General features: G+C 43.4%; 2 protein-coding genes and 1 long non-coding RNA gene across 3 annotated transcripts in view; 2 read left to right on the forward strand and 1 right to left on the reverse strand.

The window, feature by feature from the left end:
- LSAMP (limbic system associated membrane protein) overlaps positions 1-27,660 on the forward strand; it is a gene marked incomplete at its 5' end in the record, with an annotated part of 434,032 nt that extends 406,372 nt beyond the window's left edge. The window contains 2 exons of the mRNA XM_083439051.1: positions 735-770; positions 24,394-27,660. Of these exons, the coding sequence (XP_083295177.1) occupies positions 735-770; positions 24,394-24,491 (134 nt within the window). The remainder of the gene's footprint in view (positions 1-734; positions 771-24,393) is intronic.
- A 24,655-nt stretch (positions 27,661-52,315) lies between these two features.
- Positions 52,316-107,415, reverse strand: GAP43 (growth associated protein 43). Its single transcript, XM_083437234.1, has 3 exons — positions 107,103-107,415; positions 78,423-79,035; positions 52,316-53,168 (listed from the first exon to the last, which is right to left on the reverse strand). The coding sequence occupies exons 1-3, from the start codon at positions 107,130-107,132 to the stop codon at positions 53,080-53,082; spliced, it is 732 nt and encodes a 243-aa protein (XP_083293360.1). The 5' UTR covers positions 107,133-107,415; the 3' UTR covers positions 52,316-53,079.
- Positions 107,416-143,490: 36,075 nt separating this feature from the next.
- Positions 143,491-144,179, forward strand: part of LOC310676007 — a 3,969-nt gene continuing 3,280 nt past the window's right edge. Inside the window, exon 1 of the long non-coding RNA XR_014510344.1 lies at positions 143,491-143,720. This is a non-coding gene — a long non-coding RNA (uncharacterized lncRNA). The remainder of the gene's footprint in view (positions 143,721-144,179) is intronic.

A 144,179-nucleotide genomic window follows, 5' to 3' on the forward strand; every position in this document is an offset into this window, starting at 1 on the left:
AAACCAAGTTTCTCCAGATTGTACCCAAACATGCTATGTGCCTGGGAGTCATTTGCATAACAGACTCTTTGGTGGTGACGTTTGTCATTTAATCAAGATCTTTCCTCTTAAGAGAGAGAGGGTGGTCCCTTAAGTCATTTATTTTGGAAGCTGACTAGGAAATGCTGCAACATTGTCTGTGAAATCCACAATTTTCATTGGTACTTTGGAGATTCTGCCATGAGACAAAAGGTTTAAAGATAAATCAAGACATATAATGCAACTGAGTTTGTACGAAGGAGATGCCATTATTGATTCTTGAACATGGCCTGTATGTACAGAGTAGAAAGTGTCTAGCATGTCTTTGCTGCTTGCAGTTCAGCATAGTTAACAAAACATATTAACAATACAAATTTAACAGCAAAGCAAAATAGGCAAAAGATTACTAGGTCAAAGAACTGTGTATTGGGATCTTGTGGTGATATTTGGATAGTGAAATCATGGCACTCAAGTTCCCTCACAGAAGGCATCACAATTCCCTTTATATTCTGTATATTGCTTATTCAGTTTGTGTCTCCTTCAGATGGTTCCTCCCTGCCTCATCACACACTTAGGTGCTTTGGGAAGAGCAAATGTTCTTTTGAATCAAAGCAATTTCAGGTTGGGAAGCACTCCAGGTTTGTAACTGTTGCTTGCTGAATGTGGAAAGTGCATGTTGCTTATTGTTTTGTTTTGTTGTTTTTCTCACTCCTTAGAGAAAATATTACCCACACTCCCCAATCCTTTTCCAGGTCAGTATATGTTTTGTGTCACAGTAGCTCTTAAGCTGGGTCATTCTCCATCAATTCAATAAGTAGGATGAACCAGGGAAGAGGAAATAGTTTACTTGTTGTGTAAAAATAAGACATCGTGTCCACATTCTGGTTGCTCCTGCCCTTATATCTATGTGCCCCATTGCTGGCAAACTCAGCTGTTCAACTCTTAAGCCATTGGTCTTTTAAACTTAGGTCACCTGAATCTTTTAACAATTCGGCACATTAGAGATTTTTCCTTTGTTCTTCAGTCTTCAATTACTCTCTAACAGAAAACCTATATAGACCCATATGGTATAGCTCCTCACAGAGAAGTATCACCTCAGAATGCATATGGGAGATGGTTGATCTGAAAGTTGAAAAAAGTCGTAATTAAAAAAAAACACAGTAACAAACTCACTTCACATGGAAAGCTGATTTGCCAGAGAGGAGGCTTCTAGACTAACCTTCTATACCCAACATTGTAAATATTTCTCGCGGAGGAAGAGACTGAGTTGAGGTCTTTTTAAAAGGACTGACCCTAATGTGTATTCTGAGCTGGTATGAGCCAGTGAGAAGACTATGTCATCTTGAATCCACCAGCTCAAAACTAAAGTGAAGAAGCCAACTTGGGATGATTAGCCACCCCAAATAGTAACAATTTGTTTGAATGCTCTGGTGTATGATGGACAGGTAGTCCACTACATCCCTTTACCATTACACAGAGTGAGGTGGTTGTCCAGGCAGCAATGCAGAGGAGTAGTGGTCTCAGGGAGTGACAGCAAGGTGTTGGAGACTATGATTTCCTCTGTTTTCCTTAAGTTGGTCTGCTGCCTTCAGGTGCAGAAGACACTGTTCCATTGGCAATGTTAAGGTACAGTTTGTCTGCCTGTACACTTGAATTCTGCATGCGGAATATGCTCTCTTGCAATGAGGATGGTCTTTCTTGGGCCTGCCCTACATGCCGAATGAATAGCAGGAGATAGTGAAATGAAATCTCACCCCTTGTATGTGATATGTTGGCGCATTCAAATTGAAGGTCACCAATCAAAAAAAATATCAGCCTCCAGTAATTTCAACAGCTCTGCTGTTCACACAGCTTCTTGGTGATCCAGGTGTAAGGTAGGTCTTTGAAAAAGCACCTCCAGGCTCCCACACAGCACTGGTGTGTGCTTTTATTCTTGGAAGACACCCAGTGACAAGGGTATCCAATAGGCTTAATAGAAATGGAAGCACTTTTTTCCACTCTCTGCAACATTGATATTTATTTCTTTTTTGCATTTGTGTCCCACCCTTCATCTATAGATCTCAGGGCAGTTTGCAACATAATTTTTGAGAGTCGCTGGTCTGCAAGGGCAACTTGGTTCCAGAACAACAGCAACAGCAACAAACCCTCACAGACAATACAGCAGGTGTGGGAAACCCTTTTGGTCTAGTGGGCAGGCCAACTTTGACATATGACTAGGACCACCCACCCGTTAATCATCTGGTAGCATAATGATGTTTCCCACATCTGCAGTGCAGCAGCAGCACTACTTATTAATCAAGAGGATGAGGGCATACAACATGTTGGTGTTGTCACTTGCTGTCATTTGTTCAAAGGGAATCCACACATTTTCATGGGGAAACTAAAATGGTTAGAACATTGAAGCCACTGGCTACAACTGGGTAAACAGAGGCAAATCTACAAATACAATTAAAGGAAAGCAGATACAAAAACAATGTACCATTAAATTAAATCCTGTATATTTATTTGCCATAAAGCTGAAGAAAAGCAATAAAGTGTGGATTTGCAAACAAGCAGTCTAAAAATAAATCAAATAAATATGGTTATCATATGAAGCAGGAATGAAAATGTGCACAGATACAAGAATAACATCTTTAAAGGGCTGCTCTGTGTTTGTGTTTAGCATCTCTAAATTAATTAAATTTAGGTTTTATTGAAAACAAAGTTGTATTTAAATTAATCGCCCACATTGTGTGTGCCTTAAAAACATGCACGCACAACACATACAGTGGTACCTCGGGTTACATACGCTTCAGGTTACAGAAGCTTCAGGTTACAGACTCCGCTAACCCAGAAATAGTACCTCAGCTTAAGAACTTTGCTTCAGGATGAGAACAGAAATCGTGTTCCGGCGTTGCAGCAGCAGCAGGAGGCCCCATTAGCTAAAGTGGTGCTTCAGGCTAAGAACAGTTTCAGGTTAAGAACGGACCTCCGGAACGAATTAAGTACTTAACCCGAGGTACCACTGTATAAGGAATGCTTTACTCATAGTTATCATTTGGTTGTATTTGTTTGCCTCCAGATATATGTTTGTATCCACCCAAAGTAGCTTCAAGTTTAAAAGCTAAATAAATACAATTATTAACAATAAAAAACTTACCTGAAATAATTATCTCACAGCAGGACAAGTTGAATATTAAAATTTCCTTGCTGAAAAAAAAGCAATAGAACGTATCTGAGAAGCAGTTTAGATGCCACCACTGAAAAGGCCTTGCACCTTGTTAAATATCCATCTGATAATGAGACACAGAACTGAGCCCCCAAAGCTGACCTTAAAGCTTTGGCAATTAACCCAGTTGTGTTTTTTTAATTAAAAAAAAAATTTGTGGTTTTATCAGGTAAAGAATATATTGGTCGCACTTCATTCCTGCCTAAGGATAAAGCTACAGTCCTAATCACACTTATCAGGGACTAAATCCTATACTTCAAGGGCACATTCTTACTTTAAAACATATTGAACACTGGGACTTAGAAGTAACATGCATAGGATTCTCTGGACTGAGGCATTGCAGGGAATTGGACTAGAGGACTAGATATGGGCCCCTTCCCGTTCTAAAATTCTACAGTTCTAAATTAAAATATCAGCAGAGAAATATATATTTGTACCCACATGATCAAAACTTTAAGCTGTAAAGTTTTAATAGCACTTTATCTTGCATGTATAATGTGTCAGTGTGATTTATTCCATGCTTGAATTAATGCTCAAGCATTTGATTTTGATTCACATAAGCTACATCCTAGTCTACCTTCAGTGCATTCTGGATTACTGAGCAAATCTATAATTTTAATATGTAGAACCTTATTTCTCTGCCAAATGTTCCCAGCAGTTTCTTTGCCATGGGCAATTAGCACAGGTATTGGTGCTTTACTAACTGTTCGCTCTGCCTTTACAATTCACCTCTTGATAGAGCCTCAGGAAAAATATTATCGAATCCCTAAACTGTGTAGACATGGTTTCTTTTCTCAGACATGAATGCGCTCCTCTAAGATTTTGATCATATCACCCTTGCTCTTAAAGCCTTAGGCTGTGGCGCTTGTTTTGTTGTGTTTAATATGAATTAGCATTTCCTGACCACATGGGCGTTACAAGGACACATTGGAATCATTTCTGATTTTTTAAACTTTATTAGTATGGGTCTTTGCTGTTAAAGGCAAACCATTCTCATTGTAAAGCAGCATTTTCATAAAATATCCTGTGCAATGATTTACTACTTTGTCACCATTCGCCTGTTAGCGTAGTCACCACAGGCAACAGCAGCCAGATAGGTATAGAAAAAGCAGTTGCTATTGCATTGCCTGGGATGCAAGCCACTGTGGATTACCTAACGAAAACTTGTTTACTGTCTAATAAAGCTATTTTGATCTTTTTAGATGCCAGAGCAAATGTATTTTTAGAGTGCACATTCTTCTGCTAAAAGTGCTGTGGGTTTCAATGTGCTTCTGTAGAGAAGTTTCCCATGCCTCCCATTTCAGTTCTAAACCAGAATCTTGGGCAAACATCTCCCCATACAAGCCAGAACGATAGTGGAGGCAGCACAGTCTCAAGTTATACCAGGTTCACCAGCTTCCTAAACCAAGCTGTCCCTCATGTCTTGTATCCACTTCTAGCTTAAGGTTCAATCCCTTTCACCCTCCTTGTTCTCCAGCTGCCATTGTCCCTTGTGCTTTCTGAAGATGCAGTAGCAAAGTGGTGGTAATGCTGAATTTAATCAGCCACTCTTTTCACATACCTAAACCAGACACATGGTTATAGTAAGTGAGTCCAAGTAGACAAGGTTGGTGGTGGTGGGAGAATAACAGTTCCCTTTATGTAAAGCAGATGCTGATTGGAGAATGGCCCTGCATTGACTGTAGATTGTAGCTAGTTTCCTTTTAGATGTAGATATTCTAGCTTGTACTAACACTTTCATTTGGAGGATGGGTATAATGGTGGGCTATAGGCTATAGTGAGAAAGGGGTTGGTTGGAGGGATTCAAGGCAAAAATAGGAGCTTCATCAAAAAGGTATGACCAGTTTTCTGTTTGATGGACTTATACTTTTAACAAGGGTTTCTGTTGTCCAGGAGTCCCCCAGTAAATGGAATCAATCTGTCCTAGCAACAAACTCACTCTCTCTGGATGGCTTTCTGTGTGCAAGAAATTTGATAACTTGTGATAATAACAACTTTCTTCCCTTGATCTAACCAAGTCAAATCAAGTGATGGGGGTGTGTTTTGCTGGTCCATCTTTTAAAATGATCTCATAATGCTCAAAAGGCATACTTAGGACTAGCTTTGTATAAGGCTGTGTGTATTAATCAGATTTGAATCTAACATGAGTGGTAAGAGTAACATTCCATACATGGATAGATTTACAAAATTCAGAGAAGTGCAAATTTCACAGGAGAGCTGTGTTTTGGTTTGTGCATTGGTTGGAGAAGTGAGAATCTGGGTGGTTCTGTGAACTAAATTATCCCTCAGCTCTACTTCTGTTTATGCTGGATATTTAAGGGGACCCATTCAGCATGAGCAAAAAGTCCTAATCCTGCCAAGCTTCATGGTGTATTCTGATGATGCTGTTGGCATATGCAAGAGCCTACATACCAACAAGTCCAGGCTTCAAACCATTTTGGACCTTCAACAGAATCTTCTAAGCTCCAAAGCATATACGAGGTGTGCCAGAGAGCCAATCTAACCTTGGTGATCCTCAATTTTGGTGGCTTCCTGCATTACAGTCATTTAGCTGCTCACCCCTTATTTTGCATATGCAAACATATACTGGAGACCCAGTGAAGTGTTAAGAGGAGAGTGCTTATGATTGACTGAATAGACCTGGGTTCAAAATACCACTTGAATATGAAGCTGATTGGGTAACAACATAACTTGTTTTAAAGATAAAAATGAGACAACCAGAACAGGGATCATGTAAAAAGTAAACTCACTGTTCAGAGTTCAGTCGAATGATGGAAGACAATGACTGATTTGGAATAAACTGAGGGTGTTATAAGCAGGACAAAACAATTCCAAGCATGAGATAGGCAAACATTTGCTTAGAACTTTAAATGTAGAGAATCACACATGCACATACAGTCCCATCTATGCCAACCCGAACTCCTTGAGAAAAGGGTATGGTAAAAATGTATATAAATTTGGATTACAACCAAAATTAAGAATGAATCATATGCTTTTGGGTCAACTGATGTATGCTGCGTTTAAATTCACATAAGTTTTGTCTATATATTTCCACAAATGTTTTTGAAGAAAGAAGAGTATTTTCTTTGTTTTTAGATGATTCCCTAATAATACATATCACCAGTCTGGAAGAAGAGAGAAACCTGCTTTAAGATTATGCTTGCCTTCTGTTTTTATAGGCACTTGTATTTAAAAACAAAAACAAAAAAAAAACATTTTTTTTGGAAAGAAAAAAGTCTGCTGCCCCATTAATAGTTGGTATCCTTTTAGGCTTTAATAAGCAGACAGGCTGAAAGTGTATAAGTAAGGCAACTGCTTTTGCTTTCTTCTCTGTCCGTTCCACTTGTCCCACAGTTCCCATTCAAATAACAGTATCTGGTTCTGTAATGGTAAATGGGAATTTAAAAGGATGGCAATGGGAGTGGAGTGGGGTGGCATGTCTCACTTTAACCTCAAATTATTCTCTCTTAAGGCAGTGGCAGCCAAACAGCAAACAGCTTCCCCTTTTACCATTTCCACACATCACAGGCCATCAAAGGATTTGCCTGACAAATTGGCTTCCCATATGGTTATTTCCCCCAGTGAACAGTCCTTCCATTCACTAACCCATGTTGGTAAAGTCATTTTGGGAAGTGTTGGTTTTATCTTCTGGACTCAGGCACTGGGGCTGAGCCTGTTGGTGACACTGTTCCCATTCAGCATTGGCAATAATAAAAAAGCACATTACACATGACTGGGCTTGCATGATTTAATACTACTGCATATGCTAGCTTATGCTAACAACAAAAACAGCAAGTCCTTTCCAAAGAACCTGGTCTTGTAGAAAAGCAGAGAATGGTTTCCAAATGGATGGGCTTCCAAGGGAAGAAAACGCAGGGGAAACATTCCGGTGCTATGCATCCCCACGTTGCCTGTGTTTGTAGAAATGTAAAATATATTCCCACAATCAGGAAAGTACAGCATGAGGATAGGGGCAGTTGTGGAGGGTATAACTAAATGTTACATAGTTGTTGTTGTTGTTGTTGTTGTTGTTGTTGTTATAAAAAACAAACTACATGGGGCTGCTCCAAAATGATAGCTTGGCATCAGTTTCCTCCTTTGTCCTCCATAATGTAAAGTCCATCCTACCTGTGTCCTCTTCTTATCATGCTGAGCATTTATCTACCCTTTGAGATCATTAGTTCAAAATTCAGATCTCAAAAGAAAAACTAAACAAAAGACGTCAGTGTCAATGGAATCTTCTTTGTGCACAAGTTATTAGAGTGGCTATAGTGCAGGGATGAGGAGCCTGTGGCTTCCAACTGTTGTTGGATGCCAGCCCTGTTCATCAGCTACACTAGCTGTGACTGATAGGAGTTGGAGTGCAACAACATCTGGAGTTCCCCATCCTTGCTACAGTGGCAAATGAGATCATGTTCTAGGCAGGACATTGGTGGCAAGTGTGATTTAAACTGCAGTTGTGAGGAGACACTTCAGTAGTAGATTACTTATTCTGAAGTTGTGCAGTGCCCTGCCTTACACTCGAGGGAAGTTCAAGTAGTCTGAGCACTGCTTGAAAATATCCTCCCACTTGGGGAATTGCCACAGTACAAGTTGTTCTTGTAGAGTGGAGGGATTTCATCAGTCTTAAAAGTTCTGTCATGCTCTTTGAGCAAATGCAATGTGATCTTAGTGTGAGAGAGAAGCAAGACAAATTTCTTCAGAAGAAAATTACAGAATGCCGCCCACAAACGGTCAAGTGACCAGAACACAGTGTGACAGGGTGATACAATAGCATTCACAAAAGTGAAAATGCAGAAGGGTTCTCTGTCAAACTCTCCGTGTGGGCCATTGGGTAGCTAATTAGCGAGAACACATCGTACCCTTTGAAAATTGTAGTATGGTTTAATGGACCACTGATATCTTCAGCTGTTTACTACTCTCAATATGTTGCTTATGCAGCAACACTGAGACCTACTGTCTAAGACTGTTCCTCCCTATGACTCCACAAAGTCAAATGCTTTTTGAGCCTGAAGTGTGAATGGAACTTTAGATCAGGGGTAGGCGCTGTGATGCGTTCTGACATGGTTTGAATACAACTCCCACCATCCCTGACCATTGGTCATGCTGGTGGGCTAATGGGAGTTTGAGTGCAGTAACTTCTGGATGACACGACACTGGCTACCCCTGCTAACAAGTAAGATCAAGGAGAAAATGAAGTATGCTTGCTTTTTATTTGTTTTTTATTTGCAAATTTAACAATGAGAAAAGGAAAAGGAAAGAATTGCGAAAATTAATAATATGAAAGCAAAAGAATACTAATAATTACCACCAGACACATTAAAGATAGAATAAACATCAGTGCATCCATCTTAAGTTAAACATACAGGTTGATATAAGCCCTCCAGATGTCCAAATAGGTATCCACATGACATTGATATCTATAAAGAAATATGTTGAAATGAAGCCAAGGCAGTTAGGTCCTCAGATCATTGCATGATAGACATTGGGTCTATTGAAGTATAAATCCCTTGATGATCATAAGGGCTTGCAAAATCCGCTTTTGTTGTCCTTCCTGTCATTAATCCCTGTATGATGGGAATTTAATTTAAAAGTGCCTGAGCATCTGCAAATAGCAAAGATTTTGCCAATGCAAAATTGATACAGCAGCAACTTCAGACCAAAATGAATATATCACTGTACAAGCCCACACTATATGCCTCAATGAGACATTTTCAGCACTACACCTCAAACTCTATCTGTAATGGGCAGTACCTTCCTATGTTGTGGGGTCCAACGTGCCTGAAAATATTTATTTTCCTGGATTGATCTCAATTTCAAATCCAAAGGAACATTCCATATAAAATATTCTAATTCCCTCTTCCACAGATATCTAAGTTCCTGAACTACTCTCTTGCAAAGATCCATAAGCATTTAAAAACAACAGTTATGGGTTCAACTTTCTGTAAGGAAAAACCTGATTTCTGCAGAAAAGCTGATTAACGTTTGCTCCAATTCAGCAGCGGAGAGTGGGTTTTCCCAGAGGAAAGCAACAGGACAAGCGGAAGTGTGGGCAAGCCCTTAGAATGAGAATAGGATGCAAATAGAGCATTATGAACTTGATGCTTCTAGCAGTGAAATTGGGGATATTTTTCCCTGTACAGCAGAGAAGCAGGAGGAAAAATCCCTAAGTGTAGCCTACTAAGTACCAGCTGCAAATCCCCAAAGCCTTGGAACTGAGTACAGAGCCTTGGAAGAAAGAAATTAATAACTTTCAAAGCATGACCTTGAAAATGGAATTAACAGTATCCCCCCCCCCCCTTTTAAGCCTCCCTGATAATAAAGATTTCATCTTCAGAAACCCTGGCAAACAGAGTCAGCAGACTAGAAAAATGACTTCTAGCTGAGGTGCTGGCATGTGTAAAACCCCAAGCTCTCCAGGCCGCAAGGGGGGGGGGGACAACGGAATATATCCCTTCCTCTGTGTTTTTGGTCCAGCTGCATAACTTGTTTCTCTTTACCTACTTCTGCTTTGTTCCCAAGACACATCAAGGAATACAGTAGGCACAAGCATCATTGCACACAATAGCCTTTATGAACCTGGTGCCTTCCAGATGTTGTGGACTACAACTCCCATCAGCATGTGCTGGCTGGCGCTGGTGGGAGTTGAAGTCCAAAACTACTGGAGCACAGCAGGTTGGCAAAGGCTAAATTACAGCAACACAAGAGTCCATGTTCAGATCTTCCTGGTGTTTCCAGTCTTCATCATAAGAACCTAAGAAGAACCTGCCAGATAAGGTCCATCTAGCCCAGCATCCTTCTCTCACAGTGGCCAACAAGATAATAATAATAATAATAATAATAATAATAATAATAATAATAATACATTTTATTTATATCCCGCCCTCCCCAGCCAAAGCCGGGCTCAGGGCGGCTAACAAGAATAAAATAGTACAACATTCTAAAAACATTTCATTATAAAAATTAATTAAAATCAAATTGATGGCAACCATTAAGCTAAAGTTCTGTGCAGATTGCCAAAGGAGGGAGTCAGGCTGCGCCCTGACCAAAGGCCTGGTGGAACAGCTCTGTCTTGCAGGCCCTGTGGAAAGATGTCAAGTGCTGCAGGGCCCTAGTCTCTTGTAACAGAGCGTTCCACCAGATTGGAGCCGCAGCCGAAAAAGCCCTGGCTCTAGTTGAGGCCAGCCTAACCTCTCTGTGGCCTGAGACCTTCAGGATGTTTTTATTTGAAGACCGTAAGTTCCTCTGTGGGACATACCAGGACAGGCGGTCCCGTAGGTACGAGGGTCCTAGGCCGTGAAGGGCTTTAAAGGTTAAAACCAGCACCTTAAACCTGATCCTGTACTCCACCGGGAGCCAGTGCAGCTGGTATAGCACCGGGTGAATGTGATCTTGCAGCGAAGACCCCGTAAGGAGTCTCGTCGCGGTATTCTGCACTCGGTGGAGTTTCTGGGTCAGTCTCAAGGGCAGCCCCACGTAGATCGAGTTACAATAATCCAGTCTGCAGGTGACCGTCGCATGGATCACAGTGGCTAGGTCAGGCAAGAGAGGTAAGGAGCCAACTGCTTAGCTTGGCGGAGATGGAAAAATGCCGCCTTTGTTATAGCTGTAATCTGCGCCTCCATGGAGAAGGAGGTATCGAAGATTACACCCAAACTCTTAATGGACGGTGCTGGCACTAATTGCACCCCTGCAAGAGATGGGAGTTGCCCCCTCCATCTCATATCATCCCGTCCCAGCCAGAGGACCTCTGTCTTCGAAGGATTTAACTTCAACCAGCTCCCACGTAACCATCCAGCCCCAGCTTCCAAACATCTATGATGCCCATGGGAAGCCTAAAAGTAGGATCTGGGCACACCTACAGTCTCCCCACTTGTAATTCCCACATCAGAGGCATATTTGCCAGGGCATTTTTTAAACATATAAAGTGTGGTGGGGATTCTCCCCCTCAGTCCTCATGAATTACCCACCCCATCCCCGTGAACTCAAAATCCTCTCCCTCAGTTGTGCCCTTTTAATTCTGCTTGGCCCCAGGTTATATTTGGGGAAAACAAAATTCGGATTTAGAAGTTTTCCTCTAGAGTTTCCCAAACTTGGGTCTCTAGCTGTTGTTGGACTACAACTCCCATCATCCCTAGCTAGCAGGACCAGAGCTCAGGGATGATGGGAATTGTAGTCCCAAAACAGCTAGAGACCCGAGTTTGGGAAATCCTGCTCTAGGCTGTGATTTAGGATTTGCCATTGTATTTTAAGCAAAACCTGGGCCTGTGCAAGTCATGTTGCTTAATTAGGCTTGTTAACTTTTCAGAGATTCGAGGCTAAGGTGGGCACTGGCTTTTACCTTTACTTCAAGGAGTGAGAGGTTACCACCCTCACTACTTTATAACCAAGGAGATGATGAGTGGGGAGGTTCAGAGGCTTTGTGGGCGCCAGGTGAACACCTTAAGGATGTCACTGTGCCCACAGATGCTACGTTGGTGGCTGCGGGATTAAGCAATACACAAACTTCCTGTTCGATTCTCATTGTTCTCATTGTTTCCAATTTTAGAAGATGCGTCATTTCTTAATAAGTTATCATTACATATGAGACTTATAGATCAGATAAAGAGATTTGCTGCTCTTTAACTGCTGAACTATTAACAGATTAGTTCTTAAATGCTTGCCAGTTCCTTATTTGTGCCAATTCTCTACCTTGTGGCAAAAGAATAGATTCTTGCTAAAGTACAGAGACCAAATGCAGGTGTGCCACTAGATGGCAGGCAACACCCACTTTTGCAAATGGAGTGAAAATCAGAGAGCTTGAATCAATGTGTACTTTTTAGCAAAGCCCTGTGTATTATTATTTTTTAAAGACAGAACCAACCTCTCTGAATATCATGTAAATGCACCCTTACCCTGCCACATGTAAGTAAATATAAATCAGATTTATACACCTAATTACTAACACTTCTCATGGATTCCAGCCCCTATTTCTTTTTAAAACAGAACCTTTCCTACTGCATGCGAAGTGTGATATTGTGTTTAGAGCCCAGTATTACCACCTACAGATTTGCTAATCAACACTCCATTGCCCCAGGAGATTCATAACTTCTTCCTGGTAGCACTGAGCTCAATTCTCACTTCGGGATCCTTTTTCTTGCCTTTGCCAGACTTCCATTGTCAAGAAACATTTTTAAAAAGTGAATTTGCCACTACACCAGACAGGAACTCTTTTGTAACAACATACAAAACATGCAAGCGTTTCATACCACAAATGGTGAAAAGGCTGTCTTTGGAATAGAATATACCCGTTTCTGCAGGCAAATGAAAATTGAGAATGTGTGATTCGTATTAGGGGCATGTAATAATGATTTAAACCGTCATTCATTGCACTGTTTGCTCATTAAAATTGATTCCGTTTTGTTATCCATTCATTTGAATTTCACTGTAACCACTGGCAGCGCGGGAGAGGGGAGACTGATTCTCCCTCCCTAACTCGCAACTGCCATTGCTGCACAAAGAGAGAGAAAGTCTGCATTTTTAATTGCAGGCTTCATTCTCACTCTTCTCGGGGCAACACAAAGTAGAAAAATAAGCTTCTTTCCTCCCCTTCATTCTCCCCACCTGAAGAGAGAGAAGGAAGACCCCCCCCCCCCGCTTTGTTTACCTCATACCTAGTTTGCAAAGCTCATTCCATGCCGATCCTTTCCACCTTGATGTCCCACCTGTCTCCCTTGACCCACCTCGTTCCGCCCCACCCACCCTCGGTCTCACTCACTTACAGGCTCAGCCAAGCTACACCCTTTAGCCAAACCATAGCCCAGACAAGCCACAGAAGAATAGACAGGACAGACTGGGGCAGCTCCCCAGCAACTGTTCTGTTCTGCTACTACTTCTCTCCTCCCTGACCTCCTATATCACTGAGGCAGAAATGACGGCAACAGTGTGAGGTATGTACTGACAGCCATAATGGTTGCTAGAGAGCTAGCCCAGTTTATCCTACCTGTTCCTCTGTTGCTTGGCTGAGCTGCCCTCCCACTTCCTTACTTGCCTACCTGGGCCACCCACCTGCTATTCTGTTGTCATGCTACAGTTTGCTCAACCACCTGTTGGCAGCCATGCAAACTGCAGCGTGATGACTTCCTTCCAATTCTATTATGTAGCAAGGTAAGTTTTGCATTTGCTTTGGATGAACCCTGAATTCCAAACTGGACTCTTCAGAGAGGGATGCGACTTATCCAAAGACAATGTCCTTCAAGGGTGCCCAAAGCAAATCATTCACTCCCTGAAGCTTCAGGAACAATTTGAAGGAGCACAAAGGCACAGACACTATGTCTGTGAAAATGGCTCCATTTCCCCAAAAGTAAAATGCCAGCAATGTAAGTGAGGAGAGTATAGGGGGTTTTTTTAACCTAAAGGGAATAACTTTAACACGTCTCTCCTTATTTCCAGTTACAATGCTTTTTGAAATGATTGTAGAGGGAGTACTGATATCTTCTTACTGAACTTTGTACCTGTGTGTCTGTGGCAACAGAGAAAGTTGCAGTGATTAGGGCATCTAAGAATGGCTTGAGAGGCAGCACTAACTGGGAGATGCCTGGTGTCCTACTGCTGCCTGCTCTGTGATTGGCTGCTGGCACCAGCTCTCCAACTAGGTATGTGAAGTTCCATTGAATTCCCAGAATGTGAGTCAAACTCACCCAGCACTTACATACTGGTCATCTGGTAGAGTGAAGGGCAGAGCACCACTTTCCCGCTAAAGCAGGGGTTGGGAACTGGAACTGGCCACCAGGCTAGATCCTGACCTTTCCCAACCACCACAGACAACTCTGACCAGTGGGATTAGTCACCATGGTAAATAATTTTTTGCCTTCATGGTTTGCAGGCAAAGGAAATGGAGTTTGCTGCCATCACGAATCAACTGAAAACAAACCATTTGGGTAAAGGAAGTCTTTCCACCTAAGGCTTCCAACCAGCTGGTTGGTGCTTAGCGCAATCCCTACTTTGGACAGAGATTGACTGAACTACAGTGTTCCTGATTGGGAACTCTGCAGTGCAGCTGATTCCAGCCTCACTTGCCCAGAAGCAATACACCTTAAGGCTCTCAGTTGTTCCTTGGCAGTCACATCTTAAGCACACCTAATGTTACATATGATATGTGCAATGGGATGTTCTCCCCTGCTCCTCCTGCTGCACACCTTCTGAATCTGTTAGAAGGGTTCCCACAACCCCCTGGAGAGTTTTGTGGAGGCTACAAAGAATGCACAGAGGGAAAAGAGTGGGGGACGTCTTGTTATGCAGGTAGAAATTCTTACACTGATGGGGCACATTGGTTGATTTTCACCCAAATGGTAGCAAACAAGCAAATAATCAACGAACAAAACTCCTAAAAATGCCTGCACTCCCTAACTTATGCACCTATCCATCTGATTTTTTCCGGTTACGTACCTAGAGACATGGCTACAACCTGTGCCAATTTATACAAATCCCACCCACCCTGAATCCCAAAGGGTAAGTGAATCTTTGTCTCGCAAATTCATCCATAGGGACACCTGTGCCTACAATTTCCATCGAATCATCATGTGCCTGTTTGTTGCTCTCCCCATTATTGCAATGGGACTACGCAAAGTGCCATATTTTCTAAAGAGATGTTTTGATTTGAATCCAATACATAGTGAGTTTCCTCCAAAGCAGTCCAAGCTGAATCATCTCACTTTCTGAAGTGCCAAAGTGGGATCAGAACTGAATCTTGTCTTGCATATGCCCCTAGTGATTTTCCATTTACTAATTCCACAACCTCTCTACACAGCATATTCCACCTACTTTTTATTAACCTGCAAGTTCCTTGCTGTTTGCTAAGATCTACATCTCTCTACCTTACAACAGAGTATTCTTGAAACTAAGAATGCTAAGCTATTTGAAGCCCTTTCTCCCTTTCCTTTCCTTTCCATTCACATTTCATCAATCAAATAAAATTCTCAGTGGTAAAAAATTAAAAACAACAATTCAAACAATGCTTGAAATGTGAATTGTTAGGTTTGAAAAACATTACGATTGGGCAGGTTTGTAAGGAAAGAGCAGCATGTTGCCATTACAGAGCAGGGAAATTCAGCATGCTGTGTCTTTGGGTTTGAAATGAATTAGCAAGAATTAAAGTGACCATTTGGCTGTGAGCTTTTGGAGATGTCAAGGTTTGCAAAGGATCAAAGGACAGGGAATTAGTTTGCCCAAAACTTGCCCACATTACAGTTCTAGAAATGGCAAATGCTGCCCCGTAGTAACAAATAGTTTCTTTAAAATGCAACAAACATTTTTCAGTCTTGCTCAAAGGGCTTTTCTCACTATATTTATTAGCCTTGCTGCAGTTAGAGACAGCATGCAGCAGGTGGCACCAAAGCCTACAAGATCAGCTGCCAGCGCTCCCCCCCCCCCTCTTCCCCTCTCACTCACTTTTTCCCTCCCCTGTTTTGATAAAGAGTTCTAATGGTATAAAGAAGAGAACACCATTCAGCATTTTGCTGATAAAAGCGTGCATGCCCAGGAGTTTTGCTGGGCAGACAGGCTCTTGTTAGGAGGGGACAGGCTTTTGTTACAGGGGCAGAGCCTCAGATTTGTATTATTTTTTATAGATTTTGACTGATTGGAGGGGGCAGCTGCCCCCTGTCCCCCCCCCCTTTGCTATGCCCATGTGCCCACACACTCACACTCTGCAGCATTAGTGTACCATGTCTCAGTACAAGGCACAGATCATCATGCATCACCCTAGTTTTCCCAAGACATCCCTGGAATACATTGTTTAATCACAGTTCGCATCAGTGACTACTCACTTCAAAATGATAATGAATCCAAAATCTTGGACACTTGATAAAATGCTGTATGTCGTCCATGGATCTTCATAACTGCTGCATGCAGTACCATAGCGAAATGGCAGAGCATCTGCTATGCATGCAGACGGTCCTAGGTACAAACAGACAGGTCCCAAACAGACCATCTTGTGTGAAATTCTGGAGAGCTAGTGCCAGCTAATGTAGAAAATACCCAGCTAGATAGACTCATAGGGTCTGTCTTTTCCTTATCCCCAACCCTTTCCACCTTCCTCCAAGCACTGTATCCACAATCTTCTACCTACCAATCCTTCCTCTGCCATCAATCTAAACCATCCATGTACTATATTTGCACTACTAGTCTTTCATCATGCAGTCCCCACTGGAGGATTTGTAGTGCCACAAATATGAATGTGCATAAAGTCAGAGTGCAGCTCTCATGGGAGGTTTTGAGGTGCCTCATGTCAACCCAGAATTTGCACGAAGTCAGGGAACTGGAGCAAAAGAGAAGGCGGGTTGCGCAACAGCAGTGGCTGTGGCATAGGAGCAAGAAGGGGGGAACACTGAGAGGGGGAAAGTGGTGGTTCAAAACAACGGGAGAAGCCTGAATAGATGGGGAAGGGATACGGCTGCCATATGTCTGGGAAATAGAGTCTGGAAGGAAATTCCTTTCTCACTATAATACAGTGGTACCTGTGGTTATGAACGGGGTCCATTCGGGAGGCCCATTCGCAACATGAAAAGAGCGCAACCTGCCGTGGCGCGTCTGCGCACACGCAGGTTGTGATTCGGTGCTTCTGCGCATGCGCATGACCTCATTTTGCGCATCTGCGCATGCACGAGTGGCGAAACCCAGAAGTAACCTTTTCCGGTACTTCCAGGTTGCCGCAGGACGTAACCTGAAAGAACGTAACATGAAGCAAAAGTAACATGAGGAATGACTGTAGTTTTAAACCACCACTATTTTCCTCTCAGTGTTCCCCCCTGCTTGTTCTACTCAAACCTTTGTCATTGTTTAAAGCCACCACTCTTTTCCTCCCAGTGCCCTTTCATTTCTACCATTGTTTAAAACAGCCACTATTTCTTCTCAGTGTCGCTGCTTGTCGCTGCTTTACTTAAACCTTTTCACTCCTGGTACAATCAGCGGCGGAGGGAGCCACTCAGGCACCCATAGGGGTGGGGTGAGCAGCCCACAGGGGCGGGGCTCACCACGGGGCCTCCAGAGTCTGCCTGCCTCCTCCCACTCAGCTGCCCTCCAGCTGGAGGGGCAGTGGGTGGACCATTTGGGCAGCACAGAGCCTGTGAGTGCCCAAGCCACTGCGACTCTCCTAGGAGACGCATGGCTTGGGCACGCTGCAGCCCCGCGGTGAGTGCCGCCCGGCATTTTGTCACTCCCCTCAGTGATGACACCCAGGGTGGCCCCCACACCCATCGCAAGCCCCTTCCTCCGACCCTGGGCTCTGTGTGCTGTCTTTACATGAAGTTCCTGATTCAATTTTATAATTGGAACATGTATTTTATGAACAACCAAACACCCATATACATCCAATATCCATCATTTAATCTTCTCTAATTGAGCAAGCTAACAGATGGGCTTGTTCTTAAGAGTCTATTCATCTTAAAGATACAGAGACATATAGCTACAGAATTAGGAAGGTTGCAGAATAGGGAGGAGGCATGGAAACGGGGTGGTCTCTGTGCAAGAGGGAGGTTTAAAAAAAGGAGGCGTGAAAAGCATGGTGAAGATGAAAATGTGGTGTCTTTGCAAAGGAGCTGTAAAATAGAGAGGCAAGGAGTGGTTTGTGTGCAATAGGTAATTGAGAAAAGAAGGGAGGAGGAAAGAGAAAGAAGGAGTGAACAGGGAATACAAAGCAGGGTTGTAAACAAGGAGGGAAGGAAGTGTGGGAATTGGGTGGGGATGAAATCAGAGGGTATGAAATGGGCTGCAGAATAGGAGGTGTGGCCTCATATTTGGGCAGAAGGTGAAAAGGGTGCTTAGTATTTACAATGTGTGGTAGGGGGAGATGCAGGAGGTTACCATGGGTTGCAGAACAGGAGGTGGGAGAAGAAGGCACAGACATGGTAAAAACGGGTGAAATGGGGCTGTAGAATAGAAGAGAGAAAGCTGGGGTGATTTCTTGTTTGATCAGACAAGTAAATTGCATTGTAGCAGGTTTGGTGCGGGGTTGACCAGTGGAGTGGACAGGGTGGCAAATCCCCCCTCCACACACACACACACAAAATATGTGGCAGCATTGCCATAACTGCATTACAGTATAAGATACCAAAGACTTGCAAGATGGTAGGCCCTGTCCTGGATAGCTTGCATTGGAGTTGTGTTTCTTATTTTAAAATTCTATTTGAACCAGAGATGGCTATTGAAGGAAATTTGAACAGATGCTGACATAATTTCTAGGAAGCCTCGCAGAACTATTCATGCATCCATTCTGGGACTGGGACACTGATTCATGCTGCTCCTATAGAAACTGTATTTCACGCTGTTGCTTTTTGTTTTCCACGCAGTTTCTTAAGCTTTTTGCTATTTCATAAGAAGACATGACTCATGTTAAGTACAAGAGCTATGGGTTCAGGGCTAAAGCTGTGTGAGTGGAAGACTTACATTTGAAAACTAATAGCTTGATTTCTTGTAATATTTTATGGTAAAGTAGGGCTTAAATCTGATTTGGGTTAATTATTAGACCACTGGAATGATGACTGACTGTTAGGGCAGCTTACTGTAGACTTAGGCCCCATCTGCATTATACATTCCCAGGACAGTTTTAACAATCAAGCCCTCTTACCAGGGAACTCTGGGAAATGTAGTTCTGTGAAGGGAATAGGGGTCTCCCTAACAAACTAGGATTCTTTGGTGGAAGCCATGACTGTTTAATGTAGTATAATACTTCTTTAAAGGTATAGTGCAGGTGGGATTTCCGTGCTGCTCAGGTATGCAGGTTTTGTAAGTACCCAGTTGATGTATTCCGCATCAAAATAACGCTCCATATTATTTTCCCATTTAATCCAGATGTACCATTTCCAAACAAAAATCTGGTAAATTAAAAAACAACAACACAGAAACAATAACTCCAGATTAAATAGGGGGTTTGGAGAGAATGAGATGACATTTTGATGAGGATGGTGCCATGTGGATGTTGGGGGGGAAAGGTTGCATTTATAAGTAGCGTCCACAGTTCTGCCCCGTGGAAATGCCCTAAATCTTCTTGACTCAGTACTAACTCCAATAAGCCATGAGAGCATTGGAAAGCAAAAGTGTACTTAAAGAAAGTGAGCAGTCAGAGAGGAAAAAATATCCATTCTATACATTTTGTATGTTTCTTGAATATTCAAATAGGTTTCCCAATGTTTATCCTAAAGATGCCAGCTCAGTTGGTGGCATGCTTAATAATGTCGGAATAATGTTAATAATCTCAGCATGTGTACACTTGCAATATATACTATTTGAAAATTGTTCATACCATTTTAGTCTTGCAGGACAAATAGGTCCAAGAATTCAGCGCCTGCATGTATCATATTGAATGCAGAAAGGGGCTACTTAAGCACACCACAAGGGAATTGGTTGTTACGTGCTTACTTGTGGGTGGCGGGGGGGGGAGTATCTTAACCTGCAACACTATCCCATTCATCACCAGTTTACGTGTATAATTCAGAAGTGGTCATGCTTGCATCTGTGACTCAGAAGTGGTCGGTGTAGCAGCAAGGGTATGGCAGCATCGCTCAGTTGAGTTCCAAACACTGAATGTTGCTAATGGTGCTTGAGATGGGGAGCAGCGAGACACTGGAACTTAGTGCAATGGGGGTACACTGCAAGCATGGCGGCAGTTATGTTGGATAGGCTCCACGGCCATGCAGCACCACTCTGACCTCTCCATCGCCTCCCTCTCTGAGGAACTAGCAGCGATGCTCAGTATTTGAGGAACTGGTGTACAACGCTACTCTACCTGCACTGTCTCACCAACTGCTGCTGCTGTGATTTTAGCATCTCATGGTCACACAAGGGATCCATCTGAGTGAAATTACCTTAACATAAAAGATCACCGCATCAGAAGAAAAATTAGTTTGCCCTGTCCCTGAGCCGAGTGTGGAGACCCTCACTCTCCACATGAAGATGGCAGAAAAGATACAAAATACTAAGCAGACGTGTCAGGAAAATATATATATATTCAAAAGCTAGTGTAGGATAATAACCAATTCACACTGTAAAATCATCTCAAGGCATTTCTGATTCATAGGATCTTTGATACCATATTTTGTTGAAGATGCTGAAATGGATGAAGGATATAGAAAGATCCCTGCAGGATCAGGCCAAAGGCCTGTCTAATCCAGCATCCTATTCTCACAGTGGCACCGTAAACAGAAGTGTGTTGATCCCAAGGCATAGTCTAAGGGCACATTGCCAAAGCTCAGCAGTTTTGCGCTTGGTCAGTGTCTATATGGGAGACCTCCTAGAAACATCTTGTATACCCCACTGAGTTCTATGATGGCTAATGAAATTTAAATGTGCATACACACAGTCTGCTATTCAGCAAATACTATATTATTAATAATGTTAATTCAAAGACTGATGACACTATACAATATCTACCACACAACAAATACTAGCATATTCGTAAACTGCCCCAGAAAAAATGAGACATCCCCCCCCCCCGTGAAAACACAGCAGCCATTGGGAGTTACTTCCTCTAGCATGATTTTGGGACAAGATTCCACCTCCAAAAAATGTTTCTTTTCAGGTCTGTGGTCTTGCTTGATGTCCTAAAACACATAACTCTGAATGTCATGCCTGGAAAAAAACCCTTTTCTGAGTCTACGATCTCTCTAAAATGCCAGAAGTCCAATTCCTACCTTGTGTAGAGTAGACCTCCTGATAAGATTATATCTGTAGGAGGGCCTCACCTGCAGAACTCAGACATCAATTAGGTATATAAGGGATGAGACAATATTTCACATACGCTAGTCCCAAACTGTAAAGGGCCTTATGCACCAAAACCAGCTTCTTGACCTTAGCCTGATAGCTGATTGGAAGGTGGTGCGGTGGCGTTGCATTTTTTCAGTCATCCTCTCCTGCGAAAAAAGGGAGTGGGGTAATTTGCTGTGTTGAGTTGTCACTATTGTCAAGGTGTAGCAGCATTCCCTGTCCAAAAGTAGAATTCTCTGTAGTAGTGTAGCCTAATTGGAGTTCACCGATTGGGTCTGCATTGCTCCCGGACAGGAGGAAGGAAGTCAAATGACACCGAGGGCTGGTTAAGAGAAAGAGTTCTTTATTTCTGCTCTCCGGAACAGCAGAAAGGCACTTGCATGGTCAGTCCACAGCAAGTCCAAAGAAATGAGAAATTTCATGCAGTATATATATTCTCCAGGCACCCTCTCCCCCTTCCCCAGGAATCCAGCCACATCAGCTTGTACACGCAGGTTGACATCACAGATGTTCCTGCTCCAGCACTCTTAACCATAAAAGGGCATTCCTTCCTATACTTCTGACAATAAAAGGATATTGCTTCCTGTACTTCTGGCCATAAAAGGATCTTCCTGTTCCTACTCTTATCTTGGAGCAAGAGGTCACCATCTCCAAGAACACCCTCTGGCGCTGTTCCCAGACTAGGTCTGTGCGTCTTTGTGGTCAGGATATAAGATAAGCCACAGACGTGTCTTCCCTGTTCTACTGGTACAGTCAAGGACATCCTTGCCGTCACAAACTGATAAAGGAGAGGGCTCTGAGCACTTGTTTATACAGCTGGGTTTTGGCTCAAGAGCTCAAGTTAAAGCATTTTAGCTAAGGAAAAATAGGGATTTTGGTGCAGTTTCAAACTGCCTGCACAGTCAGTTTTGGGTTTGGGAAACCCATTCCTTCAGTAGAATTCACATAACTAGGATTTTGATCCAAATGTATATGTGTACAGCAGCTAAGACAGTGCTCCTATCCTTGTGATCAGCTGTTTTCTGAGGAGGGGGCAGGAGTGGGTTTAATTCAGTCCTCTGCTCCTCCACCCAAATACTTGATCAATAACAAATATCCTTTTTTTTCCTGAGCAGGGCTTCCTGCATACAGTCTTGGAAGTTAGACCAGGGAAGAGCACTTCATAGAGCATATGTTTGGCCCCAATTTCTCTAGCTAGCAAGAGATAAACTAAATAGGAGTCTTCAGAATAGCTGAGGTTCAGGTTGGAGCAAAGGATTCTATTGCATTTACATAATGAAAAATGCAACGTCAACTGAGTCACAGGCATATATTGCAGGGTGTACAGAGCTGCCACTACAGGGAATACCAAACGGAATCTCTGCCTGGAGATCATTCCAGGCAGGAGAGTAGCAAATGGGAAGCTGAATGAAAGGACATCCGTCGTGTTAGCAGTTAATAGTCCTGTTGCGATTCTGCATTATTTGTTGCTGCGGCTGTGAGCGCCTTCCGTTTCCCCCACCCTTGTAAAAATCAAAGCTTTGCTGGCATTCCTGTTGCTCCTCCCCATAGGACTTGCCCTGCAGGAGCACAAACGTTACACTGAAATAATTCCCTCTCCCGATTACCAGATAAATGATTATGCAACCTCCCCTGGGACTGAAGGCATTTGCTGATTGGTTCCATGTTTTATTGATTAGAGTGCTGTGATGAATCTGCCCCGGAGGAGCCAGCGTCTGGCTGTAAGCAGACGGTCGTCAATGTGCAGAATTATAACGAGTCCTGGCATTCAAGGGCCACCACACACAGGGAGAGCAAACAGGTGGACCACACTGCCTCCCAAGGAAGGGAGGAGGGAACAAAACCTCAAAGAGAGAGCCACTACTCAGTCTCTCCCTCTGCCCCCCACATGACTTTCTGACAGGAAATGGGGACCAGTCCTTAAAGGGAGGCTGATAACTTTTTCAGTAGCTTGTGATCCATTCTTTGGTGGAAGAAACTGTCAGTTACCAGCAAAAACAGGTATCAATCCCAACTCCACCTTTTTCAACTCAGTGTGATGCTGGAGGCGGATTGCTGTTTGTTCCAAATCCGAGGTAAAGAGTGTGCTTTCTAGGAGAAAGCTGTGGGGCAACTGATAATCTTGTCTTGTGGTTAGAAAGCACAGCTATGAAGTCCCTAATTCATGTGATACTGAAACTTATATGAGGAAAACATTTTTATCTATAAATCCTTTGAACAGCTTGCATCCTACATACTGCAATGACCCCCTACTCCCCTGTGCTCCGGATCTAAGATCAGGGCCTTAACTACACCATCCATGACTTATGGGGATTTGAGGGATTTCTTAGTAGCTGTCACACAACACTGAATGAGTACAAACAGATGATTCTGAGGTTTGCCCTCCCATCTCAAAGTAACTAGGTTGTGTCTGTCATCTTGCATAGTACATATTTGGCATATAGATGCTAGATAGACAGATAGATAGATATAGATATAGATAGAAGGTAGGTAGATTAGATAGCCTTATGCTTTAAAAAGCAACATATTGTTGTCCTTTTCCTAAAACCCTTGCCAGGCAGGCTATTCATTGTGTGTGTGTGTGTGTGTGTGTGTGTGTGTACAGTGGTACCTCAGTTTTCAGATATCTTCATTGACGAACATTTCGGTTTTTCAATGCCATAAACCCAGAAGTAAATGCTTCAGTTTCCAAACACGCTTCGGAAGTCGAACATGCCACTCAGCTTTCATGTTGAGTTTTCCGTATTGAGTATTCCGTATTGAGTTTTTGGTTTTCGAACATTTCATAACTCAAACGGTCTTCTGGAACGGATTACATTCAAAATTGAGGTACCACTGTATATATGTGGATACAAATCTGAACTCAAAATATTGAGGAGTTGGACTCCAAAAGGAGATAATGGACAGGATTCACTTGACAAGCCCCATCAGCAGAAGGCCTGCGCAAGGACTTCCGTTTTTGCAATGCAGTTCTCCAGTCCTCAGTTGGTCTGAAACCCCCTGGAACAGTATGTGTGGGAAGAAGAGGGGGGGGTTGTTCCATCTGGCAAGTGACAGTGCATATGCATATGGAATATTTGTCATGTCAAATTCCACCCAATAGCATTTCTCTCTCCTTCGTATATCTGCTCATCTCTGGAACTGGTTATAAGGCATTTTTGGGATGCCTTGGGTAAGTTAAAGTGACTAACAAATTTAATAAACAATAATAAATAATAAAAGCAACATATTAAAACATGGAGCTGCCATGCTTTAATCTTAACTACTCCCATTCTGATTTCTCCTGGCAGGAGACACAAAAAATACAGGGGCAGGGGAGACGGACCTTATCTGCTAGAGTGTGGTTTTTCCTTTGTATTTCTCTTCTTGTATAGTTTGTATGTAATCCCCCACCCCCTATTTTTTGTCTTCTTTCTCTCATCCCATAGGACCTGGTACAGGGATAGCAGGCAATGGATCAATGTGTCTGGCCGTACCACTGTGGCTCTTGGCAGCTTCCGTGCTCTGCCTACTCAGCAAATGTTAATAACATCCGAATTTTAAAAAAAGGAAAAAAAATATAAAAAACCCAGCAACAACAAGAACAACAACACACAAAGCAAAACAAAAATATGTGTCATACAGGAGACAGAGCAAGAGAGAGAGCGAGAGAGAGAGAGAGAACGGGGGAAAGGACAGTTTCTTTCACAATTTTATGTGTGTACCGCAACAAAGGGGGAAAATTTCAGTGAAGAAGATTCAGCAACATTTATTCCAACAAACTGTCAAGTCACTGACCACCCAGGAGTAAGGAAGCCTAGATGGATCACTCTATGGAGACTGGATCCTGCCAAGGATGCCAAGATGCTGTAAAAAAGAAATATCAACAATGAAATTATTGTTATTCTCTCCATTCCCTCATATCATTTCCTTCCTTCCTTCCTTCCTTCCTTCCTTCCTTCCTTCCTTCCTTCCTTCCTGGAAAGAGATGGCCTTTGCTTTGGTGTTGATAGTCACAACATTTTGATTGGCATGCTTATTTCTTAAATTGATACTTAACCTTTTCAGATTTCCGGCAAACAGTGATGCAAATTTCTGTAGCTACTGGTGTCCCATGAAGAAACTCCATGTGGTCCTTTCTTTGCTGCTTCCCCTATTGAGCTCTCCCATATTTTCCTTTGTACCTGAAGCCCACAATGTTTTGATTATGCCGAAACATACCAACATTACTCATCTGCCCTCTTGTTCTTAACAGGCCTCGCTTTCTCTCATAAGTGTGTGTGTGTTCACAGACGGGCAGGCATGGGTGTATCTGTGTGCGTGTCTCTCTCTCAAAAGCATGCAAAGGGGGCAGCCCCTGTGTACATAAGCTCATCATGCTGTAGATAATGACTTGCTGTGTACATGAGTTCAAACATTAGCTTGGATGTGAACGCAGGGGAGCAAGGACATGAGCAAAGTCTTCCCCAGCAAAATTTTGCCTCAACTTCTTTTTGTGATCCCAGTTTTGAGGAGCTGATCCTTAGCCTTCTCCTGTTCTCCAGCTGAATTCATCACGGTAGCTTTCAAATGGAACGTATATATTGTCCCTGTTTAACTCTTCAGTTTGCTTTTATCAGACTGGCGAGCCTCCAAGGGCATAGATAGTCAAGTCCCAAAAAGGGTGCTGAATGAATTATATGAAGTCTGGAATGAGAGAAGGTTGAATGAGATTAGATCTATTACATCTCACAATGTGGACAAATGTTTGGTAAATTTCTTGTAACTGCACAGCCCATTGTCTAGAGCGCTTGTTCTGTCCACTGCCCTCAGGCAAGGCAACATCAGGATCTGCTGAGTGGCTTGGTCAAGGCCAAGCAGGCTCTGTGCATAAAAGACCAGTGGTCTGGAGTCAAAGAAATGAGGGAAATCAACAGAATCCAGCTGGTTCATCAGAAGGTCCAGGAAGCCAGAGACATTAACCTCAGGACAAAGAAAAGAATTCCTGAAGAAAGGCTGCTGCAGCCTGCAGATCAGAGTTTCCCAAATTTGGGTCTCCAGCTGCTGTTGGACTACAACTCCCATTATCCCTAGCTAGCAGAACCAGTGGTCAGGCTTGATGGGAACTGTAGTCTGAAAACAGCTAGAGATCCAAGTTTGGGAAACCCTGCTGTAGGTGCAAATCATATTGCACCAGCCACTGCTACTTACAGCATGTGTAGCTTGGCTACACAAAGCCCTAGCATTGCTCTATCCCTTGGTCCTTATCCTCCAGCCTTTTTGCTATGCTTAACTTGCACTGGTGGGCATCTTTTCTGTGTGTGGACCGAAATAGGCAGGGTCAAAGTCAGGTGACCCTGGTAACTGGGAGATCTCAGACTTCATAGGATGACTAGAGGAAGGCAAAAAAACCAATAGAGTGACCCCTCTCCATTAGGGATTTTATCTCACAATGGTTCTAAAAATATTAATTTTGTGGTTAGTCACCATGATGACCCCTGAGCCTGATCAGCTTTCCGTTCTCTTTTCCTCTGATTAGAAATCTCAGGAAGGTGCACTGTACTCAACACTCAGCAGTACATAGCCATTCTATAAAGCCAACTTTCTTATGACTATGGTAAAAACAAATAGAAATCTGCCAGAAGGTATTTCTATTACTATCATCATTTTGACTTTATACCCTTCAAATAACCAGAAATACACTTACAAAGTTTCTATGGTTTGAAACTTAGGTAAGCCATTTCCCAAAACCTGAGCAGAGGTCTCCTTGCAAAAGGAAGTTTGAAAAAGGTTTGACAGGCAACTACTATCCACTTGATTGTTTTAGTGTAAACTTTTTCTCTTTTATTTTTTACTGTGCTTGGCTTTTGGCATTCCTACCACAGAAGTAATCCAAGTGCAGGAGATTAATTGGACGCTCATTATAAATTGCAGATGGAGATGGAGAAGAGATTGTGTGTCTCAAGCCAGATCACTAAGAGGGGTCTGTGCATCCCTGGTGTGAGTTGGAACCTTATCTTTCAGTAATTGAGTCACCTTTGTTTATTTCAGTACTTTACTTGCACTGGTTTGTCATTGAAAATTGGGCAGATATGAAACTAACAGTTGCCTGTAATTCCCATTCCTGATGCCAAATATCTCAGAAAGGGCAAGCTGAACTACTTTATGAATTCCTGGCCCAAAGAGGCTGCCTGTAATTTTTAGAAATTGCAAGTGTAACTGGCAGCAGGAATATAACATGAATATAATATGCCCATGTCATGCGTTGATTAAAGGAAAACGAGTGTCCTTCATAGCTTATTGTCAAACCCGTGGTAAAAGTACCAGTCTTTTGCCCCAGCCACAGATTTGGTTAGACCTCACAAGTGCAATCCAATTGCATGGTCTCAGTTTATCCATAAAAAGGGGTGGCTTCTGAAAAACAACACTAAGATTGATATAAATGCTTCTTTCTCTTTGGGGAATTGTAGATTCCTCATCTACAAGGATGCAGTGGGAGGGATGCAGGAACTGCATAAGGGAAATCTACTCTTCTAAATTGCCCAGTTCCACATCCATAGTTTTCATTCCACTGAATTGCTAAGCAACAAATATCTCCTTTTCTCAACCATTTCAAATCAGTATAACTAAACTGTGCCATCAGCAGTTGTAGAAGCTGAGTGGTTCTAACCTGTAATGCAATTCCTGTATTAGCAAAAGTGGTCATTTACGGTTTGGAAATACAGATGTAAAGTGTGTGTGTGTGTGTGTACATGTGTGTATGCATGCTCTCACACTCTCACACATGCATTAAGTCCTTCCTTTTACTATAATGAGTACCAGCCGTTTACAAAAAGCTCCCTGTAGCTCCATGCCCACACAGCAAGACAGCTCTCACCTTGATCAACAGCATGGCAGAATCCCCTCCTGCTGCTTTAGCGATTTATTTTCGCTGAGGTCTGCAGTTTGGGGCAGACTCAGGCAGTCAATTAAGCAGCCATCCAGGCTTCTCAGTACCATCCTTCCAAGACTTGCAATTTACTGTTAGACAGTTAGTATTCTGTAAAGGTAGGAAGCAGAACAGAGAAGTAAGGGGTGGTTGGAGGGTGAGATACAGACAGGAGAGAGCATTCAGCTCTTGGGGAATACCCAACACTGAATTTTGCTACAGTGGCATGGGTCTGACGAGAAATAAATTTACAAAGCAATCCTTCCCACATGCACACATTGTGTGCCTTGCAAAAAGGCAAAAACTGCTGCTGCTGCTCAGATAGAATGAATCTCCAAACCACAGTATAGTTTCAGAGAGAGCGCTTCCTCGTCACTCACATAGAAAATTGCTCCTCATCCTTTTGTTTCGCAAATAAGGCTGAAAGCCTATGGTCCCTAGGAGGGCATCACATGAGATAACTCAGATCTGCCCATCTGACTTCTGACACAGAGATTCAACATCAAAGAGGACATGAGCCTCCCTCTCTGACAGCACCGGCTTCTTCAGTGCTCTGACCTGACTGATATCAGAGCTCCGGTTTTGAAAGGGCCAATAGGGGTTGTGCTGAGAAGCAACCGGGGTCTGAAGGATCCTGAGCCCTCCCAGTCAACTTCCAAGAGTCTCTAAACCTCTCTCTCCACTTTCTCTCCCTTTGGAAACAGTGGAAAGAAATGTTAAACTAACAAGCAAACAAACCTGAGGTCTGGAAACAGAGCAATATAAAAGGTGCCTCACTTCTATCCTTCTGGCAAAGCCTGGTAGGGCATTGGCTGAAGTAGTTAAACCACATTTAATTTCACACACACCCCCTTAGGATTGCAACCTAAGTGTCCCAGACCACTACTGCAGGAAGCTACCATGTGGACTTGACAGGTCACCAGGCAGGTTCTTTGCCAACTGTGGTCACCAGGCTGGATCATCCCAAATGGATTATTCCACATAAGATCTGCTTTCTGAAAACTGCCTGAACAAAAGTACTGCTAGTGATTTGGCCAACACTTGGCAGGGGGTTGGACTCGATGGCCCTTGTGGTCTCTTCCAACTCTATGATTCTATGAACACTTCAAAAAGGTGTGCTGGTTTTGTGTGTGTGTGTGTGTGTGTGTGAGAGAGAGAGAGAGAGAGAGAGAGAGAGAGAGAGAGAAGCTGTTTGGGTGAAAAAAAGCCACTGTGACTTGGGCTGGTTTTAATTGCGCCAGCAAAAACACTTCCTTTTGCTTGGATTGTGGGTTGGCTCACTTGCCATGGCTTTTGGTAGTATGCTGTTTACAGAAATGGCATAAATATCTAGTAGCAAGGGACAGGGTTTATTTGCCAGGCTTATACATATAAATGCATGCAATGAAATCCGCCCATGATCATGAGAGTAAAAACACATGTGTAACTGCATAGGAGGAAATGACTCTGGGGATGTGATTTTAAGTGGGAAAGTGATGGATGAGGGAAGTGTTGAGTACCCCACTGGTTCTCTACTCCAAATTGCTCCTTCTGAATCTGTTTTTTTTTTTTCCCCATACAAGAAGCAGCTGCTGGGATTTTATTGCACATTTGCATGTAAAATGCCCCTCTACCCTGAGCTTTAAAGAGAAATGTGTCAATGTTCCAGAGTTTTATTTTCAAACCTGAAACAACTTATCCTTCCCAACACTACTGGTATTGAAACTTGCCGGAAGTCAGATATATGATTCCCTGTATAATTAATTAGTTCATTAAGAAATTAATTGCCTTATACAAAAAGTCTCAATGAAATAAATAATGCACACAAAATATGAAATATACAAATTTTTAAAACGCAATAGCAGGAACCCACTACAACTGATAGAATTGTATCTGTAATTTGTATTTTAGTTATTGTGCATTGCCTTCTAAAATTTTGTGGAAGGTGATGAATAAGCAAAATAAATAAAACAAATAATAGTAGTATAGGGATTCAGTAGCTGAAAATAGGAGTCAGGAAGGATTCATTTCATAATAACAACGGAAGTCCAAAATACCAGGAACCTGAGACAAAATAGTTGGGGATGGAGATAGATTTCTCTCTGGGTTTCAAGTGAGAAATATATTATTGTTCTGTTTTAACCCCTTGCTCATTACAGCTGGAAATGTAGGATCGGGGGGGGGGGAGCCAAATACACACACACACACACACACACACACACTTACTTCCCTTCTTTCTGAGAAACATCCATCTCAAATTGAGCTTCTCCAGTGAGGTACTTGCCATTGAAGAAGGGAGAAGAAGCGATGTTGAACTCTTGAGGTCCGTCCCTCCCAAATTAAACTCTTGTCTTCCTGACAGTTCCAGATAGGTTCTTTCAGTGGATTTCAGACCTCATACACAGAGTTCTACATCACTCTCGGTTTATATGCTCATCAAATAAGATTATCCCTCGACAATTCAATTATAATATCCCTATTTTATTTTATTATTTGTAGCAACATTGGAAAAGTGAGGGAAAACATTTACCTAGGAGCAGGGTGGTAGGGGGGAGAGGAAGAGAAAAGGGTGCTTGGATATACTTGTCTACCATTGTGACTTGGTCCCTGGCCAAGGATACAAATTCCATTTCCTCATCTCTAGTGGCTGGTTTGCAATCCATTTTTTTCATGCAAAAAAGTTGTCAGAAGATCACTTTCCCCCTTCACTTTGCCATAGCAAAGTGGTCCTTCTGTAATATGGCCTTCTGAAATAAGTCCACAATTTACTTTTAGCATTTTTCAGAATCTGGATAATTTTACTGTGAAAAGATGCTATTTTACCAGCCCAAAAATGAAGGGAAAATTCACTTTCTGGTGACTTTTGCAACTCAAGAGCACCCATGGCTCTTTTCCCTGTGATTTAAAGCTCCATCCCTAGTAACTGTTGTTTAAAATGATGAGTCCTGGGAGCAATCAGGACTGGTAAATGTGCTATAAGGACAGCCTTGGAGTCCTCATAGGAGTCCCAGTCTCCACTCATGGTGAATTCTACAGCTGTGTTCCAACACGAGGCAGAGAGGTCAGGCAGATAAGTAGGCCATGCCAGCTTCCCTGCCACCCCCTCCTAAACAATGATATTAAGAGAGGTATTTGGATACCCAGAAAATATTTGCGGACAAAAGAAATTTCATCTAGGAAGGGAGGTAGCTTAGGAACTGAAAAGAGCATCTTGTGATGTATCTATTCCTTCCAACACTGGTCAGATATTAAGAAAGTCAAGGTGAAGGACAACTGGAATGATGGATAATTCAGTGATATCTGGACTGTATATCAGAACCACCAGTGCACCTGCAGAAATACCTGGAGGTATTGACTGAAAACCATGATGAGCAAGCAAGACTTAAGTCTTTGTGTGACTTGGTGACTGCAAGCCATACATCTGCTCCTGGAATGGAGTTAAGCTTCTGCTTTGGTGATTCTCATCATTGTTGGCTCTTCTCATCCCTTTGTCAGGACTTTTGGGATGTGAGCACACCAACCCAGTAGAACTTCTGGTCTATTGGGAAAGAAGCTAAACCACATTCATCCCCCCGCCCCCAAAGTGCAGAATCCCTCATCACTAACATTGTTCTTCTGTGTCAATGCCATATCTGCTCTTTAGCTTTGCTTTGGTTGGGTCATTCACATAAGTGTTGGGCTGAATGCACTGTTTGGTTATTGTAGAGTTGCTGATAAACACTGTGCTACTGGCAGCAATGTGTGTTTTTTAGGAAAAGAAGACTCAAATCTTATGTTTTTTAAAGTATACTTGTAAAATAACAAAAAAACAAAAAAACAAAAACACAGGGTTTTCCTTAGACAGGAGAAGATGGGCTGAAGCAGGAAACAGGAGAAAACCGTCAGACTTCATGGCTGGAACAAAGGAGTAGGAATCAAAATTCCCCAGGCCCTCTGCCACTGACTCATCATGGCACCTTGGCCAACACTTTCATCTGTTCTATGCCCAAGCTTCTCCTCTGTGTAATATGAAAGTATTCAGAGGCACTTTCAAAGAAAGCTTGCATGGGAGTCACAAAGCTTTTAGCATTCTCTAGTTAATGAGAGAATGGCGGGTGGTACTTGTTTCAGAGGAATAAGAATTATTTAGTTTTTTGTCCCTATTCTGGAAACTCAAATGTTGCTTTTGTGCTTCCTGAGAGGAACTGAACATCCTCAGTTCTCACTGGCTCCTGAACACATCTGTTTTATTTTTCATTAAGGCCACTAGGTGTTCCCGGGAGTCAGAAAGAGCAAGTAACTTTATGGTGGGGCATTATGGTGTTTCCACTCTTTCCTCTCATGTGGTCCCTGCTTCCCTGTTTCCTTCCCCCCCTCACAGCCCTAAAAAAAAAAAAAGCTACAGCCTGTCACCGTGCCTGCGTGGTGATTCAGAAGGGGACACCAGTTCCTCAAGACTGTAGGTGTAATCGTGTTTGATTGATGGAAGTTTAACATTTAGTGTTATAAAAACAAAAATACAAAAAAAAAAGATTGTATTTCTTCTACAAGTTTGTAAATATACGAGAGTGACATGAAATGTCCTGTAACATCCATGCAAAGGAAGAAACACTTAGGTATTAAGATGACCCATTACTTGCTAGCAGATTTCTAACCTTTCCCCAAGTGACTGAGGCTTAAAAGGAGTGGGAGGCTTGCCTCTTCCACAGCATACCGAGAGAGCATGGAGGCAGCCATCTTGGAACATGTGAACTCCAAGCATGATTGGAGCGCACCATCATTTGTATGTGTCTTGCTATGCAGCAAAAGAGTCAGCTACATATGCCTTTAAACTACCAAGGAGGTAGGTCTGAGGGTCACTGTGTACCTTGACAGCTTGATTATTTCCATCCCACAGCCTTGGAGTTCATAGATCACAAATCAAAAGCTCTCTCCCTAACATGTTGTGTGCATATTTGATCCTTTTAAGTGGTACCACTTCTGAAAGTCAAGGATACAGTTTTGACACCAATGAAGGCAATGGGAGTTTGGTCAATGACTTCAGTGGAAGTTAAGTTTTTATGCCTTTAATTCAGTATTAACTAAGCAAATGTCATCGTTTTCATCATGCCTCTAGATCACTAAAAAAAGACATATAATATTTGAGGCCACACCAGCGTTTTCAGGGGATTAACGGACATTGAATAACGGGGGCAGAGACAGGCTGAGATGCCTTTGCTTTCAGCCACACCAAAGGAGACCTCCATACATCATCATGTACTGTAATTCCTTTACACCTTCTCATGAAAGATTCCAAGTGAATGGAAAGGACATAACTCCTTCTGTACACTTGCTAGTACAATCTGCTGCAACAGTTCTAACTCCAACGAGTGCCACAGTTGACGTCCTCATTGCACCTGATATCACACCAAACGACAAACATCACGATGTCCTGTAAATGTAAATTTCTTGGTTGTTCCTTGTGGAATGCGAGATATGGATGCTTTCAGTCTCCCTTTTGAGAGGGAACATATATTTCACTCTTGCTTCAAATTCACAGAAACATGGAAATAAATCTTTCACAGGAATGATGATCGGAAAGGTTTTTGAAGTGGAAAGCATGTGGTTTCTGGAGAATAAAATTTTGGTCAGGTGTTCAGTGACTTAAAAAAAAAAAACAACTATGCAAGACTGTAACCCTTGCATGCATATGCATTAACAAAAGGTGATTGAAGAGGGGAGAAGGAAAGGAAATACCCAAGTTTTTGTTTGTTTGTTTATAGAGGATGCCATCTGTTCATGGGCTACATAGAGAATTTCCCCCTCTTGTGAATGGCAAGTATGTGTATTTCAGAGAGGCTGCATTTATCTGTCCCTTTAAAGATCTGAAGACATACAGTGATCCTGATGGGAAAATGTGATATCTTTAAATGCTTAGTTATTACTGTGGATGTTAATCTTAGCAAATAAACCAGAATCTGTGAAAGGCATCTTCCTCTCTTGAGAAGTAATTAGCCAGTGGTGGTAGAGAAGGAAGGTCACATGTTAGAAGGACAGGAATAACTTGAGCCAGTCCAAGGCAAGGCTGTCCACCAAGCACGTCAACGGAATCAGTCAATGCAGAACTTATTTCCCCTAGGTGATGTGGTGCCATCACTTAATTGAGATGCCATCCTCCAAGCACCACAAAAGAAACCTTCACAAGTTATGCTACAGAATGCATCCTACCCCACCCTACATTTTTAAATGTAGATGGCATGGTAAACAAAAAGCCATTTTGAATTCAGATGCTAGTTCCTGGAAATAAAGGTATACAATTGAGTGTGCGAAACAGCTGGCCTTGTGAATTAACCATGCACACTGCCCTCTTCATGTATGCCACGTATAATAGATACCACCCTCAGTTCTTTGAACAAAGGGTGAAATGAAAATGTAAAATAAAATATAAAATGCCGCTCAGTGCGAGATCTTGATAGGGTTGCGAGAAATTCAAAAAAGTATCGAGCATCTCCTGTGAAAGTGACTTGTGGGGTTAGAAATATGTCCTCTGCCTTGGTTGCTTCTGTAATTCCTAGTAGCTCAATTAACTCCTAGGGGTTGGATCCAGAGTGTTAGATCCCACGGAAATTAATCAGACTTCTGTTGAGTCATGGTTTAACTTGTCCCATTCATTTTAATGGGACCTAAGGACAACAAATGTCATCTAGATCCAACCCTATGTGAAACAACCATAACCTACATGGAACAACAATATGCAAGGAACATGGCCACCTAACTACTTTTCACTGAAAGCCTATCTCAAACTAGAGTGTTTTCCTTCTTCTGAAGTTGTTTCATTTGCTCCCCACTTTGGTCAAAGGCAGACATGCACTTGCACGGCGACACATGCAGATCCCACCACCACAACCCCTGCTGCTTCCTGAACTACGACCACCCCATTACCTCGCTCACCTTCTCCACCTTCCCCCATGGCACATGCAACCTGATACAGACTTGCTGGACGTGCTGTATAATAAAAGTCATAAGCTTTGTGGCTTGTGGTGAGCTCCTGCTAACAAGAAAAGGGTTGTGCAGACCAGGGCAGGGAGAGGGTGGTAAAGTTGTCTCCAGCAACTACCGGCCTTTCTCATTCCCCCATCTGCAGCCAAATTTTTCCTTTGGGTCTCGGGGAGAATATTCAGTCCCTTCTTGCTGCACTGCTGGGCAGTTAGAATTCTCCTCATTAACAGTGTTATATACATATAAATATATATATATATCTATATCTTTATATATATTTTTCCCCAGCACCGTAGACATGATCTGAACTTCTCTTTAATGAAAACGAAAACACGGCCATTCTATTTTATTTTGTTTTGTTTTATTTCTGTCAGTTTTTCAACCAACAAACAAACCTAGGTCTGTGGAAGAAAATTTTTAAAAGCGCAGTGTGTGTGTAAAAACAAAAAAAATGACAAAAGCTTTTTTTCTTTTTTTCTTTTCTCAATGTATTTAACTTCTGTTTTTGTGTCTCTGTTTATTTACATCTATGAATGCTCTGCTCTTTCTGTGGTCTTAAAAAAAACCCACAAAAAAACAAAAACGAAATAAACGTGAAAAGGAGGAGCTGAGTCTTCATTTCTTGTCATGTCTATGTTTATGGGGAGGGGCTGTGTCACAAAATGGAATGGGCAGGAATGGGGAAGAGAGCAAATTCACCCATCCCCCATACTGTTGCTACTGTTTACTGTTTACTGCAAAGTTATTATATGAAGTGCTATACATCTCAGTTGCACCATATTCACGAATAAAAGAAAATGACATTTTATTGTTTCATTAAATAACATCTATTTACAAGAATATCCTTCCGCCCTGTTTCTGCTTCAAAGAACCTGGGAAGCCTGAATGTCTGTGATCACAGTCCAGAGAATGGTATGACTAAATCAGATTGAAATCCATCTGAGTTTTTCATAAAGATAAAGGACCCCTGACAGTTAAGTCCAGTCACGAACGACTCTGGGGTTGCGGCGCTCATCTCGCTTTACTGGCTGAGGGAGCCGACGTTTGTCTGCAGACAGTTTTTCCAGGTCATGTGGCCATCATGACTAAGCTACTTCTGACGAAACCAGAGCAGTGCACAGAAACATCGTTTACCTTCCCGCCAGAGCAGTACCTTTTTATCTACTTGCACTTTGATGTGCTTTCAAACTGCTAGGTGGGCAGGAGCTGGGATTGAGCAACGGGAGTTCACCCCGCCACAGGGATTCAAACCACTGATCTTCCAATCGGCAAGCCCTAGGCTCAGTGGTTTAGACCACAGCCCCACCCGCGTCCCTGAGTTGCTCATAGGCAAGTGCTTATTTCAGTTGGGGCCAAGACACTCCTGATTCTTGACTCCTCAGTTTGCAAAGCCAATCCATTGATTTCATGTCATCCCAGCACAGAATTCAGGTTCTTTTGTAATGGTGAAATAAGTCTGGATGATTATGTTTGATTGTGAATATACAGGAAAGATACAACACTTTGGCTTCTATAAACCCACAGACACAAACAAAAACTTTTCACTTTCTACACTACATGACTATTTTCAGTGGGAAGGGTATCATCGTTTCTTTTTTTCATCAAAAATATGTTACCAAACATGCATTACAGCAGCTGTTCACGCCCCGGTGAGAAGAAAAAGCACTTTCATTGATCCACACAGCTATTAAGACAAGCTCCATCCATTGGGCATGATTATGCAGTTGGCTAAAGCCATGGATTCTGGGAGGTGCAAAGTGGCAGAAAGCTATTGGAGGACAGCCTGCCCTTCACTCCCTAAGCTAGCCTAGTACTGCCCTCAGGTGTGATTGATGATACTGTCACATAGGGATGGGGAGGAATTTGATAAACTCACCTTCCAAGGCTGGATCACCCAATACGCACTGCTTGGACCACATGTTGGTCCACCTCAGAATCCTCAGTTCTGCCAGATTCCATGATGAAATGGGCTGAGGATTGAGTATCTCCTTTCCTTTCCCCTTTTCCCTTTCCATTCCTTTTCTATTACTGCCAGCCACCTAGAGGTGTAGCTAGTGTGCAGGGCACCTACTACCATGCATATTGAAAATGGCCCCTGGGAGTGATGGAACCTGATGACATGCTGCTTGTCATGAACTGGAAGAACAATGGGGAGGAGGAAGAGGAGGGAAAGGATCCCTGCAAGGGGTGTAGCTGGGACTGGGAGACACAGGGCAATCTGAGGATTAGGATAGAGAGTTTGGTGTCATAAGTACTCGTAGGTGACAGAGAATGATGAGGGGATAGGGGGTCAGTGCACAGGAACAATAACAGCAGGACCCATCACCAGAGCTAGAGGAGCCACTGTCTCCACAAACATGGTGAACTCTGAGGCATAAGGAGCAGAGGGTGAGGCAGGCAAGGGCTCATAGTCCAGCTCCCCAGCTGGCCAGGTGGGGGTCGTTATCTCTGGGAGGAGGTGTGGGATTTCTTAGCTGAAGTAGGCTTGGAACAGCTGAGGGTCACATGCCTCATCAAGCCCAGATAATGCAATCAGCATGCAGAATATAAAAAGGCAGCAGAGCTGAGGTGCTGTGCCTGCTCAGCTGCCCATGCTGATGGACCTTTACCTAGATGCTCCTGGACTTCCACGGACTGTGCTTTGGTTTAGACACATGGATTGACCCTGGCCTGGGGACTTGACACCATGATTTGCCACCAGTTAGGCCAGGGGTTCAGGACACTCTTGCTCTCAGGGAGATTCAATGCACACACCATAGGAGCAGTCATATTTATTCCCTGTAGAATTTCCCTGAGAGTGACAGCATGGCTTCAGGTCTCATCGCTCCCAGAGGTTACTGCAAAAGAGTTTTGGAAATGCTCAGCAGCAGAATCTTATGCACTAGCTAGTCCTTTAGGCCAAAAGTGGGCAAAAGGTAGGTCAGGATGTACTGAAAGATCTCTGGATAATTTGAAGTAGATCAGCAAGGATTTCTGGCTCCTAATAGTGTAACAAGGGCAACAACAAAACGCCACCCCATCCCAGTGTGTGAGTGTGCGCATGTGCGTGTGCTTTGCATGCAAATAATCCCAGGTTTAATTCATGGTGACTCCAGGTAGGGCTGGGGAAGACTATATCTTAAATCCTTAATTCATCGTTGGTTTTGCTCACTTGCTGTCATGAGCCAGTCACCAGGGACTCAGCTATACAGCTTCAAATATAATGTTTAAGTGTGTTTTAAGTGCATTATACAAGTGTGGCACTAGATGGCGATGGTGAGCTTGTGGCAAATTAAATCTATTTTTCAAAATGCTTTTTTTTATTAAAAAAAAAGGGGGGGATTTTCACAGCGGGGTTTTTTAATATATGTCTAGATTCCACCTAGCACTCAGCCTAACCTGCCTCACATGGTGTCCAAATAACATACAATCACAGCTCTCATTTCACTCAATGGCTAAAAACCACTGTTAGGTGGGTACAGCCAAGTGGCTCATCTCACATAAATTACTTAGAAAGGTGCCTGCAAATTCTCCTTCATATTTTTCCCCCCTGATGCCTGGAAAGAGAAACTGTACATAACTACCCCAGCACCTGCCTCTCAGCTGCCCTGGAACCAGGCCCTTTGTTTCAACTTGGATTCCAACTTCACACAGGCTATAATCCTCAGGAAACTTGCCATTCTTAAGAATCTGAGCTGATGACTATTACTCCAGAAACAAAGGATGTATTTGGAATGCCGTGGGTCATTGGCCATGGGTCAGGTCTTGGGTGCCCTGCATTTACTCTCAGCCTCACCTTCCTAATGCACTGGATCACCAAAAGGCGAAGGTCAGTCTCATTGCAGCAGACTGATAGCAGAGCTAACAGAGCAAGACATGCTTAGGAACCTGGCAGAAAGAAGAATAGAAGGGAGGGAGCATTTATGACCCTAATGTTCACTAGCACGCGGCATTTGAAGGAAAATTAACACAAGGCAGACAAATGGAAGTGCATTTCAGGAAGCACCGAGTTAGAAAGGAAAAAAAGGGGGCACTGAGCACTCAGGAGATTAACTTCAAAGTAATGAAATGCTGGAAAATAGATTCTTCAAGGAAGACAGTTCTGCCTGCATTCTCCCTGCATTTCTATGTAAGTTTCTTCTCTCTTGTTCACTCCAGTGTCATTCCACCAACAAGTGCTAAAGATTCTGGGCTGCAAATAATTATCTTCCCATTTTTATTGTTGGCCCAAAAATAGTAATTGAGGAGAAGGGTTTAGAAATATCTCCCTGAAATTGGTTTAATAGTAAAAATATCCCCCTTTTTCTATCCTGCTGGGTGCCACTGGCTTCACTAGATGTCATTTGCATCTTTGGTTCTGCTTCTGTTTCCTTTGTGGATTGGTCATATGGATGCTCCCAACCAATCAGATATTCCTTAGTGAATAGGAATATGTTTTTATGGCAGGGGCAAACTTTGATAATGAGGAACCCTGAGTAAGCCCAAAATTTGGCAGCCCCAAATGGATCTTCTCAGTTATGGATCTTCTCAGTTTTGCGCCCCATCCGATAAGCATCCTAAATCCCTATATCCGGTGCTCTGTGCAGGAAAGGGGAGCAGTGTTAATGCAATTTTCCTCCACCAAGAAGAAGAAAGGCATCGGATTTCAAACCTCCTTCTATATGATTTGAAAATATAAGCCACAATCACTTGGCAGTTAAACTGAACTGTGCATATTTAAAATGGCTATTGCTCATGGTCAGATGACAGCTTTGTGAATAGGCGTTCAAGGGTAGTGTTGCAGGTGTGAGGAACCAAACAGGTAATGCACATTGGGTGCAGACATACTCTCTCCACCTCTCCTCCTCTCTGGAAGGCTTTTGAGGTGGCGGTCTCTACCACTCCTCATCTGCGCATTCCCTGATGATGGTATAGGAAAAGATCAGTTGTGATCTAAACATCTTTGGTGTAGGAAACATGCTGCCTTCCTACACACACACACACACACACACACACTATAGTTACTGGGTGACATTGTGAGAACATCTATGGGGAAAACACTGCGAGACAATTTACATACCCTTGAAAAATAAGTGGTCTTTTTCACACATTCAAGAATGGCGTTAGTGCTCTGTGACTCAATTATGGCTGAAGTGCAGGGAAACCTGCACATTACTAATTTTCAGAGTTTATTTTCTTCTCAGAGAGAGCATCTGAGGACATGGTTCATGACCACACTCCCACATTCCTCTCTATTTCTATTATAAATCTCCTTCTGCTTTGCAAGCCTTCTCCATTAAATAAATAAAAAACCATAGCAGAGGCATTGAATGCTTGATTATCTGAGCTGAATGGCAACAGGCTGAAAACCTGTAGACTTATTCACTGACACACCATGCAGATCTGCGTTGGAGGAGCATGTGGGCGGAAATGAATACCTGGTAATTAGGATGATTCTGGGCATGTCAATAATGAATTTTATGAATATACTGCAAATTCTAGGGCAAACACTTCCATAAACATTCTCCTCCCAGAGCGGGTATGTGTAGGGGAAGCATGATTAATGCATGCAGCTCAAGCACAATTTGAAGCAGCTTTCCACAGCCTGGTGCCCTACAAACCTTTTCAACTAAAACTCCCATCAGGTCAGCATGGAACTGGTCAAGGATAATGGAAGTTGTAGTCCAACGCTATTTAGGAAGCACAAGATTGGAGAAGGCTGATTTACAAGAATGTATATACAGTGGTGCCTCGCAAGACGAAATTAATCCGTTCTGCGAGTCTCTTCGTCTTGCGGTTTTTTCGTCTTGCGAAGCACAGCTATTAGCGGCTTAGCGACTATTAGCGGCTTAGCGGCTATTAACGGCTTAGTGGCTTTAAGAAAAAGGAAAAAACCTTGCAAGAACTCGCAAGACGTTTCGTCTTGCGAAGCAAGCCCATAGGGAAATTCGTCTTGCGGAACGACTCAAAAAACGGAAAACTCTTTCGTCTAGCGAGTTTTTCGTCTTGTGAGGCATTCGTCTTGCGGGGTACCACTGTAGTGTATTGCATATATGGAAAGAGAGAGCGTTGAAGGCAACTGGTAACAGAAGTGATATTTTTGGCAATACAGTGGTACCTCGGGTTAAGAACTTAATTCGTTCTGGAGGTCTGTTCTTAACCTGAAACCTTAACCTGAGGCACCACTTTAGCTAATGGGGCCTCCCATTGCTGCCGCACCGCTGCCGTGCAATTTCTGTTCTCATCCTGAAGCAAAGTTCTTAACCCGAAGTCTGGGTTAGTGGAGTCTGTAAGCTGAAGCATCTGTAACCTGAAGTGTCTGTAACCCGAGGTACCACTGTATGCCATATAGAGTGGAGCGAGTTCACTCGTGCTAGCAGTAATGGACTTTGGGTTCTTGCATTTCAGCAGCTCCCTGTACGACGCTAAAATTTGGCACATTCTTCCTTCCTTTCACACTCTGTTCTACAGTATTGTTTGGGCGTCCCCTGCAGGGCAGTGGTGTGGCAAGCATTTGGAGTAGAAGTGTTCAAAATACAACAACAACAACAATCTTTATTACGGTCCAGAGACCCAACAACAAAATACACAAGGAGCCCCTCTTCAGGGGCTGTGGGCAAAACCATGGAAGGTGCAACCCACCTTGGCTTCTGCCTCAACTCTACGTAGATCCCACCTCTGACCTCCCTACCAGTCATGCCTCCCTGTTTTAATGCACCCTGAAAACAGAAAAATAGGAGCTAGCAGAGCAGAAGGTGTTCAAGTTGGACAACGGAGCTCCCAGATTTGGACTCTTGTGCAGAAATGAATTCTCTTCACCACAAGAAAGAGTTTTATAGCTTTAATTGCAGAACAATTAAAGAATAACAAAAAATGTAACAAGGCAAGAACCAGCAAGGGTTCCATTTCATAAAGTTTCTTCTTCTGGTCCAAGAAAGAACTTAAGCAAGTCTTTCCTTTCCCAGCATGCTAGCATCTCACAGCTTCTGTGTCTGTGTTGCAAGTAACATCATTGGCATATATATACACTCAGGTTTTGAATCTCCTGTTGAATGGAGAGACCTAAAACTGCCACAAGACAGCTTACTGCACCCAAGTGGAAAATCATCACCTCTGTCCCAATACAAAAAAACTTACAATGCACATAAACACAACATTTTATGTACATTAAACTTTAACAGGGCCAGAATCTTCCCAAGTATATATTTGGTGTTTTTATTATCATTTTCTACGGGTTTTTTAAGAAAATAATGTGGAGGAACATTAAAACATGTGGCTCACTCCCCCGAAATGTGAGATGGTACAAAGTATTATACCACTTCAGGAGTTGTCCATCTCAGTCTACTTCATATGTAAATCAGATCCTAGTTGTTGGTATATATTGAATCCACATTGACTGCTAGCACGTATCTCCCAATCTATCTACCTGGGGAAATACTTGTTTTCTCACTAGCCTTCCTAAGTTGTGTCATTCTGATAAATTACAGTATTTAGGAGCTCAAAAATATGGTTGTATATATAGTACAGAAACTGAATAAATAATTCTCAAGGTGATAGGGAAATACAAATTTTCAAATGCGAGTTTTTCAGAATTGTGTAATGGAGGCATCCCTGCACATGCCACAAATGGATCTGTCAAAACAGCTTGATTATGCTCCTTTGCTTTTTACCCCTCTGTGATGAGCTGCTCTCTTACATAACTCATGTATTTATATTTGACCTGGAAAAGGATGTAGGACGTGCAGACCCCCGCTTCTCTTGTACTACAGCTACTTCAGTGTTGGGTGTAGTGAAGGGTTAACCTTCTATGCCTCGAACCTGAGAGGTGGGGCTTACAAGGGAAGTAAGCCAGGACGTGACGAAAACAGCTTGGAATGCTGTGAGCTGAGTGGAAATTGAAAGCACTTTGTTGCGTCGCTGCAAACAGAGAGAGAAGATGCAGCTTAACTCAGATGGAAGTTGGAGTTTGTAAATATGCTTTTTGAGCCAATAAAGAGATATTAGGACAGAAGAAAACGTTTGGGACTCATTTACTGCTCTTTCGACACACGACCGCTGTGCAACTTTGCTAATTGCTAATTGCTTTACAACCTGCAGAGGCTCGCAGGGGGAAGCGTGCTGGACACCGAACAATAAAGCAATAAATATATCACGATTCAGGGCCGTTTGCTGGGCCAATGTCAGTTGTTCTGGGTAGCGTCTGAGAGGCAAGTGCAGGGTGGAGTATGGCCAGTTCAGTTCGTGACCAAGTGAGCTGTCTCTGGTGCTCTCCCAGCAGAGTTTCCTCTCTCCTCTTCTAATCTCGGGCATCCCATTAAGACAAGGGGGAGTGGGAGTAAATGAATCACACACCACTAAAGCCCCATGAATATTTCAAAGACCAGAGTCTTCGTAAAATCCTGTTCCCGTTCCATAAATGATCAGAGAAGCTCCAGCAGAATTAAGAACATTTTAGAACTACAAATGACATGATAAGACACCGGCTGGAAGATTCCCAGGATTTCACCATATGGAATTCAAATATTTTAAACAACTTACCCAGAACTGAGGCTGCTGGTACATTGCATACAGTCAACCAGTCAAATCTGATGTGAGCGTACAGAAGGAAGTTCAATGGGTCTTACTCCTAAGGATGTCTATGTAGCATTGAAGTCTTTGGCTAAGCACACACTAACCCATTCGCAGCACTAATGTGTATTCGTCTCAATCTGGAATCATTCGTACTCATCCTCAAGATGCTGCTTTCAATCTAGATGGATTCCAGATATTGCTGTCCACAAGGATGGATGTGGTTACCTGATACATGTTTTAAAGCACTCCCCTTGATTTTGTTATCTATGCCTTTTCCTCTCTGCACATGCCCCAGATGAATGAAGAAAGAAGTGGTGATTGTTATCTTGGTATATGTCCACCCATACACCCCATATGGAGTGTTAGGAGAGTGGTAGTACCTCTGGTGGGGGCTATGCTCCTTCTGGGGTAGTTTGTCCAACTTTGGGCTCCACCCTGCACTTAGTTCTCACCTGTGGCTCCTATAAGCTGTCAGCATGTGACAGTGGCCACACCATCTTTGACTGGCTGGTTATACCAGATGAGGCTAGCCGATGAGTCTCAAACCCTTAGTGAGTCAGGGTCTCCCACTGCATGGGAAGACAGATTCTGGTGGATTGAGTGGATGAGACTAATCCAAAAACCACCCCCTGCTGGCATGGTTCTGCAGAGCAGCAGAGCCCTAATCCAGAGGTTTCCAGCTGACCTCTTCCAGCAAGGATTCTGACCGCAGGCCTCCTCACCACGTGTGTTTGGCAATTAGTGGGAGGTCAACTGAGTGATGTCTCCACCTAATTCGACACAGTCCAACATTAGGGTGCTTTGGATTGTTCTGTAGCAGTTTAATCCTATACATATCTACTCATAAGTAAGTCCTGCTGTTTTCAAGTGGGTATTGCAGCCTAAGAGTCATTAGAATATCCTTGCTAAAATTCCACACCCCTGTCACAGGGGGTGGAGATCCGGGGTGAGTAAAGAGGGCAGATTAACCAAGTGATTACCATAGCATAAAAAGGTAAAGGTAAAGGTACCCCTGCCCGTACGGGCCAGTCTTGACAGACTCTAGGGTTGTGCGCTCATCTCACTCTAGAGGCCGGGAGCCAGCACTGTCCGCAGACACTTCCGGGTCACGTGGCCATAGCATACATTTAAGCAACTGTTAAGCCACTTTTTTCTGGCATTCTCCAGAGTAGTAATAAGGTATAGTTGACATACGTCTGGAATCTCCTGGACATATTCAGGATTTAACCGGAGAAAATAGCATCCAGGGGGAATTTCAGGAAATCAGGAAAATGTCTGAGATGTTGACGACATTAAAAAAGTTTTGAGATTCATTTCCCCCAAAAAAGCTCAACTTCTAGAAATATGGCCATCCTAAATAAGGAGAAATTTTATTTGTCTCTATTTCTCTAGATTTCTCATTGAGAGTAGATGTTTGGCCAAACATATTTGTTTAAAAGATTGTCTTTGCCTTCAGCGGAGCTTCCAGGACACTTTACAAAATAAGACCATAAGCATACTCTCTCTCCTTCTCTTCCTTCCTTCAACCATCCAACTTACCTCACTGGGGCACCTGGAAGATGACCTACTTATGGATAACTGATTTTCCAAGTGGCTATATGCACAGAGGGGGAAACAACTACTTGGTAAATGGTTTCCTGTATTTATTCACCCGATGCCAGAATCCCTTTCATACATTGATTTCGGGCTAGGCACCATTCCTGCTCTCTCTATTGAGGCACAGGCTTTCAGCTTTAACCCCACTCTGATTCAGTCCCCACCCCCATTCTCACTCACTATCCTCCCCCAGAGTCTCCCAGCCTTCTTTAGTGTACAAGGATGGTGGTGTTGGCTTTGAGACAAGAACAGCAGGCAGTACTTGCCAGACTCATATGTTTCAGCAGACATAGTTCCTCCCTCTAATGGGCCCAGAGGGGCATAGATTTCAAAAGATGCAGCATGCAGTGACAGGCTAGAAAGCATTATTAATGACCTCTCTACCAGTGAGGATTACAGAGGCTAAGACTGCAAACAGGCCAGGCTGCTGCCGCCTAATGACTAGGGACCAGCAGCCCCTCTGCCTTGGTAGGCCGGGCTTCGTTTTAAGTATACCTAAACGCACACACCGTTAAACTGCATGAAAATATGCTTCCCCCATTCTTCTATATCACCGACCTGGTGCCTTCCAGATTATTTTTGTATCACACTGGATAGATGGGTTTTCACCAAGTTGGTGGATGGTGTTCTATATGTTTGTTTCTTTACAGATTTCTTATTCTCTTTATTCTGCCTGGACATGTGAAACTCTTATTTTGAGGAAACCAAGCTGGTAGGAGAAATTGTGACCACTGTGCAGCCCTGGACTCATTTGCTGGTACACCTGCTTCAGGCCTCTTTCCTTCCCGCCCCCTTTTTGGCTTTAAGTAGCCCATGGTGGTGGGCCTCACTGATACTTTAATTCCTTGCAGTGCCCCAAACGTAGAGTCAACCTGGAACGTGAGAGAGGGGGACGGTGGTCCTCAGTCATTTGACTCTGTTGCCACCAACGAAGGTGAATATTAGACGATTCAGGACTTCCAAAGTACTTCTTTACACAGCACTTTGATAAACTATGGAATTCACCACCACCATCACCACCACTCTCAATGTAGTGGCCAGTTTGGAGGGAGAATGAGGATATCAATGGCTACTAGCCATGATGACTATGTCCAATGTTAGTATGTGCACTGCTGCCAGTTACATCTGCCAGTGCTGACTGGATGCCATAATTGAATACCACCCTACTTGTTCACAGAAATTGATGTCTTGATTTTTTTTTGCCCTGGGCAAAAAATTGTGGTGAATAGAAAAGAAAATGCATGAGTAACTGAAATACTAGCCCTGTTCAGCCATTAGTGTTAGTAAAATGAAAAGCACATAGCGGGCTCTGGATCATGCCCTGTTTGTGTGCACAGATTCTGGATAGCGGTTCTGATGAACACGTGGTAAACAGAAACAAGCCAGCAGACAATGTGCTCATTCCAACTACATATTTATCTGCACTGAGCTTCTATAATTGCCTGCAGGGTGCAAATTAAATGGAAGAGGCATCTTGTCATTCCTCCCTACGTAGATAGACTACAGCGTTTTCAGTAACACTAGAGAACCGTTTCCTTTGACAATGTGATCTTGATCTTCAATGTCTATATGTTAAGAGGAATTTCAGTTCATTTTTGAAAGAGCAACATGCTTTACTAGTTTGTCTGCCAGCAAAGCCAGTTTATTTGCAAGCAAATCACAGAATTTGAAAAACGAAATAAATAAGACGATGGTGCTGTTTTGTACTACATCATAGAAACTTTCAGCACACACAAATGATGAACTGATCAAAGGTTGGGTTGCCCTTACTTTTTATTGGCTAACCAAAGCCTGGCAAATCTTTATAGGGTAGAAGATGGCCTTCAAAATTATTTGGGTGCTACAAGCAGTTATGAGTTGCTGATACACTAGATGGCACTCCTTTCTCTGTGCTAATATTTTCAAACTGTCAAATATGAAAGTACCTTGGTTCCCAAAATATAAATCTTGTGCTACTTTGCTCACAGCATTCTGTGAAAATGATCTCCAAGACTGCTGCCATACGCTGAAGTGAACTATGTAGAAGAACCCTGGGGACGATTCACTTGAATTTTGTAAATTTGCTAACTAATATTAGAGCTTGGCAATGATTTGTATGAGGATGAGGTTTATTTGTTTTCTACAAATGCTAACTAGCTGGGTTTTTATTTATTGCAAGATTTGTCAAGTTTTACTTTGACCTCGTCAACTATGAGGAAGAATTGTTACTCAGTGGTAGGGCACATCTATGCACGCAGTAGATCGGTGACACCGCCAGGTAGAGGAAAAACTCCTGACAGAAACCCTGGCGAGCCACAGGCAAACCACAATACTGAGCCAAGTGGATGGATGGTCTGGTTTGATATAAAACAGCTTCCTACCTAATAATGCTTTTCTCACTGATCCGGGTACTACAATACTGACCCAATGCTGACATCCCATCATTAGCCCTGCATTTTTAGAAGGTATCTCAAAGCAGGTCTGGAGGTAGAGCTGCTTTTGGGTGTTGCAAGGGTGAGGAAAAAATCTTTCCTGGGTGGAATCATTGCCCCTGCACTGGTGAGCTTGCCAGCCAGGTGGGTCCACTGTGGGGAGATTAGCACTGTCCCAAAGTGCTATCTGGGGCCCATCTGGCTGATCCCAACCAAGCCAGCAAGATTACCACCACCAATTCATGCTCCATTACTGAACTACAGACCTTCACTAAGGATCATGGTGTAAAATGAGAGCTAGCATTAAGGACTGAGAGGGGAAGAAGAGGGACACAGTGTGTTTAGGATCATGGTGGAATAAATGGAATCTGCGACTAGGAAGAAGAGGAAACAATTGGGATAAGATTCTGGGTAAATGTCTTACTTGTCTATTAGAAGATGTGGACTTGGCTTACCTGGTCTTCTGGAATCCTGTGTGGTATCAAGGTCTGGTTCCATCGTAAAGTGTTCACAGTGTGAAAATCCCTGATCAAGGCAGTAGCACTAAACCTTGTTCTTCTAGGTTTTTTAAATTTTTTAATAAAGGATCAAAAGCTGGTTAATATATTAGGGTCTGTATTCATCTTTGCCTTTGCAGTGCTAACCTGTTAACAGTGTTCCTCCTGAAACTTGTTATGCCTTGTTAAACAGCGGCTATGTTTCAGAGGTGGCTGGAGATTCCAGACCCAAGGGCTTTAAAAAGCCTAGCAATGAACGGTGTGAAGCATAAATGTACAATTTCATTGTTTCAGAAAAGCTTTCAAGTCGGTGATGGTTATTAGACTGAGCTACCTTGCCTGACTTCTAAAGCAGCCCTTGTTTCCTTTCCCTTGGCACTTGTGCTAATCGGCAGTGTTCTCAAAAGTTAATAGTCATTTGTAAAAAAATTCAAAAGTTAGTGAAGATTTATTGTTGTCTGCTCAATGGGTTTACTCAGGGTTTGCCCTGAGGAGAAAATGGCAGAACTATGTATGCCACCTTGGAGGAAAGGCAGGATAAAAATGTTGTCATTATTGTCATCCATCTGTCTTGAGGGACAATGAAGTGTGCCTCCAGGGGTGAAGGCAAACTGCTGTTAGCAACACCGAAGTGATCTCCACAGGGTACAAGCCTAGGCAGTGTGTATGGAGGTCCTGCGCTGCCCAGATGACAAGACCCTCCTTTCAGCCTCACTGATGTGATCCAAAGGAAAGCAGAGCAAAAATTTTGGCAACACATGAATTGCTGGAAAGAAGCGTACAAGCTGTCATCCAACTGTCTTAGGGACTCCACTCTGGATTTGTGTAGAATTTACTCCTTAGCCCTTTCTTCTCCCAAATATATCCCACAAGGCAGTGGGGGTTCAGGATCAGTTTTCTTTCTCCTAGATGAGCTGCTTTCCCAGGTTGACGAGCGCCATCTATCCCTCCCTTCCCTCTACCACCTGCAGAGAATGTTGAACCCACTATTGGTCTCATCCACTCAATTCGCTGGAGCCTATCTTTGCATACAGGGGAAGTTCTTAACTCACAGGGGGTTTGAGGCCCATTGACTACCCTCACCTGGTTTAGCTGGCCAGTTGAAGCCGTTTGTGGGGTGTCACATGCTGACAGCTTCTGGGAGCCCCAGGTGAGAGCTGAGTGCAGGGTGGGGATCAACAGTCGACAAACTAACCCAGAAGGGCAGTTCCGCCACCAGAAGTACTACCACCCCCTAAATAAAAAATATGCAGCGGAAGCATATTAGCTTCTTAAGAGAATTCACATAGTTTAAATTCCATCTGCCACACTATACGCATTTACCTTACGGAGGAAGCTGCCTTATACATAGGCCTCTACACAGCTATTAAAGAACAATCTGAAAATGATCTTTAAAAACTGTTTTCTAGCTCTAAGTTGTAAAATTTCAGAGTTCCAATAACAGCTCTACAGTGCCATCTGGTGTCACAGGCTTACAGCACGTTTGTAAAACTGTTTGTTTGTTTACTAGCATTCTCATTTTTAACTAGGATTCTATTCAAACACACTGTTCCAAACAAAATACAGTCATACCTCATGTTATGTTTGCTTCAGGTTACGTGTTTTCGGGTTGCGGACCATGGGAAACCCGGAAGTACAGGAATGGGCTACTTCCGGGTTTTGCCGCTCGCACATGTGCAGTAGCGCCAAATCACGCTTCGTACGATGGAAGTGTTTCCAAAACTTATCTTGGATTCATTCTGAAAAGTATTGAGATCGTCCAGGGGAGGAGGACAGAATGGGAAAACCTCATTGTACCAGTCAATCTGAGAGCCTGGAAGAAATGTCCCTGTGTCCACCAGCTGCCAGTGTTTCCTAAAGCCCAGCCCCACTCCCCACTCTCCCCTCATCCCCTTCCCTTCCTGCGCAACAGCACATCAGGACTCTAAGCCCAGAGGACCATGGGAGATCACATTTGCCCAAGGGCTGTTGGTACTCCTTTGAGGGAAGTTTTTGACTTGTGAGCCCAAGATCAGAGAACTTCAGCATCATCTCTGGACACAGCATCCTTTTGGGTGTTTCAGCTGTGGAGCTAGCGGGTTTATCAAGCATGTGCTATTGTATAACACTATTGCTTAGGGTCACCGCGGCTACTGTTTCCAGCCTTCACTGAGAAGAAAGTCCTATTAAAAAGAGGCTCACAGACAATATAGTGACATTAATCAGGGCAGTGAGAGGGCATCACCTGCAGGATTTATGATTATCTTAAGAGCTTTTTTACAGAAGGATCCTTTAAAAAATGGTTTTCCCGTAATACAATTAAACTGTTTGCTCTCACAGCTAATAAAGACAACAGCAGACGCAGGCAGCTCTACATGCCTTGAGCTATTGAGGCTGTCAGGTCTCATCAGATAAGGGAAACTGGTCCTAGTGTATATTCAGATAGTGAACACTAGCAGAATTGTGGGGTTTTGTAGGAAGAAGTTCTCCACTGACTCAAAACAGGTGGTCCTCAGCTAGCTTCTTTGGGATGCTGTCTCAAAAACGAGCTATTCAAGTTCCAGTAAGACCAGGGAGGCCTAGTATTTAAATATATCACAAAGTACTTTGGAAATAATTCAGGTAGGAGGCACTGAGATGGTCTGCAGGATCTCTGATTTGATCAGAAGCTTATATTGTCTTTCACTTTACCTGTACCTCGGGTTAAGTACTTAATTCGTTCCGGAGGTCCGTTCTTAACCTGAAACTGTTCTTAACCTGAAGCACCATTTTAGCTAATGGGGCCTCCTGCTGCCGCCGTGCCACCAGAGCACGATTTCTGTTCTGATCCTGAAGCAAAGTTCTTAACCCAAGGTACTATTTCTGGGTTAGCGGAGTCTGTAACCTGAAGCGTATGTAACCCGAGGTACCACTGTACTCCTAAAGCTAACCTGTACTTAATGGGATACTAAGCTACTCATTCGCAACACCTACAAGCATTATAGGAGACATATGTTTCCGTCAAGTAGTGGGAATTTGCTAATGGCTAAGTCAGATTTCTAGACTATATAGACCCACCTGTTTCATCAACTATAGTAGTCCCTGTAACTTCTACGGTGCTTTCCTTCTACCACTGCCTAATAAACATTTCCCTCTTTTGCAAATTAGCAGCTAACCAGCAGAGGGCACTGTAAAGCTACAGGAAGTTGAGACTGAAGTTGCATAGAGCAGGGATGGTCAGAAGGTAGATCGCTGGACAATTTGCGGTTTAACAATAGTGACAACAAAGTGTTTATTTCTCTCTAAATTATGCTGTTAGGATCCCTGATCTGAAATAAATCAGCTGTAGAACTGTACTTGTCCAAGGGGGCATATAGCTCATGGGATGCAGTAGGTAATTGGGTCTGCCTTCCCCCAGGGACTATTTGCCACTGGCTATAGTTGCTGGTTCTTGGGGTTTCCAGAAGCCTGAAGTCTGCTCATGCTAGAGATGGACAAAACTGTCATTTTCAGTTTCTTGTTTCTCTAATAATCCGTTCTGTTATCCCCATTTCCACATCAGTGGCAGATTTCCCCTCCCCCCCCAAAAAAAAATCCTTGTGAAAATTCATCAGCATTTTAGGGTGCATTTCTCCTAATATTTTGTATGCAATGCCCACACTTTTGCAACCAACTTCTCCCAATACAATGTATATTTCATATGCCATTTTCATAAATATGTGCATTTTAGGCATGCTTTCCCCAAATCTACATATTCTCTTATGCATCATTTGGTAGGAGAATAGCATCACAAAATTTGGAGAAGTGCAAATTTCAAAAGAAGAAGAAGCTGTGTTTTGGCATTCATTTTCAGGAAGCCTTCAGAGATTAATGGGGTGGTGACCCAGAAAAGGGGGTTCTCTGTGGCAGCCCCTAAATTGTGGAATCCCTACTCCACAGAGCTTTGTCTGATACCTTCATTGCACCTTAATTTGACTATCTATCTATCTATCTATCTATCTATCATCTATCTAAACTTTAATTGTGATTGTAATATTGTTTTAATCTGTTTTAATGGTGTGTTTTGTATTGCCTAAACCTGCCCTGGGACTTTCTGATGATTTCTCCTCCCTCCCTAGCTAACACCTGACATACAATATTGACATCTGTCAGACATTCATTTTCACTGAAAGTGTACAAGGAACGGCTAGGTGATCCTGAATCGTCCATCCTCTGCGACTTCAGATGGAACAGAAAAACTATGCAGTATGTGATGCTACATGTATATTGTTATGTCAGAACGGATGAACCTATGTGCCGTAGTAATTTCAGTCTACTATGTGCATCAAAAATCTGATCCTGAATTGGTGTATGTCAGACTGAAAATTGCACTTCTGTGGCCATTCTTACATATACTGCTCCTTAGAAAAGTTCTCCGCATAAAAATTGAAGCATGTCTGGTATACTGATAACCACCCAAATGAATTTCTATCCACAAAACACACAATATCCACTGAAATATAATGTGCTACAGAAATGCATCACAGTGATACCATCATAATTATTCTCCTTTATTGTCATTCTGCAGTTTGAAAAAGGAGCCGGGAGTCACAAGTAACGCTAATTGGCACATTTGCTTTATTTTATTTTATTATTTTTAAAAACAAACCGGGGTTGTATTCTGATTCTGTGTTTTCCTTTTCCTTTTTTTTCTTTTTTTCTTTTTTCTTTTTTGCTTTGTTTGTTTTGCCTCCTTTAGTTCATTCCACCATCACCATCATCATCATCACATTGAAAAGGGGAGAAAAGAAAAGAAAAATGTTCATTCTCTTTTTTGTTTTTGTTTTTTCCTTTCCTTAACTCACTCAATAGGTTTGGACTCCTCAGATGAACGTAACATTGCGCACACACTTGGAACAGAGAGAGAGAGAGAGGGAGAAGGAGAAAGAGAGAGAGAGAGAGCGCACTCGTGGTGGGCAGACAAACACACGCACGCGCAGATCAAACAATTCTGATACAGTGCAAGAATTTTCCCAAAATGATTGGATCATCATTACCAAAAAACTCGCCATAACAACACCAAGAAACAAAATGTTTAAGCCACACTGTTTGACTGGGATTTTTCCTGCTTTTTTTTTTCTTTAAATGTTTGCCACACAGAGAGAAAAAGGGTTAAGGGGGGGGGGCGCGGAGGGGACAAGGAAGACAGACAGACTCAGCCCAAGGGCGAGCGGGAGAGGGTGAGATTGGAACGAGGGAGGGAGGGGAGATACGGGGAAAGAGGAAGGGAGCACAGGGCAACAGGGAGTCATTTCTTAATGTTCAGGCATTTTCTTGGTCCGCCTTGCTCTCGTCTTCTTTCGCTTCTTCCTGCTGGGCACTTTCAGAAGGTTTGGTTTCTTCTACAGCATCTGAAAGGTATACAAATGCAAAGTTGTAAATTCCCCCTCGATTCACACATTGACACGTGGGGAAATTAGGTTGAGCGCCATATTTGGGTGTTCAAGTGAATGACCATGAAGCTAGGAAGAGGTTTAGCGGAATGCTGCCCCCCTCCCCATGTGAAGGCTCCATTTCAGACCTGAGCAGGGCAAGTTCCAAAGATGGCTTCTAAGCACATTTGGCTGAACATGTGCTATCAGGCTTCTAAGCATATTGAGCCCCCTCTTCTGACTGCATGGAGGACTCCAGTTGAGCTCTGCAACTCTGGAAATGGGGCTTTCATGTGCACCTCATCCCCTCTCCACTTTAAGCCTCTACGTGTTCACTTGAATGGCTGACTGAGGCACACATTACTTGTTCTTGTTATAAAGGAACTTCAATACACTAATTCTATGCAGGTTAGAAAGCTCCTGGGCCTAGCTGTTGTGTGTTTGTGTGTGTATGGATTTAGAAATGGTGTAGACCAATAGTCTTAGAAATTGGCAATGCAGACCTAGCTCTGTAAACACGAAGACAACAGCTTCATGTTGAATTGGCAACGCAGAATCCTTTTGCTTTGTAACTTGACGTGGAACCAGTTTCTGAATTTATAGGAGGTGAGCAAGACCAAGTGCCATATTATTATTATTTGTTAAATTTGTCTACTGCCCTTCACCCGAAGATCACAGAATGGTTCACAACATAAAAATGCAAAATGAGAACACAAAATACATAATAAAAACAGACCAACAACCCCCTTCCATAAACACATTTAAAAGGCCACAGTATTTTAAAAAAACATTTCCCCTTCTTGCAGAGGTGGGAAGAGCCAAAGGCAAAATAAATAAATAAATGGGTGGAGCAATGCATCTAAATGTTATCTTTGTACAGTAGGCTAGTTTCTACACACATTCACACACCTGTCTCTTTCTTCTGCATCCAGGCATGCAAGAGGTATTATTAGAGTTCCATGACACATTCAAAGAGGTGTGTGAAGCAGAGCCAGTGAAGGGGGTGGCTTGGGAAGAACCCCACTTTGGCGTCCCTGTATCTCCTACACTTCCTAGTCTCGTGCCTTGCTGAATTCCTTATCCTTTCTAGGCATAGTTATGGGAGAAATGGAGATTCCAACAGAAGCTGATGACTGTATGAAACTGGGAGTGATAGTTACGCTGAATTAATTAATTACACTGAGCAAAATTAAATAGAGCAGGGGAGGGGGCATGGCAGGAGGGATTGGATACAGAGGGCATACACAGTATAATAGAAAAATTAAGCTATTACTATTGGGTCACCTCTAAAGACCAAAATAATAACGGAAGCAACTGTAGATAAAACAAACTAGAAAGTCATCTGGGTGACAGAAACATCTAGTCAGAAGGGATCTAGTTTGTAAGATTGAAGTGAGAAAAAGCCAGGTTTCCCTGAACCAAAGCAAAGGGGCATTACTTGCACTGGTGCCATTGACAGCTCTTCCAAAGTAACTTTGGCCTTTGGGAAATCCCTTCATTTTGGCATGCAGGACTTTTTCATGTCAGTTCACCTGGGAACATGGGACCTTTAATAGAAAAGAATTATTGGGTTTTAGTTGAAAATGCATAGAATTACAATTTGGTGGGCAAATGTCGTTGCACATTCAGGGAAAATGGACTTCCTCCTCTCTCTTTCTGCCTCTAATAGCCCTTCCACGGACTTCCTCTTTTGTCACTGTTGGAAACAGCACGCTGCAATACATGGACCATTGTCTGATCCAGGAGAGTTCATCTTATTCCTTTGTGGTTTAATAACACTGCTTCCCAAACCATGGTTTGTGGAAGAATTGTAAATGATGGGAGCTTTCACTCCCAACAATGCAGTAATCTACATTTACTTTCAATACCCACTTCTGCCTCCCCACCCATTCCCAGTTCGAGCAATCTCAACATTTTCTCTCTGCACCAAGGAACAACTTGATAGGTGATTAACACAGAGTTTACTTTTTCTAGTGCATGGAGATTCCAATAACCAATGCTCTTCCTTCACCTGGGAATCACCAGCACTCTTCTGTACCATACTACAGTAAACAAAGAGGCCTTCAGCAGATAAGGCAAAATCTTGCTGGCACAGCTTCTTAAGAACCTTGCTTCTTGGTGCACTTTGTAGTTCCTTGAAAGGACCAGGAGGATGTGCACATTCATTTATCAGGAAATGATTGAGTGCTGTGAATAAATACAAACTTGGTTGCTATAAAACTGAGTCAGGCGGGGGGGGGGCACCAGTTCCAACTGAGGGCAGCATTCCCAGCTGTCTCCATCTCCACTATGTGCTAATGGCCTGTAGGCTGAGCGCCAAGTCCTTCTGCTGCCCTACATTGGTGAAATTAGGTTGAGTGGATTTCTGGGTAAAAGACAGTCTCTTGGGATCTGCCCAGCCCTCTTTGACTTGCCAGGATTAATTAAATTGAAGCAGACAACAGCACATTGCCACTGATCTTACTTTCTTTTTGTGGCTGGTGGCTTATGGTTTTGTTTTTATATCTGTGGGATCTTTAAATGATCAACCACAGTGCCAGTAGAAATAAATCATATCAGCACTCTAGATTCCTTCCAACAGCCTCAGAGGATTTGTCCTTCATGGTTTTCATATTTATTGTTGACACTGCTCACTCGGAAACAGCCATTACAATTCCCTTGGCACTCAACATCAACCACTTGATTGGCTTGCATCCACCTTGACCTTTGCTCTGACCATTAGGAAAGTAGAACAGTGCTTTTATCACTGGATCTAAGGCACAGCAACTTGGAAGTCAATTGAACTTCACTTTCCTAGAGGCAAGATTTCCATTAGAAAATCTGTGGGCCAAATCTAGCCGCATTTCATCAGGTGAGCATTCATCTGTTCCTAGCCTTATATTTGCCTAGGACTAGTAAAGCTAATGGCTGCATTCACGTGTAACGTTAAACTATGGTTTAGCATTACGTTGATGAACCTCCCAAGAGCCCAAGTGAAGTGTCAGGCAGGTGTATTCCCCCTTCCCATCCCATGCATCCCAGAAGACTTCTCCTAGTTTAGTTTAACTTTCCAAGAGCCAACTTAGCATTACAATCCAGGAATCTTGGTTTGCTTTAAAAAAATGGCTAGTTAAACAAGCCAGTTTCATAACCCAGGGTTTGAAAAATATTTGCTTCTAGGAACTATCTTTTGTTTAGTGAATTTGGTGGATATCTGCTTGTGTATACCAAAGTCTACAGAAATAATAATGGTGAGATTTTGTAATGAAAAGCAAGGATGTTTTATGGCATCAACATATTAGATGATTTTTTTCCCCTTTAAGAATTGATTAAAATTGGAACTTAATGCTATATTTATGTGTTTTTAGCTGTTTTTTATTCTGGTTTTATTCTTCATCACCTTGAAATGATTATATAGAAGGCTACTAATAAATTAATGTCGATAATATATTCATTTTATTTATAAAAGCATTTATATGCCAACATATAATAAAATAGTGGGGGTGGGGTCCTCCATTGAGAAAGGAAAGCCATTTCTTCATCAGGAGATATAGAATCTTAGAAAAGTGAAATATTACTGCTCAATAATGGGGTTTGGCACACAGATGTCTTAGGTTCAGTCCCAGGATATCTAGTTAAAGGGTCTCAAATAGTGCTCTACAAATTTATTAAATGGCTTCCCCCACTTTTTTCATGCATGGCGCTTTGTGGGGCAGCAATTTTGCATGGCATCGTGCCTGAAAAGAAAACGCTTTTTCTGGAACCTTGATCTTGCACAGGTCACGTGACTCATGTGGAACTGCAGACCCAGAAGATGGTGCCCCAGTTTTGGGCCACGTCATGTTGGAGGGTATGTCTTCCAGTGTAGCCCAATGTAGCAGATTATAAGAATTGACATGTGAAGTTATTGGAGCATGCAACCCTGTGGTCCAAGAATGACAAAAAATGGAAATACACACTGCTTGCCATGAATGCTACCTGGGCCTCCAGTGACAGAGATGGAGCAACCACAGATTACCTACTTGCTCATTTAAGATGAGTGTGTTTCCTTCCAGAACAAGCGAAACACCCAATTTCTGGACATACAACAGAACCTCCATCTTGTCAGCTTTAATGTTTTCAGGCCTCATCCAGCCCATTACCACCTGCATGCACTAGTTCAGCACCGACACAGCTACATCTCTTTCAGATGGGATGGGGATTTGGGCAGAAGGGGCTCTTCAGGTGAGATGGAGCTGCAACACTAGCTTTCTGGCAGCTGGGTCACTGTTAAGAACATCAGTAAAGCCTGTGTTAATGTTTCTGATTGTGGAAGCACAGCATAGCCAACATGGCTACTTGCTTGTTGGGAGCAAGGGGAGGGGCAGGAAGGTCAGTGTGGTGCAAATGCACCAGTGGAGCCAATCCATGATTCCTGCGGATGTGTCTGCACTGCACAAATTTCCCACCCACCTCCCTTCTCGAAAACAGCAGTGGCGCACATACCAGGAAGGTAGCATTGTGGCTGCATCCCACCCAGAAAGCCACTTCTGGATTTAGCTTCTCCTCTCCAGGAAACATCTCCAGAAAGCCCATCTCACCTGATCCTTCTATAGCTTTTGTTGTGGTCCTATGCACACTTTAGGTGCAATAAGTCCTATGAAACCCCACAGGACTTACTTCAGAGTAGGCATGTATAGGATTGTGTTGTTCATTATGCAACCAGTATGAAAGAACTGTTGTCTGAATTTGCTTTGCTTCCTCTAACCTCCCAACTCTGTATCATGTCTCTTTGATTAGAAGCTATGGTTATAAAATGCAAACCACCTTGGCAGAAAGGGGGGATAAAAATATATTTAAAAGTAAAGCAAATAAAGAGCTGAAAATAACAGACTCAATAAAACAGGTTGATTGTCACAGAAGATATGCATCGTCTTGGGCTAACAGTACTTCAGGTGACCAGTATTTTAGGAATTACCTTGTATGCTCCCCCCAAAATGTATATTATACACGCTTTATTCCTTCCTGCCCCACCCACCACACAAAAGTGTTCTCTAATGTACCTATTTTCCTCAACCTAACAGAAGAGCAGAAGGGAGGTAGGGAGCTCTTTGTGTTATCCTGAGAGATGCTTGCTGTTTCCTGACCCAATTAAGCACTCTCCAAATCCATCGAAGCAACATCCTCCTGACTTCATTAATCTGAGTAGATGGAGGCTCTGCTTGGTGTTCTTGCACCATCCTTTCCTCTTGCTAAAGATTGTGGAATAGAAACACCATCGTCTGTGTGTGTGTGTAGTAAATGGGGAGGAGGGAGGAGGCAACACAGGGCGTGTGCTTTTGTATGTATGGGTTGAGAAGGGAAGCGAGAGCACCACAGCTCCATTGCAAGGCATCTCTCACTGTGTCTAGACACCAGCTGCCTGGTCGTCATGGAAACCCTCCAACTTTGGCTGATGGGCAAAAGCAGTAATGTCTCTCCAGAGAAATCACTCAAGGGGGCTGCTGCTGGTGGTGGGAGGGAGGGAGGTGAGAGAGAGAGTGATGCTCTTTGTGAATGTGATGTCTCAACCCTGTTACGACTGCATTCACAGGAGGAAAGACGAGCTCACCCATTCCTCTCTCCACAGCTACCTTCAGCAGAGAGAGAGAGTGAGAGAGAGAGAGAATATCCCAGGCAGCAGAACAAAATGCCTGAGATACGCCTTGCTGCTCATTTCTCCATCCTTCCCAACTCTCATTCTCTCTCCCCCCCCCCTCTCTTTCTCTCATGCTCACACAGTAACATCAGAGCTTCCTCCACCAGCACAGAATCCTTAATTGTACCTAAAGAAAGACCCCAGGGAGGGGATGGCAGACTGTCAGGTACATTTAGGGCTATTTGGAGGGGAAGGTCTCCCTGTTGAATGCTTGCCTCCCCCTCCCACCACTCACTCTCTCCGGCTCCAGAGGAAATAACACAGCACTCCGCCAACAGCGGTTCTATCATCCTGAAGACACATTTCATCAGCGTGCTTGTTTTATTTCAGTCAGCCGGTAAGGGAGCGCATGGAAGTGCAGGGAGCTGCAAAGAGGCAGCGCAGTATGTGGAGATGGCTCATGGATTAAACCCAAAGATTCACTCACATTCAGGTCTTGTAGGGGAAGAATCTCCACTTGGAAGCCCCTGAGCCAAATCTGGCCAGCTCTGTAGCTCTGAGGGCAGCTCAGAGGTAAAAGAGAAGAAGTGGTGACTTGGGGGAATGGACAGTGCTCTGGCCCACCATCCTCACCCTTCTCCCTTGAGTGTTTCTACCTAATTGCTGACAATAGGAGTTGGATGGTACTTTGGAGATTGTCTAGTCCAGTGTTTCCCAAACTTGGGTCTCCAGCTGTTTTTGGACTGTAATTTCCATGATCCCTAGCTAGCAAGACTAGTGGTCAGGGATGATGAGCTTGTTCAATGCAAGATCTATAAGGCTAGATGGAATGACCATGTCCCTGACAGGTGGCCATCCAGCTTATGCTTAAAAACTTTCAGCTAAGGCAAGTCCACCACTTTCAGAGGCAGCCTGCTCCACTGATAGGCATGTTTTCCTAATGTTTGACATGCCTGATCCTGATGCCGAGTCCTTGATGGATAAATCGGACACTCCACAGGTCAAGGGCAGGTTGTGGATTCCCTTGAGGAGCCCTTCAGTGTGGGACCAGCTGAGGAGCCCTTGGAGCTGTCAGAGGAGGTGGAGTTATCCCATGGTCCATGAAAACACAAGTAACAAAAGGCCCTGGCATAAGAGAGACATCACAGCATGCATCTATGGATCCCGAGTCATCATGTGGTTTGTGAGTAAGGGGTTCTACACATGAGTAAACTACCCCTGAAATTCTTTTACCACTAGCAGCTGGGGATTAGCAGTAGTGGTCTAGGAAGCAATATATCTCTCTAACTCTGGTTGCTTGTTTGACTGTGGAGTCTCCTCACCTTTGCTTCTGGTACATTGTGTGAACCTTGACCAGAGGCGGTTTTAGAGTAACACAACCAGTGCAGTCACACTGGGCACCATGCTAAAGGGGGTGCCACAACGATGCTGTAGAACATTGCATGAGAGGCAGGGGGTTCCACATTTTAGCATTGCACAGGTCACAGCTAAAATTTGAGATCTGATTCCCTGTGCTAGATCTTGTCTTGTTAAGACTATGGTACACCCCAAACACTGTTCTTTGGGGCTTTTACCTTAAAAAAAAAAGCTCTGATAGACTGTGGTAATGTGTCATCAACAACAACAAAAAAGAGGGAGGAATCCAGAATGCAGCAGAACAACATTCACTGAAAAGTTCAGTCAGAAAAGTTCAGAGGCAAATGGAATAATTGTTTCAAGAACAGTTTGGTTGTCGAAGCATGTGAATTCTAATGAGCATGCCGTCACCCTTCAGTATGTGGTTCACCTTCTGTGGTGCAGTCACTTGAGGCATATGTTGTTTTGAGTGTGTCCACAGAGTGCAGGAAACATTAGGGATCTGAAATCTGCCAAGATGGAAATGATTCAAAAGAGGCTTTCTGTGCTAAGTGCTTTTATGTGTGCGGGTGGGTTGGGTTATAGACTTCCGAAGATCCGTTCTCCCAGACAGAAGCACCTGCATGATATTCCTACCAAGTATGGATTCTGACTTTACCATAACTACAGCTGTGAAGTGTTTTTCACAGCTTGAATTTGCAGGCATGGATATGTTTCCAGCTGTGGGTTGACATCTGGCAGCTGGCAAGGAGATGTTGCATGTACAAGTGTTTAAAAAGCTATTTCTACCCCATGTGGTTGTTCCGCAAAGATTTTTTTTTCCTAGCCCTTTGGAGTGCTTATTTTTAAACTCTCAATTTTTTTTCTGAGAGAAGTATGTGGAGACTGGTACTAATGTGAATGCAGTCTCAAGTGCTGTACTCCATGAAGGACTGGTCAATGTTTTTACACAGTTGAAGTCGACACAAGTTTACCAAAATGAGACAAAAAGAAATCTTCAATAGCTGTGGGATGCTTCCTACAATATACATTTTATGGGTGTGTGCATGCATAACATATTTTTTTTAAGTCTTTAATAGTCAGCAGAAGGTGATTAAAGATGGACCACCTAAACTTCATGGGACAAGGTATTCCACAGTTTGCGTTCAGCCAATGAAGAAGCCCTAACTATGATCACAGCCAACTGTGCTTCTATGGGACACAAATAAGGGCCTCACTACTAGATTTTAGGTAGCAGGAAGGCATACCCTCCAACATTTCTCTGATGAAAATAGGGACTTCTTCTTATTATTATTATTACTTTTATTATTATTCCCCACCCATCTAGCTGGGTTGCCCTAGTCCAGGCATGACCAAACTTGGCCCTCCAGATGTTTTGAGACTACAACGCCCATCTTCCCTAGCTAACAGGATGATGGGAACTGTAGTCCCAAAACATCTGGAGGGCCAGGTTTGGCCATGCCTGCCCTAGTCACTCTGGGTTGCTTCCAACATATAAAAACATAATTAAACATTAAAAAACTGCACTATACAGGGCTGCCTTCAGATGTCTTCTAAAGGTTGTATAGCTACTTATCTCCTTAGCTCAGGATGAGAATAGGGATGTCCTAAGGAAAAGATGGACATTCTGGGATCAAATCAGAAACCAGGATGGCTTCTGTAAATTCGGGACTGTCCTTGGAAAATGGACACTTAGAGGGTCTGGGAAGGCTGAAGGAGGCAGTCCTTTATGAATGTTGGACCCAAACAAATAATTATGACCTTGCCCCGAAATACCACTTCAGTTGTAGTCTTCCAGCTCCATAGTCAAAAAGCAGCATGCCATTTATGAGTCACCTAAGTATGTGTGGCACTCCTTCAGTAGGCCTTAAAATCCTGACTGCTAGGCGTTGCCATGGAAACAAGAGGTGGGGAAGGATTCATGCTATGAGATGGTATTGATCCCTACAAGAGAAAATGACAAAATTGGGATGGGTGTTAAAATGACATCCAGAATCCATTTTTCCATTTTCTGTACAAAAGAAAGAGAGATTGTGCCATTGTTACCATTTTAATGTAATTATTAGAGTTCCATCTTGTCTCCTGAATCAAAGATTGCTTGTATAATGCTCAAACTAAAGGCAGAAACCATTTGGTACAGCCCTGTAAGTGGAAGTTTTTAATGTTTGACGTTTTGTTATGTTTTCATATCTGTTGGAAGCCACCCAGAGTGGCTAGGGCAATCCAGCCAGATGTGTGAGGTATAAATATAATAATAGTAAATTATTATTATTGACTCTCACCTGCCTTCCTGATGAAATATATCAATAATGATTATGGCAATATTAAAATGATAATATTAAGACCATGTGGGCTGCCGACTGTATGTGCTTATTTACACATCAATGTCTTTAAAGTGTTTTCGATGCAAGAGATTAACATTGCTACACCTCTGGGAAAAAATCTCACAATTTGTAACTTACAAGAGGAAAATTCAGCACCCTGTATTTTTTTAAATGCTATGCAAAGCACGTGGTCATAAGGAGCAGATGCTTTTCCACTGCAATCTTTTTTTTCCCTTTTGTGTACAGGATTTCTATAATAAAAATTACTTGAGTAATGAATTCTGTTTGAACATGAGAACTGTTGAAGGCCTCAATGAGTGGAGCAATAGCTGCAGTTCCTTAATTATCAGCAGATGGCACTGTTGCTATTTTCTCACTAAATACTGTGCAATAGATGCCTAAAATGTTGCTCCAAGGAGCATAGCAGAACATCTGGTTTCTGATGTTCTGGATAACCTATAGCTCTGAGGTTTTTCAAAAGACGGTGCTCCATCACCAACCTATATCTCTCATATAAAGGAGGTGGCCAAGACGACTTTGCCTGTCTCTGCAAATTGGCCAACAATCCAAGAGATAGGCTTACTTGACCTTCTTTCACCTCAGTGTGTATCTACAGATACACACAGACTTGCAATAGCACTAAAACAAGTTTCAGGAAGAGAAGAGTCAACTGGTTGTTTTCATAGTTGAGAGGAAAAAGTGGGGAGGATAAACAGAGAGATCTCCTCCTCCTGATCTAAGGACAAGCTTAATTAAGGGGAGCCCTTGCTAGTTAAGTGACAGCAGCCACGAAATTAAGAGACGCCTGCTTCTTGGGAGGAAAGCAATGACAAACCTAGACAGCATTTTAAAAAGTAGAGACATCACCTTGCCAACAAAGGTCCGTATAGTAAAAGCTATGGTTTTCCCAGTAGTGATGTATGGAAGTGAGAGCTGGACCATAAAGAAGGCTGATCGCCGAAGAATTGACGCTTTTGAATTATGGTGCTGGAGGAGACTCTTGAGAGTCCCATGGACTGCAAGAAGATCAAACGCATCCATTCTTAAGGAAATCAGCCCTGAGTGCTCACTGGAAGGACAGATCGTGAAGCTGAGGCTCCAATACTTTGGCCACCTCATGAGAAGAGAAGACTCACTGGAAAAGACCCTGATGCTGGGAAAGATGGAGGGCACAAGGAGAAGGGGACGACAGAGGATGAGATGGTTAGACAGTGTTCTCGAAGCTACAAACATGAACCTGACCAAACTGCGGGTGGCAGTGGAAGACAGGAGTGCCTGGCGTGCTCTGGTCCATGGGGTCACGAAGAGTCGGACACGACTGAACGACTGAACAACAACAACAACAACAACTTGCTAGTTAAAGGTAAAGGGACCCCTGACCATTAGGTCCAGTTGCAACTGACTCTGGGGTTGCAGCGCTCATCTCGCTTTATTGGCTGAGGGAGCCAGTGTATAGCTTCTGGGTCATGTGGCCAGTATGACTAAGCCGCTTCTGGCGAACCAGAACAGCACACGGAAACACTGTTTACCTTCCCGCTGGACGTGCTTTCGAACTGCTAGGTTGGCAAGAGCAGGGACCAAGCAACGGGAGCTCACCCCGTCGCGGAGATTCGAACCGCTGACCTTCTGATCAGCAAGTCCTAGGCTCTGTGGTTTAACCCACAGCACCACCCGCATCCCTGTGGTTTAGTTACTCCTATGTAAAAAGAGCAGGGCATCCCAACCCAATGGTCCAATACCTTGTCATACAAACTTGCTTTTATTTATACAAAACCTCCACCCACTGCAGGGGGGAAATGATGTGAAATCAGTACAGTAGTGTTATATCTTCATTTAACTCCCTGTGGTCCAGAAAATTGAAACAAGTGCACAAGATGTTCACAGAATCAAGTTTTCCAAGTATCACTCTAGCAATCTCAGCATGAACTAATAGGTGACTGTGTCAATATGTGCCTGTTTCTTCATTCAAAGACTTGTCCCACTACCTGCTCAAATATTGTATACTGCTGTTTTCCAGACTTTATTCTAGTATTGGTAGCGGTGACTAAACGGATTCTGATAGACCTTTGAAACTGAATGGAATGGAATCAGAAAATGTACAGACACACACCACATGCAGTGATAGGTCTACATTACTTTGGTGCAATCCACTGCTATTGAGCACTGTGTATTGCTACCATAAAGGATCGGCCAGTCATTTGGCTCTTCCACCCCAATACTGCACTGGAGTATGGGGAAATGACTTCCGTATCTCAGCTGTGTGTAAAGGGAACTACACTAACATAGGTATGAACAGTCAGAAGTTCCCTTAGAACTACCAAAACATTAATGTCAAACCAACACAGTGCTCAGTAACAGAGCCATTAGCATAGTGTGCAATGCTTTGGGAATACTGTGCTCTGCCATGTGTCTTACTGCTCTTGAATGACCAACTCTGGCCAAGAAAGTAACCAAGCATTCATGGCTGTTCCCTACCCTCCCTCCATGAAGTTTTCAGTAATGCCAGTGAAGAAATCACACAACATTCGTGTACCACCAGAGAGACAGATTGACTATAAGTATCACTCGTTATTAACATAATCAAATCAAAATCCAGTTAGTCGCTGCGTTCCATAGTTTCTAATTTAACATATTGCAATTGTATCACCTTGGTAGGATGTGTCAGTTAAGGACCAAACAACAGATACACCAGACCAGACCTGTGACATGAAGTTAGGAATATTCATGCAAGCATATTAGTTTGTCAAGCAAGCATTATCACTGACTAACATAATTGCTTATGAGGACACAGCATCAGCTACCTCCTCTCACTAATTACCAGCACTTGCAGTTAAGATGGCAGAGGTCAAAATCAGTTGCTTCAGCTCTCAGAGTTATTTGACTTCTGCCATGCAAACGGGTTAAAATATGTTTTCTTTTAGCAGTTACTTCTGTGTCAGTGTGCCTTAGTAATAAATAAATAAAAATGCCATAATTTAAGATTGAAATCTGCTACCCATCCAGAAACAGATTGCTCCCTACAGGGTCCTGACATTAAACCTCCAGTACCTCAGTAGTTCATGCAAACTGTAAGTTATCTGTTGGGGCTGTCAGCGAAAAAAGTGGTAGTGATGGTAGTTGTAATGGTTTGAGCACCAATCCTTTGACAGTTAGTGAGAAAGTCCATTCAAATGTATTTTTACCGTTCTTCTGCTCTTGCCAACCAGCTGCCAACCCTGGTTGGTTTAAAATTACTCCCTAGTTCAGGCTCTCACAACCTGAGGTCCTCCAGATCTTTTGGACTACAACTCCCATCATCCCTGACAACTTGCTATGCTGGCAGGGGCTGATGGGAAATGGAGTCCAGAACATCTGGTGGGTACTCAATTGAAGAAAGCTGCTCTAGTGGCACTTATAGCAGAGTCTTAAGCATGACTACTCAGACCCTTTCATGATGAGACTCCTTTCAATGCTACTATTAGCTCAAGAAGTGCACCTGTCCCTCCTACTTCAACTCCCATTGAGTTCAACAGGGCTTACTCCTAAGTAGAGGTAATAAGATTGCGGCTTTAACCAGAACACAATTAGCACACTTTGTTTAAAATCCACACAGACAAAATGCACCCACTCTAACTTCAACAAAATCAAACGATTCACATAGCTCAGCTTCCAAGGGCATATCCCAGAAAACCCACCACTGCCCTCAGACACTGCAATAAGCACTTATGGAAATACACAATGGCACAAGAGGTTTAATCATCTTACCCACCATGATCATTCCCTGCATCTGATAATTCTCAAAGGGAAACAACATGTCCTTCAAGAAGAAAAAGCAAAATTGTGAAAGGTGTAAGGAATTTGAAATGAATGAATTTGCACTGTCTCTTGTTGAGCCAAACATGGCAAAACAGGAAGGCATGTTCAGCTCTGATGAACATCCCATGGAGGAAATTACAAGACTGGGCCCAAGTTAGGTTGGCCTGGTTAAAGTTCTTTTACTTTAAATAGCTGTACAGAAGAGGGAATTTCAGCAGGTGTAAGTTTCAGTCTTCTTCCCAACTAGTAAATGTACACAAGCACTGTCCTCTTTTTTACCTGGTCACCCTAGACCTGGCCCCTAAAACACAAACTGAGTTCTGTGAATGATGTGGCAGCATAGTGATCCATAAGACAACCTTAATTAGATTGTTTTCCCTCCGTGAATAACTCCCACATGCCCAGCCACAAAGGCAGTGGTTTTAATGCTAGCATCTGATGGCCTTATACACCCACTCTGCCAGACATATTAATTGCTACCCCCAAAAGCCCAGAGAGGGAATAGTGAGCTCTTGTGCTGAGTCATTGAAGCCCAGGTGTGAAAATGTCATGGTAATTACTTCTGAGTCATGTTAACAGGTGCATTTAATTAGTTCTGGCCCCTCTTGAGAGGAGGGAGGGCAGAGAATACATCAAAAGAGGCTCTAGTGAGAAAATATAGGTATAGGCAACAACTTTTTGGTTGCAAGGTTTCTGCAGAAATTCAGTGGACCATTGGTCCATCTAACTCAACATTGTTTATACTCATTGGCAGCTACTCTCCAGGGTTTCTGCCTGAAAATGCTGGGGACCTAGGACTTTCTACATGCAAATCAGATGTTCTGTAGAAGTGCTACAGCATTTCTCCTGTAAAACAATCTATTTTTAAAATCTAGTTAGCATGGAATTCACACTATTCTATTCTTATGAGATTCATAAGGTACTTCAAGTATCCCATTTATTGAGGGAAGTGCTTGGGGCCATATTTAAAAAAGACTAACAGTGGAATCCTATGCATGCCTATTCAAAAGTATTGCCCACTCTGTTCAGCTAAGTGTCTATAAGGTTGTAAAGTTAGTCCACATTCTTCAGAAGCAGTGTAAAAGGTTTACAGAGAAACCAGCTACTTCTGTTAAACAGTATACTACTCTTACATGATGTGGCAAGAGCCAGCTGAGTGGACAATGCAACTCACACCCCAAAGCCATTCACTAGTTTTTCCCATGGGCATTTGTATGTCCCAGTATCTTCCGAAATGAATCTCAAAATCTGTTATGAAACCATTTTTCAGCACATGAAAGACCCTAATGGAGCTTAGAAGTCCTGTAATGTACTAAAAAATGAGACCATATTCTCAGTCACCTGTCTCCTAGAGTAGCTTTGCTGAAACCTGATGTTATGATGCCCCTTTGATAAGGTGGGCTTTTGCTTTAACAAAATAAAGGGATAACTAGGACTTACTCATCCTGTATTGAAACTCGGGACAAGGACTGTATTGCCATACCACAATTTTACAATAAGACAAAGGACTACATGTGCCCCTCTTGTTTTCGTATTCGCGGAAAGACTATATCTAAGCGTCTGCAGCTGCTATAGATGTTCAGAATAAGTGCTGGCCAGTATCTGGTTTGTTTGTTTGTTTACTCTTCTAACCCTGGCATTCACAAATTGGAAGGCACTTGTGAATTAGTCCATAAACAGATGTTCTTAGCCCAGGTGCACTTAGCAGGGATGTTCCGCTATGGATCTTTATGCTGTGAAACAGGTGGAAATGCACATTACAAAGTGTAGCCCATATAACCTTGACTGTTTTCTAATGGATTTGCTCCTTTGAGCACAAAATCCCAAAAGATATTCTAGCAGCTTTTGGTTTTCATCTGAAATGTTTAGCCTATTAGATGCTGGTATTAAGGGATTGTGTTACTGCTGTAAACTACATTGCCATTTCTCAACTGTACACAACAGGCTCTCGGGTCTGTACAACGCATTATATCTCCTGCCTTCTCAAAGCTTAATTCTGTGCTTTTAAGAGCTGCATGTGTAGGTTATTTTGTAGTGGTGGTGGTGGGAACCGCTCCAGGTATATAGTTATCAGAAGCTAGCTTGAAATGCAGGTGTTGGCAATCTTATTGCTGATATTATAATAGGTCTGATGATATTTAATTGGTCTTATTATTTCAAATTTGAATTATGGTGCTGGAGGAGACTCTTGAGAGTCCCATGGAGTGCAAGAAGATCAAACCTATCCATTCTGAAGGAAATCAGCCCTGAGTGCTCACTGGAAGGACAGATCGTGAAGCTCAGGCTCCAATACTTTGGGCTACCTCATGAGAAGAGAAGACGCCCTGGAAAAGACCCTGATGTTGGGAAAGATTGAGGGCACAAGGAGGAGGGGATGACAGAGGACGAGATGGTTGGACAGTGTTCTCGAAGCTACCAGCATGAGTTTGACCAAACTGTGGGAGGCAGTGGAAGAAAGGAGTGCCTGGCGTGCTCTGGTCCATGGGGTCACAAAGAGTTGGACACGACTAAACAACAACAACATTGTTTCAAAAATCTCTCCCTTCTGATGCTAGAAATACCTGTTCTGATTGGCCCATCACCTCACTGGTGATGGGCCAACCAGGGCACCCTACTCATACGCTGACACAAACAAATCCAGTTGCATTCTGACACTTCCTGGCAGATATACAGCTTAATCAACTTATACATGTCTACTCAGAAGTATCCATTATTTCAAGGCAAATATTCCCATAGTCTCTTACCTTGTTTATTCTCTATCAACAGTTTGGTTAAACTGTGAAATGCAGATTGATATTGAATGATATTGAATATCTAACATGCAAAGACTAGCATGCAAGTGGTAGTCAACTTGGAACAAAGCCACTTCATTGTGGCATAGACAATTTTAGGCAGGGGTAGTCAAAAAACAAGGAGGGGTATGTGTATGTGTGTAGAAACTAGCCAACTGTACAAAGTGGAGGGATTACATTCATTGCTCTGACCACTTTTCCTTCTGGCCCCACCCTGCTCACTGGTGTGTGGCCCCTGAAAGGCTGCACGAAGGACACGTGGCCCTAAGTGTGAAAAAGTTTCCCCATCACTGCTAGAAATGCAGAAACTCTCGCCTATAGGTCAATTAACAAAGCAACAATTCAACATGAGTTTCAAGGTGTAGAGAGCCTGGCCTCACTTGCCAATTTCTAAGTCTACCAGCTTACCAGACTCCCATAGGTTTTTCTCACTAGCCTAGCCAAGCAGTATGTCACCCATACAGAGCAAACTGAGCTTGTTGACAACCACCCAGATCCCAGTGCAGACTTAATTAAGCAAGACCTTACTATTTTCAGTTAACATGTTCAAGGGAAAGTAGATTTGGAGTATAATCAAGAAATAAAATGAAATGTCGACTCTTAAGAGAGGGCATGCTCTAGATAGACAAAGGCAAAAGTTATCTTATGTTATAAGTGAAGAGATTTCCAGATGATTCCTGAAGTTAAAAATCAATTCCCCTTTCCGCTTCCCTGGAAGAGATTTTGATTAACATGGCAGCATGTTCATTCCACCAATAACACAAACCAGTATCAGGACCTGGGATAGCACAGATCCCCTTTAGGACACAGAGCATAAACAGCAGTAGAGGGAATGATTTCTGAACTTCCGAACTATCCTTATTTAGAAGTTGTGGGACAACATTTCTATGGGTCCAGCCAGTCTACAGGCTCTTCTGCATTAAAAGAGTTCCTAGATTCCCAATCCCTAGCTCTCAAAAACTTTGAGCTGATCAGAGACAAGCATGTTTGAAGCTACTTCCTCACCAGAATGCAATTAATATGCAGGTTCCTAGGAGGAAATTAGAAAATAATCTCTATCTTGCTATCAGTCTAGCTCTTGGCCAGTGATGTGGAAGCTAGAGACATTGACTGGTTGTTGTTGTTGTTGTAGTTTTTAAAGCAGAATCCATCTTTGTGCTGAAGTCTGTTTTGCTGCTCAGGTTACCTGGGGAAGAAAAGGGAGCCCTTTGCAATAGATGAGAGCTGGCTTTGAAGCAGAGGATGAGAAAACCCCTTTGGAACAAAAGGGCTACATAATGAGAGTTGCTTTCTCTAAGGGTGATCTTGGTGATGAGAGATGAGATTTTTACAGTGAAGCATACTTTACTTATGGTAACTAACTCTGCAATCCCAACCTCACTTACCTGTGAGTAAGCCCCATTTCATTCAATAGGACTTACTTTTGAACAGACATGGGATCGTGCTGCAATAACATATTCTAAAAATATTCATTCATTCAGACAGTCAAGGCTTTTATATGGTACCCATAATATTTATCCCAGGGCAGTTTACATTGTACAATAAAACTGAGTAACAACAACAATATAATATATACAATTAAACAATTAAAATCAGCAAAATTTGAGATGATTAAATGCCAATTAGATGGAAAGCAACAGCTAACATAGCATCCTTCCAATATTTAACATACTTCCAATTAAAATGGCTGAGAGAGTAAATGTGTCTCAACCTGATTCCTAAAAGTTAACAGAATGGGTGCCTGGCAACTCTCAAATAAGCTGGAATAAGACATGGGCTGAGTGGCATCATTTGGTACTCTACTTCAGGCAGAAAACTGACTCAGGAAAGCCTAAATGGTACTGTGTCTCCTTATTAAGAGACATAATTTAAAAGGGGACCGAGAAGGAAGCATGTGACTTCCTTGGGAACAGTCAGCAAATCACCAGGAAAGCCCTTCTGCCAAATGTCCAAAGCCATGACTAGGGAACCTGGGAACCTCCTTATGCTGTTTAATTATTCTGGGTAAAATTCAAGGTAGCACTGTGGCGGTCGTTCCTTCTGTGCAAGCGTTGCAGCTTGCCAGATGGAGCAATCATCCATGTGCGGTTCTGGGGGCGGGGTTCTTAACCCCACTCCTGAGCCAATTATGGGGAGTGCATGGGAGGAGGAGTGTGGGGAGCCCCATTGCAGAAGCCACTGACAATGTGCAGGACTTCCGCTGTCACAGTTTGTTAAGTGAATCCCATCCTTAAGTAATGTATAGTCCCCTTTTCAGAAAATTTATTACAAGGCGATGACAAAGACTCTCCTCCTGCAAGAGAGGGGAGTGGTTGTGGCCGGGAGCCGGACTCCGCCTTAGCCCCCTGCCTCCCACTCACCTGGCTGGTGCCCACGCCCACGGGCAGGCACCCAACCAGGTGCCTGCGAGGGGGCGTGTTTAGCAGCCTAAATTGCTGTGGCAACAGCCTTCTGGCCTCACTTTTTGTCTTCCCGTCGCGAGTCACCCACCCTCCACTCCCTTAGAGCTCAGGGTCTCAGTTTTCTTTTGACCTTGCTATGGACCTTAGGTTGGTCGCCCTGGTTGTCCGGGGGGGCCTGGTAGGAATTTTTCCATTTGGCATTAGGCTTTTTGGTTTTTTCGCCTACCTCGTAGCAATCATCACAACTTTCGTGGTATTGGTGGGTAGGTTAGGCATTGGAATAATGTGTTGTGGTGTGTCGAAGGGCTAGGTGTGGCCATCGCCTGCACCTTCAATTTTGGGTATTCCGTTAAAGGAATCCGGCGGTCATGTATTCTGTCCGATGCCTGCTTGGCGGGAGGCCATGGCACGACCCTCGGTGACATCAGGGGAGAGCCTATAGTTGGATTAGCATCAACAGGCTCCACCTACTGGTGAATCAACCCCCTTTGTTTTGGACATCCAATGCCTAAGCCAATACCTTTTCACTGCTGTAATCAATAAAGTTGTGGCCTTTTCTTGCCCATTAACCTTATATCACGTGTCCTTGTGTTTTCATTCCACTACGCGGGGATCGGGTCCTCGAACCACAAATGTTGTTCAGTTAAACAATAACAGTATTATAAAAATGCTGCAGTAATACACAGAAAATAATACAAAGTATTCATAAATAAAACAAACCATCTCCCCTCAGCCAGCATGGTTAGGGATCATGGCAGCTGGAAGTCCAGCAACATTGCCCAGCAATAGTTGTAATACCAGAATATGGGGAAAGCACTTATCACTCCTTAGTATTAAAAGTGGAAATGCAATCTATGAGAGGGAAGGAGTATTTGCAAAACATTCATAATTAGCAATAAAGCCAATAAACATTACTGACCAGAAACAAACAGGGAAGAACAAGGAGTTTGTGGAAACCACACTGGATTTCATTGCACAGGAGAATGCAAGGTTGCATATGATTTCAAGTTTAGACATACATGTGGCCCTTGTTATACAGAGCTTGCGAAGAAGGAAATTACACATTGCATAGCTAGATTGAACATTATAGTTAATCCTTCCATTGCCATCACAGGGGAGCCAGTGTGTTTGCTCACTTAATAGAAATCAGTGCATAGATCTCTGGATTAATGCAAGTGAAATTGGAACAGGCACTAAATTTGCTCAGTGTGATAGCAGCTACAAAGCACGGTGTTTCAAATACTCAGATAAAATGGTCACATTAGAACTAGATTTCTTCATACATTTTATATTACAACTGACATTTCCCCAGCTCAATCCTGTATGCACAAGTGATACCCAAAGTAGCTGAAATGTGTCTCTTTACCACTATCCTGTATAAAATAAAATAGAGCTTTTCAAACATTTTGAAAACCATCTACAGAGATCCATGTCCACCAGGAAACTGAAAGTAGAATGGAATAGTTATCCATAGGTTCTTGAGATATAAAGACCCCTAAAACCACCTGAGAATGTGGGGAGACAGAGAAAGCCTTAATGTAGAATAATGCAGCAAAGATACAGTGCCACGTTAAAAGAGAGAGATTTTGCCAGCTTTACATGCATAATTTGACTTTCCTGAGTACAGAGGCATACTTTCTTCTTCAGATAGCTACATAACCCTTGAGATCATTGTCACATGAAAATCTGGCCTTTTCCAGCCAGGTGATCTACCACAAAATGTCTTTTTATTGCTTTAGAGCAATAGCTGGTATATATGTGATAACTTTGCAGTGACTTTCAGAACAATCATATCTTCAAATTATGCCCAGCAAGCAGGATAGGATCACCTCCTGATCTGGCAGAGGACATCACTGTACCACTGTAAAAATCTTTATGCCAGCACAGAGATACTTGGGCCTTGGAAGGACATTGATCCTGGTAGAGCATGAAGTGTGAGGTGGCAAGAGAGGAACCAAGTTAGAATCCTACGCTCCCTCAAGGCTCCATCCCACCCCTTGAGATAGTACAAGTTATGTGCACAAACAAGGTAGCCTGGTGGCTCACAAGTTGACAGAGAGATAGCATCAGTAGCATAATGGAACTCAGAATAAACTGAGCTATTTTCTGAACCTTAGGGGGAAGCAGTTGCATTTTCCAAGTTCAACAGTGATCCTTATATGAGAAAGGTTGAGTAAATTCCAAATGTAGGGACTATCCTTACAGGATAGAAGAGAGGGAACCTGGACTTCCTATACCATGCACCTCCAAACTCGGCCCTCCAGATGTTTTGGGACCACAACTCCCATCATCCCTAGCTAACAGGACCAGTGGTCAGGGATGATGGGAACTGTAGCCCCAAAACATCTGGAGGGCCGAGTTTGGGGATGCCTGTCCTATACAATATCAGTTTTAAGCAAGCATTTTTGTAAAAGATCAGTGCATGTCCACATCTCTACAAGAATAAGTTGCATGTTTCAATCGCTTCAATGGATCCCGCACAAGAGACATTCCTGCTCAGTTGTGCCAGATGTTAAGAAATAAAAATGATTATTATAATTGTAAGTCCTGAAATATCTTGATTATTGCAGTTACTTGATGCACTAGGCAATTCCTGCATACTGCTCGATTTCAGATGACATCATGGTTTCCCAAACATAGGACAAATAAAGGGAAGGGTATGTCTACTGTCAATGTCACCCATGAGATCATGTCCTTGAATTAGAAGATTGAGGCAGTAACTATAGGAAAATTTATTCCAGATGAACACCACTGCAAAAATGTGGGCTGACCTGCATTTACTTTTTTGTAATAGTGGGAGCCAAGTGTGCCTTGGAAATTAGCCAGCCAATGATACCATCTTGTAGCCAACTAGATTTATTTATTTGTTGGCAGCCTTCCATTACCAATTACAGTGCCAGCCTTTGCTCACTGAAATAATAATGCCAACGATTTTTAGAGCAAGTGTCAGGCATCTCTATGAAGACTCAGGAAATTCCTACGAAAGTTCAGGTCCACCTTACACACTCCAAGCCAGCTGTCATTGGCCCCTTTAGAGAGTAATGCATGGTGTATACCATAGAGCACCCTCAGGGGAGAGAAGGAAAGGATCTACTTTGTGGGAAGTGGATTAAAGGTAGGCACCTGACTGTGGAGACAGTAGGGTGGAGCATTTATGAAGTGAGCAAGCACCTTTTCATGTTGTGCCATGAAAGCAGTTAAGTGGCCCTGCTCGCCTTTCAATTATAGTTTAAAGGGAAAGTGAATATTCACTCACCCAATCTATTTTAATTCCACCTTGTATCCAAGAGGGCCCACAAAATGGCATCATCAGTAGACACACACATTTTTATTCCTGTCTTCATTTCACAATTTTATGAAATGTTTGGACAATGTTAATTTAGAGCCAATTAAGCTAAGCAAACATTGATTTTTGCTCAGCTTAATTCCAAGCAAAAAAAAAACCCAATCAATTTTCCACTAATAGCTCAATCAGCTCAATCAATTTCTCACTACTATCCTACAATTCATTCTAATATAATCAATCCTATCACTTTTTGTATTGGCTTTGCAATGGTTTTGCTACCATGAGCCAAAGGGTAGAGGAAAGCCCTCAAACTTCTTACTTGTTCAAGGAAAGATAGGTTTTCTTGCAGAATTCATGGTCTAGTCTTAATAAGTTGAGTCAGCTATGTGAACTGGAGCATGAACTCCAGGCTGGCATGTGAACTGTTCAAAGAGCCTGGAATTCAAGTATAGTGTTAAATCCTAGATGGAACCTTGGAAATTCCTCTTGAAATACCCGAAGATGTTTTGCCTGCCCAGGAGCATCCAAATTTGCTCCTGTTTCTGTCAAATATTTGTTTTGTTGTTTATTGGATTTCTAACCCATCCTTCACTGTAAGGTCCCAGGGCAGGTTACAGCAATACAATTAAAACAATATAAAAGAAGTAAACAACTTATATGCAATTATAAAGGCAAGTAAAACAATCTGAAGCAAAAGCAGTGCTATATAGTTTAACCCAAATATAGAACAGATGGGTCCCACAAAAATACCTGAATTCTCAGAGTCCAAGACAAAGAGGTATGTCTTCAGCATACGGCTGAAACTGTATAATGAAGATGCAAGATGCATATCTGTGAAGAGGGTGTTCCACAATGTAGGGGCTGCCACAGAGAAAGCCTGGGCTGCATTTCCTGCACTTCTGAGGGTGACAGTACTACCAAGAGAGCTTCTCTCCTGAGTCTAATACCCAAGAGAGGCTGTAGGGATGGAGGCAATCTTTCAGCTATTTAGGGCGTAAGATGCTGAATAGTTTGGCTGAACCAGTTCTACCTAGCGATGTTGCCATTTTACTGGGGTGTTGAATCTAAGTTTTTTATTTTGTCATTGTTCCTCTCCTCCCACCCCTTGCTATCTTTCTGATGAAAAACTTCACTGGAGGGAGAAGTTCAGTGACAACTTTAGAGCCAAGCCAAACCTAAGGCTTCTTGGCCTCCTCACAGTGAGTTACACTGGCATTATTGTAACACAATGCATACATGGCACTGTGCTTTCATAATACAATCAAAACTGATACATGGCATTACCAAGCTTCTATGCTTGCCTTGCATATGGCTCCACTGTAATTGTTACAAGACAAACCTCTCTCTGCCTATTGGTTGATTCAGAAAATGAAAGAATGGAATATTTAAATCAGAACCCAGTGGAAGATTGTGCAAGGTTTGCCATAGTTCAGGATGGGCCATCTGCACCCAGTGTCTCTTCACAGACCATATTCCACTGCCCATTTGCTATGGCACAGTTCCACGGAGATTAATTGGACTACATGGGAGCAAATGAGCTTTGCAGCCTCTTTCAACATGCCTATTGACTGAAAATGCCCCTAAGCACCTTCTTTGCCATCCCTTCCCCCACCTCTTTCTTCTCCCTGGCCCCAGCAAGAAAAGCTCAGTTCCTGCTGAAAATAATTTACCCTTGTCAACCAGAATTGTGAAGTTTATTATACACATAACCTATGTGTCCTTGCTTATTCAGTTCATCCCACTCAAAGTTTTAGATTACTAGCTTTATGGTACTGGAGACATTGCTTTCCCATGAGATTTACAGATCAATTTGGCAGAAACTGTGATTCAAAATCATCTCTGGCCCATCTCCATTGAAGTCATTTGGAATCAAGCCATATGAAAACATGACCCAAGGAGAATGGATACATTTCAGTTTGGCTGCTCTTTCTGCCTGATACGCTGTACATTTTACTATTTGCTTATTGCTGTTTGGAGAATAAGGCTATTAATGGTTACTAGCCATAACTGCTGTGTGGCGTGCCCCTAAATAATAATTGTTGAGAATCACAAGTGGGGTGAATGTTGTTTTGCTCAGGGTCTGCTGGCCGGCTTCCCAAAAACTGCTGGTTGGCCACTTTGAGAGCAGGATGCTTGAGCTAGATGGGAGAGGGAAACACTAGTAGTTTAAGTCTCTAGTATAGAGCCCACCTGTACAATTCCTATGCTGGTTTCAGATTTTGCAGTTATAAGCCACCTTTTCTGGGTTATCACACCAAAGCCTATTGTCTCCCCCTTACCACCCTTGCACCACAAACCTCCAGCTGACCTTACCGCTATCATTTTGCCATTTGTGTCCATTCGTCTTACCCTGCATGTGCCCACTCAATAGCTTCGATTGGTGGAATTGTCACTACTACAAGTGCCACACAATACCCATTCCACATTAGTAAGAATTCAATCATTTAGTGTGGCAGCACCCGCACTTTGGAACTCTGTGACTCTTGAGATCAAGCAGACACCTCCACTGTACTCTTTTAAGTAAAGGTAAAGGGACCCCTGACCATTAGGTCCAGTCGTGACTGACACTGGGGTTGCGGCGCTCATCTCGCTTTATTGGCCGAGGGAGCCGGCGTACAGCTTCCAGGACATGTGGCCAGCATGACTAAGCTGCTTCTGGCAAACCAGAGCAGCACACGGAAACGCTGTTTACCTTTCCGCAACTGCTAAAAACAAGCCTACCCAGATGCTTAGAAAGTTGAGGTGATTTTCATTTGTTTTCAGTATTTTAACTTCTGTAGGTTTAAAAGTATGGTTGTGAAGTTTTCTGATTTTACTGTTTTATCTTTTGTAAACCATTTTGAGAGTGGTTGTTGTTGATTTACAATCAATCGGTGCATGCATTTTATGAAATAAATGAAATAAACTAAAAAAATTCAACCTGTGCTGGCCCAAGGCAGTTTGCTGCCTGGGGTGGAACAGTAAATTGCACTACTCAACCCCACACTCCATCCCACTGCCCAGTCATGACACACAGTACCCAAAGCTGGTCAAGTTATTCTGGCACCTGAACACCTCTCCCCACCTTTTGGATGTATAAATACAACAATAAAGTAAATTGCTAACCATTTACTGCTCTCTCATCACCCCCCAAATCAGCTGCCCTGGGTTGTTGATTTATCAGGCAATGCAGTACTCATGGACAGAAATGGCCAGACATTATGGCAACTTTATTATAAATGGTATAATCTGGTGGCTGGGGGTATGTTATGACACCCAACCCAACCCTATTGTGGTGGACAAGGCTCAAAATCTTTTGAGCGCCCAGTTTTCGAAACTTCTCTCTTGCAACACTTAAAATGTATCTCTCATAATGTTTGAAAATAGGTTTGGTTTCCTTATGGGTGAAATCTCCTTATGAGGTTTGCAGGGGAGAGCGAGGGAGATAAATCTCTTGCTGGTCACGTCAAAGCCCAAGGACTGTAAATTGGGCTCCTCTATCATGGAGCAGTACCACAGAGCCAGTCAACTGCCAACTTTCATTTAGGATAGATGGCTGCCTGCGTTAAAGCTACACCTGACCTGTTCTCGTGAAGGACCACTGGTGGCTTAATCCTAATGTTAATCCCCAATTCCTAGCTCACACATCACCACTCTATCTCCATTCCAAAACAGCTTTCCTCCCTTGCTATTGTTAGCGTACCTGTCTTCTCTTCGGTTTGGCTACTCTCCGCTGTGTCTGTTTGGGGTTGCGCTGTTGCCTTGGCAGTAGCATCCTCTGCAGCAGTGGGGGTAACGGCAGTAGTGACAGTGGCAGGCACTTCGGCTTGTTTAGGTTCCTCCTTGACTTGGGCTTCATCGGCCTTCAAGGATGGTGAATTATCGGTAGAAGCTTTAGTGGCACTTTCCGTTTCAGCGGCAGCAGCAGCGGACTTTTCCTCCGACGGAGCAGCGGGAGTAGTGGCCTTTGTGGCAGGTTGTTCTGAACCAGTGTCAGCTGTGCCCTCCCCCTGCTTCTCATCTGCTGGAGTGCTTCCTCCTTTGCTGCCATCGGCAGGCAGGGCCTTCTCAGTTGGAGCAGCTTCTGTAATAGCAGCTTTGCCATCCGCCAAGCCATTGGCGAGGACTTCCTCCTTCTTCTCACCAGCTTCCACATCAGTAGTTTGGGAATCTCCCTTCTTCTCCCCCTTGAGCTTTTTCCTTGTTATGTGTCCACGGAAGCTAGCCTGAATTTTGGTGGCTGCCTTATGAGCTTTATCTTCTGGTTTGATGCCATCTTGTTCAATCTTTTGGTCAATGTCATCATTTTTTTCAACCTTTTGTGGGGAGAAGAAAAGAGAGGGGAGGTTTGATTAGAAATCTCTCGAGCAAATACATTCCGTGAAAGTTAGTTAGGGTGTTTGGGCAAGCATATTGCAGAGCACACATAGCAAACATAAAGCAATTACAGGAGGCTTTCGTTTTCCTCATTCCTGGTAAAATGGTTCCTCATTGCAGTAAAAAGCAAAGTTCATAGTAGAAAAACATGTTACTACTAATATGCAGCATTAAAGAATGAAAATCCAGCATGTGGCTTCCATTCCATATTCAACATGCTAAGCCAATCCCATATTTATTATAATTTGAACTCTTAAGAGAGACACTTTATACTTATTAGGGAAGATAGGTGAGCGGCCTGTCACTCAACACCAGTACACCGTTCCCATAGCAACTGCCACTCTACAATGATGTTCTGTGCTGACCACACATGTTCAGCCCATGCTCTGCAACATTCAAGGAGCCTTTGAAAGCACTCTCTCCATAGTTTTTAGGAGCTGCAGGCTTGAACTGCCACTTTCCTTCCATGGTCAGCACAGAACTGTGGCAACCACTGCAGAGGACCCGTCCCCAGAGCTTCAGGATTTTGGCAATGCCTCTGAAGAAGCCTCTGAAAAAGCCATATACTTGTCATAGGGCTTGCAGGTCATGCCAGATAGATAGATAGATAGATAGATGATAGAATGGATCTGTATATGCATCAACTAAACATCTCATTTAGAATTTTGAAATGTGCTGTTCAACAGTAAGAGCAAAATACAGCAGCAGGGCCAAATATATGCAACACATCTCAGTGATCAATTTCCAGGTACAATTCAAAGTACTGTATTGGTTCTGACCTACAAAATCCTAAGTGGCTCGGCATCAGGTTCTTTGAAGGGGCATCTATTCTCATATGAACATTTATGGGTGCAAAAAGTCTCGCCACCTTAGGAACACAAGAAGCTGCCATATACCAAGTCAGACCATTGTCTTGCCTAGCTCACTCCTGACTAACAACAACTTTCCAAGGTTCTAGAAGGGAGTTCGTCTCAGCTTTGACTGGAGATACCAGAGATCCTACCTTGCAGGGGCAAACTCTGGTTTTTCAAATTTCAGTGGCACCCTGCGTGAGGCCAAAATCTGGCACCCCAGCTCCTGCATATCACCTTCTGTTATGCTCAATTCACTACATCATAGTGGCAGTGTCCTACAGTGCCCCTCCTAGGCTTGGTGCCCAGTGTGGCGAAACCAGTTGTGCTGCCCTAAATCCACCTCCTGGACTTTCTGCCCACAAAGCATGTGCTCATTCATGAAGCAACAGCCCTTCCCAACATATCTTCTGAGATGAGGTGGTGACAGCAAGACAAGGGGCCTCTTCTGTTGTGGCACCAATTCTCTGGAATCCCCTCTACCAGTAGAGGTACCTGGCATTAGCCTAGTTTTCTTTTCTGTGCCAGGTAAAAACCTTTTTATTTGCCCAGGTTTTTTAAGTGCTTGATGAGATTTACTGTTACTGTTTTATCTTAATTTATTGCTCCTCTGTGTCTTGTTTTATTGAGATGTTTATGACTCATTGTATTGCATTGTGGTTTGATTATTTTATTGCAAGCTGCCACTCTGAGAGCATTGCTGAAGAGTGCCCTATAAATACTCTAGATAAATAAATAAAACAACCTGAACATATTTATCATGAAATACTATCCTTTTGTTTCCAAAACAAGGGGCACATTTATCAGATGGTTTCTTTTAAGTGTGGTTTTAAATGACCTGACCTACAGTGCACACTGGCAGCCTCTATCTAGTGCAAACATAAGCACTAAGTTGCTTTAAATGTTTCCTAAAGTGGTATTAAATGATGGATAGCTCTGTTTTGACTTCTACACATGAATAAATGCCATCCCTTTTTATGTACATATTTGTTTTCTCTTAGTAATTCACCAGCCTTGAGTACAGCAGACTGATGAGAGGCTGACCTCGTCAGACCTCTATAGCTCAGTTGGTAAAGCATCAGACTCTTAATCTCAGGGTTCGGGTTTGAGCCCCATGTTGGTCATAAGATTCCTGCATTGCAGGGAATTGGCCTAGATGACACCCGTGGTTACTTCCAACTCTAAAATTCCATGATACTATGATGAGGTAATTAGCAAAGAGTTTGTGGTAAAGCAGAGGCAAAATTTAAATGGGCTGGGCAGGGTGGGGCATAGCTGATTGGCAGAGCACATGCTTTGCCATGCAGCGAGTCTCAGGTTCAAGTCTCAGGTTCAATCCTCAGCATCTCTGTTGAAAAGGATCATGTAGCAGACAGTGGGGAAAGTCTCTGCCTAAGACCCCAAAGAGCTTCTGCCCATTAGAATACACAATGCTGGGGTAGATATAAGGCAATTTCCAGAGGGTATCTAGAGTATCTGTGTTGCAGTACAAAAAACGACAACCAGTATTGTGGCAAATAACAAATAAGCTTTTGTGAGCTAGAATCTACCAGATGCGTAGTGTAATTCACAGTATAGAGCCACACAGGGAGAACTTTAAGCAGTGAGATCAAACATGTTTTGTTCTCCTGGCCCATGGTTGGTGGGCCAGTCTTTGGTTACATACATCTCCCTCATCTGAAACAGCTACTGACCAGCAACAATAGCCCACACAACCTGTGGAACCGCAGCTTGCAGCTGACCCAGATGCCAACTCTGTCCTCCCAACACACCTAACAGGCAACACAATTGCAGGAACCTAAAATTTCAGCCACATCATCAAGGGTCAATTTACTTGTTCATCTTCATCATATACATTACTATCATCGGTCAGAAATGCCCTTCCACATTCTACACAGGGCAAACAGCCTAGTCCAGGTAGAAAAGAATCACACGGGCACAGATATGACATCGGAAACGGTAGTGTTCAGAAACCTGTGGGAAAACATTTCATTCTACAAGGATGCTCTGCTATTGATCTTGAAGAGGCCAAATGTGAACAAAGGAATTCCAAGGGATGGGTTCCAATGTGAAACTCCTGGATTATATTTAATCAAGAATTTCAGTTCTGAGTAGAGAGTATGGTTCTGAGTATGGATCTGAGTAGAGTATGGTTTCATATCCTGCTACAGGTGTTAATTCACTCAGCATTACCATCTTGATTGTTTTATCACCTACACTTGTTTTGTATACATTATAGCTCCAATTGAATTGTAATTGTCACTGTTTCTTGCATTTCATTTTCCTCCAACTTCACTGCTTACGCACACACACACACACCACTAATTTAATACAATTTAAATATATATTTGAAACTGAGTATGCATCTTTATACATCTTGTGAAGTGGGCTCCAGTCTATGAAAACTTATAGCACGATAGTAGTCATTAGGGGGCTACAGCACTCTTGTTGTTTTTGATGTTCATAAAGTAATGGGAAAGTCCTTCTTCTACTCAGGACCCAGGGGAGCTGCTGCCGGTAAGAGTCAACAGTGCTAGGCTGGATGAATCTGATGGCCTCTCCATTTTCAATATCCATCCTGAAATTTCCAGTGGGGCTCCCAAAGGTAATGTTCTGTACATACACATTTGTTCTTTCAAATGGGCATCTTGGAATGCATTAAGAACCCATTTGCAAGCTCGTCGCCTGGAGATCTTTCACAGCCCCAGGGAAATCCTGCAGGATGAAAAGCACAGCACAGCTATCTGAAGCTCTGTTTGAATGCACTGGGGGAGAAAGCCACACTTGAAATAGCTTTTCAATCTCCTTCTGTAGGAGTTACAGGTTGGTAGCTGTGTTGGTCTGCCGTAGTTGAAACCAAATAAAAAAAATCCTTCCAGTAGCACCTTAAAGACCAACTAAGTTTGTTATTGGTATGAGCTTTCGTGTGCATATCTGCACACGAAAACTGAAGAAGTGTGCATGCACAAGAAAGCTCATACCAATAACAAACTGAGTTGGTCTCTAAGGTGCTACTGGAAGGATTTTTTTTTTTATTTGGTTTCTTCTTTAGGAGGACAAGAAGAGGAATGGGGTTGTCCCCACAAAATATGGCGGCTCTTAGAATCCAGGTGGTGGTCAGGAAGCAATACACAGCCTGAAAGCTGAGAGCTCTGAAGGCAAGAGGCGTTCAAAAGCCAACGGCCCTACAGGCAGTGGAGATCTCTCCTTTAGTGCAAATGGAACACTGCCCCACCAATCACAATCTGACTTCAGTCTCCACCAGCAGGTGGTGCTGCCTATAAGTTTCATCCTTCTCAGTCTCAGTGTTTCCCTTGTAGAACTCAGCAGAAAAGAGGATGGGAACAAAACTAAAATTAATTGGCTCTGCCTGTCATTGGCTATGGTTGTGCCTGTCATTGGTCCCTTGCCTTATGCCCCACCAGGTCCAATGGACATCAGTCACCACTACCTGCAGCATGGGAAAGCAGATGCAACATGGTCAAGGGGTTTGTCCAGCATGACACAAACTGTTCCAGGCTAAGGAGCTAAACACAGGGACAGGTTCACACAAAGGCAATTTAGTGTGGTTCCCACTTAGAGGCAGGCTTACCAATGCAGCTAAGCAAAGCCTCACAAATAAGCATGTTTCTGCATATGTATCACTTTACAGCACAAGTCTGATGCACATTCAAAAGCACAGCAGAATGCTTGTTGGAGCCATCTGTCTTCACTGATCACTTTCAATGAGATATGCAAATGCACATCCCCATCCACAAACAAAAACCAATAAATCAGATGTGGACAGCAGTGTTGGGTGAGCTGCAGCAGATAGGACTCCACTACCACTGCAGTGCAAGTGATTGAGGAAAGCCAAGGAGGCCTTGCCTTCACCAGCAGCAACAGAGGAAGGTGTTAGGTCAGATACCCAGCTGCTAAGTGGCCAGGGGGATCCTGTGCAGCCTGGATCCATGCTGCTGGTGTGTCACTTTCCTGCTTGGTGCTGACTTTCCTGCCTGCCTCATTATGCCCTGCTAGCATTAACAGGAATAAAATGCTGCTATGGGTTGATGGGACAGACATTAAGCTGGTGAGTGCCTGCAGATTATTAGGGCGATGGGATGGCTGACTAAGAAAAGGTGATTAGTGACCCATGAGTGTTGGCTTCTCTGAGACTCAAATATTTTTCCAAGAAGTCTCCCCAGTGACCCTCCTGGTCCATTGGAGCTCTACAGAACTGACATTGCTGATCTCAGTATCTTACATTCTAGTAATTTAAGAAAAGCTGGTTCAGCATTGTCATGAACACAGGTCACTTCTGGAAACCTGCTTATTCATTCTGATTCATTTGCACAAAGTTTCTATGGAGGTTGTATGATGTCCATTGTTCACTGAGCATTCTCACCCTGATTTGTTTGTGTCAAGGTTATATGGCTTTCCGCCAATATAATGTCATCCCACATTTTCCCATAACTTTCCTTACAGCAAAAAGTCTATTTTGTGTTGTGTTTGAAAGTGGGTTTGTTGTGTCTGAGAGTCAGAACACTTTAATCCACTTTAACTTCACAAACCTCAATTTGCCAGTATTTAAATGAATATTGGCAGTCTGGAGGCATCCATAGAGCAACAATTCACCTGAAATGTGGGGAAAGTGTATTGTGAGGCAGTCTGCATATGTTGCATGGTTAGTACAGCAGAGGATAGCTTTAAAATTGTAAGTCGCGCTTCCAAAATAACAACCTGACGTTAAAGAATAGTAATTCATTTCGAAGCATTTTAAAATAAGCTTTCAGTTTCTAAAACCTGAAGACTATTTTAAATTTTAGGAGGTTGAGGTATAGAAAAAAACACTAAGATGGCAAGACCTGTGATTTCATAAATAGAATGTTGGCAGCCCTGAGAAAATTCACTATTGATCAAACTTCTTTGAACAAAAAAAGAAAGAAAGAAAGTCCTCATTACATGTATTCCCCAGAGTCCTTTCTGTCATATATTGGAAGAAGGGAACACTCTGTTCTTCTTTCATGCCCCCAAACCTCCTCCAAGGAATCTCTTGTCAAAATGACTTCTACTAGTTGCCCAAAGGACTGTTTTCAGGCTTGTTAACCTCATTGTCCAATCCACATTATCAAACCTACAATCTTCATAATATTTCTACCTCTTTTTCATGAAATCCATGACTCACTATCTAAGATTCCCAGTTCAGGAGAGAATGCAGTCATTATTTTGGCATCATTCTCGCTACCTCACCCTCTACTGTTGTGTGTGTTTCTCCAACAGTTCTGTATACTGAAATGCAGCAATCTTTTCCCATCTGTTCTTCCACTGTCTTCCTGGATTACAATAAGAAGGTACAGGACACTGAAGCATCTCTGCTTCTGATAGGTAATTCAGGTTAATACAGGGCTGGTAGGGGGAAGAATGAATGTGTTTCAGCAACAAGGACTACCAGAGGAACTACCAGAGCCATCTTCCCCCATTGATCCCATAGCAGGTAGCACACCAACAACAAAGGAGTCTGGGTTGACATTATTCCTCCCATGGAAGAGAAGAACACTTTCATCTCCTCCCTCTAGGAGGAAGATACAGCAGAAATGCACAGGTAGATGCTCTTTTACCAGCCTCACAGGTGAAAAAGGTGAAGTGATTCACTTATTCTGTGTGGCCACAACCAACCACTCTTTGTATCTGGAGGACCTACATTCAAGTGCGTGGATCCAATCGTTTGGTTTTATGAAGCATAAAGTGATGGGGGGAGGGGCACGTGACTTGAAAAGGGGTAAATGAAGAATGTGGAGGTGTCAAACACCTTGGAAGAGCACTGATCATAAATGATAGGTTTCATAATCCTGTAAAGAAGTAAGAGAGACTGAACAACAAGATTTGAGGAGAAAAATCTTAGGGAGCAAAGTCCCCTGGCTGGGGGGGGGGGGCAGGTGGAGTTCCGGTGAAATAAATGGAGAAGACATTTATAAGAATCGGTTTGGGCATTGTAAGAGAAGCTTGGCTTCTGTAAGCAAGCAAACCTTGTGCTTCTGATGCAATATCCAAAACCAATTCTCAGAGGACCTGAGGCCTCCCGCTCATCCAGCCATGGAACAAGGGCAGCTCGTAAGGAATTTCGGCCCTTTTTGTGAGTCTTTTCCTAATTCTATGCAGATTCCTAGGTTCAGATGAACAATGAAGTAGGACCAGTGGTTGAGAATATCCCTTGTACGCAGAGGGTCCAATGTTCAACTACTGGCATCTTCAGCCATTGCCGTTTCAGGACAGCAACTATAAAATGCCAGACAAGATAAAACAAGGAGTTGTGATCCAATATAAGGCAGCTCCCTATGTAATTAATAACTAGGGGTGGAGGAACGGAATTGTCACATGCAAAATGTACCTTTCCCCATTATTCAGGGTGATTAGTAATGGAGTAGGAGGATTCACAGAGGGATAATTCCCTTTTCTAGTAGGTAGGTCTATCCCTCTCAAGAAACAGAGACAATCTAAGATTCCTACCTTGTAAAACTTGGGGAGTGGAGGCAACTAGCCACCTTTTTCTCATTTTCATTATTTTATTAATTTAAAAAGTATGTACACACACATCATCAAATACACCCACACATGCAGTGGCTCAGGGATACAAATACTAATTAAAGCAACTACAAAAATTTTCAGCCTTATCCAAAGGATCCCCCGTACAACTGTTTTGTCAGACAGAACGAAAGGGATCATGTTATAAAAATCAAAGATGACTGATATCTAATAGCTGAGAATGAAGTGCAGAGGGAAAAGATTTGCCAACTGTATCTACTAAAATAGCGAAACATGGGCACAGGAGGTAGGAAAAAACCTTTCACGCTTTCTGAGGTGTGGAAGCAATTTAGCACCAAGGACAGTTGCGCTTAACCCAGCTAAATAGTGTGAAGGCACCAGGATAGAAGACTGCGGCTTCTGCCTCCTCCGCCCTGCAGCTCTCTTAGCAGGATTCTTCTATGCCGGGGCAGATGTTGTTACTATGGTCAGAGCATCCACAAGTGATGGAAAAGGGCAGTTTTCCTGATCCTATCCCCCAAAGGTACAAGAAATAGCTGCATCTGTAGGAGATGGAACTTTGATTTCTGCCTCCAATAGTTTTCAGCAGGCAAAGGCAAACTCGGCCCTCCAGATGTTTTGGGACTACAACTCCCATCATCCCAAGCTAACAGAACCAGTGGTCAGGGATGATGGGAATTGTAGTCCCAAAAACATCTGGAGGGCCGAGCTTGCTTCTGCCTGGTTTACAGCCTTGGTTAAGCAGTTCCAACAAAGGGAGCTAATCAAAAAGCTCAAGGACATCAAACAACCTACCCTATTTAATAAATCAGGCAGGCAAAGCATTCTGAGAGGAAGTGGAAAGGGGCCCATATTACAAGTTTACACCAGATGTGCCCAGAGAAATGATGCTTGGGTACCAGTTCTTCTTGGGATGCTTGAACATTGAACTTTGCTTTATAAGGGTGGAGCATGAGCTACTGCTGCTGATGGCAAAGTTCACTCCATCCACTGAACAGAAGGGTGCCAAGTTCAACAAAGTATCCTCCCTGCTCTTGTTTTGCTTGTGCTCTGTTTGTGGTGGTAGTGTTTTTAATTTGTGTCACTGGAAATAGGAGCAATTAACATTCTGAGGTGGTGTTTACGGGTTCGTTAAATCAAACAAACATCCCAAGCAATTAGAGGAAAGGGGAGGCAGGTGAATTCCCAACGGCTGGGGAAGCAGGTAGCTTGGCGGACGGGTTCGGGATGTGCAGTTGGATCTTCGTTCCCGACACCTGGCAGCAACTACAAGCCGAAAGGAAGGTCCACCCTTTCAGCACAAACATAAGCAACAGGTGCCACGCCTTTCCTCCCCCCTGCCTGCAAAAGCCACCCTGGATTGACTGGGATTGAGAAGTCAATGAGAAAGATGGGAGGGAAATGGTTGAAGGAAAGAATATGTGCTACAAGACCTTGAGGAGAAGAAAGGAAGGAAGATGAGCAAGAGCAAAAGGCAAAACGGTACAGACAATGACAAAGAGAAAGAACCAAAGGGGTGATGCAGGAGGGTTGCACACAGACAAGCGATACTGAAGCAGGAAATTGGAGACAAACCTGTCCAAGCTTGATACAAGGGCATTTCCCCCTAGCAAACCATGCAGCTTTGCGGCGATTCCTACACACCAGCTGTGTTAGTCCCAGGACTGCCATGGTCCCAGGCACCTCCACATCTGCATTTCCCCCGGACCGGCATGGCTTTCCCTTACAGCGTGGCTGGCGGCAGCATGTCTCTGTGGAATTAGTCCTGTCAGGGAAGATATTGATTTGGATGCTGATGTGTTAATACGTGGCTGCTTTCAGCAAAGCTTCCTTCCTTCCTCCATCCCAGACAATAGACTGGAGGACTAACCTGCCACTAATCACACAGGAGGTGTGTCTATGGCCAGACATGCTATGCAAGGGGATGAGGCAGCCTGCAGAGAACACGGAGCGTCTATTGTGCTCCTTATATGTTCTAAGCCTATCCCAAGATGCTTTTAAAACCACAGCATTGGTGACTACGGATATGAACATTCTTTATGTGCACAGTAGCTATCAACTCAGACACGGCCTCAAAATATTTGCACGTTAACTGAGAAGTCAGAGCAAAGATGCAGAATAAAATACTGATTACGTACAGTATGGCTTTTTTGTGGGCTCAGAAAAGTTCTTTGGTTTCTTGTCCAGCCTATCAGAAATTTGTTTTTGACCTATGTTAAAGTCATAGGATGTGTTGTCGACAAGATAAAATAGAAAAGCAAATAATTTATTTTTTAAAAGTTATTTGTTTTTGACCTTTGTGGGGATATATTCTTAAACAGTTTCATTTGTCTTCTATCAGACTAGCGACTTGCCAAGTTGTCCATGGACAGGATCTCAAGGTGCTTAGTGTTGGAATTGAATAAACTTGGTTTAGGTTTTTAAGCATAACTGCCTGACTGCTAAAATGTTGAAAAATATACAGGGCCCAATATATGCCCCACAAAGTACAGACCCCAAATACTTCTCTTGAGGGTTCTTAGCTGGCTTCAAGTGTATTGAAATGAGTCCGTGTTTACATTCTCAGCATGTTTGACTGAATCAAGCCTTCTGAATTCCATGGGAAGGGAGAGAACAGTAGAGCATGAGTAGGAATGTAATTGGAAATGTCAATTAGGACACAGCTAGCTCCTGCTCAGGTTCCAGCACAAAGAAAAGCCCGAGGGCACTTCTGACAGAGAAACTGCCAAGGGGGAGCAAAGCACTGTACATGTTCCATTACCAGCTGCCCCAGGGCCACATTACAGGTAAGCGGAACTGTGAGCAAGTGCAGCTAATGCTGGCATGGATAAAGCTAAGAAGCACAGGGGTCTGGAGGGAAGGGCTTTCCCCCAGGAAAATGGTTCAAGAGTTGGTCTTGGTTTTTTTGCAAGAGATCCATCAGTGGGTGCCTGTAAACTGGGGAGGGACAGAGAGGGACAGGGTGTGTGAAATGAAAGGGTTGATTTGCATTATCTCTCAGCATTCTCACAGGGTTCACCTGTATTCTTTTCTTCAACACTCTCCTCCAAGAAAAGGGGGTGGGGAGAACCCTGAACCAGCAGATTCCAGAAAAGTGCAGCCCCTCACTTTGGGATGGTATGCAAGGATATTAGAACAAGTACAAGTCACTCTCATGCGGCTGTAACTTTCTTGGGCTAACCTTCCACACGAAGTCCTCCCACCACTGCAAAGGGCTTTGAAGCAGAGGTAGCATGAGGGAAATGTATGTGCTTAACTCTTCCCTTGACAGTCACCCTCCTCCAAATGACTTTTCTTCTGCTGTTGTTGTAGGCCCATGTTTACTTCACAAATGCTGGTCTGGAACTATACAGTGCTAAAAGCAGCTGGGATGGATTATCTGGGTAATTCTCCTTTTCTCTGTATCTTCTGTAAACCTCTTATAGATTGAAAATTTGTTTCTTTAAGCAGTAACCACAGTAGAAGAAAACAGTATAGATAGGTAGCGTAGTTTGCAGATGACATCAAGTATTTAGAATGGTGTATATACCTAAGTGGACTGAAGAGAAAAAGATCTCTTCAGACTGGGTGAATGAGCAACAAAATTATACATGGAATTTGTCAGGGGGGAAAGCCAAACTAGGTGCAACTTTAATTGTGTGGATGCAGTGAACACGCACATTTTTGTTTCCCTGTCACAAACTTGACAAAATTGGCTTTCCAAAGCTGCCATTTGCATTTCAAGCAGCAATGTTCCCTAGGGAGGCTTCCCCTTCAATTCTTCTCTGAAGCTGCTTTTTGTGGTTTTAGTTCAGAATGTGGCAAGAAAAGAATAAGTTCTCTACCCTCCTGTATGGTCCTGAAGCTGCTCTGGGGCCCCTGCAGCTGCTATTTATGTAATTAACACGTGTGTGCTAATTGCGTTCTCACAATGGCATATTTAGTTTGACCCCCAGCATAAAGTGACCAAGATTGAGGCAAAAGCAAAAAAGAAAATGGGCTAATCAGGAAAGGGACACTGGTGGCAGCACCATCACATTGACTCCAGAGGTCATATTCAGTGTAGAGCTACATAGCTGTCAACTTTCAGATTTGAAAATAAAGGATCAGCAGCCTCGAAAATAAGGGATCAACAGCCTCACCTGTCCTGGGGATAGTCTACGGGATATCTAACAATCCGGGATAGCAGCGGGAAACGGTGCTGGAATAAGGGAATTTCCCGCAAAAAAAGGGAAGGTTGACAGCTATGTAGAGCTATATCCTTGCACAAGAGGAATAACTTTCCTCCTCTACCAGCTCACGCCCTAAATCTGTCCTCTGGGTTCCCTCAAACCTCCAGAGCAGATTTGGGAATGGTACGGGGCGTATGCAGGGAGAAGAGAAGAGGGCAGCCCTGCTGTGCAAGCGGAAGTCATTCTGCTCACCCAACTGTTTAGTTCAATAATACCACCCATGTCTAGCATTGGGAGGGAGGGCACATGTTAGAGTATATTAGGAGGAAAATACAAAGGCAATTATTCAGGACAGACAAAAGGAAACATTTCTTCACACATAGAATGGAATTCAAGCCATAGGATGCAGAGATGGCCACCAACATGGTTTGAAAAGGGTGTTTGATGTATTCATGGAGAAGGCTATCGATGGCCATGTATTGCCTCCAGTATCCCAGTGACCTATTGAAAAGTGCCCCAGGCCCACTTTATCATATAGCTTCATGTCGCCATATTTCTCACTGGGATTTATGTGTCAGTCTGATTATGCTCCCTCCTATTTTGATCATCGAAGCCGTATTTGCTCTACAGAAATGAATGAACAATCACCCCAGCAGAAGGAGCTAATGATACACAGGATGCTTACAGCAAGGATAATTAGGCATGTTGCTAACTTGTTCGGAATAAACATGTCTGCAGCAGAGCAAACCACACACACACAAAAGGGAACAGGAAGTGATGAGCATAAGGCCAGAGCAGAAAGAAAGTGGCAGACATTTAGAAGCAGATATGTTAAATTGTAGTCATAATGGAAGGAAATGTCTTAAAGCCTACTGGACCAGTACTGAACCAATCCTGTGTTTCTCTCCAAATCTGTCTATACTAGCATGTAAAGGTAAAGGTACCCCTGACCATTAGGTCCAGTTGTGACCGACTCTGGGGTTGCGGCGCTCATCTCGCTCTATGGGCCGAGGGAGCCGGCGTTTGTCCGCAGACAGCTTCCGGGTCATGTGGCCAGCATGCCTAAGCCGCTTCTGGCGAACCAGAGCAGTGCACGGAAACGCCGTTTACCTTCCCGCCAGAGCGGTACCTATTTATCTACTTGCACTTAGGCGTGGTTTCGAACTGCTAGGTTGGCAGGAGCTGGGACCAAGCAACAGGAGCTCACTCCGTCATGGGGATTCGAACCGCCGACCTTCTGATCAGCAAGTCCTAGGCTCTGTGGTTTAACCCACAGCGCCACCCGTGTCCCTTTATATACTAGCATAGCTCAGCCCTTTTCCTAGAGTCTGGGATTGGGTATGAGGAACCTTTGGCCCTTTGGTTGTTGCTAAACTACTGACCATTGCTGATCATTGTTCCTGATCTAGAAGGTTATTCCAATAGATTCCAAAGAATGCATGGGAGGAGTCACATCCTGGCTCCACCCCAAACCATGCGAATGAAGAAGATTACAACAAAGAAGAAGAAGCCTGTCTTTGTGTTGGGGGAACCTGAAAGCACAGGGTTCTTGGTCATGCAGAAAAGCCCTCTGCACATATAATGGTGCATGCAGGCCTCTGGGTAGTGACAGTAAACATATGTAAGTCAGGAACGGAGGCTGGCATGCAGTTAACCTGCCCCCGCCCACCATGCACATTCTAGGAGTAAGGACATTGTGATGTCCTCTAGCTATTTTGGACTACATCTCGTATCATTCCTAACCATTGATCATGCTGGCTTGGGCCAATGGGAGTTGCAGTTCACAGAATATGGAAGACACCACATTAGCTGCTGCTATTCTGCTAGAATGAAGATCTGAATATAGTGACTGTGACTGCAGCCTCCTTAATAATTAAATTAGCATCCATTCAGTGGGGAATGTTTCCTATGAAAATTGTAAAAAAATAGCGACAGAATAATCTGTGACAGACACAATTCTTCACTTTTTATTCTGATTCCAGAATACTGAGGAGTTTCTATTTGAACTCCTGCTCAGTTGTCATATGTTCCATGCATCCACATAATTTGATGTTCCAAAGAACTGTAACTCACATCAGCAATACTGTGTCCAGTACTGTGGACACCACTCCTTTCTTGGTGTTCTCGCTCATTGTATATGATCTGTGCCCAGTCACTACATTTAAAAGATAGGGTATTTATCCAATGCAAATTGCTGACATTGTTAGGCATGCAGGTACAGGTACAATGGACAGTACCACTGAGTCAAAACATAGTATCAGAGGCCATAGTCAACATTTTGGTCTGTTACAATTTATTGTCATAAATTTGGCAATATGTGTTTCTAAGCGGTGAGTAGGTTTTTTAGGTTATCCAGCTGTCTATGTGCCAGCAAAGGTCAGCTCCTTGTGACTTCTTTGCTCTTCCCAGCAGATCACTCTTGACAACAGTTTGTAGTTCCATTGTGATGCATGACAACACCCTCAACTGTAAGCTGTAGGCAAAAAGCAGTGGTGTTCTATCTTGTTGCTTGTGTTATTTCTGTTGAAGCAGTTGTATTCTGGGAACTGACCTGGCCCTTGAAATCTGGTACTCAACCGTGTTGCCATGGTATTTAAGAAAACGGAGATCAAATTGCTCAATTTGTTGTCACTTACTAGTTTGTATAGCGATCTGAATCTATTAAAAGGCATCATTCTGGAGCAGATGCATTGAAATCCATTCAAATCTCATTCTGCCTTCCACCATTCTCTCACAAATTTAGAAGGGGTCAATATATAAAAATTGGTTTGATTTGCACTCATTTCTGTAAATTACCATGTTTATGCAGCTATATAAATGCCAATTCCCACCAAGAATTTAATTTAGTATGTATGTATGTACCGTATGTATGTATGTATTAAATTTCTTTCTTGCCCTTACTGCCAAGAGAGCCCATGGCAGCAAGCACCAAAGCAACAAAACAACACAATTAAAAGTAAAATAAAAAACATACTTAAAACATTTAAAAACAATAGGAACATCCTAAAACTTTTAAGAACATCTGAAAAGATGTAAAATGTTAGAATATTTAAAAGCATCGCTAATAATTTAATTTGAACGTTGCCAAGAATAGCATCTTTTAACCAACAAATGCCTGGCTTAACAGGAATGTTTGAGAACTCCTCCTAAGGGAGATCAACACAGCTCACCAAGGTAGCATTCCACAAGTGGAGAACCACCACCAAGAAGGCCCTGTCACAGGTCAGTGCCAAACAGATAGCAGCCAATGGCAGCATCCAGTGGCAACACCCAGTAATGTGAGATTGGTAAAGTGGGGGAGAGGGAACCTACAAAAGGAGAGAGAGATCATGACAATGCAAGTTCAGTTATTCTGCTCGAACTAGCAAGCAACCATCTCAAGCAGATGGCTGTGGTCAGTCCCCCTGGGCTACAGTAGGCCTTCCCAAGCTGAGCTCCAGGGAGAAGCTCCGGGGAGAACTGCTTCTATTTCAGCTCCTTTGCTCCTGCTCCAGTGCCTGGCTCAGAAAAAGAACTACTATAGCACCTGTCCTTGAAGGATGTTCTGTGAAGCCCATTTCAGGGAGACACACAAGTGTTCTGCTGTCCCTTCCTAGCCAGAGAAGAGGGGTAGTAAGTGGAAACTGTTCGGCTCCTGCAGTGACTGCTTCTCCGGCCCTGCGAAGTTGTACAATGCAGGAACTTGTTTATTCTGCTTCCGCTTCACTAAATTTGTATGGGGAAGTTTGGGGCTGTGGAAACTGGGATCAGGGTACTTCAAACTCCAAATCTCCCCCCAATCCCAGATACCATAAGATTTGGCAGGCTTCCTCACTGCTAAGACTTAGGAACCTACTGAATACTTTTCTTGTGCCAACAGGCCTATTTAATTGACTTCCAACTCCCTCAACCATTCCTCATAAGGCTTGGATTTCAGGCCCTTGATCATCTTGTTCACATTCAAGATTGTCAATATCCTTCCTAAATTGTGGCACCCAGAACTAGACCCAGTACCCCAGGTGTGGGCTGACCAAGGCAGTATAGAGTGGTACTATTCTTCCTTTCCCCAGGACACTATACTGTTGTTGATGTGGCCTAGAATAGCATTAGCTTTTTTGCAGTAGGGGAGACCTAAATCAAGTGATGGGGCCAAAAGGGTAGGTGATGGGCTTGAGTGCAACCATGCGCAGGTTGTCAACTGGAGCTTTCTACCTACTAGGAGCTCAATTGGCTTGATCATACGTCAACCAAGGGAATTCCCGCACCCTCATCTTTCCCATGCCTTTCCCCCAAGACACAAGCAGCAGCTGGAAGAGTGCTGATTAGGTTTAGGGGAGTGACGTCTAAGGGTAGTTGGAGAGGACTGCAGAAAGGTTAAGAGCAGCCAGACAGCTCAGAAGGCAAGGGACGTGAGTGGATGGAGGTACATTGACAAGAGATTATTTGGTCTGTTATGTGGTCTGACTTCCAAATTGGTTAGCAAATAAATATTAATAAATAACAGGGCCATCAACAGACAATAGCAAATTTCTCTATCGGTTATTGCTTCAAGTGAAGGGAAGCTAATTTTCCTTTATGGACACTATAATGTGTATTAGTGCCCCTAGATTATCAGTTGATTAGAACAAATAGCATGGCGTAATGGTCTCAGGTTCCATTTGCATTGCCAATTTGCAAATTCAGACAATACAAAATGGGAGTGGAGGGGGATATTAGGTGAGCCAAACAGGACCTATAGTGACATTAACATTTCCATTACAAAATGGAAACTCTGGAACTGTTATGATAAAGGCTGTCTCTACCATGTCCAATTTGTGTGCCAAGTCAGAGTTGGGAGCAGAATGCCTGACCAGATGGCCCTTTATTCTGATCCAGCAAGACAGCTCTTACATTCTTAGGATGCTACAGATATATAGCAACATTCAGGAAAAGTATGTGGTGCAATCCTCTTAGGGCAATACATTTGTCCTCTCACAAGCATCAGTGCCGGAAAGGTGATACCCATTACATTCATAGTGCAGCTTTCGACAGTGGTTCAGATCAACTAGGATATTTTTCACAGTAGGGGGAAAGATTCACTTGGGAAAAAAATGTGACAGGGTCCTGAAACTAAATCCTGATAAGTTAGAGGCCTTGTGGGTGAAACGTTTACTGTTTGAGATCACAGAATTGTAGAGTTGGAAGGGACCCTGAGGGTTATCTCAGCCAACCTCCTGCAACAGTTACCTGTTGTGGACAGGGTTGCGCTCCCTCTGAAGAAACAGGCATATAGCTTGGGAATACTCCTGGATCCATCATTGTCACTGGAAACTCAAATGGCCTTAGTGGTTAGGAGTCCTTTTTACCAGCTTCAGCATTAGCTGCAGCCATTCCTGGACAAGGATACCATGGCTAAAGGGGGGCATGCACTGGTAACCTTACAAATGGATTATTGCAATGCACTTTATGTGGATTATAACGCAATGACAGCCACAAGTATAGACAGATGAAACTCTTGTGTAGAGTTCAAAGGCCATACTGGTGGTCAACTAAGTTCCGCTTAGTAGGTTCACAATTATGTAACCGTCTGGCATGATAGTAAGGCATGGGGTGAGATCTCCAAACCAACTGAGGTGGTGCAGAATAAAAAGACTAGAAGATGAAGGGCTGGGTAACAAAACAAATTAGCAATGGTCTTCTGAATGCTCACACTAAGAATAAGAAGAGTCTGCTGCTGGATCAGGCTAGTGGCTCATCTAGTCCATCAGTCTGTTCTCACAGTGACCAAGTAAATGCCCTTAGGAAGCCCAGAAGCAAGATCTGAACATAACAGCATGCACCCCTCTTGCAGTTTCCAGCAACAGGTATTGAGAAGCATGCTGAGGCAGAATGTATCCATCAGGGTTAGAAGCCATTGATAGCCTTATCCTCCACTAATTTGTCTAATCCAAGCTGCTGGCTATCTTTGCCTCTTGTGGGAATGAATACCATAGTTCAGCTATTCACTGTGTGAATTAACGAAGCAGCCTTTGCCAACCAAGTGCTCTCCAGACATTTTGGACTACAACTCCCATAAGCTCTAACCACCGTAGTGAAGGCTAGAGTAAAAGGGTAATTTAGGGCAGGCATAGGCAAAACAGATGTTTTAGGACTACAATTCCCATCATCCTTGACCACTGGTCCTGTTAGCTAGGGATCATGGGAGTTGTAGTCCCAAAACATCTGGAGGGCCAAGTTTGCCTATGCCTGATTTAGGGAGTTGTATGATGAGAAGAAGAAGCCAGTGCCACTATCACCAGTGCCATATTTCTTAGCTTTCTGTTAGAATCTGCCTGGCTACTGTTGTTGGGGAACAGAAACACAGGGATAGATGGCCCTTTGTTCTTATTTGGCAGGACAGTTCTCATACATTCTGGGGTGTGTGCTACAAATTATAATACGATGTTTAGAAAAAGCATGTGATATGGTCCACCTTCAACATGTAAGACTTCAACATGTAAGAATGTAGGAGCACATTACTGGCTGCTCAAAACAAAATGCTAGGATAACACAGTAAGTCCTAAGATGAGCAGGAACCAAATCCACCAGAGTAGCCATATCCAAATATTCCAAGAGTGGCTTCAAAGTATGCACTGAGCATGATCAGCCAGCAACCTCATCAGAGGGTCACTTTTGTGCAGCATTAGTGCAGGCACAGGTATACCGCTGGTATAGGGCAGTATACAAATTTACTTCTACTACTACTACTACTAATAATAATAATAATAATAATGGTAGAAATCATTATGAAAAGGACTGGAAAATTAAACAACCAGTCTCATAATCTTCATTTAGAGCAACACATGCAGTTCTGGACAACGTTCACCTCCTTTTTCATTATAAACAAAGATGTAGAAACACTGGAAGGGGTCTTTTTTTTAATAATAATAAAAAAGAATGTAAAATGAAACAGACAGGGCTTCTTAGCTTAGGAGAAAAATGAAGACCGAGAGAGGACAAGGGGTAGGTTTTAGAGAAACATGATTAGTGTGAAGAGAGTAAATAAAGGGCAACAATCTCAAAATACAAAAGGTCCAAGGCCATCCACAGCAGATGTAAGACAAAGAAGAAATTACTCTCTCACACAACATATAATTAACCTATGGAACTCATTTTCACAGGACATTATTGCCTTCAGCAGATAAAATAAGCACACGGAGGATAGGTCAATTGATGGCTATAGAAAGCCATAATATCCAAATTGCAACTTCCATGTTCAGAGACATCACTTCTCTGCCTATCAGATGCTGAGGATTAATGACAGTGGGTGGGTATTGCCATCACGCTGTGCTTGTCAACCATCATGCTGTGCTTATATCTGCCACTGTCAGCCGAGAGAATGCTGGCCTAGAACACTGGCCTGTCGCAGCATAGCAAGCCCTCATCCTTGACCAGCCAAGCCACCCTAGAGATGACGATTTCAGACTTGCTTGGGTGGCGCAGTGTCTGATAGTTATGGTGCTGCCCACAGACGAAGTGATGTATTTCCTCCAGTTGGAGGGCGTAAATTCACGTAGCTTGCAACACAGAAAACAAAAACCCACAGGCTCCGTGGAAGGTTTGCAGGTATAATCACCTCCATCGTTTTAGTATCAAGCAGAACGAAGATGGGTTGTTCAAAGAAACTGGCCACAAGAGAAACAAAGGCAGAAGAAAAAAGACAGGCCAGATAAAAGGGCTAAGTATGCACAAGGTCCACAGCAGGGATTAGCAACCTGGAAACATGAATCACACAGGAGAGGAAAAACAATCGGAAGCAGAACAGATGGGTGTGCAAAAGGAAATGAAGAGCTGCAGGAGACAGTGCTATTAACTTTATTCAAGAAGAACAAAACCTTTATTGCACCAAAGACAGTTAAATCAATATTTTCCCAATGCTATTTTTCCACAGAAGCAAATGGGTGTGTTTTCCCACAGGGATGCTGCATTACCATGAACAGGAAGGATGGGTTGTCTACGTAATGGCAAGAAAGGGGAGAGATGCTGTCTATGAAGCAGAGTCTAACAATGTGGAAATTGCTTTGTAAATTGTAAGTGGAAAAGCTCTAGGGCAGGGAAGAGTACCAGTAACTCAGCTGCAGCACCTATCTTCATGAAAAAGTAAGTGATGCTGCATAGGACAAAGCCTTGTGGCATCAGGTTCCTCACAGGACAGGACATCATCCACTCTCACATAGTGACATGAAGATATCACATTTTGGCTTTCATTTGGTTTGGGCAGAAGCACATGGAATTGCAGATCCATAGTAGAACTGACTCATACGTCCCATGCAACATGCATCATCACTGAACACCTCATACCACAAAGAGTCTGCTATTACTCTGGCCTGGGTTATTCCAAAAATCTCTGTCCACGAGAACAAGATTGATGACATCAGTCAATGATTTTCAAAGAAATAAAATAAACGTGTATAGCACCATATACACACCACAGGATTATTTTGCTGCAACAACACAAAATAAATAAACAACAACAATTTGTACCCAAGAATACTAAGTAGAACTTAGCTGGATACAACCCAATAAAGAGAATTATCATAATCTATCAAAATCAGATTCCCTTTGTTCAGCAAAAACCATGAACCATCGGTGGCCCAGAGACTCAGGAACCAATCCTACAAATGCAGTAACTCTTACTCTCTCCCTGCTTTCTCATTGATTTTTCTTTTTAAAGCTTCCTTTGCACTCAAAGCTCTACCTTTTGCCCATCTCTTCCCCATGAGATGCAGCCAGGACAGCACTTGTCTGGTAATAAGCTATATCCAGTAATTAATGTTTTCACAAATTACCGAGAAGCAAAATTGTGGGCTTTTTTCCCCCTTACACAAAAGACTCTCGGTGAAAACATGTGTGACTTTGCATCTAGGAATTCAAAACAGTTATGCAAATGTTGTCTAAATTAAAACGCAGAATCCCCATGCGAAGTATTAGCTCAGAGTCATAGAAAGAGAGATTGGCATGCAGGGAGAAACATGCTCAGCGGAAATCCAGCAGGAGAAAAGTAGAACCAGAATGTGGATCTTTGGGTTGCCAGACATGGGAAAGAAAAGCTCAACCACCTTTCTGACTGGATTTTCACTTTTTGAAATATGGCAACCCTAACCTAGATGTCTCAATACTAATGGCTAACAAAATGGTGGGCATAGCTCAGTAATCTCTGTTGATCTGAGTTAAAGCACAGTGTGAAAACAGGACCAATACTAATACCATTTTCCACTCAAGTACAAGTATCACAAAGTGCAAGAACTCCCTCGCCATCTTCACAGTATTAGGCACTGCATTTCTGATATGCGTGCATTTTAGTCATTTGGGAATTATCAAACCTATCAGCAATGAGTTCCAAAGTTCAGCCGTCCACTTCAAGATCTTCACACACAGCAGCAGTGGCATAGGGCCTGCTTCCCCATGAAGCAGTTCCAGGCATCTGATTATGCACATGAGGAGAGCCTATCACATCACACGAGTCTTTCCCACCTGACTGGTACCTAGACAGGAGGGGAAGTCCATGGGAAAGGGCCCTGACCATGGGGTTGCATCACCCACATGGAATTAAACAGGCCCTGGGATTGCATCAGAGAAAAGGGGCTCTCGCACCACTATGCGAGGGGTGGAAATACTTTCCGTAGCAAGGGGAAATACTTTCTGTAGCAAGGGGGGGGGAATACTTTCTGTAGACCTGCAGCAAATTTCTGTATATTACAGTTTCATTGCTCTAGAATTATGTGAAACTGTTTCCTTCTCCCTTGGTCCAAAACTGCACATTATTTTAAACACAGCAATCATTTTCAGATTATAAAATGGAGCTCCATGGGGAGATCCAAAGACCTTAAAAGGGAAGGTATGAAATGAATACCTTCCCAACCTCTACTAGTATGTGGCAGCAATGTGAGAGTCAGTGTGGTTAGAGTCCTGGACTAGGACCTGGGAGACCAGGGTTCCAATCTCCACTCTGCCATGAAGCTCGCTGGGTGACCTTGGGCCAGTTATTCACTCTCAGCGTAACCTACTTCACAGGGTTGTTGTGATGATAAAATGAGGAGGAGAACTATGTGTGCAACCTTGAACTCCTTGGAGGAAACTACGGATGTAAATGTAATGTGACTTAATTCTTAATAGATATGCATAAGATTAGTCTGCCTATCTCAGCTGGGCCAGAAGCTTTTCCAAACGAATTTGGATTCCTGTGTAAACCCACCCACCTGATGCCACCGACCCATATGCTCCTTTCCTTTTAGCAAACCATGTTTTCGTTTCACCCCAGGCCTCCTTCACATGTGCACAATTGCATAGAGGTTGCTCTGCTGCATTGTTATCCAGTACAACTACAGCTTGTGTATGAATACTATAATCACATGAGAAAGGGCTAGTGGTCAGGTGAAGAAGACCCAGACAATTATTACAGTCCCATCAGGCATGGTGGTGATTGAGAAGTAAAGGCCCATGGAATTGGCCCCAATCGTGTTGCTTGGGAAAACACACATTCCATAGCAAGATGAGTCAATAACATGTAGAAATGTTTCAGTGTGATTAGGTACAGGCATACCATTCAACATGGAAGAGTACATTTCCCTTGTTTGTTGTTTTTTACTTGTGTGAACACTGTTGACTAGTGTGATTCTGAATCTTCCATTTTTTTTAGTATTGTAACTTTCTAACATCTGTTGCTCTGTTTCTCATCCTAACTGGATGTTAACTCAGGAAATTGTTGTTGTTTAGTTGTGTCCGACTCTTCGTGACCCCATGAACCAGAGCACGTCAGGCACTAACTCAGGAAATAGTTCTCATCTTTATCCAACATTTCTATAAGGAAAAACACAAAGCAAACCACCCTTCTTGCATAGGAGGCTGCTTACGTTCTATTGCCTTTCAAGTACCTTGTCAAGTTCCTCAGTGTGGTTTCTGACACATCTTGTAACACATGAAGCTTTCAGGTCATGGGGAATGTGGCCTATCATCAGACATCCCTGAAAGTCACTCCCTTTAGGTATTAGCAACTGTTTTCATGCTCTGACAAATGTGGTCTCAGGCTGCTTCATCCATTTGCTGATTGCTGCCTGTGGAAACCCATTCCACAGCGAGTGAGTTAGGCCCCATTCTGGCATGGTTCTCTGTAGCCTCATGGGCCCCTCCAAAATTGTTCTTGAGTAGTTGGTCTGCACAGTGCAGCAGTAAGATATACAAGCGCTGAATCATATGACACTTTCTGCTTGTGCTATTCCTTTCCACACTAACGCCATGCCTTCATTGGAGCCCTTGGTGCAGACATGGGATGTAACCAGGTGAGGAAGTAATTCACATGACCCATATGCTGTGACTCTTGCAGATTACAGGCAAGACAACATGGAGTAGTTTTTTCTGGTAGCAACCACTGGTGTGAACCAAATCCTTTCCCTTTGCATTAAACCCCCTTCTGCCAGAACTCAGTCACTTGGTACCATTGCAAAGAGCAGTCATGACCCTTACTTCTGATTGCTCACTTTCACGGGGAGTTACAAATAGATGGCAGTCCTGAAAACTAGGCCTCTATGGGAGTCAGGCATGGGCAAGTTCTATATACAATGCAATGTCCTTTTTTTGAAAAACTTTGCACCCTGATGGTATATGAACCCATTCAAAATGGGATGTCAAAAACTCTCAGTTGACACACAGCAGCAAGAAGGAGCCTGCAGGTTATAAACTCAAAGATCATGGGAGAAGCGGAGCCCTTTGATAATGTATGCCTCTGTGGTGTGGGACAAAACAAAGCTCAGGAGTTGTGCATAAAATCACGCCATGGGGCAGGAAGAGACTACCCAGGCTGCAAACATCTTCTCAGTGTGAGCCACTTGGAACCTGCAGTTTATATGCTCCCTGTGTGACTGAGAAAGTCAATCATTTATAGATGCACATATTAAGAACAGAACAAGCAGAGGTTTTGGACCATCCACACCCTTCAGCACAATGAAAGGCAAAGCACTCGAGGCAGCCTCTGACCAGCAGAGCCATGCCCCCCACAGCATGGGATAACTGTTTTACAAACTAATCACAGAAAGAGAGGGTCAAAGGTCTTAGTATTTTACACACCTAATGTGAAAAAGATAGGCACAGCATAAAAGAGCTGCAGACAAGGGGGTGTATTCTGAATTCATATAATCTGTGGACATTGTCTTTGCAACAGTGGCATCATCTTACCCTCACACAGGAAGACAGCCTCAGGTTATACATATTACCTAAATGTGGTGTTGACTGAAGAAGTGGCTGGGAGAATTCTAAGTTCTGAAAACCTTTCCAACATGGAAAGACGATCTCCATTTGAAAAACTGCTTTCTTTTGCTCAGCTTAAGAAAGAAAGCCCTACACCATATATCTTTTCTAGAAACAGCTCAAAATCATGACTGTGGGTGTGGTTATGGACAGATGTGCTGGCATAGCCATGTTTTCAAGGTGTTTCTTGGGAAGGGCTTTATTTCCCTTATGAAATATGCTTTAAAAACTCTTATGTCTGCACTCTGTAACTCAATACAATTCAATACAAATTCAAAGAACCACAAACGCCCCTTTAGTTCTGACATGTGGCTATGAATGCTGATGGGAAAGTTGTACCGACAAGGAAAGGATGACATCTTCCACTAACCATCTTGGTTCCCTTTTACTTTATGGAAGAACTGCTTTCAATTAAACCTCTTGGGAAGCTCATCTATGCAACGGGGGATGGGTTACATTAAGTGATTTATGAAAAATCCATTTCTATAATAACCAAGGAGTTCAGAAATTGGAGGGGAGGGGAGGGGGAGGGAGAGAGGAGGAAGAGAACTGAGATTGAGTATTTCCCTGCAGATGCTTGATTTGTAAGAAATATTCAAAGACAATAGTCATGGATGGAACGTAAGATCCTCAAAAGCCTCCAGCCACAAAAAAACCCTCTCAAGCTAAAATTAAAAGTTTTGAGATGCCACATGTCATGTCTGTCTGCAAGATAAGCTCTAGCCATGATCTACAGGCAGTGCCAAGTGATATAGTTCTGTGGGCTTTATTTGATGATATTGCTGTAGCCCATTATATCCGGGGGGGGGGGGGGAATCAGCTGCAGATGCTTGAGTTTCCCTCCCACAAAGAAGGGAGATGGCTTCACCTCCTCCCTGCCTCAGTATTTAAAGGTACATATCACCCCTTGCAAGTTTGCAACCTCTGCATTATGCAGCATAAGTAAGGGTTTTTTTAAAAAAAGTGAGACGGGTGATACCCTGAAGAAATAAAACCTCCTCTCTGGTGCTTACTCCTGTCTTTCTTTCCATCTTCCCCTGTACCTTTCTGCCTTCCTGGTGTTTTAAAAGGCACTACAATATCCAACACTAACTGCTGAAACAGCTGCCTAACCTTTGATTGCTCTACAGTTGCATTAAACAGTGTCCAGATAGATAGATAGAGCCTAGCTTGTCCACGCTACTCCTGTGGAAGAGGGAAGAAATGCAGGCTCTCCCTTCTTCTTCCACCTCCTCCTTGTACCCCTCCCCTTCCTTTGATTTCATGGGTGTGGCAGGGTTCAAACCTCTCTTTCTCTCAAACACAAGTGTATTGCATCAGGGAAGCAATGAATAAAGCAAGGATCATCTCACCTACAAGTGGGAAATGCTAGCTCTCATTTAATCACCCATTCCATCCATTACTGAGCACTTTAGCCACATAGTATTTGTCTGTTCCAATATATAGTAGAAAACAGGAGAAGCACAGCCATTGGTTAATGGAACATATATATAAGGCACATTTCCAAGCACAGAGTACAACATAAACTTTAGGATTTTATCTTCGAAATATACCCAAACCTAATCTCCAATTCATCTTCTGCATCACCTTTCAGCATTTTAATGATGGTGGTTTTTTTAAAGGCATACAACCGCCAAGGTGTTAAAAATCTAGGTAGTGCCTCTGCAAGGCCAGTTAGGTATAATGTTTCATTCTGTGCATTCCAGATACAGGCACAAACAAACTATAGGCATAGATTTTGAAGTGGGGAGGCTAAAATTGGATATATGTGTCTCTACATCTATCCTTCTAGAATACCACATATACATTCAAATACATATGATCAACATAGATGCATGGAAACAGATATGTACTTCAGAGTCCACCCACACCCAACTCACAGCCCCCAAAAGGATTCTGCTATTTGTCCTTTTGCAAGCAAAAATACAGGAAGGGATTCCCCAGGAAGCAAATAAACCTCCCTTAAATTTGGAAACACCCACTTCAGATCACGGTCGTCTGTTATCTGGCTTTCCTTTCCTGAATAGTTGAAAGGAAGAGCAGGAAGGGGGTCAAGGATGGGAAGAGAGGGGTTCCTTCATTTTCTCCAGGTTTGGTTTATAAGGTATAGGTTTGAACTTTCATGTGTTTTGTGAGCATGATTTGTGTATGCGCGCAAGCAGTATAACTCTCAGGGTATGCATGTGTGGGTGTGTCTGAAGAGAGGTTTGCACCTGTGTGCAGTTATGTCTATGTGTGTATGAATGAGTGGGTATGTGCATGGGTGTGTCTCTTTGTGTCTGCAAAAGTATGTGCACTGAATTGTATATTGATAGGTATATTTAGATGTGTGGGAAAATGCTCTATGTATGGTTGCGTCCCTGGAAATGCACTCAGGGGTGTGTAAAGGGGTGTGGCTGGTGTCTGAAAGAGTGCCTTTCTCTTTTCTTTTTTAATCCAGCACAGATTTATAAATGTGCATGAAAACTAGGAAGCATAAAAACCCACCCACATACATAGAAAAAGTATAAGAGCATAACCATGAGGTGGGTAGGATATTAGCCATGTGCTCTCCTTTGAAAAGATGGTGACTGTTCCTCTCACAAGCCTGTCACTCCCAAAAGCTTCAGAGGCTGCTGCTACCTTATTTTAAAATGTGTTAAGCCTCTCCACTCACTGCTGTGTCATTTTTGCCTTCCTCCTGCTGCCTTTTCATCCCACATATGGCTACTGAATATGCTCTGCTGGCTGACTGCAACATGTTCTATGTCCACTCTGCTTCAGGATTTAGTGAATGTACCACCAACTGGAGTGTGTCTAAAACACACACACACATTCGGAAATAGATGCTATTGCAAGTGGAAGTTCCCATTCACCAGCCCCACCCTAGAGATCTTCCAGACCACCTTTCTAACATATATGTTGGCTCGGAAAGGCATGCCGCTTTTCAAAATCCAGATATTCAGTAGTCACAAATAACCATTTCAAACACCACAGTTTCCACCCACCCAACACCCTAGATGCTGCATTATGGAACAAGCTGATATACTGGAAGGAAGCTGCCAGGTTTATTTTTTTAAAAAAAACAACCTACTGAGATTTCTCTTTTAAAACCTATACATATACAAAATCCATTTTCCACACATCAAAGACACCAAAATCCTGGTCCAGTTTGAATAAATCAGAAGTTAGACCACATGATGAATAAGATAAATTCCTCTCCACAAAGAAGGATTTGGAGCAGACTTGACCATTGACCAGCAGTGGAGTTTAAAGGTGTGTGGAGGGGAGGGGCGGAAGGCTGTCTGAGGGCGTCTTTACCATTTTATCATTAATTGCTGGAAATGAAATGCCTTCTCAGTCTTTCCGCAAAACCCCACTTGCTTTCCCCCCCCCCCTCAAAACCTTGTGGGCCAACAAGAAATTAACCAGTTTCCACCAAGTTCATATACTGTTCCATCTTCCCCATCCCACCATAACTGAGAGCTAACAGAGGCGTGGTCCTCTGTCTCTTTTACCAGCTGGTGCACAGTTGTCCAAGTGTCCCCGGCTTGAAAGGAATTGCAGAGGGAACCCCAGCCCACACCCCTAATCTATCCTAGCAGCTCATTTGTTTCCCCCACCCCTAAGAAAAAAAATTTAAAAGGCAATGGGGGGAATGGTAGAGCTATTCTTCTTTAAGTTGCTTAAAGAAAAGGAGGAGAAGGAAAACCTACACCCATCTTCCAAGCTCCTTCTAGTCTCTATTAGAACAATCACAGACAGAAAGCATCTCTCAGCTAAGATTCACATGGTATCTCGGGAAGGGGGTGTATGAAAGGGAATTGCCTCGACGCTCCCCCATTTTCCTCTCTCCTTCCTCCCATCCATATCCACACACCCTCGACAAATCCGAAATAGACAATCCTATGCCACGTACATTCCCACGACCCCCCTCCCCCAGGTGTGTCTAACAAGGATATCCCCCTTATTGCTCCCCAGTTCTGATCATTAGGCAGCCTTCCACCCACCCACCCACCCACCCGCCAACTCCACGGGAGGCAGAGAAAGAGAGGAAAAACCACCCCTCCGTTGCATACATGGAAGGGGTGTGATCTGAGCCTTTCGTGGGAAGATGCTAAAGAATTGCAAAGGAAGCAGTTTCCTATATTAAGGGGAAAAGGGAATCTTTCTTTCTCTCCTGCACGCAGATCCAACGCACATTAAGCCCACAAGTCTTAGGAATTTCTCGGCGGAAAAGAGGTATAAAATCTTCAGCTCTACCTGTTTTGTTCTTCTCATACAGCACAGCATGATTGTATTGTCCCCTTTCTTCCTTGTTGTTCCTTCCTTCTCCTCTCTCCTTTTTCCTCCTCTCTCTCTCTCTCTCTCTTATCTCTCCCCCCACCCTCTCCACTCCCTCCCCTCCCTCTTTCTCGCTCCTCGCACACACTCACACACACGCACACCCTCACTCTCACAAACACGCCAGGGCAGTTAGCGGCAACTGTAAGGTCCACAGCTATTGCTCATCACACATGCTCTCTCGCTCGCTCTCCCCCTCGCTCCCTCCCTCCCTCCCTCTTTCCCAGAATTGTTCACTGGCAGCTCTCAGTGACTAGTCACTTCCCCACCCCCAGCCCCCTACCACCACCAACACCACCACTATCAAGGCAGCCACCCCCTCGCAAGTCCTCTGCCAGCCTCATGAATATTTAAACCTATCCAATCTGGACCCAATTACCCGGCGACTTCCCCACTGTACAAAATTTGCGGGGTGGGCGTGGGGGGGGGGGAGAGAGAGAGAACATTGCAGACTGCTCAGGGGGTGTGGCAACGTATGGTTGTCAAAAGGCAGCTGTGTTTCGTAGTGGGTCCTTTAAAAAAGAAAAGGTGCAGAACTCATTCACACCGTAGTGGTTAGAGAAAGGAGCAAGCAGGGGCCACAGAGGTGTGTCTGTGTAAAAGAAAAGTAGTAAGAACAGCTAATGCATGCAGTGTGTTACCAACGTGACGTGATGTATAGACTGGAAGACAGCCCTGAGGGTGGGCTGCACCCTTCAGCCACAGGCATGTATAACAAAAGTACAGGCAGATTTCACAAACACGTTGGCAACCGGGAAGCACCATGCAATTGCATGGACGGCGGAATCACTTGTCTTTAAGATGGGTAGGATCCTGTTATGTGCTTACCCGAGGGGTCGCTTGCACATTTTGACATGTTCAGGTTGCACCGTGACAGTGCGGCATAGTGGTTAGAGGGTTGGGATTAGGTAACCAGGCAACCGGGGCTCAGATCCTTACTTCAGCCATGAAACTCACTTGGGTTACTTTGGGCCATTCACAGTCTCTCAGCCAAATCTACCTCACTGGGGTGTTTTGAGGATAAAATGAAGAGGAAGAGAAGCATTTACACCACCTTGAACTCCTTGGGGGAAAGTGGAATGGAAGTGAAACCCACTTCCCCCAAATGGGGACTTTTTTTGAGAAGGAAAGTGATGGCGGAATGGGCTAAGCTTTGCTTCGGTGCCACGTTGTGTAGCCTCCCTGCAAACAAGTCAGGTTGAATGTCCATCATCTGGAAACAGCCTCAGTAGGACTTCCTTCTGAGTTGACATGCACTGTAAGACTATAAAGTGGAGGTGGGGAACCTGTGGCTCTTCAGAAGATAAAGGGCTTTGCACCTTGAACCCAGGCTAGTAGCTAATTGGCAGCTGATGTAATTCTTTCAGCATCATATGATGGCGATATTCCGCCCTAGTGAGCAGCCAAGCCATCACATTGTGCACTAGCTGTAGCCTCCAGGGCAGCCTCAAAGGCAGCTTCACATAGAGTGCATATATGTGTAGGCATTCACATATGCACCATGCATACATTATCATTGGAACGTCCAGAGAAATAATCACAGCACACATTTACGTGTGCTTTCTGAGAATCTGAGGCAGGATGACTAACTGCCAAATGTGGAAATTCATGGATCTGAGCCATTTCAGAGTTACTGAAATGAAAACTCAAATAAAATCAATCCCTTTTTCCCCAGTTGACATATTTCTTGAACTTTCCTGTTCATCAGGATCCGTCGCTGAGATCTTCCCACACAGCCACATGTTTATTATTTTTAACTCTCATGGTCTTTGTTCCAAAGTTGAAACTCAATTAACCAGCCTACCTGTAATCTAATGCAGGGTTATGTACACAAAATGCTCTTGAAATAAATGGACAACATAACCTGAACAGTGTCTTAAGAGTGTGGCCTCTTTAATAGGAGAAGGGTGCATCTAGAATTAGACTGGATTTAACAACCATAACCCCCTAACAAAATCAGGAATGGGCAAACCGCCCTCACTTCACCAAAAAAACAAATCTGGGGTTTTTCCAATCTAATTCACAAACAGTAATTGCAAAACCCAGATGGCAGAACTGTCTCCCATCCTGCCAGTTCTCTCCACCCCACCCCCCGCACCCTTGCCAGTTCTCTCCCTGCCCCCACCAGCAAAAAAGAACATTTTTGAAATTAAGGGGGAAAGGCAACAGAAAGGAGCCCCAGCATGCTGGCTCAGGCAGGTGACTGGCCTGCCAAGCTCCAGAAGTTGAAATAACACTCCTGAGCATCTTCAGAAGTGTCATTTACCACTCCTGGATATAGCAACTGGCCATACAGCTGGTCTAGCAGTGAGCCAGACTCCCTCCTGCCATTGTTTACCTCAGGGTGCAGAACCTCAGTCCCAGGATCCAAATGCAACTCGCCGGGCCTCTCCGTCTGGTCCTTGGGGCTATTTCCAGGCCAGGCCCCTGCCCCAGGCCATAAGAGCATAAGAAGAAGCTGCTAAATCAGGCCAATGGCTCATATGGGCCAGCATCCTGACTTTGCAGTGGCCAACCAGATGCCTATGGGAAGACTGCAAGCATAAGAACACTCTCTCCTTCTGTGGTATTCATAAGCATTACCTCTTCCAGCCGTGGAGACAGGGCACAGCAATTGTTGTGAGTAGCCGTTGCGGCCACACCTCTGCCTGGCCCTGTTCTATACTCAGTTTGTGTTTTAGCCTGACTGCTCTACATACCCAACTCCACCAACCATTCCTCTTAAGGCTTGGTTTCCACAACACTATATCATCTTGGTTGCCCTCCTCTGCACATATTCCAGCTTGTCAATATCCTTGACAAGGATATTGTGGTGCCCAGAATTGGACATAGTACTCCAAATGGAGTCTGACCAAGGCAGTACCTTCTGAAATCATCTTGGATCAGTATACGGGTGACTTCGCATTTATGCGAGGGTTCCGTTCCAGAGCGCAGCGTGCATATGCAAAAATCACATATAATGCGGAGCACCCTAGAGAGTCCTAGTGGCTTATGAGGAGACCAACTCCAAAGCGGACTTCTTCGGACTCCGGGGAGGGTCTCCTCGTGAGCCAGAGAGGCAGCGGGGCTTTGTGGAGCTGTTCAGCATCACTGCCTAACAGCTGACATGTGGGGTAGTGCAGCAGCAGCAGCTTCTCTGTGTGTCAGCTGAAGTAGCCTTGCTGCCCCTCCAGCTCACATGGAGACCCACCCAGGAGCCCGAAGAGGACATCCTCTTTGGGCTCTGGGGACAGTCTTCTCATGAGCCAGAGCCTTGTTGAGGCTGCTCAGCTGAGGCATGGGGAGCCTTTCCTGTCCATCAGCTGAGCGGCTTAACAAAGCCCGCCCCGCCTCTCCGGCTTGCATGAGCCAGAGTGGCTTGGGGGTTGCTCAGCTGAGTCGAGGGGAGGATTCTTCCTTGTGCCTCAGCTCTGCCCGTCAAGGAAGCCACCCTGTCTCTCAGGCTCACATGCACACAAGCCGGAGGGACAGGGCGGCTTCCAGAGCTGATGTGCAGGGAAGCACCTGCTGCTACTGCTCTACCCTGCACATCAGCTGTTTGGTGCAAAGCCTCATCAAAGTCCCACTGTTCCTCTGGCTCGCAAGGAACTCCTCCCCAGAATCTGAAAAGGACGTCCTCTTCAGGCTCTGGGAAGGGTCTCCTCGCAAGCCCCGAGGATTCTCCAGAGGACTCCCCATTTCTGGGATCCCCTTCCAGGATCCCGGCACCATGCATGTGTGCAGTCGTGTACAAATAGGGGAGTTGCCAGTACTTAAAATGTCCAGACACCTGAACTTTTATTCGAATCGTGTATTCAATTTTTATTTGGGGGAGGGGAGGAAAGTGGAATGAATACTTGTTGTTTGAAAGGCTTTGTCAAGCTACATAAGTTCTCTTCATTTTTCAGTAGTAAAACATTTCTTTGAATCATTCCAGGGTTGCCTAGCTACGTCCTATGAATCTTTACATTACATGGGTTTGCTTATCCTCCCTTCCCCTCCGCACACAAGTGCACTCTTCCCCAATGTTATGAAGCAAAGAGCCTCCATAACCCTGGTTGGCACAGGGCCTCTTCTCAAATCTGAAGGGCTTGCTGGTATTGCCTTTTCCCTCTTCTGACTATACCTTCTGTCTCCCCAGACAATGATGCACAAAAGCTGAATAAGAAGCGATAAGACCATCCATATGTTTTATGGTTTGCCATGAAGCAAAGGTGGGGAAGCTTTTTCAGCCCAAGCCCCCACCCCTTGGGCAACTTTCTAGGGGCCACATGCCAGTGGTGGGAATGACCAGAGGCACAAATGGGTACAGCAAACACACAAGTCTTATCTTTGTACTGTGAGCTACATTCAGCCACGCAAAAGTCAGAGTTTTCTACACACACGTGCCTATCTCTCCATCCTCTAGCCAGGCAAGCAAGAGGCATCATAGCTATCCAAGGACACATTTCACCCACATAGAAACACTCCACAAGGCTGCAGAGCAAGAAGGGTGAGGTGTGTGGCCTTGGGAGAGGGATGTGTGGATCAAGGGGAGCTCTGAGGTCAGACAGAAAGTCCTGAGGGCTGCAGTCAGCTACAAGGCCGGAGGTTTCCCCAGCCTTGCCATAAAACATCACCATTAATACCATTAAAAGGGTAAAAATTAATTAATTAATTAATAATGGAGTTCCCCCTCGTATGTGTGCTTGTATTATTATTATTATTAATAATAATAATAATACCCCGCCCATCTGGCTGCGCCTGCCCAGCCACTCTAGGCAGCTTCCAACAAAATATTAAAATACAGTAATCCATCAAACATTAAAAGTTTCCCTAAAAATGGCTGCCTTCAGATAGATGTCTTCTAAAAATCTGGTGGTTGTTCTCTTTGACATCTGGTGGGAGGTGCCACAGAGTACCTGGTTCCCTGTAACTTGGCTTTTCGCAGTGACGGAACCACCAGAAGGTCCTCAGGGCTGGACCTCAGGGTCTGGGTAGAACGCCGGGGGTGGAGACGCTCCTTCAGGTATACTGGACCGAGGCCATTTAGGGCTTTAAAGGTCAACACTTTGAATTGTGCTTTGAAACGTATTGGGAGCCAATGTAGGTCTTTCAAGACCGGTGTTATGTGGTCTCGGTGGCCACTCCCAGTCACCAGTCAACTGCCGCATTCTGGATTAGTTGTAGTTTCCAGGTCACCTTCAAAGGTAGCCCTACATAGAGTGCATTGCAGTAGTCCAAGCAAGAGATAACCAGAGCATGCACCACTCTGGCGAGTGCATGCTTCATGCTTCCTTTCTTTCTCTCTCTCTCTTTCTCTCTTATGCATTGAGATTCCCTGCCTCATTTCCTCATTCACTATAGCTGGCCTTGAATTGGGCAATGAATAGTTACCATAATCTCCAACTGCCCCCCAAATACTGGGACAGCCACAAAAACCCTTAAGCCATCATGGCTTCTCACTTTGTCATGCAGAGCCCCAATTCCTATCTTTGTTGAGATACGCTAACTGGAAATGGCATTGCATTGGGGGAAGCTGTGGAGGGGAGTTGCCAACCAAGCCACCTTCTCTTCCTCCACCAATGTCACCTCCTTTGCTGCCACTCCTGGGAGTCAGAGAAGGCAGGGTGCAGGGGAAAGGGTCTTGCGCAGGGTCCAAGGAAGGCTGGCCAGTAGACAAGCAGCAGCAGTATCGGGAATAGGAGGAGGGGGAAGGGGGAGTGAGGCAATGGGGACGATGCCACCATCACCATCCCTGCCATGGGAAGCTGAGACTCTCTAGCCTGGTGGGCCCCTAGCCCCACACCCAGCCAGCCATGCTAAATAAAAACAAGAAGGTTAAAGTGAGCTACGTCAGGAATGAAGAGTAGGCTGGAGGAGACCCTGGGCAGGAGAAAGCCCTGGGGGTGGTGAGGCTGTAGCTGGTGGGGTGGAAGTGGGCCTATTGGGTGCTGGAGTTTGGGGGATAGGGGCAAGGAAGTTATGGGGCTTGAGGGTGATCACTGGAGCTAGCTGGGCTTCATGGGGGATGTCTGTATCATGGAAAATTTTAATAAAAATCTTAATGTGCAACCCACCAGCAGCGGCAGTGATACTGCTATAGAATAGAATGTCCCTATTTTCATCTGAAGAATGTTGGAGGGTTTGATGTTACTACAAATCAGAACTGGAAACTCGGTTTTGAAATGGTGGGTTTCCCACTTTGGGTATCATGGCAAAGTTGAGGTATGATGAACTAGGAACTGAGGGAAAGAATCAGAGCTCACAAGTGGTGCTGTGGGGGAGAAAATGTGATTGTAGGTTTGATTGTGGCATCTGTACTAAGCCAACGTCAGTCACTCCATTGGTTTGCCATTTGTAAAATGAGAATAGTCATAGACCATCTCAGAGATTGTTGGGCACATCAATGAATAAACACTTTGCAAGATCAATGACTTTGTAGAAACTGTTACAAACTAGCAGCCTCATATCTGGCATTTTTCAGGAATTCTGAGAAAAATCAGCACAGTTTTGAAATCAGTGGTTAAAAATTAACACAGTATTGAAAGGTTCAGTCCACCATCTCAATTCAAAATGGCATCCAATTGTATCCAAACACAGATGAAAACCTGCTACTTGATCTCAGGAACTACAATACAAAATTTGGTTACAATACTTTAAGAGGTGTCTCAATGCACAGCAAACAAACAACTTTCCGAAATATGTAGTAGATGACTGGACAGGATTCTACAGCAATATTTTAGCCTCTACTTTCCCTTCCAACAAACCCAGATTCTCCCTCAAAAGAACCTTGTGGCAGTTATTTTAACTCTTCCTCAGACAATTCCTGTCATTTCAAATCTAAGATATGTGAATGATAAAATAATAATAATAATAATAATAATAATAATAATAATAATAATAATAATAACTGGTCCAAATCTAGTCCCAGTCATGGCTGTCCTCTTCTTTTGAGAGGGCAATTTAGTCTGGAATGAAAATATCCAGTTGCTATAGCTAAAAAATAACATGATTTTAAAAGGCCTTTTGTATGGAGCCTGTCACTAGACACACACACACAGAGAGAGAGAGAGAGAGAGAGAGAGAGAGAGAGAGAGAGAGAGAGAGAGAAGGGAGTTCCAGCAGTGACAGAATCACCTAGATTCAAAATCAACCAGTAGCAGAAAGGAATATTAATTGAATGAAACAACAAAGTGCAAAGGTGTTGTGTATCAGGTCTGAAGATTTCAAAGTGAGCTGAATAGCCCTAGCTCAGTAGCAGGGGGACGTGCTTGGCATCCTGAAGATCACAAGTTACATTTTAAGCATCTCCAGTTTACAGTATATTGGGCAGCAGGAACAGAAGAAATCTTTGCCTGATACTTTGAATGCAGGCTATCCAGGTGGCTGTGGATTATGAGAGCTGGATTCCAACATCTTGGAGGGCCACCTGTTTAATTCCCATTTGATATGCCTGAATAGGGCTTAAATATAATCTGTCCCCAACCTGCACTTCTCCAGAAGTTTTGGACAGCATCTCCCATCAGGCCCAGCCAACATGTGCTAATTGGGATGGTGGCAACTGTGGTCCAGAGCGTCTGGAGAGCTTGAACTGGCCAATTCCTGAGCCTCCCCTTTCAGATATTGTGTTTGGTGATTGAATTAAAGTAGGTCAGAGGAAAAGCAAATGCTTGTGGCAGCATTAAAGTGGTGTGTGCGTTAATCACAAACTCTAATTCTGGCACAGGCCTCCTAGTTCTAATTATGGGATTTTCAGTGAAACATATCCCAGATTCTCAAAATCTTCAGTTAGCACAATTTAATATACTTATGGTTCCATTGCCATATAATCTGTACTCCTCAGAAGGCCCAGAATTTCAGTGCCATACAGACCAGGGATGGCTAACCTGTGGCCTCCAGATACTGGTGGACAACAGCTCCCATCATTCATTCATTCCATCTAGGGCTGATGGAAGATGTAGTCTGACAACATACAGAGAGCCAAAGGATATCCATTTCTGACACAGACACACACTAATCTGTATAAGAAGAGAAAAGGTAGTTGCCCATTCTCTTCCCACTCACTTATACCTCACTTGCACAGTTTTACAGTATGTTCCAATCCTCCCCATCACAAGTCTAGTATGGGGCCTTTTATAGTCTGACCCACAGCAGGTGGTAGAATCAACGGTGGCTCACTGTGACTTGTTTGCAAAGCATTTTGATAATAACATTGCTTGCACCCTCCAGAACCTTAATTCCACTGTTACAGCAGATGGGTCTCATCAAGCATCCAGAACACTGTCTAGTCCTGTTGTGTTGGATGAGTTTCAGTTAGTAAGTGGCATTGGTCACCCTGTATGATGACCTCTGATGGGGTGTGTGTGTGTGTGTGTGTGTGTGTGTGTGTGTGTGTTCCTGTTAATTCTCCTTGATCTCTCAACAGCTTTCAGTATCATTGACCATGATATCTTCTGGAGCAGCTGTCCAAAATGAGGGTGGATGGTACTGCTCTGCAGTGGTTGCAGCCCTACTTGGATGGTTGGTTATTTTCAGAGGGCACCTCTTATGGAATATTGTTCAATCCATGAAGACTTCAGTGTGGGGTTCAACAGGGTTCAGTTTTACCCCCATGCTGTTTAACATCTACATGAAACCAGAGTGGAGCCATCCAGAGTTTTGGAGTATGTTGACAGCAATACACTAAATTCGTAACATGACAGGATTTATCCTTCAGCAGCTTCCCAGCAAAGCCCAATTGTGATTGCTCATACCCTTCCTTTCTTTCAAGGATTTGGTTGCCATTTGGTCCATCTGGGAAAGGGCCATAGCTCAGTGACAGAGCACCTGTTCTGCATGTAGAAGATCTCCAGTTCAATCTCTGGCATTTTCAAGTAGGGCTAGAGGAGACCCCTGTCTAAAACCCTGGTGATCTGTATGGACAATACTGAGCTAGATGGACCAATTCGGTATCATTCTATTGGGCAAGGGCTGTAGCTCAGTGGTAGAGCATCTGTTCTAAATGCAACAGGTCCCAGGTGCAACCCCTGGCATTCCTAGGTAGAGCTGGGAATGTCCCGTGCCTGGTGCCCTGGACATCCACTCAGTGGCGTAGCGTGGGTTGTCAGCACCCGGGGCAAGGCAAGTAATTTGCGCCCCCTAACCCGTGGATTTGCGCACCCTAACCCTAACCCCCAGATGCTGCGCCTGGTGCGGCCGACCCCCCCTGCACCCCCCACGCTACGCCACTGCATCCACTGCCAGTTAGTGTCAACAGTACTGAATTACATGGACCAAAGGCCTGTCTCAGTATAAGGCAGCTTCCTATGTTCCATTGCTCAGCCAAAGGCTTCTGCCATTTCCTCTAAATGACTTCTAAGCTGCCCCTTCCTCAGTCTTCCACCCCCTGTAAAACCTTCTCCTACTAAAAAGAAAGTTCTATGTCTCCTTCCCCCACTTCTCGTACTATAGCAGTAATACCTTTCTGCACAGGTCATTCTACAGGTGTTCCTTAAATGACAAGCAAGGGGGAAAGTGACTGTGAGAAAGTCAGTGAGGAGACAAAAAGAGCAGTTGGGGAAATATTTGCACAACATTTATTTGAAAGGGCAGATTCCTGAATCATTGGGGCCTTCCAATGCGAAGCATGCTTCATAAATATTAGATTGAAATTATTATCTTTCTAGAATCAGCTAGCCTGGTTGGTGATGGGGTATGTATATGTCACACTGTCTTACCGCATAAGGATTTGCTGTGTACATCTGTTTTGTTCATACAGCATTGTTCATGGCTTAATCTTAATTTATGAGGCCTGCCTCTGGGCCATTTCTTCTACTGCCAAGCCTGTTTTGCCTTAACAGAAGAAATAAGGGTTTTTCTCCCCTTCTCACTCACTGCTCTATTCTTATCCTGCCAGCACACTTATTTATTGATCTGCTTTTGTTCGTTAAGAAAATTTGTATCCTGCCTTTCCACTGAAAAAAAACCCTAAACCAAAATCACCCAAGACAGCCAACAACATCAAAAATCCAATAAAACAGCAATAATCAATTAAAACAATTAGAAAAAGACAGTGTTTCAGGTAGTGAAAGCCCGGTTCATACCCCACTTATCTGCAAGGAGGTAAGTGAGTTAGGGTTGCAGGTTAAACCATCACAGTCAACGGGAAAGCTTTTTTTGAAAAGCCCACTTTTAAAAAAGAATTTATGCATTTTTACAAAGAAGGATGGATAACATGGGATGAAATGGGTTCGTGGCACTGGATTTGCTGGTGCAAAAGACCACAACTCATGCATGTTTTCAGTCATCTTCGCAGCAGGACTTCCACCACCTACATGCTAGCCGTTGCCTGGCCTGTTGCATTGCATCTAGCTCACTGGTATGCCAGCGAATGTTCCGCATTACCAGAGAGGGCACTCAGGAGTGATCATACTTATGGCCCCCTGCATCTTACTGCTCCATAGCAAGGCAAAGGCCTTGGCGGGATTGACAGTTCTAGTTGCATGAGAGCCAGTGTGGTGTAGTGGTTGAGAGTGGTGGACTCGTAATCTGGGGAACTGGGTTCGCTTCCCCGCTCCTCCACATGCAGTTGCTGGGTGACCTTGGGCTAGTCACACTTCTCTGAAGTCTCTCAGCCCCACTCACCTCACAGAGTGTTTGTTGTGGGGGAGGAAGGGAAAGGAGAATGTTAGCCGCTTTGAGACTCCTTCAGGTAATGATAAAGCGGGATATCAAATCCAAACTCTTCATCTTGCATTGCTAGGAAATCCCTCATTGGCTCTAAAGAGGAATTTCCACCCCAAAGTAAATTCCAAGCAAATTCAGAAATGAGAGGTTTTTTCTTGAGAATCAAAGTATATGATGAAATGGTTTAATACCCTCCTGCATGCCTGGTGAGTTCCCAGGAATTATCACCCCTCCCCCCAAAAAAAATAAACAACAGACACATTTTGCGTTTTAAAAATTCTGCATCCTAACAGCAAAGGCACATTTAACATCCTGTCTAGTAAACAAGGTTGCAGGTTCCACAGTAATAAAGTCTGCCAATAATTTCCCCCCCCCCATTCGTTTCTGACTTCAGCTCCAGGCAGCTTACCTGCCTGCACTCTGTTGCTGTAGTCAGACATCAAGGGAGATCAGGTGACTATAGCTGTGCGCCGCTCTCCCTGCAGGCATGTAGACCTTTCCTTCCCAGGGAAAACTTGGTGAACAAGCTTGTGATACATCCACTTTCAAAGGACGGCTCACAGAATAAGATTCTGGTTATTCTCCATAACAGTCTGTTGTTGTTTTTAAAAGAATGCTTCTGATTTACTCAGATTTTCCCCCTGGATGTAGCAAAAAGATTGAGGATGCTGAGCCCCAGAACAATGCTCTACAAAAGTGATTACATTTTTTTAAAAAAAAGAAATCTTCTCACGTTGCAGGTTTCAATTTGTCACAGTTAATCCTTTAATTGGCCTTTCTGATGGAGGAGAATTTAATGGCTGGTATTAGCACCGAATGGCCAAAAATCTGAGTTAATTTTGCTGTGACTACTTTGTGTTCATTTGGCAAAACAAAAATCCTAGAAAATGTCCCCTACAAAGCCTTCCTAAAGGGCTTTTCCAAGCTTTCTGATGTCAGCAAAAGCCAGTGGAGAGAAAATGGACTCTGATTAACTAGGAAGCTTTCATTCCTTCTATCTATGGCTACAAATGGCCACAATGTGCCATAGGAACTTTATGTTCCTCTTCAAGTGTAGCTCCCAGGAAGTTCAGGTATTAAAATTGCCCTTTATTGTATTTCAACCATAGATGAAGTGTGGAACTGGGATAAGCAATGTATGTGAGAAACTCTGATGGCTGTTAGAGTAGAAGGTGTGCATAATATGCAGAGGAAAGGAGTATATAAGAACATAGGAAGAGCCTGCTGGATCAGGCCAGCAGTCCATGTAGCCCAGCATTTTGCTCTCAGTTGACAACCAGATGTCTGTGAGGAACCTGCAAGCAGGATCCAAGCACAAGAGCCCTCTCCCCTCCAGCAACTGGTATCTAAAAGCATTACCGACCCATCGCAGAAGCAACAACAGAGAACTAGAAGTTCTTTGTATGTGACTCGTTGGCTGATAAACTTTTGCCGTCTTTGATGGGCATCAAACAGTTGCATGTTTTGCCTGGAGTATAAATGGTGTACACAAGAAAACAGTCACATTACAGAGATGCAAAAACTACAAAGAGCCTTGTGGCACCGTAATGACTAACAGATTTATTATGAGGAAAGCTTTCATGGACCACAGTCCACTTCATCATCAGTATAAAGTTTCAGCTCTTTGTTTAGCATTGCTTGGTGTGGGAAGGAGGAGATAGTATTGGTAGTGGTTTCTCCTTGATCGTCAGAGTATATTGGAAACAAGAATTAAAGAAGGAGGATGTTATTTCAAATGAAAGGAATTCCTCTTTTTCAAACACTCTTTCACCCTGCAGATCAATTATGGAGCTTCTTCTTCCCTACCCTCCATCTCCTAACACTTTCTGGTTCAGGAGCCACAACGTTGTGAAGTCCCTTTACAGGGCAACTTTCTCCATCTTACTCCCCTTCTCCCAAAACCAAACTCTTGGGAATAAATAGTCACAAAGATATTCTCATGTGGTGAAGGAATTGTGTAATTAGCTGAGGATTCAAAGTTAGCTCTCTGCTGCTGCTGTACGCAAGTGAGTTGAACAAAATTTTGCTGAAGCCCTTTTCAGATGTTCTGAGGTCCCAGGGTGAACCTATGCAGAAGTGGAGAGCAGGATCATGGCCTTCATCACCCCCGGTTGTTCACCAGACTATCTATACTGCCCCGGGTCAAGTATAAGCTCTGCATAGGTTGACTTAACCAAGAAGTTGTGTGAATGAGGCCACATTTCTACTGTTTCCACAAATAAGTATGACTGTATAGAGAACATATGTAGGCTCACATCTTTGTTTGTTTGTTTGTTTGTCTCCCACCGGGAGCACAGAGCAGCTAACAATATAGTATCACATACACCGCAGTACACAATAGTAAAAGATCATTAAAAACATCACAATATAAGCAAAAATGAAAGCAGAATAGAAATGGCAGTAGGAGGGAAAACAAGAATAGTAGAGTCAACAAAGAAAGCTGGTTGCATTCCATAGGCCTGGGCAGTGGCAAAGCTGCATGCTCTGCTACCGGGGGCGGAGAGCAGGCGGAGGCATGGCTGGCATCTGGGGGGCATGGTATGCCACCCGTGAGGGCATGGCGCACTGCCTGCAGGGGCGTGGTGCACGTTCTGGGGGCGTGGCATGCTGCCTGCAGGGGCGTGGCACCTGACGCATGGAGGGGTGCATGGCACGTGTCTGGGGGGGGGGCGCCGCAATGGCACCCTACCAGAATAGTGGTGCTGGGGGCAATCCACTCCCTCTGCACCCCCGTTCCTCCTCCAGTGGGCTTGAGCAGGGCAGGGGGCTGTCTTCAGGATCCTGCAGGCAGGAGCATACTTGTCAAAGCAAGCTAGGAGAAGGGCTGTGGCTCAGTGGTAGTGCATCTGGCTTTGCACCCAGAACGGCCCATGTTCAATCCCCATCTCCAGGTAGGATTTGGAAAGAACCTATGGACAGTCACTGCCAATCTGTATAGGCAATACTGAGGTGGATGGACCAATGGCCTGGTTCAGTACAGGTGTCTCCCCACTTATGCGTGATCAGCACGCACACTCCCACTGACATGCACACCAAAAACGGCTCTGATAGGGGGCGGGGCAGGGGAATCCCTACTTGCACACATCCCAGAGACACACACAGCGGGCCAGAATGGAACCCCCGCATAAGTGGAGAATTCCCTGTATAAGACAAATTCCTATGCTTCTGTGCAAGTTTTCTACAGCCTGGGAACTGTCCTGGGTTCTGCAGCCCTTGTCCTCCAGTATGTTCTTTCCCCCTCCTCATCTGCGCCAGGCCATATGTTAGATGCAATGCCTGTTGAGTGGACTGCTCTGGCACACAGGCTCCTGATCCCTCACTAGTGAACTGTGTCTGATTTACTAGCACTGAATGGAGGAGTTCTTACATTCAAAACACGTTCTAGCTTTCTGGTTTCACTGAGCTGTAATGTACACGTGATGTTGAAGGTGCAAAGTTTAAACAGTACATATGCTTTAGTCTTGAGTTCAGCAAGGCTCATATTTTAGTAATTTAGATTGTCAAAATTTGGCTCTAACAGTCTCTAGCATGAATTATTTGGAGACCTAGGGTAATGTGGAGGTTAAGAGGCTGAGCTATGAACCTTCAATCCGTATTTAAAGTCTCACTTCTTTGCCATAACTCAGTTGGCAGACTTGGACAAAACATTACTTTTCACTGTGGCCCCTGTTTTCAGTCTGGGAGAAAAGATATTTACCGGGTTATTGTATGTAAACGTCCCTGGATATCTGACACACCTGAATACAGCACTGTATAAATGCCTGAGTGTCATTATTATGTGGTGGTGATGTAATGACTGAGCTCTGTACGTCTTAAGACCCAGTGTCCTGATGGTAAGGGTGATGAAAATTAATCAAATTAACACTTATCTGGCTAAAAATAAAAATGCCACTTCTTCTGTCTCATTTAATAGATGCAGAGAGGAGGGGCTGGCAAAGCTGTGTGCCCATTGTGATTGCCACAGCACACCCACGCCAGCATCTCCACGGAGACACAGCATATTTAGGTGAAGCATCACCAACCTGTTGCCAAGGAAACAGGAGATGCAAAAAATCTCAATGACATTCCATTTTGAAGCAGTCAAGAAACCTCGGAAAGGGATTTTAGAAAGTGCCTGGGAAGGAAGCGGAAATTGGGCTTCTAATTACAGATTCTCAGCCAGCTCTGCTTTATTCCCTGGTTATTCTCTCTGCTCACATCACTGTCTTCCTGCCATTCTCTGTCTGCCGAGGCACAAACACCAGACACCAGTGAAAACAAAACTTCCTTGGGCTGAGAAGAGAAAGTGGGAGGAGGTTTGTGTTTAAAAGACAGAATTAAAGTACTACTTGCATGAAAAACATAGGGAGACATAATATGGAAAGTGGGGTGCAGCGGGTGTGTCAACAGCACAGGGCAAGTGTCGAGATAAGAAGGGTCTCTTTGAGCACACCCAAATGTATTCATCACCCAGAGGATTTAGTGGATGGTGCTGTGGGTTAAACCACAGAGCCTAGGACTTGCTGATCAGAAGGTCCGCGGTTCGAATCCCCGTGACGGGGTGAGCTCCCGTTGCTCAGTCCCTGCGCCTGCCAACCTAGCAGTTCGAAAGCACGTCAAAGTGCAAGTAGATAAATAGGTACCGCTCCAGCGGGAAAGTAAACGGCATTTCCATGCGCTGCTCTGGTTTGCCAGAAGCGGCTTAGTCATGCTGGCCACATGACCTGGAAGCTGTCTGTGGACAAACCCCGACTCCCTCGGTCAATAAAGCGAGATGAGAGCCGCAACCCCAGAGTCGGTCATGACTGGACCTAATGGTCAGGGGTCCCTTTACCTTCATAGACATGTAGCAAATTAATTAATACCCTCTGCAGGAGTGTCCGTGCCTATATAGTTGCACACAAGTCTGTGTAGAAATTTGCCCACTGAAATAATTTTAAATTCATTATATCTCTCTTTTATACACACAGACACAAACACACACTTACACACACATTCAAATCCTGTCCAAATCCTGACTGTAGGAAGCCTTTAGATGCAGTCTAAGAAACCCAAGGCACTTTAAAGTCCTGCTGGAGTATGTAGGACTTGAGAGCTTAATTGTGCACTTAAGTGCCATCAGCCTAGATGAGATTTAGATGCGCTTAGCTTCCTTTTGCTTGCACAGCACATTGTGAGGCAAATATTATGCAGATGAAATGGTACCCCCTTTCAGAACGGCAAGATTTAGTTTGCAAATTTGCCTTAATATTGTGGAATTTGGGAGTGGAAATCAGAGGCTTACTTGCCAGCGCTTAAAGCACAAGCCAAATGAGCTGATTTGGAAGTATGTCTGACTAAGGATGTGTTATGTACTGAAGTTCTCACCCTGGGCCAGCAGGGGGATACTGTAGATAGTTATGCAAATGAAGGATCGAAAAGTGACGTTCAGTGATTGGATAGTTTTGTATGCAAATGAAGGATTGAAAAGTGACGTTCAGTGATTGGATAGTTTTAGAAAATGGCAACAGTTGCATTGTTCTGGAGCTCTATATAAGCAGGCTGACTGAGCTCCTCAGCCTAGTTCTGTTCTGGCATCTGAATAAAGAAGAGCTGTTAAAGAATCGCTGTGTCGTCTGACATGTTCGCCCACAACTTAACAGGATGTATACACCGTAGCAGCTTAAAATATAGAGAGATCATCCCTCCCAGCAGCATGAATTTGCACACCGTTGTTCACATCAGAGAGGGGGCAAGGATGCCTGCACCTGACACACATGATCTTTTTGGTTTCCCTGCCTATTCTCAATGAATCCCTAGGTACATGTGTGATGGCTGGTCCAAATGTTTCACATCCAGTTTCTTGTCAGACTAAAACTGGTTTGGAAGAAATGCATCAAGCAGTATTTTGTCAAGAAACTACAGGATCAATATGGATTGTGGCCAACATTGTGTGAATGCCATTTCAAAAAACTAGCAGTGGGAACACGCTGGTTGCAAAGTAAACATTAATGTGAACATGTCTTTAGGGAGTTTCCATGAGAAGGAACTAGTCATGGCATGGTGGGGGGTGAAGATGGTGGCAGTGGCAGGTGCAGACACCAGGCCCAATGTTTTTCTTTTATTAACAGAGTTGGGCCCTATGAAAGATGCTGGCGTAGTTCACCCTCCACAAAGTTAAAATTCCCAGCAATTCTACAGCACCCAGAATTCTTTGAGGGGGGAAATGTGCTTCAAACATGCATTGAAGGTATAGTGCGTACACAGCCGTATATTAGGCATATTTTGAATAATAAGCTTTACTTTTGTGGTCACAAACCACTGCAGGAACACAGCTCAGGACTCATAATCCAATCCTTATGTGTCTTATGAGCACAGAGGCAGGCTTACAGAGAGCGGCGCTGGGTTACATGCAAGGCAAGAATTTCCTGTTAACTCTAGAACAGATACAAATGATATGTTTTCTCAGGTCTTTTGCTCACGGCAACAGAAATTTATTGATGCAAGTTTGGGGCTCTGGTTCACGAGACTGGCACATATAAGCTTTCGGATCATGTTTTCTGTACCTATTTAGTGCAGTCATGCAAGTGGAGAAATCTTTCCTGTTATCATTGCACCGCATTACTAAATTGCCAGCAATTTTTTAAAAAATAATAGTAAATAAAGCATTGGCAAAGGTCCTTTCGGTTTTCTGTGTCTGTTGGTATTGATGTTAAAGTCTTTTTTCTCTACCTCCCTCAAATGATGCGGAGGCAGACATAGAAATGCATTGAAGATTCTCTGTCTACAATTAGCTGCACCAAGCCCCCAGCTGGAAAGCATGATGTGGCAATAGGCCAGCGAGCCACTCATGCATGCAGAAGTTAATTAGTGCTAAATTACAGTAGAAATCCTCCAGAATGACATTGGGATATCCACATTAATGCCAAAGGAGTTCCATCCAAGCAGAATTTTGACTGAATTAATGATTTCTGGCTTTGAGATTTGGAATACTTCCCGCCTGGAACTGAACTGACTACCTCAGAAGTGAAAAGATGGCTGTTTCTCCCATTCCGCCCCTTTGATGAATGACTGGCTCCATCAAAAAATCCAAAAACCTTCTGAGTGGGATAGATTTTGCCACTGCTTTGTCTGATAGAGGGAGGTACATGCTTTTCAAAAAATAAAATAAAATAAAATACAGTGTTTTGTTTTCCCAGCATGCCTTGTTAGAAGATGATGCCTCATGTTTCTTTGGCTACATAACATTTCATTCCCGGCCTGTAAATGTCCCATAGGGAGCGCTTACTGGAATGATATCAGAGAAATGGAAACAAGAATGGGATGGCTATTGTTGCAGAAAGCACAAGATTAGATCCAGGCACTGGGCAATAAGATACACATGAATATGTAGTTTGCAACCTTCCATATCAGCTTTACTTGGGGTCAAAACACACAGGCCTCTCTTGGAGCCTGGCTTCGCTCTCACACAATACACATACAGAAAGGGGGGAGGGGAACAGTGAGATGAAAGGAATGAAATATGCAGCCAAACCCAGATACTGGCTCAGTTCTCACAAACATAATGTTTACAGCAGCATATCAGGAGAGCTGCATAAAGAAATGTAAAGGGTTTTTTACCTGCTTCCAAAAAGAGAGAGTAGCAATGCATACTTAGCACTCGGGTTTTGATTCAGGTCTGAGGAGGGTATTGTGATGATTATATGAATACCTCTAGTATGACTTCTTAGAAAATGGAACTATGAAGCATTTTTAAATCTCTCATTATATCCAGGAAGATGCAATATCAGCTTTGATGGTTTGATTCTATCTCTGGCATGCGCTCTTTCAAATTTCACATCCTTGCAATCTCTCCTGTGACAGACATGCTGCCTTATAGAACACATCCATACAAGTTTTTGAAATCCGCACTTCAATATATTTCTGTCTCTAGCAAAGATGCCATCAATAGATGAATACTTTGCTCCACGTTTTAAGCAGCAGGCTAGCCATAAAAAGAGCTGCCTCCAAGTTTGGCACTTCATTCTGGCAAACACATTGCCAGGTGTTTTGACTCTGTTTTGTGAACACTTCAAAATGCAAACAAAATTTCAGCATGTACTAGTGTTCTTTTCTTTTTTTAAGAAATGTGGTTAAAATCTGAACGTATTATATGGCTACATTGGCACTTTCAAAGGCTGCAGCCGGCAGCAGCAGGAGTTGTTGAGCAGTAGCCACCTCTATATAAATAATAAATTTAACAACAACAACAATTTCATAGTCCCATTACTCACGTTTTCCATGGCAGAAGGTGGGGGACCAGCTCCCTGGTGGACTTTGAACTGTTTTGTCAACTACTGACAAGGCTACTTTGGCATATCCTCTGAAAATGGAGATACAGTGGTACCTCAGGTTACAGATGTTTCGGGTTCCTGGCACTTCAGGTTACAGACTCCACTAACCCAGAAATATTACCTTGGGTTCAGAACTTTGCTTCAGGATGAGAGCAGAAATTGTGCAGCGGCGGCAGCAGGAGGCCCCATTAGCTAAAGTGGTGCTTCAGGTTAAGAACAGTTTCAGGTTAGGAACGGACCTCCAGAACGAATTAAGTTCTTAACCTGAGGTACCACTGTATTCATATTTCTTTCAGCAAGTAAAAAACAGCTATGAGAATTCTCCTGAATCCACACCTCTGGGTTTTATCTTCACTACTGCAGAACCAAGCATTATGGTACCCAGTGGCATTTTGTTTCCAGCATTTAATTCTTTTGAATTATACTTAATGTGCACAATTGCACCATGGCACGATCTGGTGCAATGGTCAGTGCATCTGGCTGTTAAACAAAAGGTTGGTGGTTCGAGCCAACCCAGGGACAGCTGTGGGCAGGATTTGCCATTATACAAAGTACAGTCAAACCTAAGTTCTCAAACAGCTCTGTTTTTTAACGTTTAGGCTCTCGAACGCTGAAAACCCGGAAGTAAATGCTCCAATTTTTTAACGTTTTTCGGAACCCGAATGTCTGACGCGGCTTCCACTTGAGTGCAAGAAGCTCTCGCAACCAATCAGAAGCCGGTTGTTGAAAATTTCAGAAGTCGAACAGTCTTCCGGAACGGATTAAGTTTCACAACCAAGGTTTGACTGCACCTCTACAGTGGTACCTCAGGTTAAGTATTTAATTCGTTCCGGAGGTCCGAACTTAACCTGAAACTGTTCTTAACCTGAAGCACCACTTTAGCTAATGGGGCCTCCTGCTGCTCCTGCGCCACCGGAGCACAATTTCTGTTCTCATCCTGAAGCAAAGTTCTGAACCCAAGGTAATATTTCTGGGTTAGTGGAGTCTGTAACCTGAAGCGTATGTAACCTGAAGCGTATGTAACCCAAGGTACCAATGTATTCCTCTTTTTTTGCATTTGTCTGTATAACAAGGGGCCCTTTGAACAGTATTGCATACTTCTAGAAGTACTTAGCACAGTATGCTTTTCTCCAGGCAAATTGGTTCTTCGGTATGCAGAATTCTTCTGCGTAGGGGAAGTTTATCCCAATGCTCAAAGCAAAAGGCAACCATCTCAATTGGTATTTTAAGTAACATGTTTGAGCACTGTATTCACTGTCTTGAACTGTTCCTGCTATTACCAAGAATCTGTCTCATGATAAAACAGCGAGAAACTCAAATGATGTGGGGTTTTGTAAAAAATAGATTAACGGTTACATTATTAGCATTGTCAAACATTTTACTGGCACATTCAAATATGAGCAAATCATAATGTATAGTTACACTGCTATCTTCTGAGAGATAATAAGCCCTGTCTAAATCCAGAAAAAAAGAAAATGAAAAGAAATGCATATGGGAGGACTAAGCTTTTCATAAGGCAATATTGTCACTTCCCATTGTTTTAACTGGTGATTGAGTTTGAAGGTAATTCTGTAAGGACTTTTGTTTACTGTCTTATAAGTAATGTCGTTCTGCACATAACATGTTGATGTTGCTGCCCCAGGGTCCTTTGGAAGGAAAGGCTGGATATATATTTAATGAATTAAACAAAGAGAGAAATGTAAGGAGAGCTAGATATTTTATGGCAGTGATGGGAAACCAGAGACCCTCCAGATATTGGCCTGCCCCCAAGATCACACCTTTTCCTCCAATGAGTTCTAGATGACATACATGGTCCTCCCACTCCTCAATTAATCTCCACAATAACCCTGTGAGGTCGTGTCAGGGACATGGCTGAATTGAATGCCTGGGAAGAGTCAGACACTAGAGATGAAGGAATGCCAGTACAGAGAGAGCCAGAGTCTGACTCTTGAGACAAGGGAATGCAGTCACAGACAGAGCAGGAGTGGGTTAGTTCAGCCTCCCTTCATCAAGAGTTCTCAGACTCAGATAGAGCAGCTGACTTGCAAAGTTCACAGGCAGAGGGAGGGGAGGAGATAGACGGCATTGAGGGAGTTGCTATGCAACCAGGAGGGAGGCAGCGTTTAGAGGGTTCCCCTTTTGAGAGCGGGGGGGGGGAGTTCACCCACCTTCTCCCCAAATCAGAAGAGCTGAAAGGGTTGCTGGATGGGACCAGAGACAAAAGTGGGTGGAGCAATGAAGAATGGTTTCTACTCACACACCCCTCTCTTTCCACCATCGAGGCAAGGAAGAGTCATTTGCAGAGTTCACAGACATATTCTAGCAGGTCAAAACACTTCAGTGTAAAGCAGGACCAGTTAGGGGTGCAACCTAGGAAGAGTTCCAAGGGCCAGATATAGAGGTCTTGAGGGCCACATTTGTCCGGTATGCTGAGGTTGAACCACTGATCCGTATTGAGTCCCATACTATTAAATAGACATATATAGGCAATGGTCATTCACAGAGCTGTGAAAATATTCAGAGTATGTTCTCTGTTGCTTCATAGAATAACCACAGTAACTTTTTTTAAGCATATGATTTAGTTTTCCACATCACAATCATATGCACATACTTCCACTGAATTACCCATGCATGTTTCATTTCAGTGTTCCATGTTTCTCTTAAGCGTTCAGTTATCGATTTGCTTTACGACTTTGTGCCACAACAGGGAGTTATGGCTACAGTGCTGACCAATGGGGGCTGGAAAAAGCCCAGTTTTACATTTCCATATACCTTCAACTCTGTACTGGATAGACTTCTTTTCACATCATTTTTCTGTATTTTTAACTTTCTGATACTGGTTTTACAAGTGAATGCTGTGTTACTTATTATTATTTATTGCATTTATATCCTATCCTGCCTCCAAAGAGCTCCAGGTGTCATGCATAATTCATCCCCACTTTATCCTCACAACACTCTCCTGTGTGGCATGTTCAGCTCAGAGAAAGTCACCCAGTGAGTTTCATTATAGAGTGAGGATTTGAACCTAGGTTAAAAACACGAGAGTCATTGGGGTCCCTAAAAGCAGATTTGGCATTAGGGGGGACCCAGAGGATCAGCAAAAAACCACAAATTATTACACACACAAACATCTGACAAATTTTGAGGTGGGATCTTGGAGATCCACAAAAACGTTATTTCACCTAATCTTGCACTGGCCGTTGGTATTGGAAACATTTTGTCGCCTCAAGTAGTGCATGGTTGGTGTCATTGAATAATAAAGGCATGTGAGAAGACGACAATCTTCCCGAGTGCTCCTGGCAATGAAGTGATTAACTCTTAATCCACAGTGAGAAAGGTCCATCACTCACAAAAGATCTTAAGAAAGCCCTATGTTGTGTGAGTTTCTTTGCCTCCACCTTTTCCCATAAATTGTTACAGAAGCAGGATCCAGATTCTCGCATAAATGATATATCACCACTACTCAAAAGCTGCAGGATGGGAGAGAAAGTTACGATGGACCTGACTCATCTTTGCAATTATTTCTTAGGTACAACCTGGGTTCGCATTACTAAACTACAGAATTAAAGGTCATACCTCCATTTTGGCATCCCCTCATAAATCCATCAGCTCTAGGGCTAGGTGTCTTTCATTTTCTGGAACTTGTCAATGACTGGAAGGAACTGATCAGACCATTCGAGAGAAGTATTAAGAAGCAATTCCTGGAATTTGTAGTACAAATATTAATAGGTGGTGTTACTATGCAGAATGTAACAGCCAGGGATAGTACACAACACCATAACCTTGCCCAGACCTGGGCTTTGTTTGTTTATTTAAGACAGGGCCCAAAACACAGCCAACTCTCAATGCCCTCAGCAAAATTTGATGCCCCCTCCTCCAGCCGTCTCACTGGCTTCCCAAAGCTGGGTTAGTGAGGCACTGGGCTTTGGGAAGGAGATGTGAGGGCTCTGACAGTGTCCCCAGTTCCTCGCGCATCCTTCCCAAAGCCTAGTTAGCACTTTTCCAGCTTTGATGGTGGCAGTTTTGTAGGAATAGTCCTTACTAACAGAATACATTTATAACAAGGCTTGAGCTGAGCATTTTACTCCTGTGCCAATAAACCCAGGAGCTTAAAGCAGTAAAAAGTAAGGGGACGAGGAAGTGTGTGTAAAAAAGAAGTTACACCTGTCACCAGGTGGGCCCTGCAATCTTTATTAAAGACAGCAGGCTGCTCTGGATTAATATGTGTATTTCACTAAACCGTTAGTCTCTGACTTATTACCTTTTCTTTATGTCCCACAAAGTAGTGACAGCACAGTAGATTCTTTCTTATACCTTCACAGATTCTTTTTTACATCCTCATAGCATGACCCTTTATTTATCTCCTCAGCTATTGTCCCCTCAAGATTCTGCAGAGGGGTTGCTTTGTCTGTCTCTCCTCTCACAACCACAGCTTCCCCACCTCTATAGAAGGCTTTTTCAAGCTGAATTGTGGCATGAGGAGGTACAGTTGGAGTGGAGTGTAATTCTCCACTCACAACCCCTCCCCTCACCATGTGAAAATATCCTTCCATAGCATTTTAGGCCTGTCAAAAAAGAAGAAGTCCTCCCAGTGGCTATTTTGAAATCTGATTGTTGTGGGCAAAATTCAGAGGTAGGGCTTAACTCTCACTCCCCAGCTGTAATCCTCAGTAACACCAACATCCTCTGTGGCAATTAGGCTTTAAAAAAGTAATAAATACTTTTAGAAAACTTAATAGCTGTGGGGGAAGTGTGTGCGTGTTTCGTATGTGTATGCTATATGTATACTTTAAGGACCTTCTGAGGTAGTATATCCCAGCTTGGTAGACAAAAAAGATCTCCCACTTGATACACTACAGTCTAACATATGGGGCCGGGCCAGGCCTATACACAGAGGGTGGTCAACTACTTTTGAAATATGGAGTAACCAAGAGGTGGTCATCTGTGATCTTGTCAATACATTCATATGAATCCATATTGGTTTTCTTATCACTGTGGCCAATGATCAAATCCATTCATTTTGACCGAATCCATTCGAATTCATTCATTTCTGGTCAGCAAAATACTAAGCAAAAGACTTGACATGCAGCTGTCTCTTCTCCATCCTTATCGAGGATCTATCCGATTTCCTATAACTTGTGGGATTTGGCCACATCATCATAAGAAACCTACATTTGAATACTTTGTGAAAACATTCTGTTTGGATTTTAGTCTGCAGCTATTCCATTGTTAGCTCTAACGAGATTGACCCATGGCTGCTTTTGCACTGAGCATTCAGAGCAAAGCTACTTATCACAGTGACAGGAACATATTATTCGTTTTTGTCCACGTTCCCCATCTTCTTAAACTTTTTTATTTGATTTTCCACGTATCTGTTCTCTTTTGTTCTAGCAACAATGAGGAAAAAGAAAACACAGCCATTCTCTCTTGGTTGGGGTAAAGAAGAAATCCTTGGGATCGTTGCAGGTTGCTTGTTTGAGTGCAAGCAAAGGTTTATAAGCAACTCAACAAGCAAAAGCAAATGCATATAGCTCTAAAATTAGCCCTTTTATTTTATTATTACATTTACTTTATTTATTTTTATTTATTTATTTATTTCTCTCTCTCTCTCTCTCTCTCTCTCACACACACACACACACACACACTTCTTTCTTCTTTCTTTGGCGATCACTCGTAGCCGAATAAGATTGTCTTCCATAAACACGGTTTTAACAATGAGTCCGTAAGTGACTGTGAAGGCCAATTCTGGATCTACACGTCCTTCCACAGTGGGGACATTGGTTTCCGGGCAGGAGTTGATCACGGTGTGGATTTGCCAAGCGTGCCTTCCTCTTAGCACATTTCGCCCTTGCATCCTGAGTGCAAGTGTCTTCAAAGCCCATGACACCTTTGGTAAAGGCTGTTCTCCAACTGGAGCGCTCGCAGGACAGTGTTTCCCAGTTGTAAGTGTTTATACTACATTTTTTTTTTTTTTTTTTTTAGATTTGCCTTGAGACAGTCTTTAAACCTCTTTTGTTGCCCACCAGCATTACGCTTTCCATTTGTAAGTTCGGAATAGAGTAGTTGCTTTGGAATACGATCATCAGGCACCCGCACAACATGACCAGTCCAACGAAGTTGATGTTGAAGAATCATTGCTTCAACACTGGTGATCTTTGCTTCTTCCAGTACACTGATATTAGTTCACCTGTCTTCCCAAGTGATGTGTAAATTTTTTGGGAGACACCATTGGTGGAATCTTTCGAAGAGTTGGAGATGGCGTTTATAAGTGGTCCATGTTTCACAAGCTTATAGTAAGGTTGGTAGTACAATAGCTTTGTAAACAAGCATTTTGGTTTCCCTGCGAATGGCGGGACACCCACCCACACCCAGTTTGATTGTAGTAAAAAAACTCAAATCAGTTTACAAGAAAGAAGAAACAAAAAAGTGTCACACAAAAATTACAACCGTAATTTTCAACATACTGAGGATTAAAACCATCATAAAATCTAAAATTTATATCCTATTCTTCCTTTCAAAGGAGCTACATGTAAACTCTTTTTGTGCTGTAAGACATGAAAACTTAAGTGACTTCCTAAGAGACTACAACAGAGAGTCTTGTGGAACTTTGAAGAGAAACAGATTTAATAGCTTTTTATGTTTGTGCTAAATGTATACATATGAGCATGTGTATGGTGTGTGGGTGTACTTTGTGCAGGGATGGCCACATTAACACACAACATTGACCACCAACCACTGGAAGGCTGCCCAGAGGGCACTCAGACCGGTCACTGCCTCTCAGCCTAACCTACCTCATAGGGTTGTTGTGGTGATTAAAGGAGGAGGAGGTAGAACCATGTACACCACCTGGGGCTCCTTGGAGGAAAAGGTGGGATAGAAATGCGATCAATAAATCAATAAACTTCCTATGCAGAGACTCCACGCTTTCTCAGACGGACTATTTTGCTGAACCATATTTACTGTATATTATTTTTTGCAATGCGTCTCTTACATGCTTGTGCATTGTAAGTTGGACATGAAATGGAAGTTGGAAATGAACATTCTCCTGTGTACTGAATCCCAGAATGAACAGCAAGCATTTATCATAATTCCCCGAAATACATGCCAATGGGATAAGGAAGCAGAGAGGATCTGTACCTACTAACATTCTCTCACTCAATCTCTAGCTAACCATTTTTGGCCATATGCAGTATCACACTGGAATACTGTAGAAGTATACTTTAAAAATAGAGCCACTGATCAATTACAGTTTGGTAATTTGATTAAACAAATTAATCCTAAAAAGATTACTTATCAGAGATATTTATGGCCATGTCTGAATTTGGCTATGTAGTCAAAAGCTTCAGTAATTAAATTCGTAAGGCTGCCATGAGTTCAATAATTTGTTATTATCTAACATTTCTAATCCAGAGGGGGAACTTCATTTTCCAGCCGTATTCAACAAGATTTTTCAGAGTCCTTTTCCTGAATCCTCCTAATGATTCCCTTAACACTGATTTATAGTTTAATGTCTCAGGTGCAGAGGCAGAAGAGTTGATAGCCTCATTATCCAACAGTAAACATCTGAATAAGACAGCATTCCTAGTGAACCCTTTAAATCCGATTCAGAAACGTAGGTATGAACCACCTGACAAGTTTTAATATTATTCACACCTAAGTTCTCCCTTCAATGTTGAAGGCAGTGTGCTTGAGAGCTTCCCATAGGCATCTGATTGGCCGCTTGAGAAGAGGATACTGGACTGGGTGGGCTTTGACCCGATCCAGCAGGGCTCACTGATCAGGTGAAATTTAGCAACAATTTTTTAAAATGCCATTTACAAAATTAAGCCAAGGTTTGTTCCATTCCTGACTCATCCGTGGAGGCTTTTGAGCATGATCAGAACCTGCACTGATGCATTTGGGAAATGAATTTGGTGTTTTATTCCACTTGACTCATTTAACAGGAGAAATAAGAATCCACAGTTCCCAGAATTGGAGATCTGAGCCAGCTCAGAAGCTCCCCATTCGGACAAATCGAAACATGGGTATAGGGTAGAGTTTTAGCTAAATATAAATTCCAACATTTCTTCCCTTCACCTTCCACCACAGTTTTGTAATTGTTGTTGTTGTTAATTTATACCCCACCCAACTGGCTGGGTTTCCCCAGCCACTCTGAGTGGCTGTACTTTTCCAAAATAAACACCAGCAGGTAGGAGGGCTGGCTAAACAGGAGGGCAGGGGGGAGGTTCTGGTTTTTCCCGACAATTCTCCAAAAGGCATGAAAAGATCCAGCCCGTTCTGAGATGAGATGAGTAGGTTTCGACCAAATCAAAAACAATTTTACAAAGCCCAGGGTCCACCATCATTTTCAGCACCCATATCTGTTCTGTTCCTTGCTCAGTTCTCTTCTGCACAGCAGGGAGATTAATTCCTGTCTTGGGAACAACAGGTTCTAAATCTAGAGAAGTGCTTACTACTTTTCCATTCTCCACCCCCATGTGATTTAAATGGGCCCATTAACTACAGACAAAAGCAAATTAGTGTAGCACTAAGACAATGCTTGCAAAAAGGTTACAGCCATTTTTAAAATATTCCTTTTCTATCTAATCCCTCAGCTGAAACCAGCAGAAGTCTATGCTACAAAGTTATTATCCAAACATGTTTTACTCATTTCCACACCACCACACACACGACTGATGTTATTATTACTAATATTTGTGTACCACCCAGTAACTAATGTTCTCTATACTGTGAACAACATACAAGAAAAAGCCATTATTTTTTTTTAAAGCAGCAAAACTCAAGATATACAATCACAATAAAAATGTAAAAGATACAGAATATAGCTCAGTCGGTAGAGCATGGGTCGCTTAATATCAAAGTCCCCACATTGGGCAAAAGATCCCTGCATTGCAGGGGGTTGGACTAGATGACCCTGATGGTCCCTTCCAATTCTATGATTCTATGAAAGCAGAAAAGTCATGAAATTAGCAGCAACATCCCATACGAACAACAGGCATAAGCACTAAAAAAATCTCAAGAATGTGAAACACATGGGAAAATTTTAAAAAATCATCAATTGGCACCAAAAGAACTATAATGTACCCAGGTGAGACTCTCTGGGGAAGATACACTATAATAGGGGTGCCCGCCTCATTTGATAGGGGCACTCACAGAAAGGTGAGTGCAGGATCCAAGTAGGAATATATGAGAAGAGGAGAGCCTTCATGTAATCAGGTCCCAAGCCACAGAAAGTGCAGACAGAAAAGCACAATCATAATATGGTTGCATTGGACAGTCCTTTGCACTAATCCAAGCGGGAGGTTACCTGCACTTGAATACATGAAGCAAGACTACAGGGAAGTGGATATAACCATATTGCTGTGTAGGTTCTGTTACAAACTTAAGAACATAAGAAGAGCCTGGTAGAGCAGGCCAATGGCCCATGTAGTCCAGAGTCCAGTTCTCATCAATGGCCCATGTAGTCCAGAGTCCAGTTCTCATAGTGTCCAACCAGATGCCTGTGGGACACCCACAATCTGAAACTTAGGGCAACAGCACTCTTCCCTTCTGTGGTTTCCAGCAACTGATATTCAGAAGCATTACAGTGGTACCTCAGGTTACAGACTCTTCAGGTTACAGACACTTCAGGTTACAGAGTCCACTAACCCAGAAATAGTACCTCGGGTTAAGAACTTTGCTTCAGGATGAGACCAGAAATCGTGCAGCGATGGTGTGGCAGCAGCGGGAGGCCCCATTAGCTAAAGTGGTGTCTCAGGTTAAGAACAGTTTCAGGTTGAGAACAGACCTCCAGAATGAATTAAGTTCTTAACCTGAGGTACCACTGTACTGCCTCTAAATTTGAAGGCAGAGCACAGCCAAAACTGGTGGCTGAAACAACCCAGCTTGTTGCTCTTCATGGCTTTGTGCCATCCTTATTTATTCCCCCTTAAAATACATACATACATACATACATACATACATACATACATACCCATAGAAATTAGGACCAAGGATGCTACATATAATCTCAGTCTTCTCCCTTCACACATTGGCTACATGGGAATATCACAGTATATTATATTTTAATGAGACGTTAATGAGCTTAGCCTCCTCCTGGACCGCATGCTCCACTCCCCACCATGACCACCACTTTTGATTCCACTTTTGCTAGACAGTTGCCAACTCTAAATATATTAAAATGTGTTGTTAGGACTTTGGAGTTGGGCAACGTTTCATATTGCCTGAGGTGAGCTTCTAACATTTCCTCTTTTCAGCTCCACACCATTACAAAATTACGGTTATCAATAAAATTTAGCACATACATTTTACCAGCGTTGCATTTCCTAGTGTGTTCAGTCCCAGAAGTCCAATGGCTGAGCTCCATTGGGCTCACCCTGTAAAAAGTGCACTTAGCACTTCAGACATGCAATCTAATCTTCTGCACACTTACTTAGACATAAATTCAGCTATGTTCAAAGGGGCTTGCTCCCAGATAAATGTACTTAGCATTGAGAGTTTAGGAATAAAATGGCACAAAAAACCCAATAGCAATCAAGACCATCTATCTCCTGAACAAGTTTGTCAACAGCAGACCTTTCCCCTTACCAGCTAACTCAAAGAGGGCCTATTTACTTTCCCTTAACTTTTTTCTGCATAAAACCATAAGAACCTGCTGTATCAGGCCAAAAACTCATCCTGTTCACACAGTGGCCAACCAGATGCCTGTGGGAAGTCTGCAAGCAGTGCAACGCAAGTGGCGCTGTGGTCTAAACCACTGAGCCTCTTGGGCTTGCCAATGAGAAGGTTAGCGGTTCATAGAATCATAGAGTTGGAAGAGACCACAAGGGCCATCGAGTCCAACCCCCTGCCAAGCAGGAAACCATCAGAGCACTCCTGACATATGGTTGTCAAGCCTCTGCTTAAAGACCTCCAAAGAAGGAGACTCCACCACACTCCTTGGCAGCAAATTCCACTGTCGAACAGCTCTTACTGTCAGGAAGTTCTTCCTAATGTTTAGGTGGAATCTTCTTTCTTGTAGTTTGGATCCATTGCTCCGTGTCCGCTTCTCTGGAGCAGCAGAAAACAACCTTTCTGTTTGAATCCCTGCAACAGGGTGAGCTCCCGTCACTCTGTCCCAGCTCCTGCCAACCTAGCAGTTCGAAAGCACACCTGTGCAAGTAGATAAATAGGTACTGCTGTGGCGGGAAGGTAAACAGCGTTTCCGTGTGTTCTGGTTTCCGTCATGGTGTTCTGTTGCACCAGAAGTGCTTTAGTCATGCTGTCCACATGACCCAGAAAGCTGCCTGTGGACAAACACCGGCTCCCTTGGCCTGAAGCGAGATGAGCGCTGCACTCCATAGTCGCCTTTGATTGGACTTAATCGTCCAGGGGCCCTTACCTTTACCTTGTAACACTGCACTGCCCAGTTGCAATTCCCAACAACTGGTATTCAGAGGCAATTTCTCTAAACTAAAAGCCCTGCATGTTGTAACCTTTTCTCATAGGAAATGTGGCATTCTGTGTGCCACCAAAGTTAATATTTACCTGGCTCAGAATACACATTTGCTCAACTGGTCATGCTTAAGTGTCATTTCCTCCAGAGGTTCGTCTACAGTTCAGAATGTAAAATCAGACTATGCATTCAGCAGACCATACATCCAACATTTGCTCAAATTCTCATTGTCTGCTATGAAACAGGTGCACTATAAAGCCAGCTGACCTGTAGGTGTGTGGACAGAAGTTCTTTGCTTTGAACTACAAAGCTGACCAAGCAGCCTTTTGTCTGAAGAGTATCTGTGGGCAAAACACCTCAGGAGGTAGATTGAGATGACCCTCATGGTCCCTTCCAACTCTACAATTCTATGATTCTCCATTAAGGGTTGATTCTCTCCATTTTTTCCTGGAAATGTTTGATGTGGTTGTTGTGGCACAGCCAAAACTCAAAAGAAAGAAAGAAAAAACTTTCTTTTTCCTGGGTGTGTGGGGTTTTTTTGGGGGGGAGGGGTTTGACTGAATTTCTCTAGCATGGCCGGTGCTGTGAACTATAATTTCCTAAAGGCAATAGAAAAATATCAAGTCCCCCCCCCCAAAAAAAAAACCATTAGGATTTCTTCAGGAAATTATTTAGAAGCTGCACATGTCCATTGCAAAATAATTTTAAAATTTATTAAGGAATGCATCAGATTTCCTCCTCCCAAGCATAGTACTGGGAAAGGCAATTGCTAAAAAGAAAAATGGATGGGCAGCAACTGTAGCATCAGAGTCTTGCTCATACAGTTCTGTTAAGTGGATTACAGATGAGCTCATTCCCAGATGTGGGTCACATTCCATTAAAGGCAGGCTGGGTGCCAAGTGAGAGTGGTGCGCGAATGGCAGGCAATGATTGAAGCCATGCACTGTCACTTACCATTGCAGCCGGTGATCTAACCATTTCCTTATATCCCACAAGATTTTTCACCCCACCCTATCAGCCTATGGCAGTCACATCAGTCAGTTCAGCGTAATTCCCCTACTGAGAAAATCAAGGGCAGCAGCAAGATGCAACACGTGGAACCTAACATGCTGCCCTTATCTACCATTGCAGAATAAACTTGATTTTGTGAAATCCTTACTCATTCTGGGCTGGCACATAGTGGCCAAAAGGGTGAAGAATTAATAATAATACCTTTATTGTCAATGTACAACCTGTGTACAATGAAATTAACCGAAATTACAGAGTAGAGAGGGATGCTACCAGGGTTAGAGGTGTTCGTCTACATATATAATCTGGGTGGACGGCTGTGTTTGATGAGGAATATGAAATAGAGGCAGAGAGTGGCACTCAGTGGAAAGAGACGGAGTTTCTCAGCTACCTTACATTTTGCTAGTATTTTTACTGTGTGCTCCATCGTGTTTTGCTCTTGATGCCTTTCATCAAATGGGTAGCCTGATCCACAACCCCTAGTTCTAGCAAAAGTAGCTGGAAAGAAAGAAGATTCAAGTTAGATTCACACAAACATTTGCATGAACTTAGCAGAACCATAGCACACTCGAACCCCTGTTCCTAGTCTGAAGAGGTAAGACATAATGAGAGAGAAGAGCGTGTGATCTTAGGTAGGTAGGTAAGTAAGTAAGCTATTCCTATCAGCCACTGGCCTTTGTGCAGGAGTTTGTATCCTATTCCTGTAAATATGTTTTTAATCTTTTTACGGAAGTTTTTGTCTTTGATTATAAGCCTCTCATTGAGTTATTTTGTTATTCAGCAGCATTACAGGTTTCTAAAACAAATATGGTACTTGAGTGAAACCTTCTCCAGCAAGTTATTATGCTATTATGGAGCAAATTACTATGTTCTAGCTTGAAAGCAAACTAGAAAAGATTTCTGGGATATCCTTGCATGGTTTCGCTGAACACAATGCACCTCACAGAATTGATCAATGGAACTTCTTACAGAACTGAAGTGTTGATTAGGCTTGCCATACGTCAGAAAAATTCCTGACATGTCCTGGTTTTCGGGTGTAAAAATGGTGTCGGTGGGAATTCTGCTGAACCAGCAAAATGTCAGGGGAAAGCCAACACGATGGAAAAAGCTGTGGAAACAGCTCAAAAACCTTAAAATCCCTACTTTTGAGGTAGGTTTCCCCCAAAAAAGCTTAAGAATTTTGGGGTCTTTCTAAAAGAAGCTCAACAACTTTGTGGGTGTCAGGAATTTTACTTTTTGAAATATGGCAACCCTATTGAGATGCTGTTATTCGGTTCTTTTTGAATGAACCATTGCTATTGGTTTGTTTTCTATATTGCAAGTCTCTTTCATGCAAGCAGCATAAAAATTAAAACCTAAACCTCATTCAGCAAAAGTGGGGACTGGTCCATAAAAACTGTGTGATCAGAAACTCCCTCAATAACACCTGCAGTACAAAAATGTATATACACTGTTTTCAACATTACCTTAGTCCTATTGAGAAAAATGTCACTTAAATGGCTTAAAATCAAGTCTTTCAATTTAACTGACATTAGGCTTCAGTCTTTATGGGGTATTTCTCTTATGCATAACTAATGTTGTCCAATCTGAGACCTGGAACAGTGCTAGCTGCAAATCTATGAAGGTAAACAATTAGAAACTATTCATAGTAGCTGGAATGTTGTCAAGCAAACAAGTGAAGTAGCCTGTAGTTGTGTTCCCCTCATTTCTCCAAATATGAGAAGGGTCAAGGGGAGCAGCATTTAACACACAGGTCTGATTCCTTTTGGAAGGAGGCCACTGGAGGCTTATTTCCATTTTGAAATATTTATGCTTATTTATAAAATACACAGGCCGAGTGACCGTGGAGTGATTAAGTTGTGCCTCTTCCTAACAAGCAGACAGAATCCATTGCTCTTACATCAAGTTTCCAAGCCCCCATCCGCAAATAATGTTGTCAGCTTACTGAACCTAAAGCTCAGCTCCCTGTGTGTTTCTTGGTTTCACTCCGAAGGTAATCTGCTGTTCTTTTCACACACAAGATACCTTGCCCCCTCCTTCTACCAATGTGGTGGAATCTAAATGAGACATCTCCACCCATTGCACATCCTCCTTGGATCCTTCTCTGACTGGCCTTTCATAATATTCACCTTGAATAGGAAGGGGGCTTTTCTGTTCCACAGCAAAATGTCTTGGTCTAGCCCTGTGATGCATTCTGATAGGACCTGATTTTCTTTACACACAAAAACAACTTGTTGGCTGGCTCTCTAATCTGGGCACCACCTTGTCCTCCAGTTGAATGGCACAGACCTAGACAGGATGTGCTAGTACCAGTCTCAAGGGTTATAAGAACTTACTATGTCAAGGCTCTCCTGCTTAAATGCTTACCTGCCTCTCTGACTCCAGCATTATCAAAATAAGAGAGCTGGTTTTAAAAATGCCCTGCATGTCATGATATCCTGGCTAGTCCACCTGATTACTCTTTCTCCTGCTCAGGCATAGCAAGATGATACAGAGTGCACTTGCATTCCCAGCTCATGGGTTATCAACAATGACAACATCATTCTACCTGGAAGATTCACTGAGTTTACTGGAGAATTTAGTTTATGAATAAAATGCCCCTGTTTTATAATGTGCCAAGGCAAATGGCAACAAGGCAAATCAATCCACTTCTTTTGAAACAAACTAGAATTAGAAAAGGAAATCGGTCTGCTCTTGACCAATTTCACTTGGCTTTTTAAAAGCACAGCTTTATTCATCCAAATGGGCAGTCAACAACAACAACAAAAAAGATCTGGCATGCTGTGAAATAGGTTGAAAAAGCAGACACATTTTCCTGAAATATTCAAGCAGCAGGGGCTTAATACCATCTGGTGTTTCAGTGTGCTGTGTCTCTCTCAGGCTCAAACTTCATGTTACACAGAGTTCTGTGCGGGGTTTCTCCCCCACTTCACATATTTCTATTTTAACCAAAGCAGCCTGAGCAAATAGATTCTCATTGAAGAAAAGTGAGATGCAATGCTCCTTCCCCTCTTGCAGAATTTCAGCTCAAAATGTGAGTTCAGCACATGCTTTACACCAGGAGTGTGAAACCTCCAGCCCATGGACCACCCTAGGTCCTCCAGGCATTCTGCCCACCAGGCCATTTGGGGGTGATCACCAGGTGGTAGGGTGGGTAAGGGTGGAGCTCCAAAGAAAGAATCAGGAGGTTAAACTGGGCTCCTAGTTGTTCCTTTGCTGAAGCAAAGCATGCTCTCACCCATTCTAGACTCCATCAGGCCTTGTCAGGCTCACCAATGATTAGAGTCATAGGTATCAACTCCTAGGAGTCATGGTCTCTTCACCCTCACAAAAAAAATGTTGAGGGGGCCAGCCCCCCCCCCCCAAGTTGGGGAGCATTGCTATTCAAATGGTGTACCTCATCGATTATGTGGGGCAGGCCTTATCTGCCCCCTCCAATGTTTTATTCAAGTTGGCACCCTGGTTAGAGTAGATGGGATTCAGAGTCCAGCACCATCTGGAGGGCAACAAGTTCCCCACGCAAAGGTCTCCCCACCTTGATGAAGCTCCTTTAAAAGAGAATACTATATTCTTCCTTATGGTTCTCTCTTTCTCCCTCTTTTGATCTGCCGTCAGATTGCATTTTATTCGGTAAAGCACTCTAGGTCATAGCATATGAAAGACCTTTTGTGAAATATATGTCAGTGTTACTTCACAGTTACTTCAGATGAACAGGGACAACAAAAAAGGTTGTCAGAGTACAGAAAGCAAAGCTCACATCTTATATTTAATTACACCGAGGGTTAAATGAATCTGCTTGACTCTGTTATTCTTTGCAACTGGAGCTCCTTTCTAGGGCATTATATTGTACCACTTCTTTCTCCCTCTTCCTTCAAATCCCTGCTCAAAATCCAGCTTTCCCCCCATAAAGCCTTTGGTTTAAACCATTCAGTTTTCACCTCTTACATAAACTAAACCTAAGAAGTACATATCTGTTCTTCCCTGCTACCCTTTCCTCTGTGATGTTCATTGGGACAGAAAGCTAGCTCGTTTGTGTTACTCTGTAAAGCACTGTGCACATTACTACTTGTAATGTATCAATAGAATTACTCTCTGAAGTGGTAACTAAGTAGTACTCTATTTTAATGCTACATTTACTGGATCTTGAGTAACTCATGGTACCTCCAGACTGTTACTGTTCTGCAGGAGGGATTTCAAGCACATTCCAAAACTTTGGGTTTGTGCAATTAAAATAGATTTAAGTGCTCTGTTGGCCTACTGCAACGAATTCACTTCAAAAGCAACAACAGACTTTTTGTGGTTTGGAAAATGATGGGGAAATGTATTGGAAAGTGTGGGGTGAAGAAATGATTAACAGAGGGATGTGTAAACACCCTGCAAGCAAATCAGAATGGAATGCTCATTGTCATAAGTAACCGCCGTGTAAAGAAATCAGAATTAATTCTTCATAAAGACAGGAGACGATCTAACCTCCATGTAAGCTTTGTGCAAGCAAAACAGGATGAATCCTCAATAAACAGATTGTCTGGAGCCGCCCTTATTTTCAACCAATACTCAGACACAGGGATATTTGACATCAAGAGGGAGAAGAAAAATGGAAGCTTCTAGAAATAGCCTGGTTCAACATGACATGACACTCTGTAAGGATTTGTGCGGGTGGGGGGGGGTTGTGTGCGCATCTATCCATCTCTCTGAATTTTATTCTGGGATTTGTGGGACCAAAATAACATGGCAGCATCATTGGCAGGGCAGATAGCGAACTTTGTCCCTCTCTTTCCTTCTCTCTTCTTCCTCCCTCTTCCCCTCACCCACTTTCATTCATTCACATGCAGAGAACACCCCCGCCCTCTCACTCCTGTCCTCCCACAGCTCCCACAACCGCCACCACCTTTACATCATGCTCGAGTCACCATGGAAACCATAACACAAGCAGCTGGCTGCTGTGCTGAGGATGCCAAGAATTCTCAGAGAAAAGTCATTGGCAGTAAGGCAGCAGCAGCAGCAGCAGCAAAAGGGCATGAGACCTTCCTGGAAGAGGACTTATTTTCTACCCTTTCAGAGATGCTGCTGGATTTAAAGAGGCGACGTCAGTGAGCAAGGAAAAGCAAAGTTCAGATGAGTGACACCCAAACCTTCTCCAGTATATGAGGATTACATTGAATGGCTCTCCATCTCTTGGTGAAAAAGAGTTTTTTATAATAGGGCTGCCACATTTTGGGGGGTTCCCAGGTGGGGTCTTGATATTGCAAGTAGGTCATTCAGACAACAGCAGCTAGTCTGGTTGAGGAGAGCCACAGCAATATCCTACTGCCAGGAGCATCACTACAGCTAACCAACAAGATGAGGGCAAGGGGACAGTATGTAATGTACAGCCCCAACCTCACCCCTGCCTCAACCGTCGCCAGCTTCACTGCCCCAGTAAGCATCAGTGAAGCTGCTGCCAGGAGGCTATTGTGGCAGTTCTACCCCACTGTGCAAGCTGATCCTGCATTTAATCATTACAAACAGATTGTTGGCAACAGGTTGTTTTGTTTTAAACTTATTTCAGTGTTCCTGGAAAGGGTACATCCAGTTAAACTGGGGGGGGGGGGTGGAATACGAGGTAGCATTTTTATGCCAATGACGTCATGTGGCTGC

This window comes from Podarcis tiliguerta (assembly GCF_965153285.1).
Source record: "Podarcis tiliguerta genome assembly, chromosome: 4".
NCBI lineage: Eukaryota > Metazoa > Chordata > Lepidosauria > Squamata > Lacertidae > Podarcis > Podarcis tiliguerta.

Bases quoted from the DNA above. Each gene is read 5' to 3' on its own strand.
- GAP43 (XM_083437234.1), bottom strand. From the start codon at position 107,132: ATGCTGTGCTGTATGAGAAGAACAAAACAG. The intron at 79,036-107,102 runs GTAGAGCTGAAG...TCCCCACAAAAG, and splicing joins GTATGAGAAGAACAAAACAG to GTTGAAAAAAATGATGACAT. The intron at 53,169-78,422 runs GTACGCTAACAA...TATACCTTTCAG, and splicing joins CCAAACCGAAGAGAAGACAG to ATGCTGTAGAAGAAACCAAA.